This window comes from Hippopotamus amphibius, chromosome 11 (genome assembly GCF_030028045.1).
Source record: "Hippopotamus amphibius kiboko isolate mHipAmp2 chromosome 11, mHipAmp2.hap2, whole genome shotgun sequence".
In the NCBI taxonomy this organism is placed as follows: Eukaryota; Metazoa; Chordata; class Mammalia; order Artiodactyla; family Hippopotamidae; genus Hippopotamus; species Hippopotamus amphibius.
The window spans coordinates 43,292,311-43,407,449 of record NC_080196.1 but is presented as its reverse complement, the minus strand read 5'-3'; the positions used below and the strand labels follow the sequence as shown (position 1 = coordinate 43,407,449).

The following is a 115,139-nucleotide window of genomic DNA, read 5'->3' as shown; positions in this document are numbered from 1 at the left end:
TGGCTTCCTCAGCCCCTAACCTACACCTGGAAGTTCCCAGAATTGATTCCAGTAATGGTTCCCAGTATTGGTTCCAGTATTGATTCCTGGTCCTCTTTTTTTCTACCCTTGCTGCCTCACATTTCTTTATATGTATTTTCTGAAATACACAGGGAGTGAAATCACCTACTTCGTACAACATCAAGGAAAAGAAGGAGACGCAAAGGAGAAAGGGACGATTATATCACAAAACAAAGATGGTTTTCATTTATATTCCAGAATTTTGGTCACATGTGATCTGGAAGGTTTCCTTGCTTCCTTCCCTGTTTTTCTCTTGGGTTTTCTGCATTCTATATTTAGGCATGCTGCCCTGAGCTAGAAGACAGCCCTTACTGAACCCACTTCACGGTCTCCTACATTTTTACATTCTCAAAGACAAACACAGAGGTCCCTTCACACACAGGATATCAGAAAGGGCACAAGACACGCAGGTAACTCTTAAGGTTGCGGTGCCTTTAATCACATTCTTTGGTCTCTTTTTCCCTGATATTTTTAAAAGAAAATATCTAAACTTGGGTACTTCTAGAACTTTCTGTTTATTAATTAAGGGTAGACTTCAACATCTCAATCTTTTTTTCTATCTCTTGAATAAAAATCAGTGGCGTGCGGACTCTGACTTGGGATGTGCTCTTCTCAGAAAGCTATCAGGACAAAACCACTGTAGTGGAAAAGACGCATTTCTGACCCCCCACCCCCCACCCCGATAGGGTGACAGACTGTCACGAGAGAATCCTGTGTGATCTTACCTTAGCAGAAAACAGAGAAGATGCTGGGAAACAAAAGGGAATGTATGAATACACTGATCTAAATGATGAAGTGCCCTGCAGCTGGAAAAAAATGAGAAGCTCTCTGTACCCTGCTGTGGTATAATCTCCAAAATATATTTGGAGCAAGGTATAGGAGAGTGTGTGTAGCATACAATATTTTGCTTAATAGAGTAGAGGAGGAGAGTGAGAATATCTAGCTATTCCATTCTATTCTACTCACATGTGTATATGGAAACAACGGGAGGTGTGTAAAGTGGTTGTCTATATGACAATGAGAAAATACTTTGTAAGGAACAGACTTGAAAGCTACTTCCCTGAATATCTTATTTAATCATTTTAAATTGAAGAACATTCAAATATTTTATGTAATCAAAAATTTAATCCAATAGATTGAAAAGGTTATACATAAACTCAAAGCATGATAAGGATGGAAACAAACTTGACAAAAAGTGTGTGATTAGAAACAAGCTAGAAATGTAAATTGAAGAAATATTTGGCCCTCTATAAAACATTGTGCAACTATTAAATCATTCTATAATTCTAAATTCCATAGACTTCAGTAATATAAGTAAATTATTATATTAGAAGTAATTATATGTCGAAAAATGACGTATTTGTCTTTTCTAAAAGTTAATTAAAATAAATTCTACAACCAGAGTGCAGATTAAAAAAATAAAAAAATTTTTTAAAAGAAGTAATTATAAGTAATGTAAATGATAAAGTAGTTGGGTAGGTCTCAGAGAAAGAAATTGGTTGAGGAAATGGAAGATTCTGCAATTTTGTTCCATTTGAAGGGTCAGTTTCAAATAGAAGGCAATCCTAAAAGTAGGTGATTGACTTAGAAATTTATTTCAGAGTAATAGTTATTTGAGCACAATTCCTCTACTGTCAGAGGTTCTTATTCTATTTTTAAGCAAATTCAGTTTATTTTTTGAACATCTTAATTGCATTGTGTATTATTTGCACTACACAAGTCATCATGCTACAGGAATTTAATAAGGAAATTGCCATGTCTACAATAGGCATACAGTTGAGATACGTTTTCTTTGATCCCAAGGTTGCAACTTTACTCTTGCTTTGTTTTCTGAGATGAAGAAATGATTCCTCTCATTTTATTTGAAACCGAGTGTGAAATTATAAGGTTGAATTAAAATGTATAGCATGAATATTTCAACAAAGATGCTTTCTGCTGCCAGTAGCAGGAAAAAAGCCAATAGATTTGGCTTTAATTTTTTAAAACATTTTATATAGCAGGTGGACTCCAGGTAGGGCATCTCCAGAGCAGATCGATGTAGCTGTCCATTGGCTAAATACATCCATCACCTCCAAAACATTCCCTGTGTTCCCCCACCTTTATTGTGGTAAGAATCCTTTCCATGAGATCTACCATCTTACCAAATTTTTAATTACACAAAAGGCAACTTAATTTCTCCCAGAGTATGATATTGGGATTTATAAAATGAAATCTATACTTGGTCTTTGTCCCCATTCCTGGCACAGAGCTCCTAAAACCCTTGGGATTCCCAAAGTAATGAGAGCCACAAAGGTGTCTGGTTATATTGACGAGCTGACATTTGGACCCCGCTTAAGGGTGGGGGCTGGTTGCTGGGAGAACGAACCCTGTGATCAGACCCACTTCCTGACCTCCAGGAAAGAGAAAGTGCTAAGAGGTTGAAACATAGCCAGGGGATTGCAGACACAGCAGAAAAGCCACCATCTCAGAGCCCCACGTGACGACACCAGCAACACTGGCAGCAGCAAAGCACCAATGACTCCACAGGCAAAAGAAGTGACCCTGAGAGCACCTTGCAATACCTCTGACAGAAGGACTCAAATATAAGGGGAGGCAGCTCAGGTAAGAGAAACCAAAGCTGTGTGCTCTAGTGTCGCCTACTGGAAAATAAAAGAAAAGCGTCTTATTTCTAAACCGTGGTATCCAAATTGAATCCTAAGTGTGTTGGCTACTTAAAATGTGCTGGCAGAGGACAACTCATCAAGCACCATGAAGAACCACAGCAACACTCTACCACAAAAGCAAATGGCAATTCTCCAGAAACCAATCTTAAGGTCATGGGTTATGGTGATCTACCTAATAGAGAATTCAACACAGCTGCCAGGAAGAAACTCAGCAAGCTCCAAGGAAACTCATAAAGGCAGAACAGAAGAAATACTTACCCAAAGAGACTGAAATGCTAAAAAAGAACCAAATAGATATTCTGGAGCTAAAGAACTAATAAGAAAGATGAAGAATGCATTAGAAAGCATTGGAAATAGAACAGACCATATGGAAGACAGAATTAGTGAGTTCAAAGATTGAAATGTAGAAGTGATACTAGTAGAAGAGGAAAGAGAAAGAAGATATTTTTAAAATGAGGAAATTCTGTGAGAGCCATTCAACCCTTTCAGGAAAGGCAACATTAGGGTGATGGGTTCCTCAGAAGAAGAGAGAGAGAAAAGAGGAGAGAGTTTATTTAAAGAAAGTGTAGCTGAGAACTCCCCAAACCAGGAGGAGAAACAGAATCTACAAGTCAATGAAGCAAATAGAGCCCCTTGTTAATTCCATGCAAAAATACCATCTCCAAGACATGCTATATTAAAATTGTCAAAAGTCAGTGACAAACATATATCAAAGCAAGATCCTTTTTGACCCACCTCCTAGAAGAATGGAAATAAAGAATAAACAAATGGGACCTAATGAAACTTAAAAGCTTTTGCACAGCAAAAGAAACCATAAACAAAACAAGAAGACAACCCTCAGGAGGGGAGAAAATACTTGTCAATGAAGCAACAGACAAAGGATTAATCTCCAAAATATACAAGCAGCTCATGAAGCTTAATACCAAAAAAGCAAATAAACCAATCCACAAATAGGCTGAAGACCTAAATAGACATTTCTCCAAAGAAGATATACAGATGGCCAACAAACACATGAAAAGATGCTCAACATCACTCATCATCAGAGAAATGCAAGTCAAAGCCACAATGAGGTATCACCTCACTCTGGTCAAAATGGCCATCATCAAAACATCTAGAAACAACAAATGTTGGAGAGGGTGTGGAGAAAAGGGAACTCTCCTGCACTGTTGGTGGGAATGTAAGTTGTTACAGCCACTATGGAAAACAATTTGGAGGTTCCTTAAAAAACTAAAAATAGAACTACCATATGATCCAGTATTCCCACTCCTGGGCATATACCCAGAGAAAACCATCATCCAAAAAGAAACATGTACCATAATGTTCATTGCAGCAATACTTATGATATCCAGGACACAGAAGCAACCTAAATGCCCATCAACAGATGAATGGATAAAGAAGATGTGGCACATATATACAATGGAATATTACTCAGCTATGAAAAGGAATGAAATGGAGCTATATGTAATGAGGTGGATAGACCTAGAGTCTGTCATACAGAGTGAGGTAAGCCAGAAAGAGAAAAACAATTACTGTATGCTAACTCATATATACAGACTCTTAAAAAAAAAATGATACTAATGAACCCAGTGACAGGGCAAGAATAAGGATGCAGATGCAGAGAATGGACTGGAGAACGCATACACACGAAGGGGAAGCTTGGCCAAAATGAGAGAGTAGCAAAGACATATTTACACTACCAACCTGTAAAATAGATAGCTAGTGGGAAGTTGCTGTATCACAAAGGGAGATCAACTTGATGATGGGTGATGCCTTAGAGGGCCAGGACAGGGAGGGTGGGAGGGAGTCGTGGGAAGGAGGGGATATGGGGATATATGTATAAATACAGCTGATTCACTTTGGTATACCTCAAAAGCTGGTACAAGAGTGTAAAGCAATTATATTCCAATAAAGAGCTTAAAAAAAAAAAGTCAGTGACAGGGACTTCCCTGGTGGTCCAGTGGTTAAGACTCCACACTTCCAATGCCGGGGGCTCAGGTTCAATCTCCGGTTGAGGAACTAAGGTCCCACATGTTGCACGGCACAGCCAAAGGAAAAAAAAGGCAATTGCAGAGAATTTTTTAAAGGCATCCAGGGGGAAAAGGATGGTAATCTGCAAAGAAACCCCCATTAGTCTATCAGAAGATTTCTTAGCAGAAATTCTACAGGCCAAGAGGGACTGGAATGACATTCTCAAAATACTGAAAGATAAAAACAGTCAGCCAAGAATATCCCACAAGGTTGTCATTCAGAGATGAAGGAGAAATAAAAACTTTCCCAGACAAACAAAAGCTGAGAGAACTCGTCAACATATACCTGCCTTACAAGAGATGTTAGAAGGAGCTCTTCTACCAGAAACAGAAATGAAACCGAACCCAGGTTCGGCTGCTTGATGCTCATAAGCCAATAATTTGAGAGGCAAGTGTCATTTAGAAAGGAAAGATGCTTTAATCAGAAAAGCCGACAATCTGGGGAGAAGGTGGACACCTGTCCAGAGACCAGCTCCAAGGATTCTGCTCAGCCATGACAGTTTTTAAAGGGAAGAATGGGGGAAGAGAATCTCAGTGAATCATCAAGGCAGGAGCACATCTGATTTATTTCACTTAGGGTCATACCCTCATGGTCCATTCATGTGGTTGCAAATGGGAAGACTTCATCGTTTTTATGGCTGATAGTATTCCAGTGTGTGTGTGTGTGTGTGTGTGTGTACCACATCTTTTTTTTATCCATTCATCTGTTGGTGGGCATTTAGGTTGTTTCCATAGCTTGACTATTGCAAATAATGCTGTGATAAACATGAGGGTGCATATATCTTTTCAGGTTAGTGTTTTCACAGTCTTTGGATAAATACCCAGAAGTGGGAGGATGGTGAAATGGGTAAAGGGGATCAACTACGTGAAGATCAATGGAAACTAAATCTGGCAATGAGCATGCTCTAGAGTGTACAAAAGTAGAATAGAAGGTTGTAACATAAAACTTATATAGTGTTATAAACCAATGTTATCTCAATAAAAAATAAATTTAAAAAAAAGAAAAAATCTGTAGTTTACTAAAAACATTAAATTTTACATGTACAAAGAGTGAATTTGTGGTAAGTAAATTATACCTCAAGAAGCCTGTTGAAACAGTCTTTCTTAAAAGAAAAAGCATCTTCCTAGCAAGACAGATAATCTAGAAGACATAAAGAAAAATATGTATTTAAATAAAAATTTAAATTTTATATACCTGGATTAAAGAAATTTTAAAGAAATATGTAAAGCTCAGAAAAATTTGCAACACACAAGGCTGACAATGGGTTAACTTTCTCATTATGTAAAATTGCCAATAAATCAACAAATAAATGAACAAAAATAAAAACATAAAACTGGGCAAAGATATAGACTATTTATAGAAGAGAATATACCAAAGGCCAATAAACATAAAATATTTACTCAAATACACCAATAATCAGAAAAGAATACAAATTCAAATAACAATGTGATGAAATATTTCTCCCCCAAATTGGCAAATACACTAGTCTGGTTTTTTAAATAAATGATTTAGAAGATTCTGTGGGAATGGATTTTCTCATATATTATTATACCATCATAAATGAGTAGTACCTTGGTAGTATCTATTAAAATTAAAAGTGCAAATGTCACATGATTGACATCAACAATAAAATCCACATCTATATATCTGCTATGTTCTGAATGTTTGTGCCTCTACAAAATGTATCTGTTGAAACCTAATCCCTAATGTGATGGTATTAAGAGGTGGGTATTAAGAGGTGGTATTAAGAGGTCTTTGGGGGTGATTAGGTCCTGAAGGTGGAGCACTTATGAATGGGATTAGTGCCCTTATAAAGGGCCAAAGAGACCAGGGTCTTCCATTTCTACCATGTGAGGCCACAGTGAGATATTTGCAGTCTGCAAACCCAGGAGGGGGTTTTCACCAGAACTCAACCTTGCTGGCACCCTAATCTCAAACTTCCCAGCCTCCAGAACTGTGAGATTTAAATTTCTGCTATTTATAAGCTACCCAGTTTATGGTATTTTATTGTAGTAGCCTGAATGGACTAAGATAATATCTATCTTAAAGAAACAATCCTACATGAGCTTAAAGAGACCTCTAATTGAATGTTTCTTGCACCAGGAGTTGAAATAATAAAATTATTTCCTAATTCTAAAAGGAAAACTGACAAATCTATCTTGATTATAAAAATTTCTGTGCACTAAAAAATTATAAAATATGTTAAATTTTGGTGTATATCCCTGGGTCATCAGATAATCCCAGACTTCCATCCTAGGTAAAAACATTCTAAATAAATTATTATATATGTGCCCAGGGTGACATATTAAAAAATGTAATTTAAAAAAAAAGAAACAGTCAATTTTCAGAGAAAGAACAGATGAATTGTGGTATAGCCATGCAAAAGAATAACATACCAAGTTTTAAGTGAATGAAGGTAGGACTAGCAACCTGGATAGCAAAAAAATCATTAACTACAAAAGACCCAGAATACCCAAAGCAACCCTGAGAAGCAAGAACAAAACCAGAGGTATCACACTTCCTGATTTCAAACTATGGTAAAAGGCTATAGTAATAAAAACAGTATAGTCTGGCATTAAAATGGACACATAGACCATAGCCTGATTCCTCCAGCTCCGTTTTTCTTTCTCAAGATGGCTTTGGCTGTTCAGGGTCTTTTATGTTTCCATACAAATTGTAAAATTTTTTGTTCTAATTCTGTGAAGAATGCCATTGGTAATTTGATAGAGATTGCATTGAATCTGTAGATTGCTTTGGGTAGTATAGTCATTTTCCCAATATTGATTCTTCCAATCCAAGAATATGGTATATTTCTCCATCTGTTTGTGTCATCTTTGATTTCTTTCATCAGTGTTTTATAGTTTCCTTAGTACAGGTTTTTGCCCCCCTAGCCAGACTTATTCCTAGGTATTTCATTCTCTTTGTTGTGGTGGTAAATGGAATTGTTTCCTTAATTTCTCTTTCTGCCCTTTCATTGTTAGTGTATAGGAATGCAAGAGATTTCTGTACATTAATTTTGTATCCTGCAACTTTACCAAATTCATTGTTAGCTCTAGTAGTTTTCTAGTGGCATCTTTAGGATTTTCTATGTATATTTCAAATGACCTAGTACTGTTTATTGAAAAGACCATCTTTCTCCCAACACTACGCAGTGCTACCATAGACCAGAGCATTTTATTTGGGAGGGGATCTGATTCTAGAAACTCTATTTTATTCCATCTTCCTGTTTGCCTACACCCAAGCTAATATCACTATGTTGATTAACATACCACAATATGTTAACTAATATAGCCAATACCATACAACAGAAACTAAAAAGGCTTTTGTTATCTTGTACTAATTTTCTTCCAGGTTTGTCCTTATTTTTGAAAATTTCCTAGGTGATTCTAAGGGTATAGAATTTACTATAGAATTTTAAATTTAGTTTGGCAATTTTCTCTCTCACACACACCAGAAAAAAAAAAAAAAAGTCTGAAAAAAAAAGTAAACAATCGAGGAAGCAAAAGTCCTTACCTTGATTTTCAATGAAAATTTAATTCAATATAGATTAATTCAGAGATAATTAATGTTTAAAATACATACTCTCACTATCTCTAATCTTTACTTTCACCAGTTACATAGGTTCATTGACTTCTCCCAATGATGTTTTGTAGTTTCAGTATAAAAGTTTTGTTCATATCTTGTTAGATTTATTCCTAGATATTTGATATTTGGGGGTGCTACTCTGAATGGTATCATTTTCTCAATTTTGATTTTTCTTCATTTCTGGTAGAGCAGAATAGAATTGGTTTTTTATATATTGGCCTTTTTACCCAGCAATACTGTTCATCTTACTTACTAAATCTATTAGTTTGTCTACTATTTTTATTTCAAAGTACATGATTAAACTGACTAAATATTGACAATTTTACTTCTCTTGCTACCCTTATACATTTTCTTTATTTTTCTCTCCATTTTTCATTGTCTACCAACTCCAATATTCCAAACATCAAGAAGAAAATTTTCAATATTTCGCCAGTGAGTATGATGTGTGAAGCAGAAAATCTAATTTTCTTAGATTAAGAAAATTCCTTTTGAATGAGTTCTTTAACACTAGATTTAAAAATTTTTTAAAAATCAAATGAAGAACAGAGGTTGAATCCTGTCAAAAGATATTTTATAATTCTATCCACATGGTCATATGCCTTTTCTCCTTCTTTAGTTAACACATTAACAGAAGTCCTAGCCAGCATAGTATAACAAGAGAAGGAAATCAATGGTGTGCTATAATGTTAGATCTGAAATTTGAATTGCTGCCAAGACATCTTCAAGCCTCAAGGGGCCCCAAACTGTGAGTTCCCCTGCTTTCACCAAATTTGTTCCTCCACCCAGCTACTTCCCCTATCATCCTGAACAGCTGCACTGCCCCTGATTCTCAATCTAAGGTTTCACATCCCTACCAGCTAATGAAACTATTCAAAAAAACCAATAACATCCTCCCATGAAATCCCGGGGGACCCCATTCTCTTTATACAAAGGCTGCCTCCCACAGCTCCTACTTATTCACAGTGCTCCTGAGTGCAGCCTCCATGTGTCCCTACAAGGGGCACTGTGTCCTCCTCCCTCAAGCTGAGAGTCTACGTGGTAAACTGCTATCAACCTCATCTGTCCATTTGGAGTGTTGTGTGTTCAGCCATCTCATACTATTTAGGGTAGGGGACCTTCCATCTACAGGATGAAGAGGAAGTGGTCAGAACACATGCAGATCAGAAAAAAAAAAAAAGATATAAAATTATGCCTATCCTCATTTGATATGATGGTTTACATTAAAAAAAAAATCCAAAGGAATGCCCCTCACAAAAAAACCCTCCTGGAACTAAATTGCAGATTTCAAAATCAATCAAAAAAGCAATTCATATGTCTATATGTGGCAATGAAGAAATAAAACAGAAATTAAAAATATAATATCCCTTACAATAAGGCCAAAAGAAAGAGAGAGAGAGAGAGAGAGAGAGAGAGAGAGAGAGACTTAGGTATAACTTTAACAGAACATGTAAAGAAGTTGTAAACTGAAAGGCTGATGAAAGAAATCAAAGATCTAAATAAATGGAGAGACTTACCATATTTATCAGCTGAAAAATTGAACGTAATAAAGATGTCAGTTCTTTCCCAAATTGACATCCTGGTTTAAATGAAATTTCAATCCAAACCCTAGCAAAATCTTTAATAGCTGTAGAAAAGTTATTCTAAAACATTTATGAAAAAGCACATGAATTAGGATAGATAAAATGAATTAGGTGAAGAAAAATAAACTTGTGAGGTCACTCTAACCAAATTTAAAACTTTTTTATAGCTACAATGATCAAGAGTGATGGCTATTTTGCAGGTATAGGCATTTAGATTGATGGGAAAATATAGAAAATCCAGGAATAGATCTACAGCAGCTCACTTTTGACAAGGGAGGTGAAACACCTGTACTCTGAAAACTGTAAGACATTGAGCAAATAAACTGAAGATGACACAAATAAATGAAAAGATATACTATGCTGATGAATTGGAAGAATTAATATTGTTAAAATGTCCATACTACCAAAGGAATCTACAGATTAAATGCAATCCCTATCGAAATTCCAATGGCATCGTTCACAGAACTAGAGCAAATATTCCTAAAAAATTTTAAGGATGTACGGAAGACACTGATTAGCCAAAGCAGTCTTAAGAAAGAATAACAAAGCTGGGGGCTTCATGCTCCCTGATTTCAGACTATATTACAAAGCTATAGTAATCCAAACAGTATGGTATAGGCATAAAAACAGACGCATAGAACAGTGGAACAGAAATAAACCCACACATGTATGGACAAAATAAATTAATTTACAAAAAAAGTCAAGCATACACAATGGGGGAATGACAGACCCTTTAATGAATGATATTGGGAAAATCAGAAAGCTGCATACAAAGCAATAAAAGTTGACCACTATCTTACACCATACACAAAAATTAACTCAAAATGGATTAAAGACGAATGTAAGATCTGAAGTCATAAAACTCCTAGAAGAAAGCATAAATGGGATGCTACTTGACATCTTGGCAATGATTTTTTGGATTTGACACCAAAAGCAAAGGCAAAAAATGTAAAAAAATCAAGCAAGACTACATCAAACTAAAAACTTTCTGCACAGCAAAGGAAACCATCAACAAAAGGAAAAGACAACCTCCTGAATGGAGGAAAATATTTGTGAATGATATGTCTAATAGGAGGTTAATATCTAAAATATATAAAGAGCTCATAAAACTTATTTTTTTTAATTTGATTAAAATAGGTGAGAGGATATGAGTAAACATTTTTACAAAGAAGACACACAGATGCCCAGCAGGTACATGAAAAGGTGCTCAACATCACTAATTATCAGAGAAATCAAAATCAAACCACAAGGTAATATCACTTCACACGTGTTAAAATGGATTTTATTTAAAAAACAACAACAACAACAACAACAAAAGAACAAGAAATAACAAGTGCTGGCAAGAATGTGGAGAAAAGGGAACACTTGTGCACTGTGGGCAGAAATGTTAGTTTGTGCAGCCACTGTGGAAAACCCTATGGAGTTTGCTCAAAAAATTAAAAAGAGAACTACCATATGATCCAGCAATTCCACTTCTGGATGTTTATCTAAAGAAAATGAAAACACTAACTTGAAAAGATATATGCACTCCCATGTTTGTTGCAGCATTATTTACAATAGGCAAGATATGGAAACAACCTAAGTGTCCAACGATGGATGAATGGATAAAGAAAATGTGATATAGATAGATGAGCTAGAGATAGAGACACAGAGAGAGAGAGAGAGAGAGAAGAAAATATTATTCAGCCACCAAAAAAAAAAGAGGAATTTTGCAATTTGAGACAATGAGGATGGTCCTTGAGAGCGTGATGCTAAGTGAAATACATCAGACAGAGGAAAATGCTATACGATTTCACTTATATGTGGAATCTAAAAAAACAGACAAAAATGAGTTCATAGATACAAAGAACACATTTGTTGTTGCCAAAGACAAGGTGTGGTGGGTAGGCAAAATGGGTGCAGAGGGTCAAAAGGTACAAACCTCCAGTTATAAAATTAAAAAATCATGGAGATGTAATGCACAGCATGGTGACTGTAGTTAATAATATAGCATTGCATATTTGAAAGGTGCTAAGAGAGCAGATCTTAAAAGTTCTCATCACAAGAAAAGAAATGTTAACTATGTATGCTGAAGGAAGTTAACTAGATTTATTCTGGTGATTGTTTTGCAATATGTAGAGATATTGAATCCTTATTTTGTATACAAGAAGCTAATATAATGTTATATGTCAATTATACCTCAGTTTTAAAAAATAAGAGAGTATTCTTTGAGAAAAAAATTTCGTTTTAGTCAATGTCAAAATGTAAAGCCATCCTAGGCACAAAAACAACTAGGAAATGGTTAAAAGTATGATGGGCGGATGAGACAGAGGAGCAGACAGAAAGAGTAACAAATCCTCTTAGGACCTTCTCTGACGAGTGCATACGTACACACACACACACACACACACACACCCTTATTGTCTATATCTGGCAGCAGGACATTGCCTGGACTTCCCATTTCCTGGGCTCTTACTGTTTGATGGTATTCTGATCCTATGTATAAAAAATCAGCCTCCTAAATGAATGAAAATAAATCCACAAAAAAAGGTAACAATAGGCAAAATCTAATGTCACTGAAAAGTGTTCAGTCTGCTGCTAGCATCTCAAGAGATTTCTGCAAAATAGAAAGTAGGTTAGAATGATATAATGAAAAACCTGAGTCTTCTTATGCAGAAAGTTACAGGCTTCCTGGTAAACGAAGTAGATTCTGAGTGGACCCAGAAACACCTCCTAGTTCCTAAAGGCACATGTGACAGAGAAGAATGGAGCACGAGACCATCAGTAGCTTCAAATACCCACTCCAATAGTTCTAGCACTAACTTTACACAGATGTGAAACCCCACATTGGACCTCATGGCCTATAACTAACTGAGACAATTCTCTTTGATGTGTTTCATGTTCGCAAATTTCAATTTAAAACAGACAACAACAAACACAGATCATAAGGTGTGCACTAAGCAGAAAAAAATGAGAATGAACAAAAGAATGCGCTGTGATTGTGGATGACTCTATACGGTGTTATGAATTTTTTAAGCATTTTTTAAAAATAGAGATGTTGAGAATTCTGGTGCTTTTAAGAATATGAGTGGAGAACTTGCATCATTAGAAGTACAGAAGTAGAAAAAAACAGGACGTTCCTTGACTTGTACTAGTAGAGATCTTTCTGAGGACAAGGTAAACCCAAAGTGTAGGAAGGAGGTAAGCTCCCTGAAACTGGAATTTTCTGTCAGAGTTTCTCTCCTGTTCCATCTATACAACAGAAGTTCCTTCTGCTCCCTTGTGAATCTGTGCCCTTAGATAATTCAAAACAAGGGAGTTTTCCAGGCTTCTTCTAGATCTCTTCCTAAAAATGCTTCAACTGGGAACTGAGGTGTGAGCTCAGAGAATTTCTCTGATGTACTGAAACACAATAGAGCAGGGTTAGATGTGGGCTACTCCTACACGGTTTCTTCCACCAGTGCTCTTTAGATTACCTTCTTTGCAAGTTTTCATCACAGCACCGCTCAGAACAGCCACTCCTGAGGAGACACTTGGAGGAAGAGGATGGTGAAGGAAGCCCTGATTCGGGGACCACTCACACTGGCCACCATGATGAACCCCTGAGGAGGTGAAGACATCGTGGGTGAGTGTACAGTTGAGGGGTGTGGATTTACCATTGTGAAGAATTTATTTTATATCAGAGTATAGTTGATTACAATGCTGTGTTAGTTTCAGGTGTACAGCAAAGTGATTTAGATATATATATACACACACACATATACATATGTAATTCAGATATATATACAGATATATATATAGACATATAGATATATGCATATATCAGATATATATAGAGAGAGATAAGAACAGATATATATATATACATCTGTTCTTTTTTAAATTTTCTTCCCATTTATGTTATTACAAAATATTGGGTAGAGTTCTGTGTGCTATACAGTAGGTCCTTGTTGGTTATCTATTTCATATATAGTAGTGTGTGTATCTGTTAATCCCAACCTCCTGAAGAGAATTGAAAAAAACACCGAAGAGTTTGCTGAGTCATGGAAGTAGCCTATGAAATGTCAGTTCCCCTGAATCTGAATTGTTCGGCTTATTTTCCCTCCAAGCCAAAACCCCAGCCTCAAATCTATGCTTAGTTCATAGATTAAATTTCATCATGTCCCGTGGCATCGCTCTGCTCACCAAGGGCCTTTTTCTCTTTCCAACATCAGAACCAGCTCCTGCATCCTGAAGGCTGTTCTGGCATTAATTAATGACAGCTCCTAATATGTTTCTCCAAATATATTGCCTTTCTTTAAAAGCAATTTATGAGCCTACTACTCCTAACCTACTCTAAACACTTTTTCAAAGGTGTTACTAAGTTATCTATCCAATTTCTTAGAGTAACCAGGTTCATACCTCTTCTGTGCCACATTTAAAGTAGCATGTCATTTTTTTGTTTGTTTGTTTCCAAGACATTTTATACTTTCCAGGTTTGGGCACGGGAGATGAGGAGGAAGAAGAGGATGTGGGTTCGATCCCTGGTCTGGGAAGATCCCACATGCCATGGAACAGCTAAGCCCGTGCACCACAACTACTGAGCCTGCACTCTAGAGCCCGTGAGCCACAGCTACTGAGCCCACATGCTGCAACTACTGAAGCCCACGTGCCTAGAGCCCATGCTCCGCAACAAGAGAAGCCACCGCAATGAGAAGCCCACGCACTGCAACAAGGGGTAGCCCCTGCTCGCCACAACTAGAGAAAGCCCACACACAGCAACAAAGACCCAATACAGCCAATAAATAAATAAATAAATTTATTTTAAAAGATGGTTAACTCATTGTTCTAAGAAACACAGAATCAAATAAAATAAGTATGCTTATGTGTGTTTTTTTTTTAATTTTATTGAAGTATAGTTGATTTACAACATTGTGTTTAACTTCTGCTGTACAGCAAAGTGATTCAGTTATATACATATATACTTTCTTTTTCATATTCTTTTCCATTATGGTTTATCCCAGGATGTTGAATATAGTTCCCTGTGCTGTAGAGTAGGACCTTGTTGTTTATCCATCTTATACATAATAGTTTGCATCAGCTCATCCCAAACTCCCAGTCCTTTCCTTCCCCCTTCCTCCCTCCCCTTCCCCCTTCCTCCCTCCCCCTTGGCAACCACAAGTCTGTTTTCTATCTGTGTCTGTTTCTGTTTCATAGATATGTTCATTTGTGTCATATTTTTGATTCCACATATAAGTGATATCATATGGTATTTGTCTTTCTCTGTCTGTCTTACTTCGCTTAGTATGATAATCTCTAGGTCCAGCCATGTTGCTATAAATGGCATTATTTCATTCTATTCATGGCTGAGTAGTATTTCATTGTACATGTATACCACATCTTTTTTATCCATTTATCTCTCTGTGGACATTTAGGTTGTTTCCATGTCTTGGCTATTGTGAATAGTGCTGCTATGAGCACAGGGGTGCATGTATCTTTTTGAATTATAGTTTTGTCTGGATATGCCCATGAGTGGGATTGCTGGATCATATGACAACTCCATTTTCACATGTATATTTTAAATAACAAAGAGCTATATAATGCCAAGGTATAGCATGATTATTAAAGTGTAACTTCATGTTTGGTTGTTTGTTTCAAAAATTTGGGCAGCATATGGTGGAAAACCTAGGAACTTAAAATCTCAGTTTGTCAACCCAAACTACCAGTCCTGTCACCTCCAGCCAGTAAAGCTCTAAAGAAAGGATAAAAACAGATTAGTTATGGTTCTTTAGCCCCCTCTGCTCCTCCATTCTGTATTCACAACACCTGCTTGGTCTATGGCTTTTTCCACTCAATTTCAGTCTCCTGCCCAGACCTTTGTCCTGCTATGTCATGGTTATTGACAACAGTTATTGAAGCCTGAAGCAAAAAAGCCAAGCCAAGGAAAAGAGAAGAGAAATGGAATACAATAGAATCTGCAAAACATTTCCCAACCATGATTCATGAAGTCGACAAATATTTAGTGAGGTACCAAGCACTCCTCGGAGTGCTTGGTGTAAAACATGGTTTCTGGGAATTCCCTGGTGCTCCAGTGATTCGGACCCCAAACTACCACTGCAGCGGGCAAGAGTTGGATCCCTGGTCAGGGAACTAAGATCCCATGTGCTGCTCAACATAGCCAAAAACAAAAAAAAAAGAACCAAACAAACAAAAAAACCAAGGTTCCTATCCATAGGAAACTCACGTTCTTGCACTGAGACAGATAATTTTTTCAAAACACATATTTCATAAGTAACTAAATTCCATAGTGTGCTAGCAATGAGGTAAGTGCTATGAAAAGTAAGAGACTGGGTGATTAGAGATAAGCTTAAGAATTAAAATGATGGATTCATTATTTACTTACTTAACAAATATTTCTGAAATCTTACGATGTGCCATGAACTCTACAAGGTACTGGAGGTACAGAGTGAACAGGACATAGCATCGCAGTGCCTCAGGGAGTGTACACAACCCTCCATACCCCTAAGATTGAAAAGACAGAAATGAGAACTGATATCAAACCAGGCCAAATAGGAACCAACACGACTTGGTAGACAATTTCTTATGCTCTTTTGTTTAATGAAGTCCTCTCCCCTCCCCCTATACCCTACCTCCCGGTTTTTACCTTCCTGCTCTGGAATGCTCACTCATCAGCTGCCTATGTGGGGACTTAAGGCACAAAAGTCTACTAGGAGAGGGTGTCTTTGGCCAGTTTATGTATGAATTTGATGGAGATGAGCGGTTCTACATGGACGTGGCGAAAAAGGAAACGGTCTGGCAGCTGCCTAACAATCTTACCAAGTTTGAAACTCAGAGTGCCCTGAGAAGCATTGTTATGTCAAAAAGAAATCTGGACATCTTGATAAAAAATTTCATCTTTACACCTGCCACCAATGGTAAGTGTGGCCTCTCTTCACCGTATCTACCTCATGTTCCAGGTCTCTCTTTCGTCCCCAGAGTAGCTACTCTTCCCATTACACTCTAAATTCTTTCTACCTCATTGCCTGGCAAATACCCAGTCCCCAACTATAGATTTAATCTTGAAATATCCCTCCCCTAAGTTCTATGAGCCACTCCTTGTATTCCTGTAAGAGGATACTCCCCATCTCGTGGCCTAAGTAGCACATGAGATTCTGGCAGTGGAACGGCTGGAAGAAGGACCGCGGTTCTTGCCTCCTTTGAAGAAAGAAGTCAGCAAAGAGACCAAGATTGTGAAATAGAGACAATGTTTGTTAGCAGCAAAGTCCATGTAGAAGAGCATACGGATAAACTCAGAGTTCAGAGTCGTTGTTTTTGTTGTTGTTGTTTTAATGGGTCTCAAAATTCTGTGACAGATTTTTGGTCAAGTTGTTTCCAATAAGAAGTACTGATTTGGGCTTCCTAGGTGGCACGGTGGTTAAGAATCCGCCTGCCACTGCAGGGGACACGGGTTCGATCCCTGCTCCAGGAAGATTCCATGTGCCATGGAGCAACTAAGCCCGTGTGCCACACTATTGAGCCTGTGCTTTAGAGCCCATGAGCCACAACTATTGAGCCCATGTGCCGCAATTACTGAAGCCCACACACCTAGAGCCCATGCTCCGCAACAAGAGAAGCCATGGCAATGAGGAGCCCGCACACCACAACAAAGAGTAGCCCCCACTCACCGCAGCTAAAGAAAGCCCCCGCACAGCAAAAAAGACCCAACACAGCCAATAAAAATAAATAAATAAATAAATATATTTTTTTAAAAGTACTGATTTTAAAACTAAAAACTGCCACACACAAAACAAATGGTCCACAAAATGTTCTCCTCCCCTTCTGAAGGTTTCATGATGCATTGTTATGGTAAATCAGTCTTTTACTATCACATTTAAATGGCCAACTTACTCCAAATGGAGTGAGTTGCCTGCAACAGGAGCAGCTTAGGCTGCCTATAAGGGGGGCAGTTTTCTGGGTTGTCTCTGGCCACTCCTCTTGCTTGTGTCCATATTTGGTTTGACTCAGGGGCCTTCCTGGTGGGCACACACATCTCTCAGCCAAGATGGATTCTGGCGAGAAGCTTTCTGGGAGGTTGGCAGGACATATTATGGTCTGGCATCTCCTTCCTCCTTTTGTTCCTCCCTAGACTGAGGACCTCTGCTGCACATGCATTGGGCTGGGACATCCCCTTGCCCACAAGAATGAGGAAGTTGTGGTCTCTTTGTGTTTCACATAATCAGGGTCCAATGCTCCTGCTGGTATCTTACCTTGAAGTGTCAGCAGGAAACCAGTTGTAGCTGCTCAAGCCCAGGGCCTATCTGTCTCCTATCTCACACACACTGACCCACACACTATGCCCTGTAGATTCCCAAGGAGGGGAGAATGTTCTAAGCTTCATAGCGATTCAAAAGAAGAGGATAGTTCAATGTATATGTATAAATGAATCATTTTGCTATATACCTGAAACTAACATAACATTGTTAATCAACTATATTCCAATATAAAATAAAAATTTTTTAAATAAATAATTTTTTTTTAAAAAGAAGAGGACAGTTTGAAAGAGAATTTACAATACAGTTCAGAGGACAGTTCAGAATCTGTGGGTAAAGATGACAGCACCCTTTCTGAAGTCACCATAGATAGCACTAATCTTCCTCATCCAGAAGATGGAAGAGTCAAGGCAGAAGTTTTGGACACTCCTGCCAGTAAAAATAATAATAAATGGTAACAGTAATAATAATAATAATGAATACATAATCTAAGAAAGAAGTAAAAATGAAGAGAGCTTGTGGCTGACTGTAAAGTGGTCTGAAAGGACATAGGAAATAACACTAACAGCTGGGGGGACTCCCTCAAACTGATTAAGAAATGCATTGCACAGTTGTCAAAAATTCAATCCATGTTTGGTCTTCATTGTAGAAATCCCTAAAGTGGCTGTGAAACAGGAGGGAAGGGGGCAGGGCACAACCTTTGAAAGAATGACATCACCTGAGGACATAACATAAACTGCTTAGAACCAAATGGGTCCAAGATGTGGACAAGTCAACTTCCAGGCACCATGATAGTCCCAAGGCTGAGGATCAAAAAGTGGGCAGTGGCCCAATTCTGGAATACTCTGCCCACTCATTAGCCTATGAAATTACCCACCCTTGCAAAAACCAACAACCCCCATACCCTGGTGCCTTTCTCACCTTCTGAGGTGGCCCACACTCTGACTGTGGAGTGTGTTTCTCTCTAAATAAATCTCTAAATAAACTTCTTACCTTTGTCTCTCACTGAATTCTCTGTGTGATGAGATATCAAGAACATGAGCTTCATTAAGTTCTGAAACCAGGTGTGTGATCTCAGTTGGAAGATCTTGGATTTTGGCTGAGTTTGAGTCCCAGCCTCGTGGATTCAAGTCCCAATCTGAGGTGCATGGTTTCGGCTGTGTTTCCCAAATCTTTGTGATCCTGGGGAGTCCCAACACCCTCATCTGTCCAGTGGACAACATGTTTCCTCCTGTGATCAACATCACTTGGTTTTACAATGGACACTTCATTGCAGAAGGTATTGCCAAGATCACATTTATCCCCAAAAGTGACTGCTCCTTCCTCAAATTCAGTTACCCCACTTCCCTATGGTGACGATTTCTATGACTGCAAGGTAGAGGACTGGGTCTGGAAGAGCCAATCATCAAGCACTGGGGTGTGTTTAAATCTCATCATTGTTTGTGTATCCTCCAGTTCTTTCCGGATCCAATGCCTATGCCCTGAACCCCAAGGGCCACAACTTTATTTCCAACATTGGCAGAGTTTTCTAATAATTGACTTTACTCTTCTGCCAAAGTTCAGGAGTCTTGTACATTTCCAAATGCACACACCCTTCTCCACAACAAGTTGGTCTACATACGGTGTCCTTTTGAAGCCAAATCCAGCCTCTGTACCCTAACACTGAATTAAATCTTGGAGACAGTTTTGGCTGAAGTAGAAAGAAATAGCTTTATTGCTTTGCCAGGCGAAGGGGGCCACAGTGGGCTAATGCCCTCAAGACTGTGTGTTCTGCCCTGGAGGGGGTAGTGAGGAGTCTTACATTATTCAAGGAAAAGGGCATGGTCAGCTCATGGACATCTTCTGATTGGTTGGTGGTGAGGTAAGTGGAAGTCAGCATCATCAACCTTCTGGTTCCAACAGGTCTGGGGTCTGTGTGCTTGCAGGCAGCATACAATTAACTTCCTCCATCTAGTGGGGGTTTGGTATCTGCAAAACAGCTCAAAGATAATGTGTATCCCTTGAGGGGGAACCAGGACCCTGTCCCAAGCCTGCACTATTGTTTCTTGACTGCTCCTCCCTTGTCTCTGCATCCCCTCTCTTCCCCAGTTAGCGTCTGTTTGAACTTGCCCCACTGCAACTCAGGGAAGGTCATGGAGGCTGAGAGAAGCTTATTTTCTGTAATCAAGAAATGAGGGACACAGAAAGGCTTTTGTGCCCAGTTACCCCACAGAGTTTGTTCATTTTCTCTGTCTTTTAGCTAGGGCTAATTCGGGTCCTACACAAGAATGGGAGCCCTTGTGTTGGAAGGTTCCCAGAAATCTGAGCTCCATGTAAACTGTTTCTCAGGCCATGTTAATACTATGCAGCCATGGGACTTCCCTGGTGGTCCAGCGGTTAAGAATCCTTCCAATGCAAGGGACACGGGTTCGATCCCTGGTCAAGGAACTAAGATTCCACATGCCGCAGGGCAACTAAGCCCTTACACCACAGCTACTAAGCTTGCACTCTCCAGGAGCCCACACACCACAACTAGAGGGAAGCCCGTGCACCGAAACTCAGACCTGATGCAGCCAAATAAATAAATAAATAAATAAATAAATAAATAAATAAATAAATTTAAAATTAACAAAACAAAACAAAACTCCATGCTCCCAATGTAGGGGGCCTGGATCTGATCCCTGGTCAGGGAACTAGATCCCGCCTGCCACAACTAAAGATCCCAAATGCTGCAAATAAGACCTGGTGCAATCAAATAAATAAATGAATATATTTTAAAAAATACCATGTAGCCAAAGCGATATCATTCCATAGTAAATCGGGGCTCTTTTTTTCCTCCCTGTACTCCCTTTTTGCTCTCCCTCTCCCTGCCATTTAGGTATCAGTGAAGATAAAGCATACTGCCTCACCTCAGTGAAGTATTTTTATACCTAACATGCAAAACAGGCAGGCGAAGGCGGGTATGTTAAAAGAGAAGTCTAAATCTGCGCAAGAGACCAGACGTTGAAATAAAGTATTTTAAACACACACACAAACAAATGGATTTTGAGAATACAAAGTCAGAAACATGTTGCCATAAATGTTGGATTTGTGAAGGATGCAGAATAATGTAAGAGCTTTCCTCCCATTTTCACCCCAATGAAACTCTCTAGGTGGGGATGAGATAGAAATTAGAGGTGAGAACAATAGAATAAGATAATGTTGCCTCTATCTTAGAAAATGCCCTGCACTTTGCTCTTATTTGGGTTAATATCAAGGAGAAAGGAGAGCTGGAGGTGGTTGGCTGGCTGACAGCGCCACACCAGAGGCAGCCTCTCTTCCCTGTAGGCACCTTCATTTGGCAATAGCATAAATACAATATAAACGCACTCTGTGCTCATTCATAAATTATGTTTATTAGTATATTATGTTTAATTGGGGTTGTTTTATTGTATGAGACTTTGTAAATTGACTGAGATTTCCATAATGTGTTAATACCACCCTATTTCAAATTTGCATATGATATAATCCTTTAATAACCGCCAAATGGGCAGTTGAGAAGACCAAAGAGGTGATATGTATAAAACACTTAGCCTAATGGGTGGCAGATGGAAAGCCCCAAATATATGTGAACTATGAGTGTAATTCGCATTACCTGGACTCGAACCTCCAATCTCAATGTCCAAACTCTGCGGGCCCCGTTTCATCCATGCTGAACATTCTTGTACATCTTTACACCAATTCCAGGCACAAGGCATTATTAATTTTCTTCTTTCTTGCCCTCTCTCCTTCTTCCCTTTTTTATTTCATTGTGGTAAAATAGGCATAACTAAAATTTACCATTTTAACCATTTTAAGGGTGTAGTTCAGTGGCATTAACTACATTCATATCGTCATGCAACCATCACCACCACCCATCTCCTGAACTTCTTTGTCATCCCAAACTGAAACTCTGCACCCAGTAAACAATAACTCTTTATTTCCATCCTCCCTCCAGACCCTGGTAACCCCCATTTTTATCTCTATAAATTTGACTAATCAAGATACTTAATGTGTGTTATCATACAATATTTGTCCTTTTGAGACTGACATTTTACCTAGCATAATGTCTTCAAGGTTCAGCCATGTTGCAGCCTATGTCATTTTTTTCCTTCCTTTTTAAGGTTGAATAATATTCCATTGTGTGTATATACCCCATTTTGTTTATCCAATTATCCATCAATGTACGTTTGAGTTGTTTCTGCCTTTGGCTACTGAATGATACTTCTATGGACATTGCTGTTCCAGTCCCTGCTTTCCATTCTTTGGAGATACGGATACCTCCAATTGCTAGGTCATATGGTAACTGTGTGTTCAGTTTTTTGAGGAACTGCCATACTGCTTCCCACAGTGGCGGCGACATTTCACATTCCTATCAGCAATGCACATCAGTTCCAATTCCTCCACATCCATGCCAACACTTGTCATTTTCTGAGTTTTTGAAAATGGTAACTCTTATAAACAAAATATTTATCAAGAGAAACAAACAGAATCAACAAATAAAATTATTTTGTATTTACATAAAATTCAAAGCCATGTATACATAAGAAAAATAGGAAGGCAATATTCACAAATTCAGAGTAATAATTTCCCCTTAAGAGAAAAGATGGTAATTAGAAGGTGCCCACAAAATGCTTCTGGAAGGCTGGCTGTGTTCCGCTTAGGACCTGTGTAGTTTATTACTGATGAAACGCTGCACACAGGTTTATGAAACTCTCTCTGCAGAAGTTACATGTCACTCTTAAAGAAATGTTACTATTTAATCCTTGATTATGTAAACCTCGTTCTCAAGTCATGAGCTAAAGAACTGTGTATATAGCTTTTCTAGATATAAATCCAGGTCAGGAGATTCAATTTACTTCGGGAAATGTGTTCTTTAAAGTTAATGATGTGTTTACGCTTAAGAGAAGTGAAGACCTTTTAAACTAATAAAAATTTAAGATCCAATGCCCGAGGATGTGGATCAATGAGGAAAATAATTGTTGGAAGCATTGTGGTGATTCTTACCTATCCCATCCTCATTAAAGGACCCCAGGCTCAATTCAAGATAAAAAGATTACATGAGGCATCTATTGTTGGACAAGATATAGCAAAACAGTGAGTATCTTCTGTTGAATGGTGTGACTCCTTCTTGGGAAAGTTCTAGAGGCAAAGCCTCAAAAAAAAACATCACCAGCGATGCTTTAGGGCAAGTGGCAGATGCCAAGTTTAGAAAAGACCTAAAACTGGAAGTAGTCACTTCATGTGTACATCACAAAGCAAGACAAGAGGGAAGAGGTAAGCACTTCATGGAAAAGTAAAAACCCTGAGAAATTTAAAAAAAAAAATGGCGGGAGACTGAATCATTGGTACAGCCAGTTACTGGAAGTGTTGCAGGACCCCTTCCAGGGCCCGAGAGTGGGCTCTTGTCCAACACTCGGAAATGAATTGTCCGAGACTGTATTGGGAAGGGGTGCCTCAGTGAAGAGCCGCAGTGTGAGGGAACCCAGAACTGCTCTGCCATGTGGCTCGCAGTCTCAGGATTTATGGTGATGGGGTTAGTTTCCAGGTAGTCTCTGGCCAATCGTCCTATTGTCCCATATTTGGTCTGACTCAAGGTCCTTCCCAGTGGCATGTGCATCGCTCAGCCAGGATGGATTCCAGTGCAAAAGATTCTGGGAGGTTGGTAGGACATATTATGGGCTGGCATCTCCTCCCTCTTTTTGATCCCTCCCGACTTTTCCCAGTCAGTTTTTGACTGCAGCATCTTGTTCCTCACCAGGACCTCCTGTTTTGAGACAACTCATGCAAGTGGTTATCATCAGACCCGGCCAAGGCAGGCAGTTTTGGTCAATGGTTCCCTAACAGAAGTGGCAAAACAGAGAATTAAAAATAATGAATGGGGCTTGTATGCCTTGCAGAAGACCTTTTTGGCTCGGATTTCACTCAAGCAGATAAGCATTGAAAAAAGTGAATGTTGACGTGTACTTTGGGGTAGCTTCATCAGAACCATTTTCTCTTGAATTTTACCTTGCCTCCCTAAAAAGAGGAAAAGAATTATCTGGATCTAAACAAACTGCTTTTTTAATGAGTTGTAAGATTGTGAAGGAAAGTGTTTACCGATAGAGGCATACAGAAAGAGTTGGTAGTTACTCGTATACTCTTAGACTCAGTTTGGGGGTTCTGTTAACAATATAAAGGGGCTAATGGCTGTTGGATAAGCAAGGTGGAGCAATGATTTTAAGAACCCCATAATCAAAAGCTAGTAGATTAATGTATTGTCTCAAATTTACAGGGAAATAAATCTTACTGGAAATCTGCTACTGATTTTGAGATAAGAAATTGTAATTAGAAAACAATGATGAAGTGTGCTTCTAGGTAAACAACTATAGATCCACATTCTTTTTTTTTGCAGGGGCAGGGGTGGGGGGGCCACACCATGGGCTTGTGGGATCTTAGTTCCCGGATCAGGGATCACACCCAGGTCCTCAGCACTGAAAGCGCAGAGTCCTAACCACTGAACAATCAGGGAATTGCCTAGGTCCACGTTCTTGGTGAAACATGGAAAACACAGCAGAGACAGACAGATAGACAGATAGATGATAGAAAAAAGTTTTTTTTTTTACATTTAACCTGGCTCTTGACAAGAATTGCACAAAGCATTTGTCTTAAATTGGGTTCCCCTAAAAGCAGTCTAAGACAAGTGGGTGGGTATATTTGCAATTTTCCAGTTCGGTGACTAATAGTAGCTGTTTGTTCATAATCTCTTCATTTTTTCTGGTGATACAAGTCTGGTCAATCCCTAGTCAGTTTCCCATGTACCTCATCTGAAGGAGCACCATGCTATCATCATTACTGTCACAATGCCCTGGGTGTCAAGGCACAACTTCCAGCACTTCATATACAAGAAATTGTACAGTGTGTGCCCTGTCTGGTCTGGCTGCTTTCTTCCATCATGATGCCTGTGAGAGTCATCCATGCTGTTGCCTGTAGGAGTAATTTGTTCCTTGTTTTTCTGTGGGGAAAAAAAGGAAATTTGTTGATCCCTTATTTTGTTGAGAGACTTTTTAGTTTTTTCCTGTTTGGGGCTAGAATATAAATAATGCTGTTCTGAATATTTTTAACAAGTCATTTTATGGACATATGTTTACATTTCTTTAGGGAAGGACCTACAAGCAATACTGTTGTGTCGTAGCATAAGTCTGTCTTTATAAGAAATAGCCAGACTTTTAAAAAACCGATTGTACTATTTTACACTACCAAGAGCAAAATGCGAACATTTGTGTTGTACCACATCTTGACATCAGATCGTATCAGTTTTTTTAAATTTACCCATTTGTGTGTGTGTAGTAATAGCTAATGGATTTAATTTGCAGTTCTATTTAGAGTTCTTTCTTACCACTTCAAGTAAAACATGGAGGTTAACAGCCATAAACATCGCTTCACCCTCTCCCTTTTGTGTTACAGTGTCGTATATAGTATTTCTATGTGTAACAAAAACCCCACCACACAATGTTATACTCTCTGTTCTCTTTTGAAGGCAGAAGATAATATTGATACTGTGGGTGAAGGAAAGTTTGAGTGAAACTACTTATTTTTATTATATCAAACTTTCAACCATGAAAGGAGAACTTTTTAGTTTTCATTTGTAAAACCAAGGAGAGGGGTGTGTGTGCAGGTGTGTGTTGGGGGAGGGGGAGAGGGAGGCAGGTTAATGACACAGTGTTTACCTTTGTCATGGAGGGACCTCGTATAGGAGTGATTGGTTCCAAAGGCAGCTAGGGATGATTAGTAGAGGCAGATGTGGGCTAAGGATTAAATAGACTTGGTGCTGAGTCTGCTGTGTGTAGAGTTACGACCCCTGTTAGCAATGGAAGTAAGTCTGTTGTCCAATTTGAGATGAGAGCGCGATGATGTGGCAGAAGACAGAGCTTGAAATAGGAGCAGTTGCTTGTTTAGCACATGCATTTATTGTCATTTTATATATTATTATGGATTCAGAGTCATCTGTTGAAATGGAGTTAGTCTGCTCAGGATGCCATAACAAAATACCCCAGACCGGGTGGCTTAAACAACAAAAATCGATTTCTCACGGTTCTGGGGCGGGAAGTCCAGGATCAAGGTGTCAGCAGGTTTGGTTTCTCTTAAGGCCTCTCCCCTGGGCTTGCAGATGCTGCCTTCTCACTGGGTCCTCACAAAGCCAAATGTAGTCACACTGGGAGTTAGGGCTTCAACATAGGAATTTGGGGGAAATGTAATTCAGTCCATATCAGTGAATTAATGAGCTTAATTTATATAACCACTATTATTTATACTATTATCTAATATAGGCCAGGTAATAGTCTAGGCTAGGGAGAGAGTGTTTTGTATCAAACAAGGTTCCTCCTATCAAAGAAAACTGAAAATGAAAATAAAATGTTTATTATATAGTAATGAGTGCTCTGTGTGCCAAAAAAATAAGTGAGAGTGATTTGAAGGAACTATTTTAGATTCCGTGATCAGAAATGGTGACTCGAGGAAGATACTATCTGAACTGAGACTTGAATGATGGGAACAAGCCAGTCACGCAAAATCCACAGCAAACCCCTCCAGGCAGCAGAAACAGTCAGTGCAAATCACTAAGGTGGGAACAAACTTTGCATGTTTGAGGAACATGCAAAAATTGTGCGGCTGAGTTTTTTGAGAGACAGAGAATGTGGTATTCTGGAATGAGTAAAGCAGTAGCGAAGGACATCCCATAGAAGAGTTCTTTGGATTACTCTGCTTTTCTGGAAACTCCCTGCCCACAGCAGACCGAAAGGGAAAGTGTGGTAATGCTGGCTTCCCTCCAGTGAAACCAGAGCCTGTGCTTTGCAAGGTAAGACCATTCTCAGGCCAGTCGTCACTCACTAAAGAAAGCAAGCCATAAAAATAGCTCTAAATAGTGCATAAGAGACAGCCAAATCAATTATTTCTCCCTGAGAATCACATCTAATTTCTAGACTGACTAGAAAGTGTTGTGTTCTATTGAGTAGAAAAGGTCTATTGAACCTAAAAGCGATTGATCTGCACATAATCTATTGTGTAGAAATACCATCCCCCCTCATTTTTATTGCAGAGGGTTCCACCTGGAAATTACTTGTGTTACTAAGAGAAATGAAGGAGAATCTTTAAGGATTCCCTATTCTCATGCGTGGTGGGTTGGCACACAAAATACCTCTCAACCTCTGCTAGTGTGTCTGTGCTGTACTGTAGACAATGCGACACTGGAAAGTCCATTTCTGGATAACCTTTTTAATTCCTTCATTTTTTTAATTTTTATTTTATATTGGACTATAGTTGATTTGCGGTGTTGTGTTAGCTTCAGGTGTACAGCAAAGTGATTCAGTTATACATATACATGTCGATTCTTTTTCAAGTTCTTCTCCCATTTAGGTTGTTACGGAGTATTCAGTAGAGCTCCCTGTGCTACACTGTGGATCCTTGTTGGTTATTTATTTTATATATAGTAGTGTGTACATGTTCAATCCCAAACTCCCAATTTATCCTTCCCCCCACCTTTCCCCTTTGGTCACCATAAGTTTGTTTTCTAAGTCTGTGACTCTGTTTCTCTTTCGTAAATAAGTTAATTTGTGGGGACTTCCCTGGTGGTCCGATGGTTAAGAATCCACCTTCCAATGCAGGGGACGAGGGTTCGATCCCTGGTCGGGGAAATAAGATCCCACATGCCGCAGGGCAACTAAGCCAATGCTCTGCAACTACTGAGCCCGCATGCCTCAACTAGAGAAAAGCCCGCGTGCTGCAACTAAGACCTGACACAGCCAAAAATAAATTAATTAATTAAATAAATATTTTTTAAAAGTTTGTATCATTTTTTTAGATTCCACATATAAGCATATCATATGATATTCATCTTTCTCTTTCTGACTTACTTCACTTAGTATGATAATCTCTAGGTCCACATTTCTGGATACCCTTAGATGTCATCTAGCTCTGGCTGGTCAGAGGCATTCAGGTGAAGCTTGGACATGCTTAGGTTTTTCTCTCCTGAAAAGACACCAGTGTGGATGCTTTGGGTTTTTTGGAGGCAGAATTAGGAGATATTTCCATAGCTAATAACTCACCTCATGATGTAAAGAGGCAGGTGAGAAGTGTTGCATCTCCAAGCCCAGGGACACCAAGGATTGCAGAAAATTTCAGAGCTAAAAAAGGTGAGGAGGGCTCCCCCTGCAGGTCTCAGAGGGAGCAAGGCCCTCCTGACACCTTGATTTCAGACTTCGAGCCTCAGAACTATGAAATGATAAATTTCTCTTGTCTTGGACTTCCCTGGTGGTCCAGTGGTTAAGAATCCGCCTTCCAATATGTGGGACATGGGTTCGATCCCTGGTCGGGGAATTAAGATCTCACAGGCCGTGGGGCAACTAAGCCCGCATGCTGCCGCAACTAGAGAAGCTCCTGCATGCTGCAACGAATATCCTTCGAGCGGCGACTAAGACCCAACACAGCCAAATTTTAAAAATAAATTAATTCAAGAAAATTAAACAAACGAAAAGAAGCAGGTGACATAATGTCTTCCTGAAGGCAGGAGCTTCCCTAATATGATGCTTCGGCAGGTGACTTCCTTGGCTGCCTGATTTGGTCCCAAGTCATGTCCTGAAGATTCTCTAAGCCATGTTAAGCTCTGTAATAAACTCCCTTCTGCTTAAAAGCATTTAAAGTAAATTTTGTTCTCTGGGGCTCTTCTTTTACCAATAGGCCACGTTCACCACTTGAACAATCGGGGGGGAACACCTTAAGGCAAATCAATGACCTCTTCTACAATAAATAAATAATAAGTAAATAAATAATAGTGACTGAAGGCCTCCTATAGTGGAGCCCTGCATTTAGGAATATGGATTCATGATTGTGTCTGTGTCAGTGATCATTTACTACCTTAATCAGAGGTGGACCTTGGCATCGCCACATGAAGGCCAAGACCCTGCTTCCATGCCTCTCCACCAAATTCATCATCTTCATGGCATTTTCTTTCAGTGCTCCAAGTCCCAGGGGATGACATATTGACTTTTTAATTCAGTCATGGAGAGCCAGAACACCGAAGAGTTAAATGTACCCTGAATCCGTGTAAAATGTCAGTTTTTGAATAATGAAGAGGATCTCTTAGAGAAGCCATCACTTTTTAACATGTTTTCTGTGATTAACAGAAATTAAATAACAACCATTTCCTCTTGTCTCTGGCACAAATAGCCCCAAAAGAAAGCCTTGGAATGAGAACTTCAGAACAGACAGATGATGTAGGTTCAAGGACAAAACAAGACTAGCAGCTTGTAATGATATCTACTCACTAGTTTACTGGATATCCCTTCCAACGAAGTAGAGAAGGAGAAAGAAAGAAGCTATAAAGGTTGGAAAGGAAAAGATAAACCTATCATTTTTAGCGCATAGCTGTGCTATAGCTGTGTACAAAAACTATGTTTTGGGGAAATCCAAATATTTTTCAAGACCGCTTATGAGGTTTATCAAAGAGTTGGCAAGATTGCTGACTTTGAGATCTTGTATGATGAAGCAATTGCATTCCTGTAGAAAACACAGTATGGAGACAATTTTTAAATCCCACCCAAAGAGTATCTTTTTCTATTCATCAACAGGAAATATGGGAAACACCAAAATTAACACCGAATAATAATGATGGAATCCTGCTGTATGAAGACACCCCACCACCTCTATGTATCAGTGTTCAAAAATAGCCAAGAGAATTCTGGAAAGAAAAATCTAGAGTGGGAGAGGGAAGACACTCCAGACATGAAAGCATATCATAAAATTATAGTCACGAGAAGTGTGGTATTGGCACAGGAGTAAAAAATATACCAAAGAGACTAGAAAAGATCCCAGAAACAGATGAACCCCTGAAACAGAGATCTTCATGTAGCCAAACGTAAATATGTACTAAGCACCTATTCTATACCAGGCACTAAGTGGTGTCAGCTGATAAAAAAAATGCACAACCTAAAAGTTGAGAATTATGTTTTATTCAGCAGACTTGCTAATCCCCTGCAATTCTAAGACTGATCTCTTAGAGTAGCCACTGTTTCCCAAACTAATAAAGTGAGACAGTAGACAGGCATACGATGAACTAAGAAATGTGAGCAAAGACCAAGTCACAGAGGATTTTGTTAGCCAGGTGAGGAATCTAGATTTAATTCTAAGTGCTACAGGAAAACATTGGAGACATTTAGGCATGATATAGATGTGATGTGTTTTAGATTTTCAGAATTTCTGATTGCTCCATGGAAAATTAATTATAGGAATTGAGAAAGGAGTAGGAAAATGATTGGGAGGCTACTTCAATAATTCAGGAAAGAAATGACAGTATCTTAAATGACAAGAAAGGATCAAATCTCTCTTCAAGCCAATCCATCAAAACATAAATATTAATCATATTTAAGAGGCGTGCTTTCTGCCTGTGGCCAAAAATCCAACATGACTAAGAGTCAAATAGTTGTGCACCATATAAACAGGTAAAAATTAAATTATCTGCTCCATAAAGACATTGTTAGAAGTAAAGTTAGACAAAAAAGGGAACACTCAGGATAAGAAGTGATTGCTGGGGCTTCCCTGGTGGCACAGTGGTTCAGAATCCACCTGCCAATGCGGGGGACATTTGTTCGAGCCCTGGTCCGGGAAGATCCCACATGCCTTGGAGCAACTAAGCCCATGTGCCACAACTACTGAGCCTGCCGCTCTAGAGCCCGCGAGCCACAACTATTGAGCCCTTGTGCCACAGCTACTAAGCCTGTGTGCCTAGAGCCCATGCTCCACAACAAGAGAAACCACCGCAGGGAGAAGCCTACACACTGCAAAGAAGGGTAGTCCCTGCTCGCAGCAACTAGAGAAAGCCCACATGCAGCAACGAAGACCCAATGCAGCCAACAAAAAATAGTTTTTTTAAAAAGTGATTGTTACACAAGAGGAACCAGGGAAAACCTGTGTGAGGGGGTAGAATGACCCCTTCAGAACCTTACAAATGTAACATAATTCGTTCCCAATAAATATACAAATGCCTCCCATTTGAAAAGATTTTTACTAAAATGTGACCTGGGAAGAGAGGTCAGAGGAGTCTGTCTATTTGTCACCCTTTCCTGCTCATTCACAGGAGAAAAAATAAGTAAACTGAAGACCTGGGACTGTGGTTGAAACACTTCAACTTGTGGCAAAAAGAAGCTACAATAACTGAGGCTGCATTTCAGGATTGGGACTCAACAAGAATTTTGTTTTAGTTACAACCTAACAGATTCCCCATTAGGGTAACAAACAAAAAAGTGTTTCAAAAAGAATTGGGGATTTTACATGCCTAAGATATTCCCCAGCATCCAGCGTGACCCACACCTGCCCACACGCCCCTCTAAACACAGCAAAATGAAGAGCACTACTAAATTGTGTGACTCAGACCAACCCTGCGCTGTGCCGCCTCACCCTGGGGCAGTGTAGCCCCTCCTCGGAAGCAGAGCCAAGGTCCAAAGATTGTGTGACCAGCCTCAGTCCTCTGCCGGCTCAATGCGCTGGGACACACTCTGAACCTTTCACCCCTCTGCTGATTGTAGTTTTGTTGTGGTTATGCTATCATTTCCTCCTGTGTTGATGGGGGATGCATTTATCACTTCACCTCAATTTGCAGGACCAGTAAGAGCCACACCCATGGTAGAAAAAGAAATTCCCATCATTAGAGATCCTGGATTTGGAGGTCCATGGGATTCGGTATTTCTCCCTTTAGAAAGGAAAGTGAAGCTTTGATTGTATACAGTCTACATGAATTCTACAAAGAGGGAGCATCTTCTGAATTTTTAAAACAGAAATAAGAAACAGAGAACAGCAGAGGAGAGAAACTTCATGTATCAAAGTTTTGCATGATGGATGATGGTGGTGAGGATGACGATTATCTGTCCAGTCCTGCTCTTTTCTGCCCTTGTTTCCAGAAAGAAAAAAAAAAGTCTCCACCTGTGACACAGAAGTGAGTTCAAAGCATGGTCAATCAGAGTCCCCTATACCCATGAATAAAGTAAGTGGTTGAAAACTTGGAGTGTCTCTCAACTGGGCTTCATCTAGATTGTTAAATTGGAGCCAACATAATGGTCTCTTGCTATTCAAGTGATGGGCTGAAAATATGATAGCCATTTTACCAGCCACGTGGAAGATGCTTGACTCCCACAGGAGAAAATAAGAGACACAATCAGGGAAAAGCAGAGCTCGAGAGACGTACAAAGAGCACGAGCAGGATAAAGTGAGAAACACACCCACCAAGAGAAACGGAGACACAGAGACCCAGAGAGATAAACAACATAAAGAGAGAATATACACAAAAAGACAATGGACAGAGAGAATGACAGAAAGAGATAAAACGACCGTAAGGCACATAAGCCAATAGATGGAGAAGCAAAGAGGTGGACACAGAGACATTCTAAGAGACAGACACAGTAAATGAAAGACAGGTATGTGAGAGTCATGGCAAGAGAAGAGGTAGAAAAATACAGAGAAAGAGAAAAATTCATAAACTGAAATATGGATATAAAGAGAAATGCACATACAAAGACAGAAAGACAGGAAAGCCAACTAATAGATTAACAGAGAGATAAAGGGTCGTTCAGACAGACAGAGGTGGCAAAAGAGATATGGAGAGAAAGACAAAAAGAAACAACAGAGATACAGATGGAGAGAGATAGAGAAAGAAGTACATCAAAGGTAGAGACTGAGGATGGAAGGAGGAGAGAAGGGTCAGAGATGGGATCGAAGAGAGAAGGGAGATAAAGATCTCACTGGAGTCCTGGGCCCTAGGCATTTTTCTGAAGTCAGATCCGAATATGAAATTTCCAATTGCATGCCCCCCCAAAATTAATGTCTTCCTTTAAGCTGGTTTTAGGAGGGTTTTCATCACATGCACTGAAAGAGTACTTTCTAATAAAACTTCCACTGCTGATTATACATTCTGGTAATTTGGATTCAATGAACAATCACAGTAGACAGTGCACTTGACAGAAGATATTTGTGCTGTCAGTTTGATTCATCACATTAGGCACTGGGTACGATGACTGCACAAAATAATTCCACTTACACAAACACTTAAACCTCATCATACTGTACTAGAAGCCAGCAAAGGCTGCTGCACACAGTCTCAGGTTCCAGGGCCCACAGACAGTGGAAAATTGAATTTATTTCACATCTCATTTCAGATTGTTATGTGGTACCTGAATTAGACCAAGGACAGGGACCCATGCTTTTCTAGTCTCCTTGCCTGGATCTGACCTTCTTTGGGACATAACCGAACTTGAGAATCTGACCTTTTCTTTTTCAGTGTTTCCCCATGACCACCACCATCACACTCAATAAGAATTAGGAACACAAGGCATACACAAGTCTATTACATTTTGAATACTATTTGATGGAAAGCTAAAAGAGTTTGACACTGAATTCACAGGCAGTCTGCAGAAAGAGAACAAGGTCAGAAATGCTTATTCATGGTACTTATGGTCGAAACAGACTCAGCGGGCAGCGCAGAGAGCAGCCAGGGAGGAAAGCAGAGTCACAAGCAGAAATTCAGGAAAGACAGAAACAAAAGGAGGAGCCGGCAGCTGCCTCTGAGGCGCTGTGGGAGCCAGATCCCAATGGGTGATGGCGGGCAGACCTTGTTCCCAGGTCCTGAGAGAAGGGAGGCTGGGAACCATGAACAAGAGCAGCAGGACAAGATCAAGGAAAAGAGGCGACAGATCCCAGGAAGAAGAATGTTTGGGGTCAGTGCATGAGCCCTGGAGGAGAGAGAAGAAAAAGTCATAAGTCACACCAACCTCTGAAGAAGACTCGGCCCCTGCCCTCCCTTAGGGTCTGCCTGCAGTATCGGGGTGAGGCAGGTGATAGGTGGGCCCCAGGCTGAGCAGCTGACACTGTCCCCTGTGGACAGATGCTCCAAGAGAAAGTCAGTGGCAGGAGCAAGGAGGAGCTGAGTCCTGTTTGCATAAAAGATAAAAAGACCACATATTTCTCATTCTTACGGTCAAAGAGACCTCCCCGACTACACACGCACAGAAAGGCTCCTCGAGGGTCAAAAGGGGGGGGGGGCTTCCTAGGTGGCGCAGTGGTTGGGAATCTGCCTGCCAATGCAGAGGACATGAGTTCGATCCCTGCTCCAGGAAGATCCCACATGCCGCGGAGCAACTAAGCCCGTGTGCCAAAAAAAAAAAAAGGGAGGGGGTGCCACCCCATAATAGGTGGTGTCAACCTCCCCATAGGCCTCTGCGCTGGAATCCACCTTGGCAGAAAGCTGCGCATGCCTGTCAGGGAGGGACCTAGGGCAGGGCAGGTGTGGAAAAAGAAGTGAGGTAATTGGCCAAAGGGAAACAAAGACCCAGACAAGCTGCCCCGTAGAAGTGACTTGAATCGCCTCTCTGGTGAGCTCCTCCTCATCAGGGAAGACACCCACACCCTTTCTCTCTGGGTGTGTATCTCTGCCTGGCTTCTTCTTAAGTGAACAAACTACTTCTCTGTGTGCTCTCCCACTTGTTATGCTGTGTCTCTAATAATAAACTTTGTACCTGTTTTTACAGGTTTTGCCTCCTTGAGAAATTCATTGTTCAATGGGGAAAAAAGCCAGGACAACTTTGCTTCTAGCCTCCAGCTCCTGGTGGACTGGTGGCTAGGGGTCCTGGTTTTCACCCAGGCTACCCAGGTGCAATTCCTGGGCAGGGAACTAAGATCTCCCTTCAAGCCACTGCTCACTGTGGTCTCCTTGAGATCAGGGATGCTGAGGTTAGTCCTGTCTAACCTCCACTCCTCATTACCTCTCCTGGAAATAAGTAAGGACGATACTCTGCTAAAGTGAACACAAATCTTCAGCTTGAAGGGGGCACATGGCCGGCTTCGGTTGAGAACAGGTCATGGACCAACCAGATAGGTGAGAACTGTGGTTACTGTGCTCTCTCCTACCAGCAAGTTCCGGAGTACGTCCTGTCCTTTTGGAATCTGAGACATCAGTCAGACCTCCCTGAATGGCTGGTAACAAAGATGGGGGCTTCTTCTGGGAAAACCATCTCTGAAGTTCCCTGCAGAGACTACACAGAATGTTCCAGACGTTTCCCTGGCCCCAACTCACACGAATGAATGTGGCGTGAACCAAGGACAGAATAACAAAAGCATGTGAGAGGGTCCCGACAAACCACTCAACAACTTTGTCTATCTTGTGTACGTCACAGTTCTGGGCGAGAAGGGCAGGGACCTTACCTGTGGATGGAGCCTCAGGACAGTCTATCATCAACGAGAATGAAAAAGGGCAAGGAAAGCTCATTCACCTGGGTAGTGGGAAAATGACATTTCTCTCTTTATCTCAGCCTCTGAAAGGAAATGAGGGGGCACCTCCAGAACGTTCTTTCCTCCATTAGCACCCACATACAATAAGGGTCAATTGCCACAAAATAAGATCACCCCAAAGCCACTGAGACAGTCACTAAAGAAAGATAAACAGAGACTTTTCATCCCAGCACCAGTCTTCCCCATTCTCTCCCAAGGTGCCTTACCTTTCTTATCCCAAAAGTGGATGATAAGACCCAAACCAAGAAAGATCAGCCCCAGCACAAAACTCCCAATTACACCCAGCATCTTGCTCTGGGCAGATTCAGACTATGCCCCTGGGAAGTAAAAGCCTGAGTCTCAGTGTCTGTCCCCATGGCCCACAGCATCCTTGTCTAGAAGCCTGGAGTCCAGTCCTGAATATAAGAGACAGAGGCACTCAGAAACCAAATAGAGGAGAGAAGAAGGCAAGGAAAGACCCCAAGGGGGCTATGCAGATGGATGAGGAGGGAGAGGATGGTAGCTCCTCAGGAGGTATGTCCCCTACATATCACCTTCAAACACCAGCCTCGATGCCAAAGCCCAGAACCTGAGCACTTCAGGTGCATTGCCAAGGCTGAACTGCAGCCTGGGGGGGCGGGGTCAGGTCATGTGAAAGGACCACCATCATATCTTGGGAGAAAATAAGATCAGTACTGGATGAATGCCTTTCAACTTGAGATATTGGGATCTAGTCCTCTGTCACTTTCAGCCCAGAAATTACATCAGGGAGTTATATAGGAGAGGAGGGATGAAGAGGGACCCCACTCCCACCAGACCCAGAGCTCTCCCTGCACTTTTTGTTTTCTGTCGAGTCTGTGGTGTCGATGAAGTGGCCCTGATGCCATTCTACTGTGATGGGGCTCTGGATGGTCCACGGGGCAAGCGTAGATGTCTCCATGCTGTGGTATGATTTCTAGTATCATGTGAATCTGTTAGGTCCAGTCCCCATTCTGAGTAAGAGGTGTGAACACAACTCCAGCTGTCTCCTCCTGTTTATTCTGGAACACTGACTTCAACTTGGCCAGGATAGAAATTTGTCACTGAACAGACCAGCAGATTACGGTGCTTTAGGGTCTCCGCCCTGGCTGGGAAGACAGTCACTGTAGGCGCCACTAGCAGGAAAAAGAGACAAAATTAGAGAATGGGGCAGCAAAGAAATTCTTACCAGGGGCTGCAGTCCATCCTTTGAAACTAAAGTAGAGAAGATAACAGGTATTACCACCACCACCCCTCCCCCACCGGAGGCAATTACTCTTCTAACTTCTAACACCATAAATTAGTCCTGCATGTTTGTAATCTGCATGTAAATGGAATGCTATAGTATGTACTATTTTGTTTCTGGCTTCTGTAACTCAACATAATCTCTGTGAGATCCATGTAGTAGTTTCCCGTTCTTTTCATTGCTGCATAATATCCTGTTGTATGGTTATATCTCAGTTCATTTGTCCACTTGTTTTTTTCTTTTTATTGCTGAATCTATCATACAGTTATGCCTCAATTTGTTTGTTGATGAAAAATTGGGTTGTTTTCAGGTTTTATTGTTATAAATAAAGCTCTCTTAACATTCTTGCACACACAAAAAAGATAACAGGTATTAAATAGTCATCTATTAGAATTCCAGCTCCAGGTTTAATTAGCTAACTTGTTAGTCTACTCTGCAGGAAAAGAATACATTTATTTAGCACTCACTGGTTTCTTGAACAAGACAGTTGATGTGAAAGCTCTTTGTAGCATAGACTGGATAACTTTTTTTTATTGAAGTATAGATGATTTTTTATTGAAGTATAGATGATTTCTGCTGTACAGCAAAGTGATTCAGTTACACATATACATATACATTCTTTTCTTAATATTCTTTTTCATTGTGGTTCACGATAGGGTAATGAATAGAGTTCCCTGTGCTATACAGTAGGACCTTGTTGTTTATCCATTCTATATATAATAGCTTATATCCGCTAATGGACTGGATAATTTTTAAAATACTTATATATCCATAACATACATGTATACATATGTTCAAAGTGTGTTGTGCACACAGTTGGAGGACCAGCTCCAGCTCCACCTGGCTGTCTCAGTGAAACTTACTCTTAAGGGTGAGAGATTTTAATAAAAAAAGAAAGGGAAGGTAGAGACAGGAGAGCATTTCAAGGAAGGAGAATCACTTTTGCAAGTGTAAGAATGAAGGAGGCACATAAGAATTGGATGTTGTAGGAAGGTATGGAGTCCAAGAGATAGGAAGGACTCAGAAGCCCCACCAGAAGCCGCGCCAGATATGGCAAGGCCTTGGGACCTTTGAAGGATCGAAGTTCAGAGCACTGAGGATGCTGGCCACTGCCCCCGATGCAGAGTTGGTCCTGCTTAGATTTTCACACCCTCCCAACTCTGTCCAGCCAGATCTTCCAAAGTCTTTTTCTCCTTGGAACTTGACACCCCTCCCAGTTCCACCAAGATGCTTGGAAACTACAAAAGATCACTTTCTTGGGGTCTTCCCCACTTAGGGTCACGTGAAGGCATCTCAGCCCATCCTAAACCCACCTCTCCACTGGACAGTGAAGTGAGACATCTCCCTGTAGTTTTGCCTACACAGCATGTCCATGTGGGCCCCATACTCTGCCAGGAGCTCTTTCCGGCTGTTCCAGCTCTCAGTACATGACTGGCCCAGCTCTGATACAGCAACAAACTCGTCCAGGTTACTGTCAAAGTGCAGGATCTCTTCCTTGTAGATTTGTCTGGCCACAAGCCTCACATGCTCCATCGCATTGGTGAGGTAGCACATGCCTTTAAACTAGTACTTGAAATTCTCTGCGGCAGAGGCCATCAGAGTTAGATTTAGTTCAGCCTTGCATTCCAACTAACCAAAAGCTTAGCATGGGGAGGTGGGGACAAAGGAAATATCAGTGCACCCAAATAACTAAATAAAATCAACTCTCAACCTTCAGAATTGTATCCTCAGGAAGAATTTAGATTTCACTGCCCCAAATCCTGCATTGAACATTGGGGAAAATCAAATGTAAAGTAAGAAAAAATAATGGAATAATGGTTGGTCATGAAGAAATCAAACTGTCAGTATTTGCATAGGATAAATCTGTGAATGGAGAAAATCCAAAATAATCTACTGCTGAATGGATTCAAGCAATAGAGAGTTCAACAAGTGGCTGGACTCAAGATCCACTATCAAACATTCTATAGACCAGAAACAAATTTTAAATAAAATTTTAATTATACATTTACTACAGCATCAAAAATTAGATCACCTAGGAATAGGTCCTACAAAAGATATCTAAGACTTCCTAAAGGAAAGTAACAAAATGTTATGAGTTTTATTAAAAGATTCCTAAATAAGTAGAAAGATATATAGATTCATTTTGTGCTTATAATGTATATAAATAGGTACATCTTGTGCATGGATTGGAAGACAATATTATACAGATGACAATTCTCCCACGTGAATGTGCGGACTCTATGTATATCAGTTAAAATTTCTACAGATTTTCAGAGAGAATCAAGATGGCAGAGTAGAAGGATTTGCGCTCACTCCCTCTTGCAAGAGCACCGGAATTACAACTAACTGCTGAACAATCATCAACAGAAAGACATTGGAACTCACCAAAAAAAAATCCCACATCCAGAGACAAAGGAGAAGCCACAATGAAATAGTAGGATGGGCACAATCACGTTAAAATCAAATCCCATAAATGCTGGGTGGGAGACTCACAAGTTGGAGAACAGTTATACCACAGAAGTCCACCCATTAAAGTGAGGGTTCTGAGCCCCATGTCAGGCTTCCTAACCTGGGGTCCAGCAATGGGAGGAGAAATCCCTAGAGAATCAGACTTTGAAAGCCAACGGGATTTGATTGCAGGACTTCCACAGGACTGGGGGAAATGGAGACTCCACTCTTGGAGGGCACACAAAAAAGTGTGCTTACCAGGACCCAGGGGGAAGGAGCAGTGACCCCATAGGAGACTGAACCAGACCTACCTGCTCGTGTTGCAGGGTTGCCTGTGGAGGTGGGGGGCAGCTGTGGCTCACCAAGGAGATGGGGGCACTGGCAGCAGAGGTTCTGGGGAGTGCTCATTGGCATGAGCCCTCCCAGAGTCCACCATTAGCCCCACCAAAAAGACTGTAAGCTCCAGTGCTGGATAGCCTCAGGCCAAACAACCAGCAAGGTGGGAACACAGCCCTACCCATTGGCAGGCAAGCAGATTAAACTGTCACTGAGCTCCGCCTACCAAATCAGATTCAAGTTTTACTGAGCTCTGCCCACCCAGCCCAACCCACCATTAGTCCCTCCCATCAGAAAGAACCCACGAGCCTCCTAGATAGCTTCCTCCACAAGAGGGCAGACAGCAGAATCAAGCAGTATCAGCACTATTTCATCTTGTGGAACTGAAAACCACAGCCACAGAAAGACAGAGAAAATGAAAAGGCAAAAGACTTTGTACCAGATGAAGGGACAAGATAAAATGCCAGAAAAACAACTAAATGAAGAGGAGATAGGCACCTTTCCAGAAAAAGAATTCAGAATAATGATGGTGAAGATGATACAGGGCTTTGAAAAAAGACTGGATGCAAAGATTGAAAAGTTGCAAGAAAAGTTTGCCAAAGACCTGGAAGAATTAAAGAGCAAACAAACAGAGATATGCAACACAATAACTGAAATGAAAAATACACTAGAAGGAACCAATAGCAGATTAACTGAGGCAGAAGGGCGAATAAGTGAGCTGGAAGACAGAATGGTGATAATCACTGAGGTGGAAAAGAATAAAGAAAAAAGTATGAAAAGAACTGAAGACAGCCTAAGAGACCTCTGGGACAATGTTAAATGTGCCAACATTCCCATTATAGGGATCCTAGAAGGGGAAGAGAGAGAGAAAGGACCCGAGAAAATATTGGAAGAGATTATAGTTGAAAACTTCCCTAACATGGGAAAGGAAATAGCTACCCAAGTGCAGGAAGTGCAGAGAGTCCCAGGCAGGATAAACTCAAGGAGAAACAGGCCAAGACATATAGTAGTCAAACTGACAAAAATGAAAGACAGAGAAATGTTATTAAAAGCAACAAGGGAAAAATGACAAACAACATACAAGGGAACTCCCATAAGGGTAACAGCTGATTTCTCAGCAGAAACTCTGCAAGCCAGAAGAGAGTGGCATGATATATTTCAAGTGATGAAAGGGAATAACCTACAACCAAGAATACTCTACCCAGCAAGGATCTCATTCAGATTCCATGGAGAAGTCAAAAGCTTTACAGACAAGCAACAGCTAAGAGAATTCAGCTCCACCAAACCAGCCCTACAATAAATGCTAAAGGAACTTCTCTAAGTGGGAAACATAAGAGAAGAAAAGGACCTACAAAAACATAAACAAAACAATTAAGAAAATGGTAATAGGAACATACATATTGATAATTGCCTTCAATGTAAATGGACTAAGTGCACCAACCAAAACACACAGACTGGCTGAATGGATACAAAAACAAGACCCATATATATGCTGTCTACAAGAGACTCACTTCAGACCTAGGGACACATACAGACTGAAACTGAGGGGATGGAAAAAGATATTCCATGCAAATGGAAATCAAAAGAAAGCTGGAGTAGCAATCCTCATATCAGAAAAAATAGACTTTAAAATAAAAAAGTTTACAAGAGACAAGAAAGGACACTACGTAAAGGTCAAGGGATCAATCCAAGAAGAAGAGATAACAATTATAAATATATATGCACCCAATATAGGAGCACCTCCATACATAAGGCAAATGCTAACAACTATGAAAGAGGAAATCGACAGTAACACAATCATAGCGGGGGACTTTAACACCCCAGTTACACCAAAGGACAGATCACCCAGACAGAAAATTAATAAGGAAACACAAGCTTTAAATGACACAATAAATCAGCTTGATTTAATAGATATCTATAGGACATTACATCCATAAACAGCAGATTACACATTCTTCTTAGGTGCACATGGAACATTCTCCAGGATAGATCACATTTTGGGTCATAAATCAAGACTTGGTAAATTCAAGAAAATTGAAATCGTATCAAGCATCTTTTCTGACCAAAATGCTATGAGATTAGAAATCAAATACAGGAAAAAACTGTAAAAAACACAAACACATGGAGCCTAAACCATACGCTACTAAAAACCAACAGATCACTGAAAACATCAAAGAGGAAATCAAAAAATACCTAGAGACAAATGACAACAAAAACACAACAATCCAAAACCTATGGGATGCAACAAAGGCAGTTCTAAGAGGGAAATTTATAGCAATACAATCCTACCTCAAGAAACAAGAAAAATCCCAAATAAACAATCTAACCTTACACCTAAAGAAACTAGAGAAAGAAGAGCAAACAAAACCCTAAGTTAGTAGATGGAGAAAAATCATAAAGATCAAAGCAGAAATAAATGAAATAGAAACAAAGAAAACAATAGCAAAAATCAATAAAACTAAAAGCTGGTTCTTTGAGAAGATAAATAAAATTGATAAACCTCTAGGAAGGCTCATCAAGAAAAAGAGGGAGAGAACGCAAATCAATACAATTAGAAATGAAACAGGAGAAGTTACAACAGACACTGCCGAAATAAAAAGCACCATAAGAGACTACTACAAGCAACTATATGCCAATAAAATGGACAACCTGGATAAAATGGACAACCTGGATGAAATGGACAGATTCTTAGAAAAGTATAACCTTCCAAGACTGAATCAGGAAGAAACAGAAAATATGAACAGACAAATCACAAGTAATGAAATTGAAACTGTGACTAAAAATCTCCCAACAAACAAAAGTCCAGGACCAGATGGATTCACAGGTAAATTTTATCAAACATTTAGAGAAGAGCTAACATTCATCCTTCTCAAACTCTTCCAAAATATTGCAGAGGAAGGAACACTCCCAAACTCATTTTATGAGGCCACCATCACCCTGATACCAAAATCAGACAAAGATACTACAAAAAAAAAAAAGAAAATTACAGACCAATATCACTGATGAATTTAGATGCAAAAATCCTAAACAAAATACTAGCCAACAGAATCCAACACATTAAAAGGATCATACACCATGATCAAGTGGGGTTTATCCCTGGAATGCAAGGATTCTTCAGTATATGCAAATCAATCAATGTGATACACCATATTAACAAATGGAAGAATAAAAACCACATGATCATCTCAATAGATGCAGAAAAAGCTTTTGACAAAATTCAACACCGATTTATGATAAAAACCCTCCAAAAGGTGGGCATAGAGGGAACCTACCTCAACATAGTAAAGGCCATATATGACGAACCCACAGTAAACATCATTCTCAATGGTGAAAAACTGGAAGCATTTCCTCGAAGATCAGGAACAAGACAAGGATGTCCACTCTCTCCACTACTATTCAACATAGTTTTGGAAGTCCTTGCCACAGCAATCAGAGAAGGAAAAGAAATAAAAGGAATCCAAATTGGAAAAGAAGTAATACTGTCACTGTTCACAGATGACATGATACTATACATAGAAAATCCTAAAGATGCCACCAGAAAACTACTTGAGCTAAGCAATGAATCTGGTAAATTTGAAGGATACAAAATTAACACACAGAATTCTCTTCCATTTCTATACACCAACAATGAAAGATCAGAAAGAGAAATTAAGGAAACAATCCCATTCACCATTGCAACAAAAAGAATAAAATAGCTAGGAATAAACCTAACCAAGGAGGTAAAAGACCTGTACTCAGAAAACTATAAGATACTCATGAAAGAAATCAAAGAAGACACAAACAGATGGAGAGACATACCATGTTCTTGGATTGGAAGAAGCAACATTGTGAAAATGACTATACTACCAAAAGCAATTTACAGATTCAATGCAATCCCCATCAAATTACCAATGGCATTTTTCACAGAACTAGAACAAGAAATTTTATGATTTGTATGGCAACACAAAAGACCCCGAATAGCCAAAGCAATCTTGAGAAGGAAAGACGGAGTTGGTGGAATCAGGCTTCCTGACTTCAGGCTATACTACAAGGCTACAGTGATCAAGACAGTATGGTACTGGCACAAAAACAGAAATATAGATCAATGGAACAGGATAGAAAGCCCAGAGATAAACTATGGTCAACTAATCTATGACAAAGGAGGCAAGGATATACAATAGAGAAAAGGCAGCCTCCTCAATAAGTGGTGCTGGGAAAATTGATCAGCTACATGTAAAAGAATGAAATTAGAACATTCTTTAACACTGTACACAAAAATAAACTCAAAATGGATTAAAGGCCTACATGTAAGGCCAGACACTATAAAACTCCTAGAGGAAAACATAGGAACACTCTTCAACGTAAATCACAGCAAGATCTTTTTTGATCCACCCCCTAGAGTAATGGAAATAAACACAAAAATAAATAAGTGGGACCTAATGAAACTTTAAAGTTTCTGCACAGCAAAGGAAACTATAAGCAAGATGAAAAGACAACCCTCAGAATAGGAGAAAATATTTGCAAATGAATCAACAGACAAAGGATTAATCTCCAAAATATATAAACAGTTCATGCAGCTCAATATCAAAAACACAAACAACCCACTCAAAAAATGAGCAGAAGACCTAAGTAGGCATTTCTCCAAAGAAGACATATGGATGGCCAAGAGGCACATGAAAAGCTGCTCAAAATCACTAATTATTAGAGAAATGCAAATCAAAACTACAATGAGGTATCACCTCACACTGGTTAGAATGGCCATCATCAGAAAATCGACAAACAGTAAATGCTGGAGAGGGTGTGGAGAAAAAGGAACGCTCTTGCACTGTTGGTGGGAATGTAAATTGATAGAGCCACTATGGAGAACAGTATGGAGGTTCCTTACAAAACTAAAAATAGAGTTACCATATGACCCAGCAATTCCACTGCTGGGCATGTACCCAGAGAACACCATAATTCAGAAAGACACATGCACTCCAATGTTCACTGCAGCACTATTTGCAATAGCCAGGACATGGAAGCAACCTAAATGTCCATCAACAGATGAATGGATAAAAAAAGATGTGGTACATATATACAGTGGAATATTACTCAGCTGTAAAAAAAGCAATGAAACTGGGACATTTGTAGAGACATGGATGGACCTAGGGACTGTCATACAGAGTGAAGTGAGTCAGAAAGAGAAAAACAAATATCGTATATTAACACATATATGTAGAATATAGAAAAATGGTACAGATCAACCGGTTTGCAAGGCAGAAATAGAGACACAGATGTAGAGAACAAACATATGGACACCAAGTGGGGAAAGCGGGGAGGGTTGAGGGGGAATGAATTGGGAGATTGGGATACCAAATGGTACACTCTAAATATATGCAGTTTATTGTCTGTTAACTGCATCTCAATAAAAGTTCTTAAAATTTTTTCTACAGATTTTTAAAAATTATTTAAAACTTTATAAGCCTATCTTAAAACTTAATAGAAGTACAAGGAGCAAAAATTAGTCAAACTACTCTTGAAGAAGTAAACATCGTGAAAAACATTGCTCTATTAAATACCAAGGTATCAAATAAAACAATGGTAATTACAGGCTGTGTTATGGACACAGATATAAAAAAAATAGACAGATGGCATAATATATCCCCAAATAAGCTCCATGCATATATTTACACTAAATTTATGACTTGGGGGGCACTACAGATCACTGGGGAAACAATGCTTTTGTTAATAAGTGGTGTTGTGTATCCATGGTTGAGGGGAGAGGAAGTTGGACCGTTCCTCACACCCTATGCAAACTAAACCTTAGTGAATTAAAGCCCTAAGTATGAAACACAATCCTACCAATGCATTAGCAAATGAAATCAGAGGACAACTTCATGTCTGGAAGTATAGGATTTCTTAAGCAAATCAGGAAAAGGAATAGCCGTAAGGAGAAATGATTGATAAATTCAACTTCATTACAGTTAACAACTTCCAGGGACTTCCCTGGTGGCACAGTGGTTAAGAATCTGCCTGCCAATGCAGGGGACACGGGTTCAATCCCTGGACTAGGAAGATCCCACATGCTGCTGAGCAGCTAAGCCCATGTGCTGCAACTACTGAAGCCTGTGTACCTAGAGCCCCTGCTCCGCAACAGGAGAAGACACTGCAATGAGAAGCCTGCGCACGGCAACAAAGAGTAGCCTCCACTGTCTGCAACTAGAGAAAGCCCACGCATAGCAACGAAGACCCAGCATAGCCAACAAATTACTTAATTAATTTTTAAAGATTAACAACTTCTGCTCATCAAAAGATATCTTAAGAGAATAAAAGGACAAGCCACAAAGTACCAACAAATATCAGCAAAGCATGTGTTGACCAGGGGTTGGTTCAGAATACAGTATTTTTATATCTTTTAAAAACAAATAAAACAGATAATATAGTAGAAAAAAGAAGAAATATCTAAATAGATATTTCAATAAAGAGTAAATATGAGTGGACAATAAATATATGAGGAATTGCTCATCCTTATTATAATCTGGGAAATGCAAGTTAAAAATACAATGAAACACAGACATAGAGAACAGATTTGTGGTTGCCAAGGGAGAGGAGAGGGGAGGGATGGAGTGGGAGTTTGGGGTTACTAGATGCAAACTATTATATATAGGATGGTTAAACAACAAGGTCCTACTGAATAGCACAGGGAACTATATTCAATATTCTGTGATAAATCGCAATGGAAAAGAATATTTTTTAAAAAAAGGATGTGTATATATGTATAACTGAATCACTTTGCTGTACAGCAGAAATTAACACAGCATTGCAAATCAACTATACTTCAATTTAAAACATACAGTGAAATACCACGCCACATCCAACAGATAAGGAAACAGACTGTATAAAATATCATAAGTGCCAGGAATTGGGTTCTTTTACAAATCACTTGTGAGAGGACACATAGAAGCCACCCATGTGAATAACACTTGGACGTTCTGCTGTAAAGATATGCATACTACCTTGAACCTCCAATTCCATACTAAGTATGAGGGTGAGTCAAAAATTACCTGCACTCTGGCTGTAGAATTTATTTTAAATAACTTTTAGAAAAGACAAATACATATTTTTCAACATAATCTCCTTGCTTTTCAGTGCACTTTGTCCATCTGTCAACAAGCTTTCGTATTCCCTCATTAAAAAATGTTTTAGGCTGAGCTGTGAGCCACCAATGCACCACTGTTTCACTTCTTCATCAGAAATGCATCTTTGTCCTCGTAGGGCTGCTTTCAGGGGATCAAACAGGTGAAAGTCCAATGGAGCAAGATCAGGGCTATAGGGAGGATACTGTAACACCTTAAAAGTGAGTAATCCAAGAGAGACTTAGGTTTCAAAAAGTTTGTGCAAGATGGGTACTGAAACAACTCACGGAAGACCATAAACAGAAGCATTTGGACATCGGCAAACAAAATTTGGACCGATACTCTAAGGAAGGTGAAAGTTTCTTAAAGAGAATCATTCCTGGTGACAAGACATGGATTCACCACTCCAAGCCTGAGAGTAAACGGCAGAGTATGGAATGGAAACATCCTCAATTGCCGACCAAGAAAAAGTTCAAAAGTCATCCATCAGCTGGAAACTTGATGCTTACAGTTTTCTGGGATTCTCTAGGGCCAGTACTGATACATTATCAGGAAAAACCCTCAACAATCAACAGTGCTCGTTACAGTGAGATGCTTATTGAAGAGCTGAAGCCTAAACTGGATTAAATGCAGAAGACTGCTATCCAAGGGCGTTGTGATCTTGTGTGACAATGCACGTCCACACACTTCTGCCCACACTGTCAACATTCTGCAAAAACTTTGTTTTGAGGTGTTACAGCATCCTCCCTAGAGTCCTGATGTTGCTCCATTGGACCTTCACCTGTTTGATCCCCTGAAAACAGCCCTACAAGGACGAAGATTCACTTCTGATGAAGAAGTGAAGACAGAGGTGCATTGGTGGCTCACAGCTCAGCCTAAAACATTTTTTAATGAGGGAATATGAAAGCTTGTTGACAGATGGGCAAAGTGTATTGAAAATCAAGGAGATTATGTTGAAAAATGATGTATTTGTCTTTTCTAACAGTCAATTAAAATAAATTCTGCAGCCAGAGTACAGGTAATTTTTGACTCACCCTCATATATACTGTAGTCTAAGAAAATGCAGATGCATACGTTCCAGGATACATGGTGGGGGGGAAATGGAAGGAACCCAAAAGTGCACATTAAAATGGGTAAGCACATGGCAGCTCAGACCAGGTACTGTGTTTTTTGGCGGCATTGTTCGTTGCTGTGTGCGAGGGCTTTCTCTAGTTGTGGCGAGCAGGCGCTACTCTTCACTGCGGTGCTCGAGCTTCTCATTGCAGTGGCTTCTCTTGTTATGGAACAGAGGCTCTAGGCCCATGGGCTTCAGTTGTTGGCAGTGGAGAGTATGACAAGTGTCCAGACAGGAGCATGTTTTGAAGGTAGAGCCTACAGGATTTGCTAACAGATTGGACTTGGGGTCCTACAGCAAAGAAGGACTCAAGGATGTCTCCCAGCCTTGGGGCCTGAACAGTTGGGTGGCATGGTGGTGTTATTTACCAAGAGGAGAAAACCTGGGGGAGAAACTTTAGTGGAGAAAGTCCTGAGTCCATTTTGGCTTTGTTAAGCTTGTGTGTCCTGTGAAACAGGCAAGCAGAGATAAAGTGGAAATTGACATTTATATCTGCAATTGCACAGAGAAACATCTGGGAGGTTATCTATCTAACTGGCAAAGTGATTCTCTCCAGGAAATGGAACTGGGGGTGGGAGGAGGGGAGATGAAGAGGAAAGAAGCTACTTCCACATTTGACGTTATACACATTAATAAGATTTGAAACTGTTATGATGAATATATATTACCTATGAAATAAAAATAAATACAAATTAAAAAAAAAAGAGTGGGTAAGTACATTGTAGCACATTCATAGCATGGAATCTCCTACACAACAATGAAAATTGATGGGCACAGAGGTTAAGAATCTGCCTGCCAATGCAGGTGACACAGTTTCGATCCCTGGGCCAGGATGATCCCACATGCCATGGAGCAGCTAAGCCCATGCACCACAACTACTGAGCCTTCGTGCTGCAACTACTGAAGCCTGAGTGCCTAGAGCCTGTGCTCCTCAACAAGAGAAGCCACCGCAATGAGAAGCCCACGCACGGCAAGAAGAGTAGCCCCAGCTCTCCGAAACTAGAGAAAGCCCGCACGCAGCAACAAAAATCCAATACAGCCAATAGATAAATAAATTTATTTTTTTTAACGTCAGCTAATAACACTTATCCTAGAGTCACCCATATGTACGTGCGTGTGTTTTAGAAAGATGTGTGAAATGTATTACTACAGGCTTTGGAAATTCGTGAGTGCACAATAAATAGTAATTCCCTTGTTTTTTTCACCTGTCTCATAGCTCTTCAGCAACAATCCTTATCCAAGTTTGTACATAAACTCAGAATTAGTGACTATCATTGCCTGTACCCTTCCGATTTCTCCTCTCAGACCCTACAAAGTTATCTCCATGGACCTGCTGCTGACATTCAAGGAACTTACGCTCTTCACACAGTGAAGCTGCAGAGATTAAGGCTGTCTTGAATTTCTCCAACCCTCAGTCCGAGGGGACATAAACACCGCTTGCCCCCAAAAGCCCCTAGGATAGTAAATCCTTCTCACTTAGTCTCTGTGATATCTTAATGATTTCCATTTTGTCTTGCATCTGGTATAGAAATGGACTTTTTTTCTGCCAGCTTTGAGATCCCAAAGTCTTTTCCCTGAGCGAAATTAGCCTTCCCTGCAAAAGCAGAGGTTGAAAACAGGAACCTAGCAACATTCTTTTTCCTGTGGAAGAGAAATCTGGACCATGATAGAAGCCCTTCTAAATTCTCTCTGGGATTTGGTCAGAGTGCAGCACACTCAACCCTAAACCAAAGAGACCCTGGGGGAGTTAACTCCAGATTAGAGATGTCGGAAGAGTAGCTGTCGAGCACTTACTTGGAGCATCTCTGCAGTGGGCCATGGGGGTCTGCAACCCCATGAAAACAACCATCACAACTCCAGCCACAGTCCAAGGGTTCCTGGGGATGGTCACCCTCATCCTTCCATACCTGAAACAGAAACAGTGTAACAAAAGCATTGGCAGTCACCATGGCTGCCACCAATGAACCCGATGTTTCATTCTGCAGAGAATGAAAATGAGGAAACCTATGAATTTTAGGACTGGACAGTACCTAGGGAAAAGGCCAATCAATCTGATAACTTATGTTCTCATTTGTCTCTGGGTAAACACCTTGAAAGAAAGATCTCAATTCAAAAATTATTCAGGGACCATCATGGTACCCATCACTAGGTCATCACCAAATATCACGGAACTGGGTGACATGCTGAAAACATGTTTGGAGGTTTCAGGAACCAGGAAAAGAAAATGGTTTGAAATATTTCTTCCTGGGATATTTCTTTAGTTTTTCTGGTTCTCATATTTAGGGTTTGACAGTAGGGAGGTGGAAGGAAATGGGATGATATTCCCTGAGAGAGAAGATAATTGTCTAAAAGCTTGTTCATTACCTTATTCCTTGACTTACAAGACACCATGAGATATGTTGTAAAGGCAACAGATTTTGAGAAAAAAAATGTACTTGTATCACAAGGAATTGATAAAGTGTAACCTTCAACAAATTACATAATTTCTATTCATGTGAGGTTTTGGTTTGGGGGTTTTTTTTTTTTTGAGGTAATTTGGTTTGTAACATTATGAAAGTCCTCACCTAAACCCTCATCCACATACCCACCACCCTTCACCCCACGCCCCACTGAGAAAGCAGAGGCATTTGCATGCTGCCTGTCCTGGCAGACCATAATCCTTGGAGTCTCCTAATCTCAGAGGCGTCTTTATACACACTCTTCAAGTGACAACAAAATTTACAGTTCACGGGTCTTTTAAGAATGGCTGTGTACCCCCCAAAAAAAAATAAAAAAAAATAAAAAAAAAAAAGAATGGCTGACACGGAGCAACTAAGCCCATGTGCCACAACTATTGAGCCCACCTGCCGCAACTACTGAAGCCCATGCCCCTAGAGCCCATGCTCCACAACAAAAGAAGCCACCGTAATGAGGAGTCCATGCACCACAGTGAAGAGTAGCCCCTGCTTGCAGCAACTAGAGAAAGCCCATGTGCAGCAACGAAGACCCAACACAGCTAATAAATAAATAAATAAATTTATTTAAAAAAAAAAAAAAAAGAATGGCTGACACCCGATCTGACAGGGTAAGCTGGTTCCACCCAACTCCAGCCCTCTCTAGATTTCTTCCTGACATTGCCCTCATCTCTGTTCTAGGATTAAAGGCAGCTACTGCTAAGAAATGCCTGAAAGAGAGATGATCCAGGGAAACGTCTTGATTCTGGGTAATCATCAGTCCTCAGGATCACCCTATTTGTCAGTGATCACAGTACAGGCAGATGTCGGCATGGAAATAAAGACTGAGAGGAAAAGCAGTGAATATGGGTTAAAGGAATGAAGAACAGTCGAGAGAGACTTTCCTGGTGAGACCAATTCTCTGTTTTGAAAGTTCCATTGGGGACAGACACTAAGAAGATATCAACTTCTTTTATCAGCATCTCAGAACATTTGCCCTATGGGGAGAGTTCAGTGTCAACATCAGAATGTTCTTCTCCTATCAGAGAACCAAAGGTTTTATTTTGTATCTAATTTGGAAATCAAGAATTATGATGAAATTATTCTATGGTTTTATTTATACCAACCTCAGCAATCTTAAATATTCTCCAACACACTATTTCCTTCATTAACAATTACTAAATAATCACTCCATTCCTTTGTAATGTTTTTGAGGTTCGTACATTTTTCACCCATACCATCTTTGGGCAACCAGTAGTATTAATTACATAGGTGGCATCTAAAGAACTCTTTTGTCATAAATTTTCTATTTCAAATTACAAAGTGAGAGTAAAATGGGGTATTCTCTTTTTCACTTTGTGGAACCTGATGAGGAAACTAAATTAGTCGATGTATGATGTTTCCAAATTTGTAAAAATGATATACATCCTAGAGGCGAGTTGTTATGAACAGCAATAGACAGGCTTTGCACTAGAAAGCCGTACATGTTAATTTTTGCTAGAATGTGTATGGCTTCCATTTTTTATATGACTATCAAAAAGAGAAATGTGTTCCTCTTTCTAATCGCATCACTGTGTCTGAATTTTTTTTTTTTTTTTACTGCGTTGGGTCTTCGTTGCTGCACACAGGCTTTCTCTGGTTGTGGCGAGCAGGGGTTACTCTTCATTGTGGTGCACGGGCTCCTCATTGCGGTGACTTCTCTTGCTACAAAGCACCGGCTCTAGGCGCAGCAGCTTCTGTAGTTGCTCCACCACATGTGGGATCTTCCGGGACCAGGGATCCAACTCTTCTCCCTGGCAGTGGCAGGTGGATTCTTAACCACTGCAGTATGCCTGAATTTTTGGACTTCCTTCTTTCATTGAAACAATATTTATTGAGTGACACTGTTATAGGCGCTGGGAATCCATCGGTGGGGAAAAGGCAGAATTCCTACTCTTCTGGAGCTCAGTTCTAGCAGGACTGACTGCATTATATTCTGGAAAACGCATGGATTGACCTAGATCATCTCTACCGTCCCTTCTAGGCCTTAGACCCTGTGATTAGATAACATCTCATGGTGATTGGGGAGCTGGCCTGTGCCCTGAGGTCACAGAATAGCCAATTTGCCAAATGGACTTGCTTCTTGTTGATGCAAGTTTTAACCAGATTTTGGTTTGTAACCATAAGATCATTTTAGAGAATGTGAAATTCAATGTTTTTCACCCAGGTCCCTATGGCTACAGCTACCAACTTCCTCAGTAGAAGAGGTGACAGTGGATAATTAAGAACAGCAGCCTAAGAAGGGATGGTTTGAGGAAAGGATACAGGCAGTAAGGAGACAGAAGCAGGGGGCTTCCCTGGCTGGGCTGGAAAGCTCCTCACCACCTCTTCTCCCTTCCCTGAATTTCCGTATCCCCCATTGCTCCTTTCAGAGCCTCAAAGACCGAGGTAATATGAGAAAAAGAAGATGAGATGGCTACGTGGGGAAAGCTCCTTAGAAAACCTCATTTCCCCTGGGATTCCCTCCACAGAGGACGTGGAGAAAACCAACTTAAATTCCATCTTGATCGTCATCTAGTGGTAGAAATGCAACATCACACTCTCGGAGCAGCGACCTATGGTTGCTTAACCAAAGCCGACTCAAGTTTAAGATGGTTATATTTCTGAACTTTTTCCAATTGGGATTTTATTTGATGGTTAACCGAGCATTCAGAGCATGTCCCTCACTTGGACATGAAACCTGGTCTTCTTTCAGCTCATCCCTCGTTTTGCGGAGGATGCTGTAAATGAGATCTTTCTGCCCCCAAAAGCCCACCCACAGAAGACCACTGACTGCCTCTCCCACCTTACCTTTCCCTCCCAAGCACACTCTGGGACCCAACCCTAAGAGGTCACTGCTGAAATCCTTGAGTTTTTTCTCATAAAGATTACAAAAAATAAAAAGTAAAACCTGATTGCTCACCTTTGGATAATAGAGGGGGGAAAATCCATTAACTTGGAAATAAGTAAATAAAGGGAAAGAATTCAATGTTGATCCTTTTTCCCACGGGACCACTGGGCAAACCACTAGTCAATGAAGGGAAGGATCTCCTTATAGAAGCAATAAAGCATGTAAATGAAGAATGGATGATAGAATAAGCTCATTCTCATCCAACACTGAATTAAATGACCCAGGCAATGGGCATCAATGGTTACTAACAGCATGAAAAGAGAGGCAACCCCACAGCATGTGTCTCATGGTGAGACCACAGCACTGCCTATGGACATTCCGAGAAATGACACCTAAGTCGGCTCCAGCCTCTGCATCCAGATGTCAATTTGCAGGACATGCAGAGGACAGAGGGACATGTTAAACTGCACCAGCAAGTTGCACCAGGTGTCCGCAATCAGCAAAATCCAGACTGTGGAGAACTGTGCAGGGATTTCAACGTATTAATCATAAGGAACAAAAAGGGTTGGAGGAGAAGCCTATAAAGTCAAAGAAATATAAAAGACAACTAAGTTAGAGTGTCCAAGAATTCATACTTGAGTAAGTAGACTACAAAGAAATTTTTACAAGTAGTTGCTGTAAGTCAGGATATGATTACCTTTAAAATTTTATTGAAATACAGTTTATTTACAATATTATGTTAATTTCTGCTGTACAGCAAAGTGATTCAGTTACACATATACAGACATTCTTTTTCATATTCTTTTCCATTCTGGTTTATCATAAGATATTGAATAGAGTTCCCTGTGCCATACAGTGAGACCATTTGGTTATCCATTTTGTATATAATAGTTTGCAAGGATATGATTATTTTTGAGAAGAGGAAGGGTCTTTGATTGGCCTGCAGCAGAGAGACTTCTGCAGTGGCTGGAAAAGTTCTATTTCTTGAACTGAGGGTTGATTACAGAGGTTTTACCTTAAGACATGTACCAAGTTATACATTTTATGTGGTTATCTGTACCTCAGTTTTATTTTAAAGAAAAAGTCTTTAAAAAGCAATGAAAAGAGAGCATTTGTCTTCTAAAGACTGTGGGGCTGCCTTTGGAAGAGAGAAAGATAGAGATAACAACTTAGAGGGTTAGAGCTGGACCACAGAAAAGTAAACAGTTTGGGACTGTAAGGAGCTAGTTCTTAGGGGAATTTCTGGACACTGAACTTGGAAATGGGGATTAGTATAGATAAGGAGGAGAAAGAAGGGCAGAAGGATGACAGATATGTGATATCAGAACACAACTCTCTAGAATCAATTCAGGATTCCTCCAAGGTCTCACGGAAACGAGTCATCCAGAACATTGACCTCATGAATGTCCTTCACTTAGTTCGGGGCCACTTGATCCTACTTCAGGCTCCAGGGGGAGAAGCTTCAATTAGTACCTTGGTGTGGCTGTGGGCGAAGAACGGCTCTTGGGACCTGCTGGGACAGTGATAAAGTCTCGTGAGGCCCCCAGGCTCCCAGTCAGCAGACAGTGCACCTGGCCAGAGCCACTTACATCTCATCCCCATGACCCTCCCTCTGCTAAAGGATGGGTGAATGATCTGGCATCAAAGATAAGGAAAGATACATTACCTCAGCACCAGCCAACAGCATCTCCACACATCCTGGGATTTAAAAAGAGAAAGAAAAAGTAGGATGTCCCAGTTAGGACCAAATGTTGTGATTATCCTGAGCAGTGGGGGATGACCTGCAGTGTCAGAACTCCATCTCTGATTATCCCTCAGAATATTTCCGGCTTCAGAAAACACTACCCCACTGATCCCTGAGAAGTACGATCAGCCTTTCCTGCCTCGCATCTTAGACGTTAGGAGAAGTGGGAAGTCGGGGGAGCCGGGGAAGGAGGGGGGTGTGGCAGGTGGCAGGGTACTTTCTCAGAGCTCATTACCTTTCCGGGCCCTGATGTGGATGACGATGCCCACCAGAAGGAAGACTAGCCCAGCCAGGAAGGCTGCAACTCCACTCAGCATCTTTCTCCAAGAATATTCAGACTGAGCTCCTAAGGGAAACAGGTCTTAAAGTTGGCCAAAAGCTCCTGATGTTTGGTGGACCTTCCTGATATCCCAGAGCCTGTGCTGGACACCAATCCAATGCTATCTAGAGAAGGAATACATCTTTGAAGCCAAGGTTTGTACTCATAGAGTGTCTGTTAATAATTCTCACAGCCAATAAGAATGCCCCTAAAGGCCAAGACCAAAGTATTAGAGGATACTAGTTCCCAAAGTTAGAAGTAAGTGACGAGGTGATTAGACCTCCATATCTCTTGGAAGTTCCAAGGATAGCTATCTGCCATGTTGTTTCCCACCCCAACCCAACGACCCCAATTTCTATGACCCCCTCAGATCGGAGGGATGAAGAACTAGTGTTGTGGCCAAGATGAACGCGTTGGTCTTGAGTCAGATTGACCCGAGTTGGATCTAGAAAGTACAAGCTGATTCTCACTCCACTCCACAGAAACGGGGCTCAGCAGGCTGGGATGATCAACAAGGCAGGTGTAGACCTCTCCAAGTTCAGGCGTCACTGCCAACATCACCATTTTCTGAAAGGTCCAGTCTCCATTGCTGATGAGGCCAGTGGACATGACCCCCTCTCTCTGTTCCTGCCCATTCCGGAACCACGTGATCTTGATGTCCCCTGGATAGAAGCCTGTCACAGAGCAAAGCAGCAGATTGCTGTGCTGCAGGACTGGGGTCCTCTCCGGATACACTGCCACCTCTGGTTGCACTAGGAGAGGAGGGAAAAAAATGAGACACCTTGAAGGAAATCCACAAAGCCAACACAGGGGTTTGTTTAGCAGCTCTCTCTGCCCCGAATCTCCTTCCCAGATCACCCAAGTGGAAACCAGAAATGTGGGGAAATCTCACCCCTGAAGATTCAGACACTGGATATGTCAGTGTCCCCAAGGAGGATTTAGGCTTTATCAGACACACCCAAAATTGCCCTTGTATTGGGAAAGACACGAGCCCTTAAAGTTCCTGAGAACTGGGGGTTTGGGACCAAGACCACAGTGAACTGACCCCTGAGGATAGTAAGTGAGTCACAATTGGGGACAGAACATAAAGAGACTCCCCTGCACCTGACCCATCTATCCTGAAGCAGGCAAGTGCCCAGTACAAGGAAGAAGAGCCATGGCGAGACTCACATGGGGGAGATTCCCGAATCCCCACAGACCCCACCTTCTGCCTCACCTTTTCTCCCTACGGTGAAGGGTGCACCCAGCTTGTAGTTGTGTCTGCAGAGCGTATCCACAGAGGCTCTACTCCTCGCCAGTATATCCGGCCGATTGTTCCACAGCTCAGCGTCAGGCCGCCCCAGCTCCGTCAAGGCTACAAACATCCCCAAGTTGCTGTCAAAACGTGCATACTCCTCCAGGTTAAAGATGAACCTGACCACAAAGTGCACCTTTTCTGTCCCGTTGGTGAAGTAACAGTCAGCCTTTGCCTGAATCACAAAATCTTCTGGAAAACAACCACCACAAAAGGCTATGAACACAGCCCCCATCTTTAGGAAACCCCTACCCGGTTTATCATGCCAGATCACATGGAATGGAGAGGAGGACTTTGACCTCAGCAAATCGGCCAAAGTAGCCTCTGCTGCCCTGGGCCCCACCTGGCTCCTCTTAGCAAAGAGACATCCATTCTTTGAAGAAGATGTGAGGGACTTCCCTGGTGGTCCTGTGGTAAAGAATCTGCCTTCCAATGCAGGGGATGTGGGTTTGATCCCTGGTTAAGGAACTAAGATCCCACATGCCGCAGGGCAACTAAGCCAGCATGCCACAGCTACTGAGCTCATGCACCTCAACTAGAGAGCCCGAGTGTCGCAAACTACAGAGCCCACGTGCTCCGGAACCCATGCACCACAACTACAGAGCCCACGTGCCTAGGAGCCTGCTTGCTACAACTAGAGAAGAAAAAAACCCCATGCCACAACTAGAGAGAAGCCCATGTGCCAATGAAAGATCCCACATGCCTCAACGAAGATCCCACATGCTGCAACTAAGACCTGACACAGCCAAAAATAAATAAATGAATTAAAATAAATAAGAATTTTAAAAAAGTAAAAACTAAAGAAGATGGTACATACACACAATGGAATATTATTCAACCATAAAAAAGAATGAAATAATGCCATCTGCAGCAACATGGATGGACCTAGAGATTGTCGTACTGAGTGAAGTAAGTCAGACAGAGAAAGACAAATATCATATGATATCGCTTACATGTGGAATCTAAAATAAGGGTGCAAATGAACATATCTACAAAACAGAAATAGAGTTACAGATGTAGAAAGCAAACTTATGGTTACCGGGGGGAAGGTGAGGGAGGGATACATTGAGAGATTGGGACTGACATATACACACTACTATATATAAACTAGATAATTAGTAAGGACCTACTGTACAGCACAGGGAACTCTGCTCAATATTCTATAATAATTTAAATGGAAAAAAGAATTTGAAAAAGAATAGATACATGTATATGTATAACTGATTCACTTTGCTGTACACCTGAATCTAACACAACATTGTAAATCAACTGTACTCCAATAAAAATTTAAAAAATAAAAGAGAGATACCCATTCTTCTTTGAAAGAAGCCTGAGGTCCAGCCTACCAGGCCAGCCAAACAGGAGACACGTCACCCAAAGAAGCAAGTCAAAATGAGTCCAGAGACGTGAACCTTCATTCAACAAATATTCATTCCTTTGACCAATATTTATAGATTGTTTGGGTTTTGCCAGACACTGTGCTAAGTTTCTCCAAGCCAAGCTTTCAGAAGCCCAAGAACTCCCCTTATTATCAAGTCAAAAACACCCAGCCCCAAACTTAGTCCCTAGACATAGGAAGAAGAACTCTACATGCTATGGACTGAATATTTGTGTCTTCCCCAAATTCATATGTTAAAACCTAATGCCCTGGGACGGGGAGGGTGGGGGGGACTCGAGGGGGGGGGGGAGTCAAGGGAGGGAGGGAATACGGGGATATGTGTATAAAAACAGATGATTGAACTTGGTGTACCCCCAAGGGTAATAAATAAATTAAAAAAAAAAAAAAAAAAACACCCAGCCCCATCTGGAACAGTTCAGTAGTATTCTTGCCATTAGTGGCTTCATGCTATATCTTCCTTCTGGAGTAAAGTGAAAGGAGGATGGAGGTGGGGCAAAGAAAGGCAGAGCAGGTTCACAGTCAGTGTGCAATAAGCTCCCCTTCTACTTTCCACTCACTGTGGGTTTTCTCAAGAATTGTCTTCTGGGGAATTCCCTATGGGTCCAGTGGTTAAGACTCTGTGTTTCCACCACAGACGGCATGGGTTCAATTCTTGGCTGGGGAACTAAGATCTTGAGCCTTACAGCCAAAAAATTTTTTTAAAAAACCTTCTTCTGGACCTTTTCCTTTGCACGATTACTCAGAGGCCTCACCCCCTCTGTTGGCTCTAGTAAGGTAATGACGTCATCACCTCTATTGACTTCGGATAAAATAATATTAATTCATGGCTCGAAGATGCCTTTTAAAATCACCATCATCACCATCATTGTCAGCCCTGTACGTACGGTTCTAGTGGTTGTAATAGCATGGTGACTGGGAAGGTAAGGTTAACTTAAACCTTCTCTGGAGGCTTTTATATTAAACACTTCCATTGAAGAGTGAATTGAAAAATCCAAATCCTTCAATATCCTGTGATAAACCATAAGGGAAAAGAATACGAATAAGACCGTCTATAGTCACTTTGCCATACAGCAGTAATTGACACAATATTGTGATTCAATTGTACTTCAATAAAAAATACATTTTAGATAAATAAATAAATAAATTTCCAAATCCATTCTCCATTACGATTTTCCACTTTCAAAGTACCTTACTAGTATTGATAGTGATTAGTTTGAGCTCCATATTAACTTTCACACAATGCACCTCATTTCTAATAGGCTCATGTTATCCAGAAGAGTTTAATTTTCCAAAGCTATTTAATTAGTCTTCATAGGTAAGAAAAAATATGACTGTGTACTGTGGTCTGGATTTTTGTGTCCTCCCCTACGCCACCACAAATTCATATGTTGAAATCCCAGCCCCCAAAGGTGATGGTATTAGTCGGTGGTGTTGGGGCAAGTATACTTAGGTTAGGCGCGTGGATTTCTGATGAATGGGATCAGCTCCCCTAGAAAAGTGGCTCCAGAGAGCTCCCTAGCCCCCTCCACCATGTGAGGACACAGAGAGAAGGCACCAGCTCTGAACCAGGAAGAGAGCCTTTCCCAGAACACGGCCATGCTGGAGCCTTTTTTTTTTTTTTTTCAGTAAGCTCTTTATTGGAATATAATTGCTTTGCACGCGTGCCATTTTTTGCTGTACGCCAAAGTGAATCAGCTGTATTTACGGGCTGGAGCCTTGATCTCGGACTTCCCAGCCTCCAGAACTTTGAGACATTAATTTCTGTTGTTTATAAGCTACCCAGTCTGTGGTATTTGTCACAGCAGCCCAAACAGACTAAGCTGGCGATAGTTGTCTTAGATTTGAAGATCTGGACAATTTTAAGAGACAAACTAGTAAATGGCCCCGGGTTAGGTCTCAGTTGACTTGAATTCTAGTTCTATATCTAGCTGTTTTACATAGAAACAGCCTCTTCCCCTCCCTGACCTGCTTCCCCATCACTAAAGATGGATTTGGATTCACGTACAACAACACCGAGGTAGAGCTCAAAAGCACTGTGTCACATAAGAATAGAAACAGAATGTGATTCATCGCATAATGACATTTATTAAAACTTAAAAATACACACAGGAAAACAATGCTACATCTTCTTAAAAGCCACCCTCATACTTAAAGACATGCCGGACTCATTAGAATGGAAGGGAGGGAGCGAGAATGGAGACAAGGGAAGAGCGCAGAGAGTCCTCGTTCTGATGTGATTACAGGATGCTGTGAAGTCATTGGGAAAGAGTAACTCCATTCTGTGCACTTAAGAACAATAGCATAAAAGGACATTCAAATGGATTAATAATGTAAGTTGATCAGGAAAGATCTCCCTGAAGAAATGGCATTTAAGCTGGGACTTGAAGGATAATTGTTATTGATCTCGGGTGGTAGATTTGCTTTCCTTTCTAAGTTCAGAGGAACTACTGGGCTGAGTGTCAGGTCAGAGGCATCCTTCCTGGATCAGCCAGACTCATCTTGAACTCAGCTAATTTCAGATAAGGCTCTAACCTCCAAACCTCTATTTCGTCTTACAGTCGACATCAGAAAAAAAGTTATTTTTCAGACAGATCTGTGTCAGAGTTTAGATCTTACTGACAGTGTGTTTCGTCGTTGTCATTTCATGGGTGTTATAAGCTCAGAGAGGTTTCTGTTCTCCAAGAACAATGATCTCCCCACACTTACCCTCCGCACCCCTAGGTTTGTTCCTCTTTTGTGTTTAAGGAGACTTTGACATTCAAAGGGCTTCTGTTTTTAGCACCTTGTATCCTGTTTCCTTCTGATAAATATATTTTCAGAATGTAATGTCACTTCACATTTGCATAGCTTAACCCCTCAGCTAGAAAAACAACAGCAGTACATACATGTACATGGTACGTGTACCTCATTTCTCAAAATCGCTTGGTACAGTCTGACCATATTATAGGGGCTTAAAAATGTCCAATGAAGCAACCTTCATTTCCAAGTTCTTTTGTCCACATATACCCCAATTGGATACATACAGAAACAGTTACAGTCATCAAACTCCTGGCTGAAGCAAAGCAGCTATTCTCAGATCTCCGCAGTTGTTTACCGCTTTCCAGACATTAATACCATAAGGACCCTAAGCAAGCGAAGCTTCCCTTTTTCCTGCCTCCTGCCTCCTTTGAATCCATGGCCCTGGGACAGGAAGCCCCTTTCCCCGCCAGTCCATTGTGTGTAGTTAAGAGGGAGGGAATATTTTTCTGTCAAAGGGCAGAAGACGCTCTCTGAAGCCAGAAGCCACTTCCGGTCTGGCCTGGAGGCTGGACCTGCAGGGAAAGGCCGTCCTCCCCCACATCGGTTTTTCCACGAACACCTGAAAGAAATCACTGTGTTCTTACCTGGAGAATCTCTGCCTTGAGTCGTGGAGGAATCCAGCCTGATTAGCGTCGCTAATGCAGCCACCACCCAAGGAACCCAGCTAGAACCCATTCTGGAAGAAAACAAATGAGACAGAAAAATCATCCACCTCTTCAGAATGGGGCTTGCCCACACACCACTCAGTCAAAAATATTCATGAAGAGTAGAGATACCTTTCTGGCCTCCCCGGGATTGGAAACTCCTCACATGGAGAACCAATTAAGATAGAGGGGCTTTGTGTCATCAGGTGCTGGGTAGAATACTTTCATAAAGTTGTGTGATTCCACTCAAGAATTGTTTACCTCCAGAACCACTGGCAGCAGTTTAGGTACATGAAAACCGGCTAGGAGAAAAAGAGAAAGCTACTCTGCAAGGTGTGTGGTCTTAGAAGAACTGGGCAGGTTGTTTATCGTGGAGCTTAGTATCTCACATAGCGCTGTCCCTGGCCTGCTGTGACCAATAGATCTCCATGCCGATGGGGTGGTTGACATTGCCGACAGAGAGTATGTAAAGAAAGAAGACAGTTGACAGCATTTTGAAGCATGGGCCTTATGAGAGTTAGGGGAAGGATTATCAGAGAAGAAACTGAAGAGATTGAGAATTACCTGGAGAGGAGGTTTTCCTGAAATCCGGGGGGGCGGAGGGGGGGGCATGGCACACACGTGGAGAGAGGATTCTCAAATGAATAAAATGCTGCAAAAAATTGGTTACAAGGATAAAAGAGAAGAAAGCATTATTGTGTTTTATAATTAATGGGGTACAAATAACCTTCAATGGAACAGATTGTTAAAGTAGAAGCTGTATTTCAAAAAGGTAGAGTGAATTAAAATGAGAAAGTGAAGGCAGCAGATACAAGCAGTCCTTTGGGAATTTTGGAAGCGAAAACAAGGGAAAAGATGAGCCTCTCTCTTGGGAGAAAAGCAACACTAAGGGAAAATTTCTTTTAAGCTAGGACAGACCTTCCTAAGTTTCTGAGTCAAGTGAAGGGCACCTGTACTTAGGAGAAATTGAAGACAAAAAGGAGAAGAAAGGAGAGATTATCCTCCAAATGCTGATTGGAATCCAAATAATGAGATTGTCAGACATGGCAATAAAAAGAGAAATACTTTCTCAGACACATGATTGAAACAGAAAGATTTGGAGTGATAAAGAGGAGAAAGAGGAAGTTCCAGTTGTGTGGCTTCAACGAATCAGTTTAGAACAAAGCAAGATCTTCTGCTAAAGAGAAACTGGGGGAAAGTATTTAAATCACTAATGAGAGCAAGACTCCTTTTTCACCGAAGTGGTCTGTAGGTGCATTATCATTTAATTAGCATTGTACTAATGGCTCAATATTGTGGACCGTGCAAGATGAAACAGACATGTTTCTTGTCCTCAAGAAATGTAAAACCTGGGTGGAGTGACAGGGGAACAATCCACTGTAATGTCAGGAAGAATCAAATCGACTTTGTAATGCTTGGGCAAGCAAGAAGAGAAAATCCTAACCATCTAGAAAGAATTCACGATGAAATTGGTAAAGTTGATGATATTTGATACAGGTGGCCAACAGAGAATTTTATATTTCTGAATACCCAGTGCATGTGGACAAAAGAGAGGAAATAAACAGTGAAACAAAAAGTGTATCTGGAATTCCTTAAAAATTACTGATTAGCCACAATAAATATGTATAGCATACTACTTCATTGAACGGGAGAAGGATACAATAGAATTTTTTTTCTCCTTCACTTCCTTAAAGGAACACGTTTTGATGGGTGTGTAAGGTGGGATTGTGATGGTAATTGACCAGGAGAACCTGGAATACTTGAGTTATGCCTTACCAAATATGCTGAGATGCCCTCAGGACAGCTCTACCCATAAATGTAACAGCAAATGGCAACTCAAAGGCTTACTCCATTATTAGCTGGTCAAATCCCTGATGCTCTATTACAGAGCTTTACAGTAAGCTTCTATGAAACATGAGACCCCAAGCAAGGTCTCATGTTCCCACTTTTACCACTAGCCAGCTGTAAATCCTGAAGGATTAGAACTTCCAATCATATAAACTGCAGGAAGAAGAAAGATGATAGGTCACAAAGGGACTCAGTTCAAGATGGCAGAAATAAGATTTGGGAAAGAAAGGTGAAATGCAACTTTGTAACTTTTAATGTCCTGTGGCACCCCTCCCCTCTACTCCTAGTAAACATACCCTGCCCTGGGATCTGAGCCATCAGAATATACACTTCTTCCCCTGGGAGGTCATGACAGGTAGAATAAGAAAAAGGTGGGGGGACTTCCGTGGTGGTCCAGTAGTTAAGACTCTGTGCTTTCACTGCCATGGGCCCAGGTTTGAACCCTCAGGGAGCTAAGATCCCACAAGCCGCATGGCCAAAAATGAAATAAAAATTTGAAAAAGAAAAAAGAAAAAGATGGGGTGATGAAAGACACTACTAGCATTCACCAACTTTCTCTACTCCTTAGGCATATGAAAAACTATACCTCATAGTCTCCTATACCTCCTAGAGACTACTTCTAGCCAATGGTTAGTGAACAAAATGTTCTTGGTCAAAGAATTTAACTACCAGTGCCTGACTCTCTTCCTCTTCCCCTATTGTAACCAAGCAGGACCCTTCCCAGAAGAGACCCTCACCCATGTCCTCCTCCTGCCTTTCGTCTGTAAAAAAAACTTTATTCAAAGAATAAGTTTAATCAGAGAAGTGAGAAAAAAAAAGGAAAACAGTCAAGCAAGACAAAATAATAATAGTTTAGCCATTAAACAAAGTCAAGAAGTTTTAGTTCTTCCTCAAGGACTATAGATAATATACTGAGCCATGTCCTTTGCGCTGTTTTGCAGATACTGAAACCCCCACCAAGTGGGAGAAGTTACCTGTATGCTGCCCACAGGCACGTAGACCCCAGACCAGTTGGAACCAGAAGGTTGATGATGCAGACCCTCAGTGACCTCACCACCAACCAATCCGAAGACGTCCACGAGCTGACCACGCCCTGCTCCTTGAACACTGTAAGGCTCCTCACCCCCTCCTCCAGGCGGGACACACCGTCTTGAGGGCATTAGCCCACTGTGGCCCCCTTTGCCTCGCAAAGCAATAAAGTTCTTTCTTTCTACTTCACCAAAAACTGTGTCTCCGAGATTTAATCCAGCACTGGTGTATAGACATCGAATTTCGGCAACACTACCAAGTCAACCAAGACAGCCTTGTGTTAGAACATTGGAATCAGAATATAAAAGCAGCCTAATCAGATGAGTCATCAGGGAAAGAAGGTGCCCTAGAGAATCACCTGAACCTACAACAGATGCTGTATGAATGAGAAATAACTTGTTTAATTAAGGCATTGGTGGTGGGAATTCCCTGGCAGTCCAGTGGTAAGCGCGGGGGGGCTGGGGGGAGGCCAGGTTTGATCCCTGTTCAGGGAACTAAGATCCCACAAGACATGGGGTGTGGCCGAAAAAAAAAAAAAGGTGCTGGTGGCTGCTGTTACCACAGCCTCACTACACCTAATAGGAGAGGAACCAGAACAGTGCCCACATCCCTCAGGTAGGTTAGAACATTCATGAAGCCTGACCACAGGCCAGAAATTCGACTCTGTGTACAGATGTACGACCCATGGTTGTAAGCGCTTCTTCTGGAAGTGGATGGGTGTGTTGCTCCCAGTTGGAAGGGCCTGTGTGACGCTGAGTAAACAAGTGACGATCAGAAGGAGCTCAAGCCCCTGAATTTTAATTTCCTTCTTTCTTCAAACAAACACCTGCCTTGGTCTTTCCCGTGTATCTCATCTTATTTGGAAATAAAGAAAAACATTTTACTTGAGGCTAAGGGAATAAGGACATGATATGGGGGTGGAGTGACCAGAAGCTGTAAAAGCAGGAGATGGTGTAACTGCATAGGTCTAATCCTGTCTCCCCTCCTCTGCAGGCAGAACCCTGGCTGGGCTTCTGCAGCCTCTGTCAGAGGTGAACAAGGGCCCGTGAGGAGAAGAGAACGTGTGGGGCCCAGAGAACACAGAGGAAATGGGGCTTGTGCTTGGATTTAGAGGGAAGAGAAGTAGTTATTAGATGGCAAAAGGTGGTGAGGGAAGATTGGAGGATACAGATGCTGAACTGGAAAGTTCGGAGGGCTGCTCTCTCTGTCTTCCAGTGTGAATGTGTCTACAGCCCATAAACTCCGAAATCTGACTTGACTGCATCATAATAGTAATACTTTTTGACTGCTTGAGTCATTTTTCTAAGCACTATATGAATGTGTGGGGCAGGAGGAGGGAGAGAGAGAAAGAGAGGAAGAGAGACAGAATCATCAGAACAACCTTTCACAGTAGATACTATTACAACCTCCCTTTTATAGGTGAAGTAATGAAAGAATGAACCAAAGGTCACAAGTAGTAAGTCCATAGGCTGTGCTATTTCCACTGCACTACATTTCTCACTTGGGAACCCAGGAAAACCGTATTTCTACACCTTTAACATTCCTGCAATAAGATGCACAAAAGGTCAACATAACTGAAGAACTGTATTATAAATTTGGTGCCGGGACAGACCTCCATCCCTGTCTCTTAAGAGGAACTCGGTGGTCTCATATATCACAAGCAAGGAATGACATGGAGACCATCTGTAGAAAGAGGCAGCAATGTCGACCAAGAAGAAAAAGCAATGCCAACCTGGGCATCTCCCTTGTCGATGGCCTCTGATACTTCTTGAATAAATCGAAGCATCTGCTTGGTTCAGTTGGAAGGTTTATTGAGTCATTTTCTGTGCTTCGTGTCAGTGTCTACAGTGGAAGGATCTGGAATCCCCAGGCTCATCAGAGAAACTGGACATTCCTGAGGAGAAAACTAATAAAGGGAGAGGTTGTGTCCTGGTTGCTTTCTCCCACATTTTTGTTTTCGTGTCCTACTTGTATGAGTTTGAGAAAGAAGGTGGGGCACTTTCATCTTTCTCTCCCTGTCTGACTTCAGCCAAGAGCCCTACCTCATGGAGATATGGGCTTTTCTGTGATTTTTCCCCCAAACACACATTTTGCATCCCTCTTCCTCTCTCCCTCCCCTTTCTCTAGGGAGTGAGAGAAGTTGGGTGTGGTAGCTGTGGTCATTCAGTGAGGGCGGTAAAAAATCCTTCTCCCTATTACCTGGCAAGAGTATCTCTTCAATTGCTACCTTGGTAACTTTATTATTTTATATTGAGATATAATTGACCTACAACACTGTTAGAACCAAGTGTACCACATAGTGACTTCTGTGTATTACAAGGTGATCACCACGACAAGCCTCGTTCCCATCTGTCACCATACAAAGTTATTACTCTTGTTATGGACTGTATTCCCCACTCTGTACATTTCATTCCTGTTACATTTATTTCGTAAGTGGAGGTTTATGCCTCTGAATCTCCCTCACCTATTTCGCTCAGCCCACTCCCTCCCCTTTGGCAACCACTTTGTATCTATGAGTCTTTCTGATTTGTAATCGTTCGTTCATTGTGGGAAGACATTCTGGAACCTTTTTGAAACATTGAAAATGTTGAAGTATGTGGGCCGAGCGATGAGATTCAGAATGTCCTGCTTGAGCAGTGGAGGAGCTGAGGGTGCAGGACGTGGAGACTAATATCACCCTGTTTGGTCCTGAGGGATGGCTGGTTAGCCAAAGACGGGTAAGATTCCTCAGAGGAGGAACAACCTAAGACAGGCACAGCCGCAGAGGGGCCAACAGGGGTGGTGCATAGAGCCTTCCTTATATCACCGTGTTTGGCCCTGGAGGATGACTGGTTAGCCAGAGACGGGTAAGATTCCTCAAGGGAGGAACAACCTAAGACAGGCACAATCGCAGAGGGGCCAACACGGGTGGGGCACAGACCCTTAATCCATTTGAGAGAGGTCTCCTGCCCCCAGGGCTGCTTTGCTCTCCACGCCCAGCTCAAATCAGGACCCAGGAGGCAAACAAAGATCATTGCCCCCAGTCATGTGAGGCCTGTGATTGTTTATGGGATTAACCTGGGAGTGTCAGACCCTTAGGCTATGCCGAGAACTCAATAAAAGCAACGTGGGATCAATCAGCGGGGCTCTTGATCCTAGAGGTCTTGAGTCCCCTGGTCCCATCTTTCTCTTCAGTCTGTGTCTGTGTGTTCTTCAAGCTTGCGGCACCCGTCACTCACCTCGAGTCGCCGAGTTGATCCCGGCAGTTCATTGTTTTCTTTTTTCTGATTCCACATATAAGTGAAATCACACAGTGTTTGTCCTTTTCTGACTGATTTCACTTAGCATGATACCCACTAGGTCCATCCATGTTGTTGCTAATGGCATGACTTTATTTCTTTTTTATGGCTGAGTACTATGCCATTGTGTATATGTACCACATCTTCTTTATCAGTTCATCTATTGATAGACACTTAGGTGTTTCCGTTTGATTTTATTTTCTTTTCACAATTCCCTTCGTTTCATTCTTTCCTTTTATTGATGTAAATAATTAAGGTCATGAATTCTCCTCTGAACACTGCTTTAGTTATATCTCAAAAGTTTTGATGTGTGATTTTTAACTGTCATTTTTCTAGAAAATTCTCAGTTGTTGTTTTCTCACTCTCTGGACCAAGAGAAAGACCATTTCTTTAAGATTCCATGTGAAAGGGCATTTATCTTTTCTGACCTGATTATTATTATCTAGCTTGTTCCATTATAGTCAGAGAATAGTATCTATATCATTCCTACTTTGGGGACATTATTGAGGTTTATTGTGCCAGAATGTGTGGTCTATTTTAATTAACATTTTGTTGAAATTTGAAAAGTTATGTCCTCAATTTCCAATAAAATTTCAATATAGATGCATCAGATCTAATTTTTGGCTACGTTAAGTAATATCTTCTATGTTCATATTTATTTTTTGTCTATTTGATTTGTTTAGTCCTAAGAAAAGTGAATTAAAATCACCTATTATGGACTTCCTTGGTGGCACAGTGGTTAAGAATCCACCTGCCAATGCAGGGGACACAGGTTCAATCCCTGGTCCAGGAAGATCCCACATTCCACTGGTCAACAAAGCCCATGTGTCACAACCACTAGAGCCCACGAGCCACAACTATTGAAGCCCATGCACCTAGAGCCTGTGCTCCGCAACAAGAGAAGCCACCACAACCAAGAGTAGCCCCCATCACCGCAACTAGAGAAAGCCCCACGCACAGCAACAAAGACCCAACACAGCCTAAATAAATAAATAAATTTTTTAAAATCACCTATTACTACATTTCTGAATATAGTATTTTCCTAGTATCTACCTTAATTTCTGCTTTGTGAGGGTTACTTATACACTATTTGGACTTATACATCTCTTAGATATGCATTTTGAATTTTACATTATAAAGTGTCTTATCTCAATCAATTTCGGGAGATGGGTCTGAATTTCCCCTTGTTTAATAATAAGATTGTGACCTCTGCTTTCTTTATGTTTGTGTTCTCTTTTTATATCTTTGTCCATCATTTTATTTGTTGAGTAAATGAAGCAAGCAGTAGAGTTTTTCTTTTAACCTAATCTGAAAATATTTTTAATTTTAATATTTCAATGACTTAAGTTCATTTACAATTATGAATATGGCAAATAGTTCAGTATAACTTGGAGGTTATTAGTTTTCTACTATAAACATCAGAAAAATAGCTTATATTCTCTCCCTTTCTCTGCTATTGTCTTTGAGTATACTTTTGTACTCTGAAATATGTTCTAAATACAACTACTTGATTATCAGTTTTAGGGCTCTTTTGACTCTTAGATGTTAAAGACAAGGCCGTCAGCAAGCTTATTCTATGTCCTTACTCATTTTTCCACGTAATCTATAATTATTAAGAAATGTGTTTCTATTTGTCAGTTTCTTCTATAATTTGTTATATGTGTGTGTGTATATATATGTATGTGTGTATATATATATGTGTATATATATGTATGTATATATATATGTGTGTATATATATGTGTGTGTGTGTATATATATATATATATATATATATATTTTTTTTTTTTTTTTTTTTGCCCGTGCTGTTTGGCTTGTGGGACGTTAGTTCCCTAACCAGGGATTGAACCTCAGCCCTCAGAAGTGAAAGCTCAGAGTCCTAACCACTGGACCGCCAGGGAATTCCCATGGTCTGTATTTTCTTACCTCTTTCTGACTTTGTTGCTAGGTGCAGACTGATTCAGTTTTAGTATAATGTCCTGGTGACTTCTTGTTATCATTATGCAAGTTTTTTAATTTTAAAAGTATTTATTTATTTAGGTTGTGCTGGATCTTAGTTGCGGCATGCAGAATTCTTAGTTGCAGCATGTGAACTCTTAGTTGCAGCAAGCATGCAGGATCTAGTTCCCTGACAAGGGTCAAATCCAGGCCCCCTGCATTTGGAGAGTGGAGTCTTACCCACTGGACCACCAGGGAAGTCCCATTATGCATATTTTTAGATGTCAGTGTAACTATATGAATTATCTTCTATTAGTGTTAGCTTTGTGTATTGTATTACACCTTTTGATTTTAACCTTTTCAAGTATTTGTTTTCTTTGTGACTCATGTGAAGGGCTTATAACTAGATTCTGTGATAGTATTAAGCCAGTCTGAGAACTTTATTTAACTTCTAAATTTAAGCTATTTACATTTCTGTGATTACTAAGTTGTCTAGATTTTTTTCTATTATCACATATTGTGCTTTCTATTTTGTTACGTTCTTTGCTTCCTTTTTTCTCCTTTCATCACTTATATTAAACTAATTATTTGTTCTAAGTAATCTCTAATTTCCCCCTACTTGCTTAAGAGTTTCAGTTTTTATTAATTAGGATTTACCCCTACATTTTGAACATGACTACCTAATTTAGCAACACCAGAAGTTCATCAATATCTCTACCCTCCTTCCAAATAAGACAAAGACTTTAGAATGCTTTTACTTTATCTGCCTCGCTCTCGTGTTATTTCTGATTATTCCATGTTGTTCTTAAATTTAATTGTCATTATTGCCAGTGATTTTTGTAGTTATAGTCATTTTTCATTCTTCAGTCTGATTTACCAATATTTTAGACAGGTTTCAGTTAATGATGTTTGCGGTGGTGTGTATACGTGTGTGTGTGTGTGTGTGTGTGTGTCTACTCATCTTTGCTTATTGCATCCCAATTTTTCTTTCTGGGGTCAGTATCCTTCTTCCTTAAGTGGTAATAAAAATAAAGCAAATGATAGCTTCAATACGATGCCAATTTTTATCCATAAGAGTCACAAAATCTACAAAGTTTACAACACTCTGTGTTGATGAGAATGTGGGGAAAGAGCTAAACTGACATATTATTGATGGAACTCTGCATTCATACAGTCTCCATGAAGGCAGTTTTCTGATATCTATCAATATCAATGATATATAAACACTTAGACTTGGCAACACCCTCTTTAGGATTTTATCCTAGTCCTGTTCTCACACATGTGTATAACAATGTCTATACAAGATATTGCTTATAATAGCAAAAGACTTCTGAGAACCTAACTACCCATCAATAAAAGGAGACAGGCTAAATGAAATATGGTACTTCCATAAAATAGAACACACTAGAGCCATATATTTATAAAGTTTAAAAAGTAAATTTAAGAACAGGGAATTTAGGGAGCTGCTATTTGTAAAAATAGGGAACAAGAATATATACATCTATATGCTTAAATATACCGTACATTGTTTCTCTGGAAGGGTAAAGATAAAGCTTGAAGTATGGATTGCCAAGGCAAGAGGTATTGGCAAACTGTGGGGAAGGATGGGAGTGAAGCTTTCCTCTGCAGACCATGTTGTGCTTTTTGAATTTTAAACCACATTAATTAATATATTGCCTATTCACATGAATTGTATCTTTAAAAAAAGAGAATAGTAAAAGGGTAAGTGGATACAGGCAGTATAGGGAATGCTCTTGAGAAGTTGTGTTGTAAAATTAAGCAACGTCCACTTTTTCCTAGCTCTGTGTCCCAGCAAGTGAGTAAATGTTTCTAAATCTCCATTTCTCATTCTTAGAATTGGGATAGTAACACCTGCCATGTAGATATCTTTATCTTAAAGATAAAGTAAGAAGGTATACGGTAGGCACTTAGCACAGCAGGAGCACACAGAAGGCATTCCATGAGTGATTATTATTGATACTGAATTATTAAAATTCATAAAAGTCCTTGAAACTCTATGTTGAAATCTCAGTGCTTCCCAGGCCAGCAGGTGGCTTCGGACTCAAGTGCACGGATGCTCCTTTCACTCAGCACCCACTAGGGATCTTTGTTTTCCTTATTCCCTTGTCCTTTCCCCCAGATTGACTCCACACTTCCCTCTCCTGAGCCACGACAGCCACGTGGACTACAAGTGGCTGCCCCACTCCGCTGGAGCGTAAAGTACTGCAAGTTCAATGTTGTTCCCACATTGGGCAGGGCAGACATGGCGGGAGGTTGTCTGGGGCTCCGAAGTAGTCTGAGTTTCCTAAGCGTCCTCCTTTCCATTCATGTCTTGCTTTGGAAACAGTAGCACATGACTGAGGGGGAAAGACACTGAAGGTAAGTGACAAAACGAAGGGGCAACTAAGGGGCGGAAGTCAGATGGTGACAGGCAGTAGGAGGGGAGAATGAAAAGGACTAGAACTCTGGACAAATCAGAATTACCAATGTCTGTGGTTACGGGGCAGACCACACTTGCAGGGACTTGTTGACTACTCCACGGGGGAGTATTCTTCTGTGTCCCTGAAATAAGGCTTCCCTGGGAGTTTCCCTGAGATGACACTCTCATGACCGCTTATGACCTTCAGGTCTGCTGCTGACCTGACCTTCAGGTCTTCCTGTAGAGCCCAGCAGGATGCCCGAGTTTTCCTCCCAGCTCTGTCCCTGACAAGCTGTGTGATTTCAGCCACTTTCCCTACCTGTAAAGTTAGATTTGACAGCTACACATTTTTTCGATTTATTTTTATTTAATTTTTTTCTATTTTATACATATTAGTGTATAAATGTCAATCCCAATCTACCAATTCATCCCCCACCCCCTTACCTATACTATTGTTAAGATGTCTTCCAAGTTTAAAGTATTATGAGCCTATGGGCATAACTGTACTGAGGATATCGAAGATTAATAGATCATCTGCTTCTGAGAGGACTATGGTTTCCATAAGGTTCAGAGATACAGAAATTATTATTCCTATTTTATAAACAGAAGTAGGACATTTGGTGGGGAGGGGAAGGAATCAGGCCAGCCTTCTCTTTCTCCCAATGCTTATTTCATCCTCGTTGAAATTTGAGAGATTAAACAGGTGTGGAGCAGGAGGACAGCAGCAGGATAAAGCAAAGGTTTACCTGCATAAGAAATTCCTTACTCTGGCCTCACCCTGCTCCCAACACTTGACAGGCAGGAAAAAAGAAAAATCCAAAACAACAAGAAGTTCCCGGTGAGTTCCCTGCTAGCCTGGAAAGTACCTGTTACTTCTGGGAAAGTGAAAGTTTCAGTTTCCTAGAATAGGAACCGTCCAATGCAAGACCCTTCCAGTAACCAGTGATGTGTACAGTTTGGGATTTTTAGTGATTTGTGTGTGTAGGGAGGATTAAGATGGAAGACAGTGGAGAAAGGAGATTTATTCATTTACATTTATTTATTTTCCACTATGAGTGGAGCTCTGTGCCAGGTAGTAGATATAAAGTTTAATAAGACAGAGGGCCTCCTCCACAGGGGCTCATGGTCTACCAGAAGGACAGAGGTTCACGGCGGGCGGTGGAGAGTTTAATAGGGACTGTGAGAGAGCTGAGACTCAGGAGCAGAGCAGCAGGAGCACGTTGAAAGGGCACTTTCTCCAGACTGAGAAGATAAAGGAAGGCTTCCTGGGAGACTTAAATCCTGAGTTGAATCTTAAAGAACTGGGGCAAATCCAGGAGCATCGTTCACGGAGTGGCAGGACACACCACGTGCAGGGACACAAAGGCATCAGGAGGGCAGGTTTGTTGTAGATGGAACTTAATCCAACAGGGAAGGGTGAGACAAACGGCCTAGAAAACCTGCCTCTGGGGAAGATCTGACCAAAGAAAGGGTGACGACATTGGGAGGATTTTACAGGAGTGACATCGTCTTCTGTGTGTTTTAGAAAGAAGGATGGCTTCGTGAACGACGGCTGGAAGAGGTGAACCGACAGTAGGAGAACCTCTATGGATATGAGACCATCTCACACTATGAGTGAAAGTTACAACAACGGGATCAGAGAGCAGATAAGGGATTCAGAGCTGTTCAGAGCTAGAAGTGAAAGAGCTTTGCTTGATCTGATTACAAAGTAGATTATGACATAAGATGCAACATAATGTATTGGTTGACAGTGTGGACTCTGAGGTCAGGCCTGGATTCCAATCCACTGTGCAACCCTGGGAAAACCCTTTAATCTCTTTGAGACACAGTTTTCTCATCCATAAAATAGGGATAATAGCTAACAACCTTAAACGGTCGAGGATAAGCGTTAAAAATGATAATATACGAAAAAGGCTTAGCACAGTTACCACTCATATTAAAACTCGGTGCACTACAGCTCTTATCAACGTTATTAAAACTGTTCATTAGGGAGCGGTGCTCTGCCCCTCCACACCCTAGCTCCCCACAAAAAATATCAGACCCTGGTGGGAATGGGGAAGGATACAAAAAGGCAAACTCATGAATATTTAGGTCGTACTGGTTAATATGTAACTCAAAGAACAATTCAAAGACTGATAAGCCAGCCAGCAAAATAGTCACTGTGATGATCTCTGGGATGTGAAACAGTGAGCACTTTTACTTTCCTCCTTCCTACTTGTCTATATTGTCTAAATTTTCTATATAAATATGTGCTATTTATATAATAAGGAGAAATATTTTAAAATATATTTATTATGCCTTAATACAGTACTCAGCACCAGGCGAATCTCTGTTCATCAAGGAAAAAAAGTTCCTAGATACAGACTGCAACCCCCCGCCCTCCCACGGCCCCAGCGAAGAGCACAGGCGGTCTAACACTCCATCCTCGCGCCTCCAGCTCCAAAAACAGCCACCCAGGGGAACGCCCCCAGGGAAACGCAAAACAGGAGCTACTCCGGGTCACTGAGACGGTCCTGAGAGGGGTCCAGCGTCTCTGGGGTCTCAGCCCGCCCCTTCTGCTGCACTAGGCAGGAGTAGAGGTCCTGGCCCTCCAGGAGCTGTTCACGCTTCTGCAGCTCCCCCTGCCGCAGCACCAGGATCTGGTCAGCACTCTGCACCGTGTTCAGCCTGTGGGCAATCACCAGCACCGTTCGGTCCCCGTGGGCTTTCCAGTCCTGCAGCTGAAGGAGGAGGATCGTAATGCCTCAGAAAGATAAGAATGGGATGGACACCACGGCCCCCCTGGGCACCATCTCTTGTGGCGTAGGGTAGAGAAGGCATGAAACAGGAGAAGGTCGACAGAGCAGCAGGGAAAGGTCTGCACTGCCCTACTCTCAGCGGGGCTGTTGCAGCTGGAGGATGAGACGGGAGCCATGGAGGCATCGGGGATGTCTCCACACCACTGTATCCTCCATTCCATCCCAGCCCTAAGAAGGGTCCCCCCACCCCTGCCCCCACCCCCAGCCCGGTACTCACAGCCTGCTCGCACTCCACGTCCAGGGCGCTGGTGGCTTCATCCAGGATGAGGACCTGGGGGTCCCGCACGAGGGCCCGGGCGATGGCCAGACATTGCTTCTGTCCCACAGCCAACTGGTTCCCTTTCTCCCCCACCTCTGAGGAAACAGAGAAACCCCTCTCCTGAGACACAGGTGACCACGACACCATACTCCTCACAAGCACAGCTGGTATTCCCACAGGCACCACGTAGGAGGATGAAAGCCCGGGGGCAAGGGGGCAGGGGAGACCTCCAGGGCTGCCTGCAAAGAGGGAGCATCACCACCCTGCCCTGCTCTCTGGGAACAAAGACTCCCGAGCAGATCAGGCAGCTACAGAACTCATGCTGTGGGGAAAGAGGTCAGTGGATTTGGCTGAGGGTACCTGTATCAAGTCCGCGCTCCATCTCCTTTATGAACTCCTCCGCTCTGGCCGCCTGCGCAGCGGCCAGCACCTTCTCATCACTGCAGCCCTTCAGCCCGTAAGTGATGTTGTCCCTCACCGAACCTGAGAACAGCACGGGCTCCTGCCCCACCAAGACCACCTGGGCAGAGGCGACGGGAGCAGAGGACTGTGTGGAAACCCCCAGGGCAGGGACCCTCCTTTCCTCCTCGCCTGCCTCCCTCACAATGGACCCCTTGTGTTTCTTCCCCATCTCTGTCCCCTGCTCTCTGCACATCCTTCTTGCCTCTGATCTCCGATCCCTCTCCTTCCTCCCCACCCACCTGTTGGTGCAGGTAGCGATGCTCATACTGGGAAATGGGCTCCCCGTCCAGCAGCACCTGCCCCTCGGTGGGCTGGTACAGGTTCTGCAGCAGGGCAGCCACTGTGCTCTTCCCAGACCCATTGGGCCCCACCAGCGCAGTCACCTGCCCAGGACGCAGGGTGAATGTCAGACCCTAGAAAAGCCAGAAAAGAGTCAGAGGCCTGCCTCTTCTCTCTGCCTCCCCTGTTCTTTCTATCAGAGGAAGATCAGCTTTTCAGAGGCAAACCATCACACAGGGAGCAAGGAGCCCAGACTCCCTCTGTGGGGCCTCCGTCGGGCACCTTGAGCGCAGGCTGGTCAGGGCGATTGGGATACACAAAGGAGACGTTTTGGAATTTCACCAGGCCCTGCAGAGTGGGTGGGGCCAATGTCCCAGGTGGAGGCAGATTTGGCTTTCGGTCCAGGTAACGGAACACCTTCTCCGCAGCCCCCACGTTGCTCAGCATGTCCCCAAACATGTACACCAGGGTCTGCAAAACAGGAAGGCAGGAGTCAGCCAAGCAAAGGAAGCTCCACTAGGAACCAACAGCCCAACTCCTCACGCACTCCCTGTCACGCTCCACCCCAGTCATGCTTCCTTCAGTGTGCGAGTTTTTTTTAATTTTTTGGCCTCGTCACACAGCACGTGGGATCAAACCCACACCCCCTGCAGTGGAAGCATGGAGGCTTAACCACTGGACCAGCAGGAAGGTCCCCCTAACGGGCGATCTGGTTGAATTTAAAAGCGGCACCAATACCCCATTATTCCAACTTGTAACATAAAGGATGGAGACGTCCATACTGCTCCCATCCAGGGTTACTTCCACCCCCAGACCTTTCCAGTTCCTCATGCACAGTTCTGTCTGGCCTGATTAGACAGGGAGCTCCTGAAAAGCAGGCGCTGTGCTCACCTCATGTTTGCAGCCACCAAAGTGCCTCGCACAGCTCTCTACCCATAAAAGATGTTTAACCAATGTCTACAAAAATTATAAATTAAAGCCCAGGATGCAGCAACTAATTACTTTTGGAAACTGCTAAATATAGGGAAGGAACCAAACGCTCACTCTGCCTTTCCTAATCAACCTGTACCCCTCAGCGACCAAACAGCAGAGGAGGAGACATCCCCCTTGAGAGCTGTATCTGGCTAATGGCGGGGTGTCACCATTTTGCAATCCCAAATAATCTAACGGATCTGGGCACCGAGCGTTACTGGTTGCTGCCAGCACAGATGTATATGAAAGAGAAAAAGAGACGGATGTAATATACACCTCTATGAGACATGTGAAAATTTGACCACTGACTGCATGTGGTGAAGCTATTTTTAATTTTTTTGGTGTGAGCATGGCTTTTTGGTTATATATTTTTAATGTTTACATTTAGAGATACATATTTACAGATGAAACCATATCTGGGATTTGCTTCAAAATCATATGGGCTGGGGGAAGTGGGTGGTGGTACAGGTGAAACAAGATTGGCCATCAGTTGATAACTGTTAAAACAGATGCTGGGTTCATTATAGTTTTTCTCTTTTTTCCCCTATGTTTGAAATTCTCCATCACAATGAGTTGGGGTTATTTAAGTTTTGTGGTTTTTTTAAGAGGAACAAATAGAAGCCAAGGGGGAAAAGAGAGCGTGCACAGCTCCTGACTCACATGCACGTAGGAGCCCACGTCCTCCTGGTAGAGCAGAAAGGAGAGCAGCCCGCCCTGGGTGAGGTCCCCAGCCAGGATCTGCTGCAGCCCACAGCTCAGCAACAGTACCTGCATTGCCAAGTGCAGCACCTGGAGAGAGAAGAAAAGGAAACCTGAGATTCTTCCATTTTACTGCCTCCCTGCCCCTTTGACACTAAGCAGCAGGACCAGCTGTAGGACAGGGACCATGGCTTCCCCGACCCCCTCCCTGGGACTTCATCCAGCCACTCAGCCTTCTCACCCTCCTTAAGAGCAGGTAGAGGGCCCGTTCCAGGTCTCGTCGCCACCACAGCTGCCGGCATCGTTCAAGGGCCTCCTTATAGCGGCAGACCTCTTGCTCCTCGGCTCCAAAACTGCGCACAGTCTGCAGCCCTCCAACTGCCTCCCGTACCACCTGCCCTGCTTTCGCCACAGCATCCTGGATCTCCTGAAGGACTGCCTGGAAGAGTGGGGCAGGGGATGGAAGCGGTTGATTCGGCAGAACACAGCCGATCCCCACGTCCCATTCCAGCCCTGGGAATGCTCCCTTCATGCTAAATGAAGTAAGTCAGACAGAGAAAGACAACTATTATGTGATATCATTTATATGTGGAATCTTAAAAAACAAATAATACAAAATAATCTATATACAAACAGAAACAGACTCACAGACATAGAAAACGAACTTACGGTTACCAAAGCAGGGGGAATAAATTAGGAGTTTGGGATTAACAGATACAAACGAACACAAAATAGATAAGCAACAAGGATTTACAGTATAGCACAGGGAACTACATTCAACTTCGGAAAATCTCTCTCTCTGTCTCTCTCTCTCACACACACACACATCTGCATAAAGTCCCGGGGGTCGTGGTCTTCCCTGGGGACTCCCCACCCCCCACGTGTACCTGATGGCGGGCACTGTACACCTTTTCCGCCGCTATTGTGAGAGGCACGTTGAGCAGCGAGAGAAGGGTGAGTCTAGGTGACAGGCTAAGCATGAAGCTGTAAAGTCCCAGCACTTTCACCAGGCTTCGAGACAGCACGTTGGCGTTAAGGGGAAGCCAATTACTCATCAGTCTGGTATCCGAGCTCAGCCGAGAATTCAGCTCCCCTGGGCAGGACAGAGCAGGCGAGGAAATCACGGGTTGCAATGCAGAACTCCCAGAAACTCCCTCCTGACTTCCTTCCCGATCTACACAGCCCTCCCTCCTTGCAGAGAGACAGGTGGAGGCTGCCTCTCTACATGGTCCCCAAAGAGAGAAGAACAGCTCCAGGCCCCGGCACCAAGGATGTGGGCAGGACTGGCTGGGTGCAGGGGGAGGGCAGCGGAGGGGCAAGAACATCCAGGGGGACCCCAGACCTGGACTCCAGGCCCCACCTGTCTTAGTCTCCTGGAAGAAAGCGAGGTCTTGGCGCAGGAGGGAGGAGAAAAGCAGCTCCCGGATCCGTAAGTTGATTCTGGACATGATGAAGGTGAAGGTGCTTCCTCGGCAGCCTGCGGACAGTGAGCTGCAGGAAGGGAGGGGGCAGAGGATGAAGGGGAGAGAGATGCAGAGAAGGAGGGAGGAGCGAGGGAGGGAGAGAAGCAGAGGAGAAAGCACAGAAGGAAAAGAAATACAGAGTTGCGGGGCAGTATATCATGAGAGCAAGAGAGAAACAAATAAGAGAGACGGAGACACGAGGGGCAGGAATCAACAGAGGAAGAGAAAAGAGGACACAGTGAGCCAGCCGTTCTGAACTACATCAGAACATGGCAGACTCACCAGCAGCACTAGTTCACTCTGCACTAGTCACGAGGGAACAGTACAACAGAAATAGAAAGATGCTGTGAAGAGAAAGAGCCTAAGGCTTGCTTCTGACCTGGCCTCCCTCAGGGCCATCCCTCTAGCCTTCCCCTTGGTCTTGGTCTCTTTCCTCCCCGCCCACAACATCCTACTTCCAGATATTGATACTTTCCTGTGGGAACTGCAGTAATGGACTCCCTGCCCTCCCATCTCCAAAGCCCTGGGATCCTGCTGTTCCCCACCCCTCCTTGTCCTTAGGAGTGGAGGATTCCTTTTAGACCAAGCAAATTTTCACAGTCAAACTCAAAGGAAAAGTATGAAAGCACAAAAACAGGAACTGTACAAAACATGGGTTTCTAATACAAATCTAATTAGAGGGCTGTTGGGATACTCAGACATGAAATGGTGAGGGTTTGGGCTTCGGTGATCACAGTGAGAATGGAGAGAAAGGAGCCATAGGAGAACATTTTGAGTGTGGAAAATGCCAGAACATGAGAAAGGCAGAGACAATACTGGTACTTGGAGCCAAGGAAACTGATGGTTTCATGAATGGGAATACGAAGAGGGAGACACTTTCAAGGAGACCAGGAGGGAGTGGGATGCACTTGGAGCTCTGGGTACATGGAATCTGAGGTGACAGGGGGTCAAGGAGGCCTCTGGATTACAAGACTAGAGCTGGGCATGGGGATGTGGATCTGGGAATGGCCTGTAGACATGAGCTGCGTTAGCTCAACAGGAAAAATGTTCTTAAAGATCAAAGAACTGAGTCGAGAGGAAAGTCCATAATTAAGGATCCAGAGGAGGACGGTTCTCGAGGAGGGAGAGTGGACCGGGCAGTAGAAAGGGAGTTCATAAAAGCTACCTGAAGAACGAGATCAACCATGAGGGGTTGTTCTGGGACTCCCCTGGTGGTCCAGTGGTTAAGACTCCATGCTCCCAGTGCAGGGGGCCCGGGTTCGATCCCTGGTCAGGAAACTAGATCCCGCATGCCGCAACTAAAGATCCTACATGCCATAACATCCCACACGTGGCAACAAGGATCCCACGTGCTGCAACTAAGACCAGCGCAGCCAAATAAATAAATGTTTTTTTCAAAAAAGAGAGAGCGATTGTTCTGATGCCAGATGGTACAGAGATACAAAGAAAACTGAGGGCTGATTTTTTTTTTAAGCAGCGGCTTGATCAATAAGAAGTTCAATAAGAATACTTCTAAGTATCAATAAGAACTACTTTTAAGTAGTTAGTTTCAGCAAAGAGTAACAAGTATGGAATAACGAAGAATTGGTTTTTGAGGGATTCTAAACGAAGGATGACCATAGCAAAGGAGCAGGATCAAGCAGCCGACTGGTATTTGGGGAAAGCTAGTGAGGTACTCGCACGACTCCGAAAACGAGCACCTCCTGAAATTTTGCACCCTAGGTGCCTGACTCACCTCATCCTAGTCCCGGCCCTATCAAGTAGTTAGTTAGTTAGTTAGTAGACAGCAGACTCCTGGCTATGTCTAAAAACAGAGGGAAAAGTAAATGAAGTGTGAAAGAGTAAAGATGCTGGAAAGAAAGGTGACAAGCCTCAGAGTAAAATCTCCCATGACTGATAAGATGACTTGGGGACGAAGGGTCAGGATGAAGAAACATGTCTGCCCTGACAACAGGATAACTGAGGGAACAAACACAGGGTGGGAGGTCGGAGACAGAAAAGAGAAATGGAACTTCATGGAGATAAAAATGTTGAGAGGCCACGGAGAGACATTCCATTCAACACAGGAATGCCTTTTGTACTACATTCACTCCTATCTGTAACTATAATAAGTAATATAGACTCTGAAGATGCTGGAGCCATGTGGGAGGAATAAATGAACGGATGCATGACATAGAATGCTGAAGGAACAAATACACACAGATTTTTAGTTTAAGTATTTTGTGCTTTGTGCACAAGAAGGTCTGAAAACAGAGTTAGGAAAGTGAGGGCTCCTGTGAAAACTGGGGGCTCGCAAATCGCCCATCACCTACCTCCCAAAGGAGAAGAGACACATGAAAAAGATGGCGCTGGCAAAGGCATCAGGATCAAAATCACCTCCCAGGATGTCAATCACACGACCAGAATAGTAAGGGATTAATGTCTCACCTGCATGAGAACAACAGTGAATGTGCTGGTACCCAGGACCTTTTCCCACCTCCAAGCCACAGCGCCCTCTCCTGACTCACCCAACACGGCCACTGTGAGGAAGAAGAAGGCCGCACCCAGGAAAGGCAGATCTGGCCTGGAGAGTTTCAGCAACCTCCACATCAAGGCTCTGTTGTTCTCCTGGCCCGGCTCCCTCTTCGGGGCTCCGGGAGGGCTCAGGACAGCCCACACCGCCCAGCTCAGCCCTGCCGCCCCATAGCCCAGCAGCAGCCAGCTCCAAGGGGCTGAAGCCACCCTGGCGGGGGGAGCACTCAAGGCCCCTGGGACCAGGGCCCTCAGGGAGAGAAACAGGGGGGTCGCCAGGCAGAGTGGGGGCAGCAGTGCTCCCACCAACCCCAGCAGGCCTCCCAGCCTCAGCAGCCCCCAAAGCCCTCCGAGTCGCAAGGTGCCCTCCAGCCACAGGCCTGGAAGCCCGCGGGGAAGCAGAGTCCCCATGGACCCCTGCAGCACCCAGAGTAAGGCCGAGTCCGCCAGCAGCAGGAAGGCCCAGCGTCTCAGGTCAGGGAGCCTCATGGCGAGGTCTAGGGGTAGAAGGTGAGACATGACAGAGCTGATTCCCAGTCCTTGTCCCCACTCTTCCCCACTCCCACTCCACCCAGTGCGTCCACGGGTTTCCCATTTTATCTACCCACTGCTGCCCTGAAAGATGCGCTGGGTACCCCGTCCGCATCAGCACCTCCCTCCGAGGACCCAAGGCTTCGCAGAGGGAGCCAGGAAGCCTGACCATCTGCAGCCTCATCCTCTAGAGAAACTCCTCTGACCCCCTCCCCCCACCCGCTCCCGCCCGCCGCCGCCGAGCTCCAAAGGGCCGGGCGGTCCCCGCCCCGCTCCCCGGCTCCCGGGGTCCTGAGGGGCTGCAAGCCGGGGGCGCGGAGTGGGTGGTGGGTGGGCTGCGTCCCTGTTAGCGCTCCAGGTTCCCGTGCGCACCAGCTCACCGGCGGCGGCTTCCGGGCCGCAGGTCCGGGAGGGATCTTCACGTGCCGGGGGCTGACCTCTGAAGTCCCCTCGCTGCGTCTCCGCTTCGTGTCCCCTCTGTCGGCGGGCGAGGCTCCCCAAGCCAGGGCGGCCCGGCTCCCGCGGCTTTCGCTTTCGCTTCCCCAGCTGGTGCCCGGTTGTGGGCCCGGCGGCCGGCAGGGGGCGCGCGACACCTGCAGCCCGCGGAACGGACGCCGGAGTCCTGCTCCACGTGCCAGGCCCTGGTTAGTCTCACACCCTCAGCAACAGTTACTCTGTCCTAGGAAACTATTGCAGAGTTTAAAATTGCCACTAAGTAAAATACAGCTGTGTCGAGGACTGGGATGCTTTGTCATTGGAGAACCGCTGGATTTTCTTACCTCAGCTCTGAACCTATTTTGAGAACTGCCCTCTTCCCTCATCCAAGTTCCAGTTGTTGGATCTTGGGGTGTACACACACACACACCCACACACACACACACACACATATCCCAGAGCCAAAGTCCAAGCGGGAAACACGCAGGACTTCTAAACAGAAGGCCCAACTACTCTCACCAGGACCTAAGTGAGTTTCCACTTCCGGACTCTGAGCTGAGACGGCCCTCACCCCACATCTTCATCTGTCTTTCTCAGCACAGCTCCTGAGCAGAGAGTGCGTTCAGACACCTCTAGATTTGTGCTTCACATTTGTGTTGGAACCACCTTCCTCATTTGAAGGAAGTGGACTTTGTTTCTTAGTCTGTTTTAACACTGATTAGCACAGCAATCAGGATTCTGTGGGTCCTGCCGGACCCAGAGCCCATCTATGGAACAAGCAGATTGGTTTACTTCAGAAATAACTCTTCTGGTAGAAACGACCTCCCAGACTCAACACATTCCCCAAGGGAGGACCACTTGAATTCCAATCCACCCTTTTGAAATGTTATTGACACGACTACCATGAGTAACTTCAAATTTAGATTTGAAGTTAGGGGATTACTAAAACTTCTCCAATCCTGTCCATGCTGGGATTTTAAGGGTCTCTCTAGTGAAACTCTCCATTCAGCTGCTTCCCACTTACAAGCTCCTCCTTTGACTAACTCTCCTTGAAGAGGTGACATCGTCCTGCTCCTCCGTGCAGTCCCAGAGCGATTCAGAAAATCTCACTCTGTCTCATCTTTCTAACCTGGTTACTTTTTCCTCATATTTCCAACTTCAGCAAGTCCTCCTTATGTCCTCTTCCGCTTCAATCACAGTCTTGTCATCTTGCAATGGAGTGTGACCCATCATGAAATGGAAACCCTAACATCCATCTTTCCATGTAATATCCAATCTCTCCACCGGGTTATTTGAGATAAATGGGACCATGTGTACCATTACCGCACACACGTGAGAAGGAAGCTTGTTCATCCTACTCAACAAAGTCAAAAACAGTTGATCTAACTGCCCAAACCATTAACAACTGACCACATAGGAGCCTCCGGTTGGGATCCCACAGAAAGGACCCTAATCTAAATTAAACTGCACGTAAGTATCCACAGACAATGTTGAACCTTCCTGAGGTCCTGGAGAGTTGAGAGTGGAAGGAAAGCCCAGGAGAAATATTTGATGAGGCCCCATTTCTTAGGTAGGGGTTTGAGGCTCTTTTCTCAGGAAAAGTCTGACTTTATTTCCTGCTTCCTCCTGCCAACAAGCCCAGCCCTGAGCCCATGTGACCACAACACAGAGGCTTTTATAACCGTTTTCCTTTATTGTGCTTAGTAAGACACCCAGAAGGTTGGGGTGGGGGCGATGCTGTGGAGACAAAGAACACACAAAAGGATAAAGTCTGAGCTCCCACCCAGTGGCCACTGGTTCTCTATCTCTGGGTCAGGTCTCTCTCTTGGGGCGTAACCTAGCCGGGGTCCCCAAGTCAGCCAGGCTCCCTCAGAAGAGACCTGCCCGCCGCTGCCACCATTACTGACGGGCCTCCAGGTACTGGTGCATCAGGTCACTGACGTCTGTACTTTCCACTTTCACCCAGCCGTCCTCCTTCATGTGGTACACTGAGGGCAAAGGAAAAAGAACACAGAGTCATCTTCCCTTCAGCGAGACCCTGCTACTGATGTTATGGTGAAGGCCACAACAGCAACATACACTCTCGAAGCCCTATTACAGGGACTTCAATGCCCCTCTGCTGGCTCTGAAAACCCACTCCCTGCCATTCTGCCTCCCCCATGTCTCCCAATCTCAAACCCCTCCTTCCTCCCTCCCCAGGGACGTGGCAAGGGAGGGGGGGCGTTGGTCTCTTACTATTGACAACGCCTCCAGAATAGCTGTCTCGGTGGGTGGCATGAACAATTGCCCTTCGGCCCAGGTCACAGGCCTCTTCAATGCTAAGGTCGGGTCGATAGCCACTGTCCAAGACCCCATAGGCATGGGAGTTCCCACTACCAGTGGAGAACATATTTCCCGAGAGCCGAGTCCCATTTTCATCCACGTAGTAGAGTCCAGGACCCTATAGGATGCAAGAAGGTTCCAGGTTGGAAATGGAGAGGAAGTTGGTGGTAACATCCAGGTTCAAGTGTGAGCCATGAGAAGTGGACCAAAGACTAAGGATGACCCAGGAACATTTGAACTAGGAGAGCACTTGGGGAACAATCATAGAACTTAAGGGAGGAAACACAAACTTGGAATCGGCTATTTGAGCCAAAGGGACAAGCTTATGAAACAATGACCCACATCCAGACCCAGAAATTGCCGGTGGGTAACAGTTCTATAACCAAGGTTCTCTGTGCCACGCATCCTGTGGGGGAGGGAGTGGGAGCATACAGTGGGGAAACTTACCTCTCATCCACATGTGGGAGTATGGAGAAGGGAGGGGACTCACCTTCTTGTCCCAGCCACAGATCATGCTGCCCATGGAAAGGCCCATGCCCCGGTACTGGCACATCATGTTGGACAGCAGCTTGGAGGCTGCGGACACGGAGATACGCTCGCCATTCCGCAAGTAGTACAGCCTAGGTGAGGACAGGGTGGTTCCAGGAGAGGACTCAGAGGTGACAGGAGAAGGCTAGCCCTCCTAGCGGCCCACTTGATGGCCAGAAAATGACTGAAGAGTTAAGCATCTGAAAGGATTGTTTTTGTAGGCTCTAAGGATGGGGACAGAACTGGAATTTATATAGAATTGTTTTTTCTTGATTAATTAATAAATAATTCATGTATTATATGGGGTGAGGGAGGGTGAGGAGTGGTGATCTGGAAGATGCAGAATCGGGCCTAGAAGGGAGGTAAGGGGCCAGGCCTACCTGCACTCCTTCGCCAGCAGACGCTCCCAGTACTGACAGTCAGCCGCACAGCCAGACATGGTGCCGAGCAGGTAAGGGTTAATCTCAATCACCTTGTTCACCCTTAATGTGGCTGGAAGAAGATGGAGTTTGGGGAGAGGCGGAATGACCCCACAGCTCTCCCTGTGTGTCCTAAATCAATAACTGGTCCCACTCTGGTGCAGATGTTGGGCTCCTGCTGAGAGGAGGGTCCAGCTCCCCAGACGCCGCCAGCTGGAGCACACACACTCACCAATGTAACTCCCGGCCGAGGCCCGAGAATCCACGGCCACCATCACCCCGTGCTGGAACTTGAAGGCCAGCGTGGTCGTGCCGTGAGCCATCTCGATCTGAACATTCCTTTCTCCATTCCCACCCAGGGAGCGGAAGAATTCAGTCGGCTGATGAGACAGAAAAGGTAGAGAAGGGGCACTGAAAACTTCTGAAGCTGGGCGCTCCAGGAAGGGAGCTTCGAGAGCAGAGGAGGGAGGAGATATCCAGAAAGTCTCAAACCACCCATAAATGAAACAGTTAATAAGCCAGCTCTACAAGGAAATGATTTGGGAGAAGGAAAAGAAGAGGCCACGACACCAACCTTTTCCATTTGCCAGTGCGATAGAAATGAAAAAATAAAATAAATGTTACCATAGCTAAACATTTTAAGGGTGACTGTAATGGTTTTCCATTCATAGGTCATATAACCCTGAGGAAACACGTTTTATGAATGGTATCCCCATTTTACAGAAGAGAGACCCAAGTCCTAGACTAAGGGACTTGACCCAAGGCACAAAACAGTGAGTGGCGGAGGCCAGGCTCACCGCTCAAGTTCATAGGTTTTCCAAGACAATACACAGCCCCTGTGTCCTAGGGTAGCCCCATGAGAAAAGCTTCGTGATTTGTTTGTGATGGAGAATAAGCAGGAAAGCTCTCTGGTCTCCCGATGGAGGAGCCCCCTCTCCCCCTCACCTGTAACTCTTTGTCCTAACCTGCACTTCCTAACCCTCAGGCGGCCAGCCCCCAAGTCCCACGTGGCCTCTTCCCTGGCTCAGCCCTGGCCCCTGGACGTGGCTCTGCTAGTGTAAAGGATGGCCCCGTCCACATTTCCCCGCCTCCGGACAGCCTCAAGGCAGACCCTCCATTATCTGCGCCCTCCTGCCCGCCTCCCCCGGGATTTTATCACAGCCCTGACCTGCATTCCTCGGGGGAGGGCGAGTTCCGGAGATCCCAGAGAGAAACTGTAGTGACCGGGGTCCGAGTGCTGCCGGCTTCCCGCGAGGGGGAGAGCCCAGTCCTCCCGCTGCCCGCGGGGGGCTCCGCACACGTCCAGCAGCGCCATGACCGCCCAGCACCCGGAGATCTGGTGGCTCGCAGAGGAGGAAGTGAAAGCGAAAGCCCGAAGCCTTAAGGGGAGGGAACCAGAATTTTTTCCACATCCCCCTGCCCTTTCCCAGAAGTGTCCAGTGGGCGTCTGGGGACCAGGAGCATTACGTTGGGGACAGGCTTCTCTGCTCCGCTTTCATGGAAATTAGGGAAACGGGAGTGATAGACTGTCAGAAGAAAGGAAGAAAGAGAGCTAGCGGCTTCGAAAGCCCCCGGGGCGGTGAGGTTACAGTGAGAGACACCGACAGGCTGGGGCATCCTCCCGGGACAGTTGTGGGGTGGGTAGCGGTCTTAGCATCAAAAGCGTAGCCTCAACCAGAAAGCTGGAAGTCAGCGAGAACCTGGGAGCAGTTTCAAATCGGGTATGGAGGAGGGGTGTGCCAGGAGCCTCGTTTTATAAAAGTAGGGGAGGGATAGTAGTACGTGGGGGAACTGAGTCTTGAGGACAGACAAGTCTTGGGGCGACCGGCAAATGAATACACCCGCAGCGTGTGGGGGAAGGGAGCATCAAGGAGAGGGCGCAGCCTCTGAATCTTCGACCTGGTCCCTCCTAGGGCCTCTCCCCGTTCAACAGTCTCCCCGACCTGTAGCCACCCACAAGAACTGCCCTTTCTGCCTGCACCTCCTCGCGTAATTCTTGCCTGACTGAGCTCTGTCCTGTTCAACTTTTCTAAACCCCGCCTCTCCTTGCAACCTGAGTTGGCCTAATCTGCCCGGCAACCGCTGACGTCACACAACCGCAGCCCTCCCTGAATGGAAAAGATTTACTAGACCATCCCTCTCACTGCGCTGAGTTACCCCGGCAGGTGCCACTGCGGAGCCGGCTGAGCCCTGCTGGCAAGGACTGGCGCGGGCAGCCGGCTGAGCGAACGAGGTGGTGAATTTCCTCTAAACGTGCTCACCCTCCGTCCTCCATCTCCGGACTCTGAGGCACTGCAGCGGCTGGTGCCTTGGAGGACGCTGTATCCCCGTCTGGCTCATCCTTGGGGGCCGGCACAGGGGGGATGGAGAAGTGAATGGAGAAGATGGCACACTTAGGGCTGGGAAACACTGAGGATGCTGAAGGAGGAAGGGACCCGGCTCCTGAAAAGTGTCCTGCAATGGTCGGTGGGCCATTTGGTCCACTGAAAACATGAGAAACCACAGTACAAAACACCAATTTTATTATAAATATCAAGAATCCACAGGGTATTTATGGGCCAGCATATGCCTCAGGTCAGATTGCAAAGGAGCTGACCTTTCCTCTCTGTGTATTCTAAATATTCCTCTTCACTTTAAAGGTGTCAGCCACACCAACCCCTGGCTCCAAACCAAGCTACACTAAAGAGTTATAAAGCCTGTTTTCTTCCAGGAAATCTGCATAACCAAGAGGAGCTTGGATAGCCGATAACACTTAAGGTAAAATTTCATGCATCACCTCAGGGGGTTACATTTTAGAATGTCCCCCCTCCCAATAGCAGCTGCGCACTCTGCAACCCTGGTAAGACCTTTGCTCTCAAACTCTCCATTATAGAGAGGAGGGAAAAGGGGAGGGAAATAGAGTGTGCAGGTCTGAGGAGTCTTTCATTCTGGAGCACCTGACCCGCCAGGAGCCTGCACCATGGTCCAATAGCGCCCCTTATTCGCCATGAGCTGCTGGTGGGTTCCCGCCTCAACGATGGTGCCTCCTTCCAGAAAGAGGATGTGGTCAGCCTGCTCCACCGAGCTGAGGCGCTGGGTGATGAGAAGCACAGACCGAAAGCACCGCTCAGGGCTTTTATACAGGAGCTGCTCCACCTGTGAAAAGACGTACACTCTGTCAGAGCTGGGGACCACTCCCAGCTCAGGGAGACATCTGAGTTTCCAGAGCTGGGACAGACCTGGCCAGGATCACTGCCACCTCTGCCAATAACCCCAAGGAGATTGAAAAATCTCCTTCTGGTGCTTCTCTGTCAGACCTTTGATTTGTGAAGGGCTGTTTACACGAGACAGCAACAGTAGAATAAAAGAAAAAGTCCTAAACTGGGAGATTGGGACTGACATATACACACTACCATATATAAAACAAATAACTAATAAGAACCTGCTGCAGAGCACAGGGAACTCTACTCAATACTGTGTAATGGTCTATACAGGGGGAAAATATCTAAAAAAAAAAAAAAAGAGTGGATATGTGCATATGTGTAACTGATTCACTTTGCTGTACACCTGAAACTAACACAAAACTGTAAATCCACTGTACTCCAATAAATTTTTTTTAAAAGTAATGAAAGAAAGAGTCCTAGGTGCTAAAACCCATTAAGAAAAGAGTGAAGGATACTGAGTAGTCTCTCCTCTCTAATTTTTATATTCTCTTTTAAGGAAATATAGCTCAGTAGTGAAGAGCGTGTGCATTCCAGTCAGGCAGTCTTGAATTGGGCTCTAGGCTCTGCTATTCAACAGCTGAATGACAGTGAGCGGGTTATTTAACCTCTCTTGGCCTCCGTTTTATCATCTGTTGGGTGAAGATAACAACACCCAGCTCTCAAGCATTCTTGATGGATAAGTGAGCAAGAGAGTCCATGTCAAGGGCCATCCAGCATGCACAGAGTGAACGTTCAATTCATTATTAGTATTATGAGGACAGTCTCTTGCTTATGTTTGGCTTCACAGATTCAGGGTCTGTAGATCATCTCTTTTAACTGGTTTTAGGCCTCTTGGGGAGAAGCTAATGGGAACTGAGGACTGCAAGGACCAGTTTGGAGAATTACGATGTTAGTATAATAACAAAGGAGGCGTAAAGGAAGGAGGATTGGGTGGGAAATAAGCATTAAGAAGATGACTTCTCACCCGGGACTGGCTATTTGCATCCAGGGCGCTGGTAGCATCATCCAGGATGAGTACACGTGGTTTCCGGATCAAGGCTCGAGCCAAGGCCACCGCCTGTCGCTGACCCCCTGATAGCTGGCCCCCAGCCTCACCTACCTCTGCAGAGACAAGGGCCAAGGTGAGAGCTGGACAGGCACACGTGCACCCGTGTGCCCGCATGCACACACACACACGCACGCAGGTACACATCAAGGACTGATGGATGCAGCAGGACAGGGAAGGTTCTGGGAAGGTAAAGCAGTTCTGAGGATATGAGGATGAAAGAGCCACAGGAACAAGATCTGACGACTTCAAACTGATGTCAGTGCGGCGGGAGGAGCTAAGGAATTAAGGCAAGACTACTGGGGTTTCAACAAAGGTGAAGATGTCTGGGTGGTGATGTGAGTGGAGAGAGCACCTGTGTCATAGCCTTGAGCGAGTTCAGAGATGAAACCATGGGCTCCGGACTCCACGGCAGCAGCCGTGATTTCCTCCATGGTTGGCTTCTGGACCAGCCCATAGGCAATATTTTCTTTAAAGCTTCTTCCAAAGAGCTGTGGCTCTTGTCCCACAGCAGCCACCTGGGACAAAAGACAATGCAGAGTCACAGAACAAGGAACACAGGAGTGTGGTTCTCTAGAGACTGAAGACTGAGATTCTCTCTTGGGAAGATATTACAAAATTGCAAGTCCTGACCACAGGCCCACCTCCACCCAAGGTCTCCTAACACTCCCTTCAGAGTACTGGTGAGAATGCTCTTCTGACCTGAGGCTCCCTGCCCTCCCCCATGCCATCTTCTTGCTCACCTGTCTGTGCAGGTAGCGGTGCTCATATTTGGGAAGGGGCTCCCCATCCAGCAGCACCTGCCCCTCGGTGGGCTGGTACAGGTTCTGCAGCAGGGCAGCCACAGTGCTCTTCCCAGACCCATTGGGCCCCACCAGTGCCGTCACCTCTCCAGGACGAAGGGTGAACGTCAGCCCCTGGAAGCCACAGAATCACACACTAAGAGGCAGCCGGAGGCACCTAACCTTGAGACCCTCAGTCATCTTCTTGCTACACTGTCTTGTCAATGTCTTGTCAATGTCTTCCCCCAGAGAAGAAAGGAGGAAAATGGGGAAATACAGCAACTCCTCCCTGCCTACATGCACAGACACCTCCCCATGGAGCAGAGATGGAAGATGAAACAACGACAAAGGCAAAGACTAAGCACCACTGCGCCACACGCTCAATCTCAGATGGCATGAGGAAAAAGAAAAAACTCACACTCCAAACCACAGGTGGGAAGAAAAAGGAAAAGTAGAAGACCGGACACACAGATTTTGCTTCAGCGATGCCTTAGGATAGGAGAGCCTTCTCCCTGAGCCTCCTCTCCCATTCTCCTTGGAAATCCAGCCTGGTCCTTGCATTTGGGGCAGTTTTATGGAGCATATGATCTCGTCTTTGCCTCTGAAGGGTGAGGGCGTATCTATCTACTCCTGGCGCTAAGCAGGTTGAAGGCAGGAAGAAAATTTAGGATGGTCGAGTTGAGAGTGAGGTTGGTAGAATGCAGGGATTGGTAGGCTGTACCTGCAGTACTGGGACATCTGGACGGCTTGGGTAGGCGAAGGAGACACCCTGGAAATGGACGAGGCCCTGCAACTTCAAAGAAGTCAACACACCACTGGCTGGGCAGTGAGGGATCCGGTCCAAGTATTCAAATATTTTCTCTGAAGAACCCACAGCCTTCTTTACCCTGGGATAGGTGGACAGCAGTACCTGGAGGAGAGGTATGAATAGTGAGGCAGGGGACGGGAGGGACCCAATCTATTGCCAGGGTTTATGTGATGTGAGAAGGGCAAAGGAGGGAAGGAAAGTGACTCAGGTGGTGATGGCACAGGGGAAGGAAAAGCATTGGGGAGTGAGAATGGAAGGACCTCACCTCAACAGCTGTGGTGAACTGGCTCTGGTAGAGAACAAAGGTGACCAGGTGCCCACTGCTTACAGTCCCACTTGTCACCAGCTGCCCACCGAAATACAGGATTCCCACCTTCAGCAGCATCCCTGAGATCTATGGAGAGACCACAGAGAAAAGGGACTGTGGTAGGAAATCTAGAGGGGGCGCAAAGAACCATTAGCATTAACATTAAGGAAAGATACAGTCCCATTCCCCCAAGTAACACAGGATGTTCAACAGGTATTAAGGAATGAACCCGTGGAGTCTCACTCAGTCACACACGATAGAAGTCAATCATCATCACCACCATTACCAGTAGCGCCTTGTTTGGGGAGCGTTTTGCTCTTCACAAAAGGCTTTTACGAATGTAATGTCATCTAATATTCATATCAAGGGCCCATGTAAACAAGGTTATATCACTCCCATTTTTTTAAATGAGAAAAGTCTCAGAGACAGGAAATTACCAGCCCATGGTCACAGAGCTAGTAAGTGGCAGCATGAAGGCAGGAACTTCTGATTGCTGGTCTAGTTCTCCGTCGATTACATCATAAGATGCCCCACATCCTTGGCTTCCGCTACTCCCATGGCTCTCAGGAAGTTCATCCCCATAGTCCTAGCATGAAGCACACCCAGGTGCAGGAAGGTATAGCTCCCTGAGCACCCCCCATGAGGCAAAGGAAGGCCCCGGAACTGTTGGGGAGATTTTGTGCACTCTGAGGGAAAGGAAGCCATCTAGCATGCCTAAAAAGAGGGAGGGGGTTAGGAACACTGAGTGGGGTCATCGAGCCTCTGGTTGCTGGGATATGGACACTGAACCCACCATCGCCGAGGGAAGGAAGAGGGAAAGGGAAAGGTATTGAAGCATCTCAGGGACCAGGGAATAGGCATTCATCCCCAGGTGCTCACACTGGTGGTCCAGAGGTTGACCGCATAGGCCAGGGCCTCCTTCTGGTTGAGTGTCTTCATTTCATACAGCTTTTGCCTGAACTTCTGGGCCTCACCCTCTTCGTTGGCAAAGCTCCGGACTGTAGGCATAGCTGATAGCACCTCAATGGCCACCTGGCTGGATTTTGCCAGAGATTCCTGCACCTGTGTTGCCAGCACCTGCAGACACATGGACAGGAGATGTCACACACGGTTGGCAAACCATAAGGGACGCTAGGACCTGAGTTATCCAATTAGCGATTAAAGGTAAGAAGCAGCAGAGGGACAGGAGAGAAAGGGACACGACTATAACCCCCTGATACTAAAGAGATACAGAGAAGAGAAAATGACTCAGGAGGGTCATAGGGGATCACATTCTTGAGATTGGTGATCATATTCTTCTTTTTAATTTTTATTTTATATTGGAGTATAGTTGATTTACAATGTTGTGTTAGTTTCAGGTACACAGCAAAATAATTTATAAACACACACACACACACACACACATATATATGTTCTTTTCCCGATTCTTTTTCCATATGTGCTATTACAGAGTATTAAGTAGAGTTCCCTGTGCTATACAGTAGGTCCTTGTTCCTTATCTGTTTTATATATAGTACTGTGTATAGGTTAATCCCAACCTCAGTGAACATATTCTTAAAGCAGATTGTTCGCAGACATTAGAAGACCCAGAGAACGTGAAGACAGACACCGAGCAATCCAGGAACGTGGACAAGGAGTTCTAAAGAGATGAAGAATCAGTAAAGGTGCCAGGAGAGAAATCTGAGAGGAACTGAACCCACCAAATCTGGGCGATGAGGGTCAGTATAGGTTGAGGCAACTCCCCAGACATACCTGGTACCATTTTCCCAGCTTCTTAGGCAGAAGGAAAAGCAGTGGCAAGGCGACCAGGGTGACCATGGTGAGGGATGGGGACCCCCAGAGCATGAGCCCCAAGAGACACAGTCCCCGCAAGAGGTACCACAGCAACAGGCTCAGCTGCGAACTCAGGGACTCATTCATGGTGGATGTGTCCTCTGTGACCCGAGATGTGATGGCACCTGCCAAAGGTTGAGGAGAAGAGAGTGAGTGAATGAGAAGCTCAGAATGATGGGAGGGACCAGCAGTGAGTCAGGGTGCCAGGGGGAGGGGTTCTAAGAAGGTTGGCAAGACAAGGTCAGTGGTAGGGAAGTTTGGAATCTCAACGCAAGGAGAATGTGTTCCAGAGGAAAAGCCTGGCTCAAGACCTTCCATTTTAACGCCAAAGAAACCGATGCCCTTGTGAATTTCCAATTCTCTGACACATTCCTGTCCTCTAAAGGACTTGTATATCCCCTGCACATAGGCAGGAAAAACTTAAACTGATCATGTAACAGAGCTGGAGAAAAATGAAGGTGCTGCTAGAAAGCAGTCCAGGAAACTGCAGCAAGTCCTGGACTGGGAATCAAGAGATGAGTTCTATCCCCAGGTTCATCTCTATCCTTATGTGTCTATGCAAGTGTTGGCATTTAGGGTCTGGGCCTCAGTCTCCTTCTCTGTAAAACGAGGTGGTTGGACTCGGTGATCTCAAAATTTCCAGGTTTGAAAGTTCTGTCATTTCTACCTAAATACAGACAGAGGGATATATTTGTGGAAGAATCTTGGATGGAAACACTAGGCTTTCCTGAAGGTCAGAAGTATATGCATTTTGCTCTTGAGGTGTGTCACGAATAGGACATGACAATGTTTATCTGTGAGAGGGAATCAAGGTTGTAAGTAACAGGATGTACGGGGATAGAAACAGTAAGTGAAAAGAGTTTCACAAGAAACCTGTTTGGTTCTTTTGAAAAAACTCTGTTTCCTGGCGTAGGACAGCCCGAAACACCTCTCCCTGCAGGTGGCTGTGTGCGTAGCCTATGGTTCTGTTGTAGATTCCATCAGCCGCGAACTCCAGCACTGCACTAGGGGCAGACAGAGAAGAAGGGCCGGGCACCGTCAGCCACCCCCACCCTCCGCCACCCCCCCACCGAAAGTGCACTCTGGATGGCGGACCCAACTTTCAACTCGCTCTTTTTCAGGGTTCCCCCATCCCCAGCCTTCCGACTTCAGCCCCCAGACCTGGCTATGGTGAGGACGGACATGAGGGTTATGTTGCGAGTGAAGGCAATGCCTGTCGGGTCTTGTAGAATCCAGTCCGTGAAACGGCCCGTGAAGAATGGAATGGCCATCTCCCCTGGGGAGGGAGAGAAATATCAAGTCTAAGCAGGTCAGCTCTAACCAGACTGCCCCCGCCCCCCGGCCCACCATCCTTTCATCTTTACCCATTATCCTGGAGGGCTGTGGCAGAAAGACACAATCTATACCTAAACGGGCCACCCCAGAACCCAAAACCTTGTGGCCCCACCAGACCTTTAGAGGTTGAATGAGGAAGGCTAGGGATCATAGGATGGGCTGCCCCAGAGAAAAGGCTCTGTTCAAGGTGGCCAGTGAAGCAACCCCTGGGGCACCCTTGGAGTCCAGGACTCCTGACTCCTACCCAGTACAGGGCTCTTCCCTCTCCACTGGGGCTGTCTTCTCAAGACCTGAGCTGGGTCCCCTTCTCCTCACCCACATTTCCGAGAACTCATACCAATCTATCTCACTGATCATTCATCTCGATCCCCTCCCAGTCCTCTAGCCTCGTCCCTCTCCCCCTGCATCCCCCTTACCAAGACAAGAGAGGGCCACCAGGGCCAGAAGGAGCGGGAGGCGGTTTATCTCCGGGCCCAGGAAGCCTAGAAGTCGGCTCACCGCCACTCCAAAAGCCCCGTGAGCTCCTTGCACCCAAAGCCTCATCTTATGCCACAGGGCGGCCGCGGGCAGCGCCGCCGTGTAGCCGAGCGCGAAGGCGTCCAGGCGACTTCCCCAGTGCAGTGGCCTGGTGTTGTCAGCGTCCCCGGAGACTCCCCAGGAGCCCAGCTCTCGGAACGAGGCAAGTCCCGGGAGGGCCAAGCCCAGCGCCGCCGCTAGCGGCTCCAAAGCAGCCAGCCAGCCCGGGACTCCTGCGCTATCTCCGCGGAAGCCCAGCGCGGCCCCGAGGACGCCGCGGGCCCCCAGCCACAGCAGCGCCCAGCGGCCCAGGCCCGCCACCCAGACCCGCAGCAGCGGCAGCGCGGGGGGCACCAGCAGGGAGGCTGCCCGCGGCAGCGCCGGCCGGAGCAGCGTCCAGTCGGCGAGGAGCAGCAGCGCTGTCCCCAGCCACGCGAGGGAGGCTCGGGAGGGGCGGACACACCCGCGGGGCGCGGGGGAGCCCGGGCTCGCCATTGCCGGCCGCTGTTCGAAGCCAGCCCGGGGCACGGCACTCGCGCCGCCCGCGCCGGGCCGCAGTCGCCGGATGCTGTCGGAGTCCCGGCGGGGCGCGCGCCCGGACCGCGGCGGGGAGCGAGCAGGGAGGGCCCGGGCGGGGCTTCGGAAAGTCCCGGGAACCGGCCGAGCCCGCCGGCGCTGGCCAGAAACGAGCGGTTTAGGGGAAAGGGAAAACGAAAGCGGCTCCGGCTCTGCAGACCCGCCCACTCCGAAGGCGGCCCGCTCGGACTATTGGGGGAGAGGGCGTCGACATCAGATCTGAAGTTTGGGGGAGCAGCCCTGGCGCTCCACCTCCTCCATCACCAGCCCCGACCCTCCTCCTGTCCGCGCCTCCGCTTGCGGGATCCGCGGGTCCCGACTGTGTCCCTCCGGCCTCTGGGCGGGGCTCGTACGTCATCTCTCTCCAGGCAGATCTGCCCCGCGGAGGTTAGCGCCCGGGTGTGAAGCCTCGAGGACTGGACCCCGGCGCCCCCTGGCGGGCGCGGCGAAGGGGCGGGGCTGCAGGCAGCGCGAGGAGCGCTGTCCCGGGTTGGACAGCAGTGCCGCAGGCGGCGAGGAGCGCGGCGCCGGGATGCTGCGGGCGGGAGCACCCACCGGGGACTTACCCCGGGCCGGAGAAGTCCACACCGGGGTAATGAGTCTGCTCTTGAGGGTCAGCGGAGGGGTGGAGGAGGTCGAGCGGCAGGGGGATCCTGGAAGCGCCAAAGAGTGAATTCGGAGACTACAAGGTGGGGAGATGGCTTTAGCAGGCAGTGCGCGCACCCCGAAATGAACACGGGCGTCTCTGTTCTGAAGGGGTAGACTAGGGGTCCGCGAAGGGACTGGGCACGGAAGGCTGGCGGAGGAGGGGTACTTTGGCTCAAAGCTGGAAGCGTTAAGGGGAAACTGCTCTAAAGCGCTTTCGCTTTCACTCTGGGCTAGAGAGAGGGGCTGGTTAAATAAAGGGAGGGGGTTCGAGAAGGTGCACAGAGAGAAGGAAACGGTGCCCTGGGTATAGTAGGACAGCACTTGAGAGAGGGGAGTATGGGCACTGATTGAGAAGGGAGACATCACGCAGATCTTTGATAAGCTAGCCCCTGGGTAACTCACAGCGCCAGCGCTGATAATGGGGCTTCCCTGTGAGCTGGAGGTGCCCTTCCCCAGCCTGGCCCAGAAAGGCTCTTACTTCGCCCAGGTGCCAGCCGTGCTCCCCTCCCTGTGTCTTCCCCACCCACCCCACAACCTGCTGGAGGACTTTTGCCCAGGCTGGGCCCCTGGGGCAGATGGCAGCCCAGGGCAGGCTGGCTTCTGCTTTCAAACGACTGCCACCATGCTTAGCTTGGGGGCTGCTTTGTTATAAAGGAATAACCTCTCTGATGGGATTGCCCCTGTTCTCTGGTCTGCTATGCATGATGAATCAGTATGTCAAAATGAACACTCCAGCCAATATCCCTAGAGGCCAGAGTAACTTATGGAGTGGTGAGTATAGCAGTAAAACCACGTATAAATTAGAAAATCTCCCCTCACTGCCAAATGAACAGTGAAAAGGAAGAAGCAGAAGTCAAAACAAAGCATGGGTGCTAGACATGGGTTTTAGTCCTGTGTGACCTTGGGTAAGTCACTTGAGTTCTCTATGACTCAGTTTCTGCATTTGTAGGATCTTTAAGCTCTTTCCAGCTCAACAGGAGTAAAAAAATGTAGCTTTATTCTCCTTCGCTCTTCCTTAATTCTTTTCCTTAATTTCTTTTCTTGGCCTGGGAAAGTCAGCTCAGACTCCCCAATCAAATCCTCTCTTGGTACAGATCTCTTCCACTGGCTACTCTTTCCGCTGGCTATTTACCTCTTGATCAGAAATCCTTGAATGAGACCTTTATTTTAAACTGTCCCATGTGTTTCTTGCTGCTTTCCTCCTTCCTTGACACGTGGCCATGCTAACCACCGACCCCTGAGCTGTTTTCTGATGTTTTCCGTTGTTCAGGAAAGAGCTCACTTCTGATTAAGGGGGGTGCGGTGGATGATTCTGGGCCAAAAAAAAAGAGGCTTGAGCTTGTTTCCCAAGGTCACGGTCCCTTGCTGTGGGGGGAGGTCTGTAGCACATCTGTATACACAACAAGCATACTTGGAGGTAATTCATTTGTGGAGCTGCGTCCCCAGGGCTTGGAAGCCCCCTGGGCCCTTCACTCCAAGGAAGCACTTATGCCCCTAGGAGCCTCATCCCACCTCTCTCTTTACAGTGGAAAGGATTCTAGGGATGCTGTTCTCTCTGGTGGTACCACGGCCAGGCGCTGACATTCCCTTGCCGCTGGGAGAGACAACAGAGGAAACGGAAAGATGAAGAAAAAATCCCCTTCTGGGAGTCAGCTCTGGCCTAAATTACCGTATAACCTCGGGCCAGTTGCCTCACCTCTGAGAACGTTTCCTCTGTAACATGAAGGGATCAAGGCTCTTCCTGCTCTGACATTCTGTGTCTCTGCAGACAACCATCATGGCGGTAGAGTTTGATGGGGGCGTCGTGGTGGGATCTGACTCCCGGGTGTCTGCAGGGTGAGTACCAGTGACTATGTGTACTTTTGGAAGGAAGCTAATGGCCCCCAATGCACATGTTTCTTAACCATCCAAAAAGAGACTGGCGCACTGAAGCGTTGGAGAAACTGAGTGAACCTTTCAGAAAGGCCACTATAATAAGATATTGGGTAGGTGTTTGGGTCTCTGACTTCATGGAGAAGAATCTGGGGCCTGAATGCTAATGTGGCCTGTCCCAGGGAGTCACAGAATCAGGTCTGAAAAGGGTTTAGGAGATAGAGATTTCAGGGGCCCTCCTTCCATCTATGTTTAGAGATAGAAAAGATGGTTCTGCCAAGAAGATATTCTGGTTTCTGATTCATTCATAAGTTTGTCTCCCTCCCTTCTGGCCAGTTTCTTCACGTACAAGATAAGTACACAGGATTAGGTCAACATTACCCATTTTATGTTCCATAGAACACACAATTTCCTCAAGATGGTTAATAACAAAGGAACATTAACAAGGGGAAGATTATTCTTAGCTTAATTTAGTATTTTTTGTTTTATTATTAAAAATCTAAGCCTGAAAATAGTCTAATTTTGATCATTACTTGCAGTGTTTCATTTGTTTGAGACAATTCTTTGCTTCCTGCTTTAATCCAAGCATTAAATTTCATGTACTCTGAAGCCATTCTCTTGTCAAGTAAATCTGAGAAACACTGAAAGATGAACATCAAAAAATTTGGCAACTCGCTGTATGATCCAGCAATCCCACTCCTGGGCATACATCCAGACAAAACTACAGTTCGAAAAGATACATGCACCCCTATGTTTATAGCAGCACTATTCACAATAGCCAGGATGTGGAAGCCACCTAAATGTCCATGAACAGAGGAATGGGTAAAGAAGATGTGGTACACAATGAACACTGGGGTGCATGTATCTTTTTGAATTATGGTTTTCTCCAGGTATATGCCAAGGAGTGGGATTGCTGGGTCATATGGTAGCTCTATTTTTAATTTTTTTAAGGAATCTCCATACTGGTCTCCATAGTGGCTGTACCATTTACATTCCCACCAACAGTGCTGGAGGGTTCCCTTTTCTCCACACCCTCTCCAGCATTTATTGTTTGTAGATTTTTTGATGATGGCCATTCTGACCGGTGTAAGGTGATACCTCATTGTAGTTTTGATTTGCATTTCTCTAATAATTAGTGATGTTGAGCATCTTTTCATGTGTTTTTTTGCTGTCTGTATATCTTCTTTGGAGAAATGTCTATTTAGATCTTTCACCCATTTTTTGATTGGGTTATTTGTTTTTTTGATATTGAGCTGCATGAGCTGTTTGTATATTTGGAGCATTGATATTAATATAATATTAATCCCTTGTTGGTTGCTTTATTTGCAGATATTTTCTCCCATTCTGAAAAAAAAAAGTGTATATGTATATATATATAACTGATCCATTTTGCTTTATAGCTGAAACTAACACAACATTGCAAATCAACTAATATAGATGATTTACTTCATTGTACAGCAGAAACTTAACAACATTGTAAAGCAATTATACTCCAATAAAATAAAGTTATGTTTACACTAAAAAAATAAAAAACAAATCAACTATTCTCCAATAAAAATTTTTTCAAAAGATGTGATGTATATATATGTGTGTGTATATATATACACACACACATATAAACACACAAATACATACACAATGGACTATTACTCAGCCATAAGAAAGAATGAAATAATGCTATTTGCATTACTGCATTATTGTAACGTGGATGGACCTAGACATTATCATATTAAGCATAGTCAGAAAGAGAAAGACAAATACCAAAAGATATCACTTAAATGTGGAGTCTAAAATACGACACAAATGAACATATCTACAAAAGAGAAACAGACTCACAGACATAGAGAACAGACTTGTGGTTGCCAAGGGGGAGGGGTGTGGGGAAGGGATGGATTGAGAGTTTGGGGTTAGCAGATGCAAACTCATATATAGGATGGATAAACAACAAGGTCCTACTGTACAGCACAGGGAACTCTTTTCAGTATCCTGCGACAAAGCATAATGAAAAAGAATATGAAAAAAGAATATACATATAACGGAGTCACTTTGCTGTACAGCAGAAATTAACATGACGTAAATCAACTATACTTCAATAAAATTTTGTAAAAAATTGGCAGCTCTAACGGTGATGACTTTTGACTCCTTCCTGACAGAGAGGCGGTGGTAAACCGAGTGTTTGACAAGCTGTCCCCCCTGCACCAGCACATCTACTGTGCTCTCTCTGGCTCCGCTGCTGATGCTCAGGCCATAGCAGACATGGCCGCCTACCAGCTGGAGCTCCATGGGTATGAAGCTTTGGGGTCCCCAGTTCATGCCGCCAACTAGCGAACTGTTCCAGGAGCACTGCCCTGGAAGATGAAAAATTCTTGCTCTGCCTCCGGCATTCATTAGCATTAAACTGGCACTTGAATCTCTCGAAGCTGGTTTCCCGCACCTGTAGAGATAACTAATGGTACCTTCCGTACCTCTTCAGATGGTTATTTCCAGAATCGAAAAATATGAGTGAAAATGGTTTGAAAACTGCAAATCACTCTCCTAATATAAATAGTGAGGAAGAAGATAAGGATGTGGACCACCATATTATCAGGTGGTAACCATGGGGAAAACCAAGGTCACTGGGGCAGAAGTAAAGCTTATCTGCTTTTACCCACATGGGCAGGGCTCTGGCAGCCAGGAGAATTATGTCACTGGGGGCTCTGGGCGGGACAGAGTGAAGGAGGGAGAACAATTAGCAACTGAAACCTTCTTCCAGTGGGTGATGTGAGATTCTGGTTCCCCTGCACATGTGGGAGGGGAGCTGGAGTTTGAATCCTTGCAGCTGTAGGTTTTGGGTGTTCCCGGCAGGGATGATGGTAGTGGCCGGGGAGTGTGGAACTTCAGGAAATCACATTGCCGCCTATTCCTAACCCTTCCTTTAGAATGGAACTGGAGGAACCCCCACTCGTTCTGGCTGCTGCAAACGTGGTGAGGAATATCAGCTATAAATACCGGGAGGACCTGTCTGCACATCTCATGGTAGCTGGCTGGGACCAACGCGTAGGGGGCCAGGTGAGTCTCTTCCAATGTCTTCCCTCCCTTGGGGTTCCCCTCTCCCCCCAGAGAGGGAGGTGGAGGTCATATGGCATTCTAGCCAAGAGTTCCAAAGACACTGCCTCTAAAAGCACAGGATAGTCTCAAAGGAGAAAGGCCTGAGATGCTGGGGCTTCACTGCAGAGTGTGGAGACCACCTGCTTGTCTCAGTGGTGAGCAGAGAATGGAGGCTTCTAGAGTCTGACCTGAGGATGTCTCCCGCAGGTATATGGAACCATGGGAGGGATGCTGATTCGACAGCCCTTTTCCATCGGTGGCTCTGGCAGCACCTACATCTACGGTTACGTGGACGCGGCGTATAAACCGGGCATGTCCCCAGAGGAGTGCAGGCGCTTCACCACGAATGGTAACGAAACAAGTGGAAGGGTACCCGGGACAGGGGTTGTTAAACATGGGGAGAAGGTAGAGTATGAGGAACAGGAATACGGGTGACCATTTAATTATATGTCCAAACTAGGACACTTTTTTTTTTTTTTTTTTGCGCACGGCTCCGCGGCATGTGGGATCTTCCCGGAGCAGGGATCGAACCCGTGTCCTCTGCATTGGCAGGCGAATTCTTAACCACTGCGCCACCTAGGACGCCCCAAACGAGGACACTTTTGAGAGGGAGAGGGAGCAAATGCTAAACTAGATGGGCTTTCAGGACAAAAGGCATAAACCAGGACTGTTATGAGTACACCAAATTAAGATCTAGGGTGACCGCAAGAGCCAGTGGTGTGCGGGAGCTAACTTGGGCCAGCTCATAAGAGCCGATTGTGAAATATTCAAGGATTTGGGAGCTGCTTGTTTACCTATTTATAACTCAAAATTAATCATGGCAGGAGTATTCAGACCAGGGACATGGTATAGTCTTTCTTTTTTAAGTTGGTTGACCACCACTAACTTTGCATCTCTAGGACATGGGCTCTGAAGTCTAAAAGCGGTCCTAGGCATATGGACAGGAGGGAAGGGAAATGATTTTTGAAGCTAAGCCATTCTCTCTTCCTCTCTCCAACTTGAAACCCTCTGCAGCTATTGCTCTGGCCATGAACCGGGACGGCTCCAGTGGGGGCGTCATCTACCTGGTCACTATTACAGCCGCTGGTGTGGACCATCGAGTCATCTTGGGCAATGAGCTGCCGAAATTCTATGACGAGTGAATCTTCCTCAGACTTCCCTTCCGTATTTTGTAATAAACTTTCTAGGACCAGAAGCTGGTATGGTCGATGGTCACTCAGGGAGATGAAGCTTGGGAAGGGGGCTTCTTCCCACCCAGATGTTAGCATATCCTTTTTATTCTTCTGTCTCCATGTCTAAAACATCTCTCCCAGAGGAGAGAGCAGGGGGCAGGAGTATCCTAGAACAAGGAAGAGCCCTATACATGACAGGTCATCATGTACTGAGTGATTTTTGAATTATTAGAAACAATAAAAATTCTCATTCTCTGACGCCCAAGGGATGAAGGTGCATGAGAGGATTTGGGGTTCATTCCTTCAAGGCTAAGACTGACAGGGAGCTAAGACAGCAGCACACATGAGGATTAGCTAAGAGTGCCAGCAAGCGCACATGGAAAAGAGTTCCTTTCATAATGCATTCATTCACCTTAGAGACCAAAGCATGATAACCACGTAAATATTCGGGGGCGGGGCGGGGGGGCATGTGAATTTCAAAGAATAATAGCAATAACAAAAAAGCAACATTTATTTAACCAGGGATTAGCTACATGCTTATAAACTTTGTCTCTTAGAAGCCAAACAAAAAAAACCTTATGAAGGTACTACAACTAACTCTATGTAAGGATAGATGGAAGCTTAGGAAGAGTAAGTCATGGCAAGTTCAAAAGCTGAGATGTGGAATTTAGTTTACCATATGCCCTTCCTCTACCACCACATGAAACCTTCTTTTCCCTCAAGCTTCATATATCATCTCCTTGAAATCTGCAATATTGAGTCCAGCCCATTATTTGACACTTAGGATGTTGTCACTAGATGTTTGAGTAACTGTATTAAACAGATCCTACCTTTGCCAGGTATTTCCTGAGTGACAGCATGAATTACTCCCCTTCTCTGAGCCCTCATTTTCTCTTTTGTCAAATGAAGGTGTTGAGTGACATCTAAGATGGTTAATAGCTTTGACACTCAATGCCATTTTGCTTGTAAGTGAGCAGTTAAGATCTATATTTAACAGAAATCCTAGTAGACTACCCAGGAAGCTTCTGTCTGCTTTTCTTTCTGGATCTCAGGCTCAGCATACAAATTCAAAGTACTCTACGTCCTTGGTACTGTGTATTTGCTTTGGAGAAAAATAATCTAAAATTACTAGAGCCTTGAGTTCTTTCTAGCCATGAGATTTAATTTATTTTGAAATTTAACATAATAGTTTAAGAGCCTCTCTCTCCTGCTGATCATAACTCCACAACTTAAACTCTGGAGAGCAGACAAAAGCAAGTACTAAACCATTCTGAAAAATAAACAAGAGCAGGGGGATTGTGAAAGAGTCAAAACTCGGGGAGGCAACACTCTGGAGGGAAAAGTAGGTTCAATATTTTTTCCTCTTTCCTCTCATGGCTCTGCCCTGAAGTCAGGCATCTGCTGCAGAGCTGCACTGCTGAGCTGAACTTCTGAGAAAAACACCATCGTTCTGGCCAGAGGAACTGAGAAAAGGGGCCCCTGTGGGCAGGAAACTGTAGGGGAATCTCCCAGAGCTGGAGACGGGGACTCCCTAATTCTAGGATGACCCAGTTACTCCTGGGCTGCATATGCGACACAACCAGCACAGCACAGAGACTTTGAGAACGGAATGAAGATGTAAACCTTTTAAAATCAGATGGCCATCCTTTTCTTTATTGGCCAAAAAATTGCGTCGTTATGCCCCTCATTCCAAAAAGGGCTTGTAGCTGCTTACAATTTAAAAAGAAAAAGGAGGACAAGAAGGAGGGGGAAGGGAGGAGGAGGAGGGAGAGGAAGCAGGGAGGAGGGAGAAAAAGAAAATAATGAGAACAAAGACAAAATAAAGTTAAGAAATGAAGCCAAGAGGTAAAACCAATATACAACATGAATATCTCTTTAAAAAAGAAAAGTGATGTGCTGGAGCTGTCTTGAACAGCCTAACAAGAGCAGATTGTAAAACATTCAGGAATTTTGAAAGGCAGTTGTTAACCATTGGTAGCTTGACGTTGACCATGGTGGAAGCATTTATGCTACAGAAACCAGCAATGCTATACTTTAGAACTTTTTTGGTGTTTTCCCCAGAAAGCCAGTTTAATGGGCCACGTGTGGATCAGCCAGCTATCTATGGGTGAGAAAAAATTGGCTTTGAGGCATAGGGTAGTGAAAGCAAAGAAGGAAATGAAATCAGGTACAAGATTCAAAAGATTCATTTAAAAAGCAAATCAGGGACTTCCCTGGTAGCACAGTGGTTAAGAATCCACCTGCCAATGTAGGGAACAAGGGTTTAATCCCTCGTCCAGGAAGATCGCACATGCCATGGAGCAACTAAGCCCATGTGCCACAACTACTGAGCCTGTGATCTAGAGCCCGAGAGCCACAACTACTGATGCCCACACACACCTAGAGCCCGTGCTCCACAACAAGAGAAGCTGCCACAATGAGAAGCCCTTGCACCGCAAGGAAAAGCAGCCCCCACTCTCTGCAACTAGAGAAAGTCCGCGTGCAGCAATCAAGACCCAACACAGCAAATAAATATTTTTTTAAAAAATTAAAAAAGCAAATCATCCAAAAACAACAAAATATGTGTGTGTGTGTGTATATATAATTTTTCAAGTCACGTAGACCATTAACTGAAATAGAATATGCATTATGCCATAAAGAAAATACCAATAAATACCAAGTATCAATATTCTTGAAACTACATTCAGCATCCATACTGTATTACATTAAAACTTGATAACAAAAGCATACTTGAAATTCTCATGGTTTGCAAATTAAAAAAACATTGTTAAATAAGGTAAGATTTAAATAAGATTTAAAAGGTAGTCATAAAAGAAATTTACTCATTTAGAACCAGGTGGTAAAAATGTTTCCTGTCAAATTCTGTGGGACACAGTTAAAGGAGTACTTAGAATTTTATAGCTCTAAATACATGTATTAGAACAAAGAAAGTCAAAGTAAATAAATAAATAAATGACTTTAAAATTCTTCTAAAACTTTGGAAAAAGAACAATTGAACAAACCTAAAGAAGAAGGAAGGAAATTAATTTTCTATTGTGGTGTCATACTGCATTAGTTACCTATTTCTGTGTAACAAATCACACTAAAATTTAGCAGCTTAAATAACAACCATACACAGTTGGGCATTATTGGGACAACAAGGGAAATTTAAATATGGACTGTGTATTTGATAATATTATATCCATGGTAAGTATCTCAGAGGTGATGCTGTTATTCTGGTTTTGTAGGAAAAACACCCTTTTTTTAAAAAAATTTTTAAGCTCTTTTTTGGAATATAATTGCTTTACACTCTTGTACCAGCTTTTGAGGTACACCAAAGTGAATCAGCTGTGTTTATGCATATATCCCCATATCCCCTCCCTCGTGCGACTCCCCCCCATCCTCCCTGTCCTGGCCCTCTAAGGCATCACCTATCATCGAGTTGATCTCCCTTTGTTATACAGCAACTTCCCACTAGCTATCTGTTTTACATTTGGTAGTGTATATATGTCTATGCTCCTCTCTCACTTCATCCCAGCTTCCCCTTCGCCCCTCCCCGCCACGTCCTCCAATCCATTCTCTGTATCTGCATCCTTATTTTTAAAATAAACATGCCAAACTATTCCAGGGTAAAATGTCATAATGTCCACAAATTTTCTTAAATGGCTTAACAAAATAGTTTCTCTATAGTAAACAGATAAATAAAACGTAGCTTATTAATATAATAGAATACTGCATAAGCAATGCATATTAGTGAACTACTGATAATGCAACAAGATGGATAAATCTCATAGAAATAATATTGAGTAAAAAGCCAGATGCACGCAAAAAACAAAATGTATGTTTCAAAACAACCAGGTCCTAACTGTATAGCACAGGGAACTCTATTCAATATCCTGAGATAAACCATAATGGAAAAGAATATGAAAAAGAATATATATATGTATAACTGAGTCACTTTGCTGTACAGCAGAAATTAGCACAACATTGCAAATCAATGATACTTCAATAAAATTAGAGAAAGAAAGAAAACCAATATATGTTTTGGTTATCAATTGCTGTGGAGCAAACCACCCCTAAACTTTGCAGCTTAAAACAAAAACAATCATTCTCTGCTTTCTTATGAGTCTGTGGTTTACCTGAACATCAAGAACCACTGATGTAGCCAAAGCACTTATCACGGCAGCCAATCCACACAGCTCCTGACATTTCATGTAAGGACACTGGTTATCTGTCCCATCAGATTTGAACTCCTTTAGAATACTGTAAAAATTTCCCTAACTTTATGGGCCCTCCCTCCCCGTAGTACAATTCAGAAAACGCACTTCCCCCAGCCCTCTTGGAAGCCAGGGCACCAATACAGGACCTAAGTCCCACCTTTAAAAAAAAAAATCAGATTCGTGCACCTGAGACTTCAATTCACAACTGAGAAACAGGAGGAAATGCCCTGCATTCATTTTGCTGGCAAAGGTGACAGGAAAAGCAACTGGCTTTGGGGGAAGAAGAGGTTTAAAAAAAAAAAAAGTGAAGTTCCTGCTACAGAAGTGGCTTCGAAGGTTGCAGTAAAGTCTAATTCCTAATGACAGAGCAAACAGCAACACCTGAAAGCAGCAGTGAAGTGGTTTATCAGACCTGTTTTGGGGGGGCAGGGGGGGTTCTGTTTATAATGAGCCTACCATATGTTGGAGAAATGTATTTGTTAGACTTTTTAAAGTGTTACCAAACATTAATGAGGCAACCAGGAAGAATACGAGAGACTAGATTCAAAGAGTATTTGCAAAGCAAAGATGTACATGCGGAAATCGCTGTATTAGAGATTCAAAATGGTTAATGTACTACAAAGCCATAAAACTATAACCTTGGAGTTATCTTCTTTACCAGAGAAAAAGAAAGCCATCACAACTTATCGGCTTTCTACAGATTAACCTCTCATAGTACAGGGCCAGCCAGGTTCTCTTTAGCCAAATTACAATCCCTGAAACACTCCAATTTTGATCAGGCAAGATTATAAGAAATGGTTCACATAAGATATTAATCAAGAAGGCAGATTTTTGCCTTATTTCCAAACTTTGGAACATTTTCCCTATACAATTCCTACCCCTAAGGTAAGAACTGACTAAATAAGATTTTGCAGAAATGTTCTAATTCAGCATCCTTAATTTGAGAGGCTCTTCTATTTGGCCTATTTTAGGATTAAGATGTGAAGACCTCCTTGTTGTGTAGTTAACAAAATGGAGGTCTTAATGATATTAAGAGTTCACATCTATCTGGAAGGCTTTAGCCCATAAGGTCAAAGTTTTAATTACTCCTGTGATAACCAGGAATAATTTTATTGCTATGCAAGAGCTTACTTATCCCAAGAACCTTCCCCGACTCACCTTCTCAGAGCTTTGCTTGTAGGGCCTTTCACTGAGGATGAAATCCCATTTTCTCTGAGATGCTCGAAGTTCACCAGTGATCCTGGCTCATCAGAAATTAACATCCTTTTCCACTTGTCAGGTGGGGACTTAATAAACTAGGAACCAGTGTGCTCAGAGGATTCTGCAGGCCTTGTTTCCACATACAAACTGCAGTCCTTTCTCTTATTAGAGAAATTGAGATTAATTAAATGAGATTTTCCTTTATGTGTGACATTTCTGGCATGCTCAGGATTCCAGATTTGGAGATGTGAACTACTGCATATCACTACATTCCCATAAAAACATAAAGCAACCCACAAAAGCACTTTGCATAACATTTGCAGAGAAGAACCATATATCAAATTTTCTATAGAATTATCAGGGGCTTCCCTGGTGGTCCAGTGGATAAGAATCCGCCTTCCAATTCAGGGGACATGAGTTCGATCCCTGGTTGGGGAACTAATATCCCACATGTTGTGGGGGCAACCGGTGGGCCGCAACTACTGAGCCTGAGCTCTCTAGAGCCTGTGTGCCACAACTGGAGAGAAGCCCCCCTGCTGCAATGAAGAGCCCATGTGCCACAACTAAGACCCAATGTCGGCCAAAATAATTAATTTTTAAAATTATCACATTCTACCAGTGATGCTATCTGCAAAAATATTTTATTGCCTATAGAGGTATAGTTACAATAAGCAAAATTTGACTCACTGTCCTGTAACAAAAGATAGCTGAGATTTTTCTAAGCTTAAAATAGTGAAAGCATTTGTCAGAATTCCAGTTCCAAACAGGGCCATCATTATCTCTCATTTTTCCTGAGTAGTTATACTTTGCAGTCGATATTAAGATTTACCAAAGGATATTTTTTTCCTGAATTCTGTGGTTCCATTGAAACAACACACCATTCAAAGAACGCTTGGTTTCAGGGACTTCCCTGGTTGTCCAGTGGTTGGAACTCCGTGCTCCCAATGCAGGGGGCCTGGGTTCAATCCCTGGTCAGGGAACTAGATCCCACATGCATGCGGCAACTAAGAGTTTGCATGCCGCAATGAAGATCCTGCACGCGGCAACTAAGATCCCACATGCCTCAACTAAGACCCAGTGCAGCCCAAGTAAATAAATAAATTTTTTTTTAAAAAAAGAACACTGGGTTTCATTTCCCACACGATAGATAAGAAGAAAATAAAGTGATTTGTTTACGTGCTCATCAGAAAATAGAACATTTAAAACAATATTCTAAAATAAATCAGCATAATTAAATATTGGTTAAGAGTTTCATTCTGTCGTATTGCCTGTCCCACTGATCTAGGGCTAGCAGGCAATGTGAATGACTTCCTCTGCTTCTGTACGAAAGCTTGAAGTTCCAATTTTTAAGTCCCCTGATACAGTTTGACAGGTGTCAAGAGGTGGCCATGTCAGCTTAAACTGGTAAATTTGTTCTCATAATTCTATTCTCTGCAACAGCAAGAATCAAGAAACCCTGGTTGTCGTTTCCACTGAGCCCCTGAGTTTGTCCTTCTCTGTTGTTTCTCTCAGAAAACCCAATTTTTGATGATAGCTTCTAGCAGAGGGCTTCTTCGAGTATGAGAGAAAAGCACAAAACATCTGTTTGGCCAGATGGCGCAGTTTAATTTCTCACAGTAATCAACAATATCAGAATAGAGAAGTAAAATCTAGAAATCTCGCAATTTCACAAAGACTTAGTCATTACTCTGAAGGTAAGAACACATCCTAGACAGTGAGGGGCTTTGGCAACTTTCTGCTGTCTTCTAATCCAGCCTGTAAAGTGCGGACTAGGATTCCTATCAATTGACAAGGGTATGTGAAACCCAGAAACAAAACCTTCTTTAAAATAAATGTATTGAAACCACCCTGCCAGACTTGGAATATGAACAAGAGTATGCTTTTACCCTCCGTGAAACATCTACAGTCATTAAGACACACATTCGCAATATTTTTGTGTGGACAAGATTAACCAAGGAAATGTTGAGCTCCTGTGTTTTGTTGGCTTTTTCCACATTGTGTGGTTGATATACAGGGTAGCTCTTTTGAGAGTACAGAATTAATTTAAAGTATATAAAGCATGCCAAATGCACCTGATTAACTTCTGGCCGCCTGCATTTCATATCGTGACAGATTGAGCCTTTGGAGCCACCTAGTGGTCAAATGGGTAGTGGCTACCTAGTGGGAAAAAGGGTTTTTTTAGAGTACAGTAAAAGATGGCTTGACAGTTTTAATATTTTCAATTCGGAGTTTAGGCTTCAGGAGGCAAAAAAAAAAAAAAAGAATTTTCAGAGGAAACTGGTCACTTAGTTAATATAAGTGGACAGGTATCTAAGAGTGGGCAATTGCTAAAGCTTTTGCTATCCCAATAACCAGAGTGATAATAAAGCATTTTAAAATAAATATAAGGAAGGTAACATAATAATTATAAGCTGTAGTTCTCCTATAATTCAAAGGGGTTTTGTTATTGGTTTCTAAAACACTTAGGAACATGAAAATATCAGCAAAAGCACTCAAATTTACCAGGATACTGAGTGAGAGTATTCTCATAGAAAATAGCTGCTTGCTGAGCTGATTATACTCAAGGAAATAAAAACTCTTTCTATCTCTTTTTAAGAGTACAATGAATATTCTAAGGCCAAATTTGAATAAGTCCTCTCTTTTTTTGCTTATTAATTTTAATTCATCATTATGTGTGTTTCAAATATACAGAAATATGTATATAGATGACAATATTATTTAAAGCTTTCAACTTCAGCTTTAAAATATAATTAATCTTATTAATACAATACACTAATGTGTATACCACATTGAGTTTAAGGTGTACAGCAAAGTGATTCAGTTTTACACATATATATGTAAATATATATATATACATGTATATATTATTTTTTAGATTCTTTTCCCATATAGGTCATTACAAAATATTGAGTATAGTTCCCTGTGCTACACAGTAGGTCCTTGTTGGTTATCTATTTTATATATCGTACTGTGTGTATATGTTACTCCCAAATTCCTAACTTATCTCTCCCCCACACATTTCCCCTCTGATAACCATAAGTTTGTTTTCTATGTCTGTGAGTATGTTTTGTAAATAAGTCCATTTGTATTATTTTTTTTAGATTCCACATATAAGTGATATCATATGATATTTGTCTTTCTCTGTCTGATTTATTTCACTTAGTATGATAATCTCTAGGTCCACCCATGTTGCTGCAAATGGCATTATTTCATTCTTTTCTATGGCTGAGTAATAGTCCATTGTAAATACATATGTATATATATATAAACACATACCACATCTTCTTTATCCATTCATCTGTCAATGGACTTGAGTTTACCATCTTAATTTCAGTTTTGCAAAAAGTAAATATGGACAAGAGTATATACATGAAAGCTGATTCAGTATTTTTTTTTTTTTTGGTGATTCAGTATTTTTTTCTTTGTCTCTATGAATTATTATTTCTTTTTTTTTTTTTTTGGGGGGGTACACCAGGTTCAATCAACTGTTTTTATACACATATCCCCATATTCCCTCCCTTCCTTGACGCCCCCCCCTCGAGTCCCCCCCACCCTCCCTGCCCCAGTCCTCTAAGGCATCTTCCATCCTTGAGTTGGACTCCCTTTGTTATACAACAACTTCCCACTGACTATTTTACAGTTGGTAGTGTATATATGTCTGTGCTACTCTCTCGCTTCTTCTCAGTTTCCCCTTCACCCCCCGCCCCCTCCCATACCTCAAGTTCTCCAGTCCATTCTCTGTATCTGCTTCCTTGTTCTTGTCACTGAGTTCATCAGTACCATTTTTAGATTCCATATATGTGAGTTAGCATACAATATTTGTCCTTCTCTTTCTGACTTACTTCACTATGTATGACAGACTGTAGTTCTATCCACCTCATGACATATAGCTCCATCTCATCCCTTTTGATAGCTGAGTAATATTCCATTGTATATATATGCCACATCTTCTGTATCCATTCATTTGTTGATGGGCATTTAGGTTGCTTCCATGTCCTGGCTATTGTAAAGAGTGCTGCAATAAACATTATGGTACAAGTTTCTTTTGGGATTATGGTATTCTTTGGGTATATGCCCAGGAGTGGGATTACTGGATCATATGGTAGTTCTATTTGTAGTTTTTGAAGGAACCTCCAAATTGTTTTCCATAGTGGCTGTACCAACTTACATTCCCACCAACAGTGCAAGAGAGTTCCCTTTTCTCCACACCCTCTCCAACATTTGTTGTTTCCAGACTTTGTGATGATGGCCATTCTGATTGGTGTGAGGTGATACCTCATTGTGGCTTTGACTTGCATTTCTCTGATGATGAGTGATGTTGAGCATCTTTTCATGTGTTTGTTGGCCATCTGGATGTCTTCTTTGGAGAAATGTCTATTTAGGTCTTCTGCCCATTTGTGGATTGGGTTATTTGCTTTTTTGGTATGAAGCTGCATGAGCTGCTTGTATATTTTGGAGGTTAATCCTTTGTCCGTTGTTTCATAGGCAATTATTTTTTCCCATTCTGAGGGTTGCCTTTTAGTCCTGTTTATGGTTTCTTTTGCTGTGCAAAAGCTTTTCAGTTTCATGAGGTCCCATTCATTTATTCTTGATTTTATTTCCATGATTCTAGGAGGTGGGTCAAAAAGGATGTTGCTTTGATGTATGTCAAAGAGTGTTCTGCCTATGTTTTCCTCTAGGAGTTTTATAGTGTCTGGCCTTACATGTAGGTCTTTAATGCATTTGGAGTTTATTTTTGTGTATGGTGTTAGGAAGTGTTCTAATTTCATTCTTTTACATGTTGCTGTCCAATTTTCCCAGCACCACTTATTGAAGAGGCTGTCTTTTTTCCATTGTATACTCGTGCCTCCTTTGTCAAAGAGAAGGTGCCCATATGTGTTTGGGCTTACTTCTGAGTTCTCTATTCTATTCCATTGATCTTCCTTTCTATTTTTATGCCAGTACCATACTGTCTTGATCACTATGGCCTTGTAGTATCGTTTGAAGTCAGGAAGCCTGATTCCACCAACTCCATTTTTCCTTCTCAAGATTGCTTTGGCTATTCGGGGTCTTTTGCGTTTCCATACAAATCGTAAGATTTCTTGCTCTAGTTCTGTGAAAAATGCCATTGGTAATTTGATCGGGATTGCATTGAATCTGTAAATTGCTTTGGGTAGTACAGTCATTTTCACGATGTTGATTCTTCCAATCCAGGAACATGGTATGTCCCTCCATCTGTTTGTGTCATCTTTGATTTCTTTCATCAATGTCTTAAAGTTTTCTGCATACAGATCTTTTGCCTCCTTAGGCAGGTTTATTCCTAGGTATTTTATTCTTTTGGTTGCAATGGTGAATGGGAGAGTTTCCTTCATTTCTCTTTCTGCTCTTCCGTTGTTAGTGTATAGGAATGCAAGAGATTTCTGTGCATTAATTTTGTATCCTGCTACTTTACTAAACTCATCAATGAGTGCTAGCAGTTTTCTGGTAGAGTCTTTAGGGTTTTCTATATATAATATCATGTCATCTGCAAAGAGTGACAATTTTACTTCTTCTTTTCCAATTTGGATTCCTTTTATTGCTTTTTCATCTCTGATTGCTGTGGCTAACACTTCCAAAACTATGTTGAATAACAGTGGTGAGAGTGGACACCCTTGTCTTGTTCCTGTTTTTAGGGGGAATTCTTCCAGTTTTTCTCCATTGAGAACAATGTTGGCTTTTGGTTTGTCATATATGGCTTTTATTATGTTGAGGTAATTTCCTTCTATGCCCATTTTCTGGAGAGCTTTTATCATAAATGGATGTTGAACTTTGTCAAAAGCTTTTTCTGCATCTATTGAAATGATCATATGGTTTTTATCCTTCAATTTGTTGATATGATGTATCACGTTGATTGATTTGCGTATATTGAAGAATCCTTGCATCCCAGGGATAAGCCCCACTTGATCGTGGTGTATGATTTTTTTAATGTGCTGTTGCAGTCTGTTAGCTAGTATTTTGTTGAGGATTTTTGCATCTATATTCATCAGTGATATTGGTCTGTAGTTTTCTTTTTTTGTGACATCTTTGCCTGGTTTTGGTATCAGGGTGATGGTAGCCTCGTAGAATGAGTTTGGGAGTGCTCCGCCTTCTGCAATATTTTGGAAGAGTTTGAGAAGGATAGGTGTTAACTCTTCTCGAAATGTTTGATAGAATTCACCTGTGAATCCATCTGGTCCTGGGCTTTTGTGTGTTGGGAGATTTTTAATCACTGCCTCAATTTCTGTACTTGTGATTGCTCTGTTCATGGTTTCTATTTCTTCCTGGTTCAGTCTTGGAAGATTGTATTTTTCTAAGAATGTATCCATTTCTTCCAGGTTATCCAATTGATTGGCATATAGTTGCTTGTAGTAGTCTCTCATGATGTTTTGTATTTCTGAGGTGTCCGTTGTGACTTCTCCTTTTTCATTTCTAATTCTGTTGATTTGCATCTTCTCCCTTTTTTTCTTGATGAGTCTGGCTAATGGTTTATCAATTTTGTTAATCTTCTCAAAGAACCAGCTTTTAGTTTCATTTATTTTTCTTATGGTTTCTTTCCTTTCTTTTTCATTTATTTCTGCTCTGATCTTTATGATTTCTTTCCTTCTGCTCACTTTGGGGTTTCTTTCTTCTTCTTTCTCTAGTTGTTTGAGGTGTAAGGTTAGGTTGTTTATTCGATCATTTTCTTGTTTCTTAAGGTAGGACTGTATTGCTATAAACTTCCCTCTTAGAACTGCTTTTGCTGCGTCCCATAGGTTTTGGGTTGTTGTGTTTTCGTTGTCATTTGTTTCTAGATATTTTTTGATTTCCTCTTTGATTTCTGTAGTGATTCCTTGGTTGTTTAAGAGTGAATTGTTTAGCCTCCATGTGTTTGTATTTTATTTTATTATTTCTTTTAAGAATGTTGCAGGTAATCAAAAGTCATTTCTTAATTAACTCAATTTAAATTATTCCAAAGTTACAAAAATCATTTAGCTGAGACTACAAAATTGAATATAATAATCACTGTTGATCTTAGAAGTTTTTCAGAGGTGAAATTTTAAATTTTTACCAGAAAGTAAGTGGAGTAACTAAGTCTAATGATTTGAAACATTGTAAAGTTCACAAGAGCCAATAGTTTAAAAAATAAAATCATGTCCTCTGTTAATTAGATTAAATATATATATGTTTACATTTAGGTTTGTTTCCCA

The 115,139-nt window shown here is 43.1% G+C and overlaps 5 protein-coding genes and 2 pseudogenes across 7 annotated transcripts; 2 read left to right on the top strand and 5 right to left on the bottom strand.

The window, feature by feature from the left end:
- The first annotated feature begins 13,450 nt into the window (after positions 1–13,450).
- On the top strand, positions 13,451–19,629 carry LOC130830894 (SLA class II histocompatibility antigen, DQ haplotype D alpha chain-like; annotated as a pseudogene).
- Positions 19,630–33,879: 14,250 nt separating this feature from the next.
- On the bottom strand, positions 33,880–49,580 carry LOC130830893 (boLa class II histocompatibility antigen, DQB*0101 beta chain-like; annotated as a pseudogene).
- A 4,191-nt stretch (positions 49,581–53,771) lies between these two features.
- Positions 53,772–61,256, bottom strand: LOC130831166 (HLA class II histocompatibility antigen, DO beta chain). The gene is made up of 6 exons (XM_057698912.1): positions 61,124–61,256; positions 56,264–56,533; positions 55,518–55,799; positions 54,964–55,074; positions 54,651–54,682; positions 53,772–54,494 (listed from the first exon to the last, which is right to left on the bottom strand). The coding sequence occupies exons 1-6, from the start codon at positions 61,245–61,247 to the stop codon at positions 54,447–54,449; spliced, it is 867 nt and encodes a 288-aa protein (XP_057554895.1). The 5' UTR covers positions 61,248–61,256; the 3' UTR covers positions 53,772–54,446.
- A 12,654-nt stretch (positions 61,257–73,910) lies between these two features.
- On the bottom strand, positions 73,911–82,218 carry TAP2 (transporter 2, ATP binding cassette subfamily B member). 2 transcript variants are annotated; one of them, XM_057698911.1, is made up of 12 exons: positions 82,041–82,218; positions 81,134–81,634; positions 80,939–81,053; positions 78,524–78,654; positions 78,051–78,256; positions 77,405–77,602; positions 77,125–77,253; positions 75,775–75,963; positions 75,453–75,626; positions 75,112–75,271; positions 74,710–74,846; positions 73,911–74,414 (listed from the first exon to the last, which is right to left on the bottom strand). In XM_057698911.1, exons 2-12 carry the CDS (start codon positions 81,624–81,626, stop codon positions 74,184–74,186), a joined length of 2,163 nt encoding a protein of 720 aa, XP_057554894.1. In that variant the 5' UTR covers positions 81,627–81,634; positions 82,041–82,218; the 3' UTR covers positions 73,911–74,183. The 2 variants fall into 2 exon arrangements, with proteins under 2 accessions (XP_057554894.1, XP_057554893.1); XM_057698910.1 differs by having other exon boundaries at positions 73,998–74,414; positions 82,049–82,218.
- Positions 82,219–83,776: 1,558 nt separating this feature from the next.
- PSMB8 (proteasome 20S subunit beta 8) lies at positions 83,777–86,813 on the bottom strand. Its single transcript, XM_057699403.1, has 6 exons — positions 86,541–86,813; positions 85,605–85,752; positions 85,334–85,445; positions 84,916–85,045; positions 84,339–84,543; positions 83,777–84,091 (listed from the first exon to the last, which is right to left on the bottom strand). Exons 1-6 carry the CDS (start codon positions 86,685–86,687, stop codon positions 84,003–84,005), a joined length of 831 nt encoding a protein of 276 aa, XP_057555386.1. The 5' UTR covers positions 86,688–86,813; the 3' UTR covers positions 83,777–84,002.
- A 1,059-nt stretch (positions 86,814–87,872) lies between these two features.
- Positions 87,873–96,105, bottom strand: TAP1 (transporter 1, ATP binding cassette subfamily B member). 2 transcript variants are annotated; one of them, XM_057700255.1, is made up of 11 exons: positions 95,102–96,104; positions 94,512–94,626; positions 94,224–94,354; positions 93,270–93,475; positions 92,397–92,594; positions 91,476–91,604; positions 91,124–91,312; positions 90,364–90,537; positions 89,976–90,138; positions 89,540–89,676; positions 87,873–88,507 (listed from the first exon to the last, which is right to left on the bottom strand). In XM_057700255.1, exons 1-11 carry the CDS (start codon positions 95,694–95,696, stop codon positions 88,295–88,297), a joined length of 2,250 nt encoding a protein of 749 aa, XP_057556238.1. In that variant the 5' UTR covers positions 95,697–96,104; the 3' UTR covers positions 87,873–88,294. The 2 variants fall into 2 exon arrangements, with proteins under 2 accessions (XP_057556238.1, XP_057556239.1); XM_057700256.1 differs by lacking the exon at positions 90,364–90,537 and having other exon boundaries at positions 95,102–96,105.
- On the top strand, positions 96,068–102,579 carry PSMB9 (proteasome 20S subunit beta 9). Its single transcript, XM_057700257.1, has 6 exons — positions 96,068–96,369; positions 98,194–98,261; positions 100,451–100,582; positions 101,216–101,345; positions 101,592–101,733; positions 102,399–102,579. Exons 1-6 carry the CDS (start codon positions 96,310–96,312, stop codon positions 102,524–102,526), a joined length of 660 nt encoding a protein of 219 aa, XP_057556240.1. The 5' UTR covers positions 96,068–96,309; the 3' UTR covers positions 102,527–102,579.
- The last annotated feature ends 12,560 nt before the right edge of the window (positions 102,580–115,139 follow it).

What these genes read in the sequence shown, in the direction of transcription:
- LOC130831166 (XM_057698912.1), bottom strand. Translation starts at nt 61,247, where the DNA reads ATGATTTTTCTGTCTCATTTGTTTTCTTCCAGAATGGGTTCTAGCTGG. An exon ending in CTTCACCGTAGGGAGAAAAG is followed by an intron (nt 55,800 to 56,263) that starts GTGAGGCAGAAG and finishes CTCCTCTCCTAG; the next exon opens with TGCAACCAGAGGTGGCAGTG. An exon ending in CCCCGTTTCTGTGGAGTGGA is followed by an intron (nt 55,075 to 55,517) that starts GTGAGAATCAGC and finishes TGTTTCCCTTAG; the next exon opens with GAGCTCAGTCTGAATATTCT.
- TAP2 (XM_057698911.1), bottom strand. Translation starts at nt 81,626, where the DNA reads ATGAGGCTCCCTGACCTGAGACGCTGGGCCTTCCTGCTGCTGGCGGAC. An exon ending in TGTACAGTGCCCGCCATCAG is followed by an intron (nt 77,603 to 78,050) that starts GTACACGTGGGG and finishes CCACTCTTCCAG; the next exon opens with GCAGTCCTTCAGGAGATCCA. An exon ending in ACGTGGGCTCCTACGTGCAT is followed by an intron (nt 75,964 to 77,124) that starts GTGAGTCAGGAG and finishes CCTGTTTTGCAG; the next exon opens with ACCCTGGTGTACATGTTTGG.
- PSMB8 (XM_057699403.1), bottom strand. Translation starts at nt 86,687, where the DNA reads ATGGCGCTGCTGGACGTGTGCGGAGCCCCCCGCGGGCAGCGGGAGGAC. An exon ending in CCCTCCCCCGAGGAATGCAG is followed by an intron (nt 85,753 to 86,540) that starts GTCAGGGCTGTG and finishes CTGTCTCATCAG; the next exon opens with CCGACTGAATTCTTCCGCTC. An exon ending in CTGCTGGCGAAGGAGTGCAG is followed by an intron (nt 85,046 to 85,333) that starts GTAGGCCTGGCC and finishes GTCCTCACCTAG; the next exon opens with GCTGTACTACTTGCGGAATG.
- TAP1 (XM_057700255.1), bottom strand. Translation starts at nt 95,696, where the DNA reads ATGGCGAGCCCGGGCTCCCCCGCGCCCCGCGGGTGTGTCCGCCCCTCC. An exon ending in GGTGGCCCTCTCTTGTCTTG is followed by an intron (nt 94,627 to 95,101) that starts GTAAGGGGGATG and finishes CTCCCTCCCCAG; the next exon opens with GGGAGATGGCCATTCCATTC. An exon ending in TCAACCTCTGGACCACCAGT is followed by an intron (nt 91,605 to 92,396) that starts GTGAGCACCTGG and finishes GTCTCTCCATAG; the next exon opens with ATCTCAGGGATGCTGCTGAA.
- PSMB9 (XM_057700257.1), top strand. Translation starts at nt 96,310, where the DNA reads ATGCTGCGGGCGGGAGCACCCACCGGGGACTTACCCCGGGCCGGAGAA. An exon ending in GACTCCCGGGTGTCTGCAGG is followed by an intron (nt 98,262 to 100,450) that starts GTGAGTACCAGT and finishes CCTTCCTGACAG; the next exon opens with AGAGGCGGTGGTAAACCGAG. An exon ending in CAGGCGCTTCACCACGAATG is followed by an intron (nt 101,734 to 102,398) that starts GTAACGAAACAA and finishes AACCCTCTGCAG; the next exon opens with CTATTGCTCTGGCCATGAAC.